Source organism: Nyctereutes procyonoides, unplaced genomic scaffold (assembly GCF_905146905.1).
Source record: "Nyctereutes procyonoides isolate TBG_1078 unplaced genomic scaffold, NYPRO_anot_genome, whole genome shotgun sequence".
In the NCBI taxonomy this organism is placed as follows: domain Eukaryota; kingdom Metazoa; phylum Chordata; class Mammalia; order Carnivora; family Canidae; genus Nyctereutes; species Nyctereutes procyonoides.
In genome coordinates this window covers 32,203,580-32,347,758 of record NW_026575122.1, presented here as the reverse complement: position 1 = coordinate 32,347,758, position 144,179 = coordinate 32,203,580, and the positions used below count along the sequence as shown (strand labels likewise).

The 144,179-nt window shown below is 36.5% G+C and overlaps 2 protein-coding genes across 3 annotated transcripts; both read right to left on the bottom strand.

The window, feature by feature from the left end:
• Positions 1-31,254: 31,254 nt before the first annotated feature.
• LUM (lumican) lies at positions 31,255-38,850 on the bottom strand. The gene is made up of 3 exons (XM_055336663.1): positions 38,659-38,850; positions 35,371-36,253; positions 31,255-32,084 (listed from the first exon to the last, which is right to left on the bottom strand). The coding sequence occupies exons 2-3, from the start codon at positions 36,230-36,232 to the stop codon at positions 31,930-31,932; spliced, it is 1,017 nt and encodes a 338-aa protein (XP_055192638.1). The 5' UTR covers positions 36,233-36,253; positions 38,659-38,850; the 3' UTR covers positions 31,255-31,929.
• Positions 38,851-72,435: 33,585 nt separating this feature from the next.
• Positions 72,436-115,292, bottom strand: DCN (decorin). 2 transcript variants are annotated; one of them, XM_055336346.1, is made up of 8 exons: positions 115,110-115,292; positions 110,583-110,829; positions 95,654-95,766; positions 88,204-88,417; positions 87,288-87,401; positions 82,149-82,242; positions 78,449-78,587; positions 72,436-72,818 (listed from the first exon to the last, which is right to left on the bottom strand). In XM_055336346.1, the coding sequence occupies exons 2-8, from the start codon at positions 110,794-110,796 to the stop codon at positions 72,624-72,626; spliced, it is 1,083 nt and encodes a 360-aa protein (XP_055192321.1). In that variant the 5' UTR covers positions 110,797-110,829; positions 115,110-115,292; the 3' UTR covers positions 72,436-72,623. The 2 variants fall into 2 exon arrangements, with proteins under 2 accessions (XP_055192321.1, XP_055192320.1); XM_055336345.1 differs by lacking the exon at positions 115,110-115,292 and adding an exon at positions 111,585-111,740.
• Positions 115,293-144,179: the final 28,887 nt, after the last annotated feature.

The following is a 144,179-nucleotide window of genomic DNA, read 5'->3' as shown; positions in this document are numbered from 1 at the left end:
AAAAAAAAAAAACATGTTGGAGAACCTTAGATATATGGTAAAAAAAGAAACAAAAATTGTGAGCTAGAATTTTGCTTTTGCAGCTTACTTGTTGTTTGAGCTTGTACAGCCTATTTGACCATTGTGAGCCTAAGTCCACCCCTAATGCACCAGCCCTGACTGTACTATGAAGGGTTGTTTGAAAGTCAAATGAAATAATGGAGGTGATAATGTCAAATAAGTGTAGGAAAATTTCATAGTGAAAAAAGTTAAAGCTCAAGGAGAACTTACAAATCATCTCTTCAAACTTTCTCCTTTTACATATGAGAAAAATGAGACCCAGAAATTTCTTTCAGCAATGTGATAAGGGCATCTTGATCTAGGCTACCTTAGGGAAGTCAGGTTGTTATTGCCTTTGTTCTTTTTAACCTCTTTTCTTCCTTTTAGCAGTTTTTGATATTTTCTATTTGCTTATCTGGCTTCTACCTCTTGCTGCTAAAAGGTGTGTATCGGGGGGAGGATGGGTATGCTAAATTATCTTAGACTGAGGGATTTATCTTGTCACATTCCCGAAGACCACTGACATTTTAAAAGAGAAGGCTATACCTGAGGGTATACAAGACCTAAAACTCTAGTAGGATTTCAGATTTGTCAGGATGTGTGTCTGACACACCTATTTTAGCCCTGATTGGGTAATCCCAGGAGCTAGGTTTATGTACAATTGACTGGACTTCTGCAAAGAGAAATAATTTTTCTCTGAATAGATCACTTTTAGCCTGGTTTGATTAAAATAACTTAAATAACTGTCAAGTAACTTAAAACTATGAAATGGTATCCACTAAAATCCACAGCTAACACACACACGTATACATCTATAATTTTAAATAGTTTTCAAAATAATATGTTTAAACTGCAGTAGTGACACTCTTAAATGGTAAAAGCCACTACAAAACTGATAAAACAGCAGCAGCCAGTCCATTCACTCCCCAAGTATAAGCCTCACTCCCCGGAGGCCAGACGTTCAACGCTATTATGGATTTCTTTTCATGCGAACCTTAATTTTCTTGCTTAGATTATTTTTGTTTGGCTTATCAATTTTAAACAGCAATTATTAGATAAAGATTGAACACATTTGCTTTGGCCCCCTCATTACCCCACGTGTAGCCTTGATTCTCTTCAATAACCCCTAATGTATGCCCTAACTTTGATTAAATATTTACTGCATACATTCTTGAGTGAATGAAATATTGTTTGCTGCTGAAACAATGCAAGATTATTTTAATTCCTTCATTGTACTGCATTTATTTGCCAGTTTATATATAAGCTATCTGTAGTATATCTACGTACATACACAACTATTTCACTAATATTTCCTAAAATCTCAAACAGAATTGTAAAACCATTCTGAAGAATTTTTTACACCCATCGAGTGGTGGCAACACAGTGTGCCAGTTAAATGCCAGACCCACTTGGGTTTAAATAAATCTCTACCATTTATGAGCTGAGACTTGGAACAATTATTTATCTTTGCTTTAGTCTCCTCATCTGTGAAGTAAGGATGATGATGATGATGATGATGACGACGACGATGTATAAGTAATATACAATGTATAAGTAATAATAGTGATAATACCCCTCAGAGGATTGTTGGGAAAAGTACTTGAAGTAAGCTCTTGAAAGCACTTAAGAGCATTCTAAAAATGTTAATAATAAAATCAGACCTATCAGGTTCACTTTCTCCTGGGAGATACTTCCCCTGGAATTCCATATGCTCTTGCTTCAATATCGTTTCTCATTGTTGCAAACCCACCCGAGCAAATTTGGCAGATGATAATTTTTAGGTTTCTTCATGGCACATTTCAGTTGTCGCATAGTTAACAGGACTCTCGTAATCCTCCTTCACAACCCACACAGAGGTGTTGTTTGATGAAAAGAAGTTCAGCTCGGTTGTGTCTTCTATTACAGGCATTTATTTGCCACAAGCATTAAGACATTGATGAAATGAGTCCTCATTATAAGGTTTCTTCAAAGGTTAACTAAGTTTACCTAAGGTGTGGCGTAAAACTAACACAAAAGTCACACTCTCTCTGTTCAGGTATGGTCTTTTAAAGTACATTTAGGAATAATACAATCCTTGCTTCATGGGCCTGTGGGATTGTTGTGGCTCTGGGCCTCCCTCCCCCACCTCCTGTGTTAGATCCCTGTTATTTCCTGGATCTTGTGTTCTGTTCTTTCTTGGTTTAATTCCACAGGTTTGGTGGAGAACAACAGCTTCGGATAACTTCCTGTGATATTGGTTTGTGGTTTTTTTTTTTAATTATTATTGTTTTCTGTGAATTTTTTGTTTTGTTTTGTTTTTAATAAACTCACATGTATAAGAATGTATTGATTCAGCCCACTTACTTAACTGGTATTTTGACCGAATAGAAGTTTACAATAACATTTCCTCTAAATTCTGAAGACATTCGAAAAGACAATTGACTTGCTGCTTCTGGGCTTGAAATTGGAAAAGTTGATAACATTGTAATTTTCAGGTTTTGGAATGTGACCTTTTCTTGCTCTCTGAAAACTTTTAAGACTTTCCTTTCATTTTCAGTCTGAACTTCTGCAACAATATACCTTGAGAGGATGTATTCAACCCTCACTGGATACTCACATAGTCCTTTTAATCTGAAAGTTCATATCCATATAGTCCACCCATTTCTTCTAATTTGGGGTGGTAAGTCTTAGATAGTGCACCTCCTGGTTAGATTGTCTAATTCTCTTATCTCCTCTACTTTCTTTTCAAAAGTTTTGTATGCTTTCTGACAAACTTCCTTTTATCTTATGATCTTTAAAATTTTTATATCATGTATCACATGTTTCCTTTGCAAACCTGTCCTTTGGTTGTTCCTTTCCTAAATCATTCTTTTGTTTTATGTAATTACTATCTTCTCTCAATTCATTCAAAACAAGATTAAAAATGATAAGTTTTCCATAGTATTGTGAGTTTCTTCTGCTCCATGCAATAATTTTATTTTCTTTGATTTCTTTTTTTTTTTCTTGATTTGGTTTGGCCTATAGAGAGAGATATTTCATATTGGATCCATTTCACATATCTATGGTGCTTTGCTGAACTCAATGCTCAACAGGAGAGCACTAGTAATCTTACTGGAAGATCAATGAGAATTGATGGCACTTGTTGTCTAATGACCATGAAGGTATTTTCCCCACTGCCCCTCCGTATATATATTTACTTCACACACCCAAGTGTGTGTGCACACCCACACACTGGATGTAAATTTAAAAAGTCAACACTTAGTCTTCTTTGTGTACTTTTTTATTAGTATAATTTTTATTAGTATTACTAACATGAATTTTTTTCTGTTGTCAATAAATAGTAAATAACCTTCTATATGTAGTTTATTTAGCCTTTGTATCTGAAGTATCCTGAGGCTCTGTTGTCCAAAATTCATCTGAAGCTAATAGTAAATCCTCCCATTTATCAGCTATTTATGTTTTGATTCAACTTTAATATTTATGATTTGCTAGGGTACTGGTTGCTCCAAGACTCTACAAGAAGACTTCCATTACCTAATCAAAAAATAAGCATAAAACTATGTCTGCCATTCTTGGATGAGCTGTTATCAACTACCCAGAAGCTCTCTTCTCTAGAGTTACTTTCTTCTAGCTTTTCAAACTTGCACCATTTATAGCACGTTAGCTTCCACATCATCAGCCTTTAGATGATACTAAGGTAACAGGAGAAAAGCAGCTTGAAATCCCATCAATTAAGGCTCATCTCTAAAGCATTTTAGAAAAGGTGTCTTACAAAACGTTTATCCTGAATGCTGAGAAAATACTACTAGACTCATAATGTTTCCAGCAATCCTGAGCAGATTCATGAACACATATGTATATTCTTATTATCCTTAACTTCTTACCAAACTACCTTCCAGGTCAGTCCAAATCAGAACTATATTGTTGCAGTATCCATTCTTAATGGATTCCTGCTGGTCATATAATGGAAATTACAGTTTAATTGTATTTATACTTTTCCCCATCAGTTGGTCATAGAGAAAGCCTTCGTGAGGTCATAGGTGTGACTGAAGGGAGGGATAGCAGTGTCACAGGACTACCACTTATTTGGTCCTGTTTCCATTTATATCACATACTTGCTGAATCAGCACTGGCCAATTCAGGTTATTCTAGGTAGATAGGTAATACTGAATTTATGGGTGGTTGATGTCAAATTGTTGTTCAGTCTCTGCTTGAGTCTAATTTCTCAAAAGAATAATAATTATTTATTAAATATAGCTTGCCCTTGTTTAGAAAGCTAGGAGTTGGAGCACCTGGGTGGCTCAGTGGCTGAGTGTCTGCCTTTGGCTCAGGTGGTGATCCCAGGGTCCTAGGATCAAGTCAGGCATCAGGCTCCCCACAGGGAGCCTGTTTCTTCCTCTGCCTATGTCTCTACCTCTCTCTGTGTGTGTCTCTCATGAATAAATAAATTAAAAAAAAAGAAAGCTAGGGGTTTCATTCTCTTATTAAGACTTACCACACACTACATATAGCAAACTAATCTGCCTTACATTCTTTAAACATCATTGAATCTGATGAGTGACAAGTAGCAGGATCACTGTGACCTCAGCTGTCTGGAGACCCTTCTCTTGACATGGGACAAACTCACATCTTACAACTTCTCAGCACTGGACTCATGTGTGGTAATATGTAGCTCTAAATTCAAAGAGACTATCCATGTTCCTAATGGCAACGGACCTGTGGTTCAGCAAATTATCTTCACTTCAGATAAATATCCCCAAACTATATCCCTCAATCTTTATGGTAAGTTAATGTCTTGCAGCTTTGAACAATGCAGAGGTCAGGGGTACTGACCCCCTGTGCAGTCAAAAATCTACATATAATGTCCGGCTCCCTGATAGCCTACTGTTAACTGGAAGCCTTACCTATTACATAAATAGTTGCTTAGCACATACTTTGTGTGTTACATGCAATATATACTGTATTCTTAGAATAAGCTATAGAAAATAAAACGTTAGCAAGAAACACATAAGGAAGAGAAAATACACTTACAGTATTGCACTGTTTTGGAAAAAATCCATATATATGTGGACCTGTGCAGTTCAAACTCACGCTGCTCAAAGGTTAACTACACTTGTCTCCAGTGTTCTGGCATTCAAGCATCCAACCAATGTATCCAGCTAATAAAGTTTACCCTTTAGATCGTATCCCATGATATTTTGTGAGATGGTATTTCTATTGCCAAATGTGGTATAATGCCAAGGAGTTAACACAATCCAGAAACAGTGCAGCAAAAATATATTGCTATTCCTGCCTGGTGAAAGGAAACAGACTGCTTCTAGTAATTTTGTTTATTTGAAATAGAGGAAAAAGGCATTATTCAGATCAGTTGCTTTATATAAGTACTAAGTGCTCTAATAGCTCGGACCACATATGGAACAACAACTGCAACAGGGGTCGCCCTCAAATTAAACTTTGGAAAATCCATTTTCATCCTCCAAAACTATCCTTCCACCACCACACACAAATGACAATCTGCCATCAGTCATTAACTCTGTACATTTAAATCTTTGAAGGTGGCACTAATATTTCTGAATCTTTTATTGAAGTGTCATTACTCTTAATTTAATATTTTTTATAGTGTTGGGAAGCTCTGTAATTTTCACCTTGGTCTTTCCAATCAGAATGGTCCATTTTTCACAGATTACAGATCCGGTATAAGAAATCAGTCACTTTCTGAGGTCATCTAATCCAACTGTTAGTAAAAGAATTTAGGAAACGAATACAGGGGTATGGGTTGAACAAAGGCAGTCTTCGCTTGTCTTAACGTTCCCAAACTCTGACTCATGGACTGCAGAAGTATACCCTATGTCCCCAGGAATTTGTTTTGCTTCAAGACCATAGTTCCCTGCCCACAACCCCTCCCCTCGAGGACACTGTTACTCTGGTAATGACCTCTGGGTCTTCTGGGGGAAGATTAGGTTAAATAAATAAATAAATAAATAGTCAATAAACAGATAAACAAACACACACTTGTGATATCTTTACAAAGTACTTATTTAAGACAAGATACCCCTTCTTTGCTTCCAAGATCTTTAGATCCATGATTTAACTGAGTTTTAAAAATTCAGTGAAAGGTTGAAGTTCTCCATCATATGACGTAATGTTCTATGACATCTTGGATGACATAATCCAAGGCCTTAATGAGCAGTTCTGGAGGGTTTTTTATTTTACAAATCAAATAGCTCTACAGAGATCTTCCACACCTCTTTCCTTCCCAGATCTCTGATTCTCAACTGGCCATTATTAAGGTTTTGTTTCTTTGTTTTTTGGTTTGTGTCTGGTTTTGAATCAGACCTTTATGACTTTGTATTGATCCTGATATCTATTAATGGAAATCTATGTTTTACTCATTGGTCATTAAATTACACTATTTGATCTTTTCAACTCTAGATCTTCTTTCCTCTTTGAAACCAGGGAATCAATTTTCAATTCTATGCCATCCATCAACAATCTGCAGACATCACTAAAGCTTTTTTAAAGATACTGGTACACTCATCCCCAATATATGTCTTAATTTTGGGGAAAGTAAATAGATGGAGTACATTCATGTGCCTAGATTCAGCCCAATGCAATGTCCTCATTCTTCCTTGGTTGAGTTACCTCGGAATCTGTCAATCTTTCCTAATATTTAGCCAATATAAGTAAGGAATTTCCTTAGTTCAGTAAGCAGTATTTTCATTCCTAGACTTCACTTTCTAATTGAGTACCCTGTTGCTACCTCTTATTAGAGGCTGGGATTCTTTGAAAATTAGGGGAATGAAAACAATGAATTCTCTTTTAAAGTTAATGCCCTCATTTGAGGGAGTAGCAACACTTTCAAATAGGCAGGAATTGCTTTACACAACAAGGAAAGTGGGGCTCTTTCAGCAAGCAAAAGAGGTTCAGTGAGATGGGGGATTGTAGGCACTCTTACTCTTCTGGATCTTATTGCATAATCCCTATTCCAATTCTCTGGGGGCCCTCTGTTTCCAGATCAATGCTCTGACTTTTTATAAAGAGATAGGATGAATAGTGCATGAATTCCAACTCAGAACATGTGTGTTTGTCTTTTTTTTTTTTTTTTTTTTAGCTCTCACCTTGCATGGAAAGAAATAAGACGTTTTAAAATTAATTTGATGAAGCCCCTGTACTTCAAGTCCTAAATCTGAGTTGAGAATTTTTGTAGTTAAGCCTACCATTCACTTTTTGCCAGCTGTTCCCTGGTCTTTTAGGAGCAGCTCCTCTGGCCATCAACACTATTTCATGACCTCCATACTTTCCTATGACAACAGTTATGTGGCTTTGCTCTCAGGATGATACTACAGGTGATATATCCCATTTCTGTGGGTCACTGTCTTCCAGACTCTCAACCTTGAATCATTTCAAAGTTTTGACTGCTATTTGCCTAAGTTATGCAGATATCCAACTCTGAGTTCCCCACATTTCCCAACAGTCTGATGTCCATCATGGATAGCTGGTATTGATATCAGATTCCTGGGCTATGAGCACCAGATAGCAATTCCAGGTGTTGTAACCAAACAAAACAAAACAAAAAGGGTTACTTTGAAGGTGATTAGTAGAATGATATAAATGAGAGGAGACTGATACCTGGAAAATAGGCAGAAGAGGGACACCTGGGTGGCTCAGTCAGTTAAGGGACTGACTACTGCTTAGGCTTAGGCTTAGGTCATGATCTCTGGGTCCTGGGATCTAACCCCGTGTAGAGCCCTGTATCAGCCATTACTGCTGATACACATCTTAACAAAATCAGAAAAATGGTGTTCTATTTGTTTATTTAGCCAGACTGCAAGTGTGGATGATTGTGTTATTTGTTTATAAAAGCATCAGTCATATTTTATTGATATTTTGCATTTTTCCATTCACCTTTCTTGTATCTCTCCTCGTAAACAATACCTTTAATGTAATTAATGTACACTGTTTTTGTTTGTATTGGTCTGTAAAAATGACAGATTTTTTTTTGTACAAATGCATTTTTAATTTATAGAAAAGTTACTGGTTATGTATCATTGTTCCTTTTTTTTTAACCAGCAATTATATTTATGATTCAACCTTAATGTGTCACTAATTCTAATTGACACCTGACTTTTTCCTTAGGAGATATTCTTCTTTTCATTTTCTCATTGGAACATTCACTCATGTTCCTGGCTAAAGACGATAACCATATTTTCCATATTCATAGTTTTGGATAAGATGCTATTTCTTTTTCGATGCCAGTCCTAACTGAAGCTTAAGAAAGAAGTTACCTAAAAAACAATTGAGGAAAAAATGTGTGGTGCTATTGTATGGCCACAATCACTAAAGTGGTGAAGTAGTGTCACACAAGCCTCCTTTTCTTGTTGTGTAATTCTTGAATAAAACAAACAAATGTGTTATTCTATGTTTGGTGCCATTGTAGTCATGGAGATTTCAGAAACAACCTTGAATTTCACTTATTGGATCTGAACAAATAAATGGCAAAGATTGTAATACAGCCAATCTTTCTCCATCCTATACTCACTAAATTGGGGAAGCAGAAATAAAGCTATTGTGTTGTGAAGGCATCAATCTGATGGCTATTGTTCTTCAGTCAATGTGTTTATTTTTTTAAGATTTTATTTATTTATTCATGAGAAACACGGAGAGAGAGACAGAAACACAAGCAGAGGGAGAAGCGTGTTCCTTGTGAAGAACCTGATGCAGGACTTGATCCCAGGACCCTGGGATTATGACTTGAGCCAAAGGCAGAAAGATGCTCAACTACTGAGCCACCAAGGTAAACCCAGCCAATATGTTTAAAAACACATTTGCTGGGAGTATGAAGGAAAACTTATCAACTTTTTTTTTTTTTTTTTTGCATGAAGGAAAATCTCATCACTAATTTTAACCTCTCAGGATCAACCTGGTTTTTACAATTTTGTAAATAGTGTAATTTGATTTTTCTTCCTGGTAAAAATACAAAGGAAGCAATATTTAAATGAACAAATGGAAAAAAATAGGAAAAAAAGAAACCAATTCAGAATTTAAAAAAGAAAACATTTTGATTTATTTATAGTTTAATTCCAGTTACCTATGCATTTCAGTGCTTCAGAAAGTTCAGGGAGGATAAGGATTTTGAAATGGTCATTATCTTTGATCACTTACTTTGCTTGTAGTTAATTTTAGAATTTGGCAGTAACTGATGCCCTCAATATAAGCTGTTATCTGTTGAAGAAAAACAATGTAAGAGGGTTGAATAATAGTAATACTGGGGAAAGACTTTGATTATGTGGCCACTGGAGAGCTTGACTGTAAGCAGAGAAATGTCACAATATTTCAATTCTAGACCAATATAAACTCAAGTTTCTAGTCATTTAGAAATAGCCATGATTTACCCTGATGAGTGCTGCAAAAGATACAAGTGGTACAGAAGAGATCCTGGGCTCACGGAGTTCATAAGAGCTCAGGTATCAAACTCTTGCCCCATCCATTTGCCAGTTATTCAGTCTGCCAGACCAACTCATTGTACTGAGCCCCCTCAAAGTCTCTGTGCCATCATTTGTTTCTAAGGCTATTATGAAATAATTATCAGCTAAACTCATAAGTGCAAAATATAGGCTACGGTATTGGAGGAGTTTGGAATCAATCCTCTGTGAGACAATTCTTACATATTGTGACTGAATGTCCCACAATCAAAACTTTCCTCCCAAATCCAATTTGGATGGCTGTGTTTTCTTACATTTGGCTTTTATAATAGAAAGATTCCATGGAATGATAGCTGCCAAATCATTTTCACTGTGTCTATTGATTCTGAAGATCTTACTGCTAGAAGTCTTAACATGTCAGTCTGTGTGTGTGTGTGTGTGTGTGTGTGTGTGTGTGTGTGTGATTGCTGTTACTAAGGATGGATTTACCTTACAGAACCAGAAGGGAAAGGCCAATATCAAATTAAAATTTTATGAAAGCTTACATTTTCCACTTCTGCCTGGGGAAACGTGATCAGCTGGGCCCCATGAGGTAACAGTATCAAATGCCAATATCTGAACCCCTTTGAAATAGTCTCTGCACATTAAAATCGAACTTAACACCTCAAAAGGGCCCATAGGCCTTACTTAGGTTTTCAAAATATCTTTTTCTTTGCCTCTCCAAACTACAAAATAGTTTCTTCCCAGTTAGCAAAAATTTTGCAGCAAGCTCAAGCATTTGATTTATACAGAGATTTATATCCAAAATGATGTGGTTGTTATTATAATCACCTTTTTCCCTTTATAGTCCAAGTTATTCTTACATTTGCTTGGAATTTGGCTAAAGAGAATTGTTAAAGAAAAAAAAAAAGAAAACTGAGGGGAAAACCAAACAAGCACAGACGCTTTATAGGATAAAAAATTTCTTGTAAAGTAAAGCTATTGGAATCTAAAGTGACTTGGCCAGGAGTACTTGCCACTAAGCATTTTTCCCCCCTCAGGTAGAGAATTGCAGATTTTATTTGAAATATTAGACATCTAAAAAGAACTGGCCACATTATCCACTATACATTTCACAAACCTATCTCAAGCCAAATAAATTAATTCCAAATAATCTTTTCATCCAAAGGACAATAAATATTTTCACTGTTAAATTCATTATCAACTGTTCAAAAAACTTTCAAACTGTTGGCTTCGTAAGTTGACAACTCACTCACTACACTCATTTCGAGGATTTTAGCTCAAATCCATAAACTTTATGAGAGAATATGTGAAGTTCTTGGCTTTTTAAGCTTTTTAGTGGTCAACTAATTACACAGCTTATAACATATCCATTCTATGAATATTAGGGAAAGTGTCCTGAAGTAATCTTAAATATGCATACCTCACCCTTCACTAAATTCTTAGGACAATGATCTACATTCAGACTTCAAAAAGAATATCGTCTATAAATTATCCAAAAAAATAAAAGAAAGCACATTTTTAAAGAGAAAATTTCTTCACAATCTTTCAATATCTTTTCAGTACCCTTACATAAGGGATTCTTAAAATTTAGAATCGTCCAGAAAGCTTGTCCAAATTTCATGTTCCTGAGCCTTAATTTCAGCGATCCTGACTTGGAAGGTTTGAAACAGGAGTTCAGGGATCTGCACTTTCATCAGGGCTCCAGGGTGATGCTCATTCAGTGTGTCCAACCACAACACTGAGCAGATTGACACTATACGTTTAATTAAATTGTGATTCCTGATCTCAACCATATTCTTTTCCCTTGTGCTTCCTGGGAGAGCAGGGCCTACAGCAGAGGTTCAAAACTGTTTTTTTTTTAAAGCTATTTTCTAATCTCTTGTTAAGGAGTTACTTAAGCTTGAAGTGGAGAGAACAGCGTAAAATTTCAGTCTGTCACCTCTGAAATATAGCCTTGTTGTCCTTTAAAATTTAGAACTTTCCATATCCTATGAGAAGAGAGAGAAAAATAGAGAAACCTTGAATTTACACTCTGCCAATTGGCTGTGATGCCAATGTGGGGACTGTAATGAAAAACCTGCATCGTTTTCTTTCCATTTTCACCAGATGGAATCTATCATAACAATCCATTTGAAAAGCCCCTCGAGCTGGGTGGAGTGTGCTGTGGAGAAGCTCCCCTCCTGGTGTTGACAGGTTTCCTATTTGTAGGTATTGCCTCTATCTCTTGGGGAAACTTAGAAACATCACTGCAAAAGGCATTCATTAGTCTTTACTGTTAATTCATTTTGCTCATTTCTTTGTTATCGTGAGCTTATTTCCTGGGCATAGAGAAAGGAAACTTTCCTCTTTTCCAATTGGTCTAGCACAGCAGATGCTTTGGCACACTTTGCAGACTTCAAATGCAGGTGGGAAGCTACTTTGGATCCCCCAACCTAGCACACTTCTTGGCAAAAGCGTTATCCTCAGTCATCATTTGAGTAAATGGAGATAAACACCTCTTCCAAAGAACTCATTCTAAACGGCTGAATAAGAGTTTGTATAAACCAGCTTAGCACAAGCTACATGAGGTATATGGCATGAGGCAGTGGTGAATGGCAAGGGACTCAGATGAAGGAAAGAAAGGAAAAAAGGAGAAATAGAGAAGAGAGGGAGGGAAGAAAGAAATGCAGAGAGAGTGTGGTTTGAGTTTATGATAGGAGGACAGTAATGATTTTATAGGAAAAGGGATTTAAAGCCTCCCCTAAAGACCTCTGACGTGGGGGTGTGAAAGCAGGATGTATCAAGGAGTGAGTGTTCAGACTAGGTCTTTGCTGTTAGAATTACTTTTGATGAGCACCTTACCAGATACTGTATTTGGTAAATCAGTGTTTTGCCAAGTAGAGGTTTTTTAGAACATGAAATATGGCTTGGAGGGAGCCAGAGAACATTCAACAAAACAACTTTCATTGAGCACCTTGGGTGTTTGTTGTAAAAGTCAAATTTTTCTTCTTTAACATTTTGGAGTAGATGTTGATAAAAAGTAAAATTTCATAGCTGTGGTCAGTTTTTTTTTTTTTTTTTTTTTTGGAAGATGATGCTCAAAGTTTGTCCTCATTGGTTATATCGATCTTGACTTAAAATATGCAATCTTTATAATGTGTGACAATTCAAACTGCATCACATTTTACCACTTAAGCAGATGAGCCCACATACTTTTCTAGCAATTTTTTTTTAAGTGATATTGTTTCCATTCTAGGAAGATCCTACAAGGTTGAATTCCATGGGGGAGACGGGGGAGGTCTGTGCTTGAGGAAGGAGAATGGTGCTAAGAAATCAGAGATTTCAGTCAGAAGGAGTAAACCAATAAGAAATGCCCCTCAGATCAGAGAGAGAAAACGTGTAAGAAACTATAGGCCCCTGGTAACATCTAAATGTATTTCTCATATTTTACTTACCTAATCATTTAAAACACTAAGTCACAAAGTTTTCTTTACTGGCTAGTCAAAAACATAAAAAGCAAACTAAGGCTAATCTCTGGAAGGGAAGGCTTTTAAGAGTGTTTGAAGAATTTACATTTCTCTCCTCTTCAGTTATTTAGCATTCAGAAAGGGAAACATCCTGGTAAAACTGACATACCTGTCAAAAATAACTGATCCTATTGTGGTTTCTGTAAAAAAGGAAAGAAGGGTTACAGAAGATCTCCCAAGACAAAACAAAAAAATTTGTGCCACCTTTTAGAATTTGTGCATATTTAATTTATACTAATAATGAACTCATTTTATTTCTCTGGATGGAAATGTCAGGGATTTTTTTTTTTTTTTATGACGGGAGAAAACCTGATGAGTTGCATGTGGAATAAGAAATCTGGCCTCCATCAAGTAATTTCTATTTATTGTAATTTTTGGACATCTGTTTTTTCTCTTAGTTTTTCAATTTCCCATACCCAAGGAGAAAAGGATCTTGAGTGATGGCCAAGAGCTCACCATGTCTCTATACTGTCCTGCATTCCACTCATTTTGTCTACTCCAAGCATCTGGAGAATAAATGTACAGAAGGCTATACAAACATGAATTTCTTTGAGACATATTTTTTCCTCCTGTAACAATGCGCATCCACATGGAAGACACCCTTCCACCTAGATCGAAGTCAGACATCAAAGGCAAAGAACACGGAGGGCAGCCTGAGCTTTGCTTAAGCCCACATCCACTCTTACTGTTTTCTCTATTCTATGTTATAAAAGGCATGTGTTTGGAAAATAGTATGCTGTGTCATCCTACAAATCTGTCAACTAGCAAAAAAAAAAAAAGGTAAACTAGCAAGTGAAAGTGGTCTTGTGGAAAAGAAAGAGAGAGAGGAAGAAAAAAAAAAGAGAGGTGAGTCTATTAGGAGACTGAAAGGAGACTCCAAGTCCTAAGTGACAGAGAGAAACCATCTCCAACAATTCAGTCCTGTAATTGTCTGCTCATCCAGAAAATATTTATTAAATATTTAATAAATGAGAGACTAAAATATCTGCCTCCATGGAACTTCTATCTATTAGGGATAAAACACAAAGAGAATGTAAATAAATAAAATGTCTATATTAGGTAGAGACAAATGGGGAGGGGAGTGGGAAAGGATGTGCGGTGACAAGGTTTCAAATATCTGTTAAAAACACACACACACACACAAATACCTGTTAAAGGAATCTGAGCAAGGTGACATTTCATAAGCATCTGAAGGAGGCAACCCCTCCCCCCAAAATCAATTTGCGAGTCTTTGAGTTACAATCAAAATTCACTCTGACTAATTTAAACATGAAAGGAGATTCATTAGAAAGATAGCAGGGTTATTTGCATAAGTAAGGAAGAGAAAACCAACAAGCAAGTATGGAACAACCCAAATCAAAACAAATAAGAAATAGTTTACAGCTTTGGAAGGAAACTGCTTAAGAGATACCCACATGCTTCCCCTCCATACCACCCCCCACCCCCCCACCCCCGCCCGCCAACCCCAGGAGTTGATGGACTCTGTCTTTAGTTCACCACCTGAAGATGACCACATTCATCTCTGTGTCTCTTTTGAAGTTTTCATATTCCTTGGGGAGAGAATATTACAGACTCATTCCAGGTCATAATAAAATCAGCCATGCCCAGATGAGGCAGAGGGAATATATTCTGGGGGTGAAAAGGTTCTATAGGGGTAAAATCATTGAAAATGGGTAAAGTGTTATGGACTAGGCCTTTGGATAAAGCAAAGAGAGGAGCCAATTTGTATCTACAAAATGTATAGCTTGCTTTTTCTTAAGAGTACAAGAATGGAGAAGAATTTAAAGGATTGGTTTCTGCCTGGGGTGTCCCTCTGAATGTCTCTGAGTAGACTTCAGGCGTGATAAAACTACTAGAGATTAAGTAGGCAATAGAAACCATGGACTAGGGAGAGATGATGAAGGGGCAACAAGGTCAGGATGAACCAAAGGTCAATTTTGCCTTCTTGGCAGGGTGGCTTGTATCTAACCACACTCCAGGCAATTGCAATTGCCTGGAGTACCCGTGTCTGTCTTCTGCTCATCAAGTGGGCCCAATAAGAAGACCACTGAGATAGACCATTAGCATACCTGGTCTAGCTCTCTGGCCTTGAATCAATTAAAAAACACAGAATCTCAGGACCCAAAAAACTGCGGATTTATTTAATCCAGTTCTTTTGACTCATATAAAGGGAGAGCAAAGAAGTAATGGGGCAGCCAGACACTGAATGGGCAGTGTCCAAGTGTGAATATAACTCAGACTTCTTTATTCCCCACTGTGTGCTCTTTCTGCACTGTGAAACCACCTGGTCAGAAAACCCTGCTTCATTTTTTTTCTTTCCAAAAAGGAGTATTAATGTCTACAGAATGCTTCAAAATTTTGTGGGGGTTTTGGGTTTTGTTTTTGTTTTATTTTTATTTTTTTTTGTTTTGTTTTTGGATAAGACAGATATGCATTTTAAGTCTCAACTGTAGAACTTACAATCTGTGTGCAATTTGTCTGGTTGACATAGATTTCCTGAACCTCAAATTCCTGGTTTGTAAAATAAAAATAGGATTTACTTCCCAGAATTCTTATGAATTCTTATGAGACAAAAATGAAGATTTTGAGCAAAACTGTTGACTTTTTTTTTTAATAGTCTATTTAGGTTGTTTGTAAAAATTCAATTACTTATCAACATTGTTTATGTCTGTTGCTGCAGGTTAGGTTATGTATTGTCCTTGGTGAGGAAGAAAGAGAAGAAAAAGGAGAAGTAAAATAAGGAGGAAGGGAAGAGGAGGAAGGGGAAGGAAGCCATCACCAAAGCTTACATTCCAGATGAACACTCAAACCTTCCAGCTTCATCCTCACTCTAAACTTGAGATGGAAAAGGTACAAGTGAGAGAGCATTCTTTCATCTTAAGGTAAACATTCTCATCCTCTTGGGGAGGGAGATCTTGGACTCATGCTATTGGAATTTGCGTATCGAATGCTTCAGCTCAGCAGGTGCTGGATGAGTTTACCTGAGAAACAAAGAAAGCATTTTACTTCTACTGTAAAAGAATTATTTGGAACCTGGCACACTGCTGCCAGATACTTCATCTCTGAAGAGAGAATTAGATACAGTTTAGAAAAAGTACAAAACTGAAAGCCTACTCTGGCACTAAGGGTAGAGACATCTATCACGGTTACAAATAGCACTGAAGTGTATCTCCACTTGCTTTTTCAAGGTCTAAGTGAAATCTAAGTCTACTTGTTTCTTATGCCTGGGGAAGGAAAAAGAAAGCCTAGAGATAAAGGCAAACTCATAATGGTTGTCCTGTTTGAAATTGAGAATATTTAAAAATATAGCCACTTTAAAAAGATAAGCTAAAATTGCTCTAGAATTACTTTCTGGCATTTCTAGGCTTACTTTTAGGTGTATTTTTTCACGCTATTACCTTTTTAACTTAATAACTCAAATAGTGGATTGAGACAAATAGGACACAGTAAAAAGGATTTTTGGGGAAAAGAAAATACAACCCTAAAAATAGCTGAGACAGCACTAGTAATGGTCAGGGAAACTCCAAGCTTAGCAAGAGCTGGAACAGAATGAAAATGGTCAGCCACTGGGAGGGACAAGTGGTTATATCAAGATTATAACCATCAAGCAACTCCCCCCACCCCGCCCCGAAGGCCATTTAAAGTCTATATCTGGAAAATAACAAGTCATTTCGGCTTCTGAAAGTGTGGTGATTTATTTGCATTGATGGCAGTCTTCCCTGCTAAGTAGATAGATGTCCACTTACTAGGGACTCTCTCTTGCTCAAATGATCTAAATTGTGATATCTAAGTCGTGACCAAAAAATTAAGCAAATGGCATTTGATTTCCTGTTCTTTTAGTTTAAAACAACAACAATAACAACAGCAACAGCACAAAACCCTGCTTAGCGCAAGTCTTGGTTCAGAATTTGAACAACTGCTTGACATTTTCAGGGCTGAAGCATTTGAACACCTCTTTATACCTCCTAATAGCTATGAAGTCATTATACTTGTAATTTCCATCTTAGAGAAATAAAGGTCATTGTTTTCTTAAACCAATAAAAGTTTAATAATAAACCTAGAATGAAGTGGCTTGTACTCAGGACTGAAGGCCGTTTAAAAAAATTAAAAAGTGAAATGAAACCTTTATTCCGGACATTTTTCTGTGAAAATGCCAAGGAATAGAAATGGGAAGCCAGACGGATTTTTTTTTTTTCCCCAGTGAGTTGACAAGTCTAAAAAGTGACTGCAGAATCTTGGAAACTTTAGTCTAGCTAGCCAAAGAGAAGAAAAGCCGTGTTCCTATCAACAAAACACTAGGTCTCATAGGAATGGCTCAGATTTTAAGTCCATATATTTGACTGGGGTATCAGACTACTTAAAAGAATCAACACTGGTCAAGTGTAATTAGCAGAACAATGATGTCTCCAATCCTCCCCTTCATCTTTTGCCAGCAATATTTAAAACTGAATTGATGTGGAGTGGGAATCCATATGACAATATTCAAAGGAAGAGGGAATACCAGACAATCTCTGATAGGTTATTTCCAGCCAAGAGTTCTATCAGTCTCTAGGGATTTTCAAATAAAAATCTATTGGGGTATCACCCAGCACAAATTTTTCAATGGTGTATTGGCCCACAAAGCGAAACAACTCACCCAGGAACTAACTCTGGGAAACCTGATAAGGACAGTGTTGCAAGTGGTTGAGAATGCAGGCTTTGGACCGTATCTTTAGAGAGACCCCCAGATAGAGTCATTCTGAGGTGCTGAGGGTTGGTCCTTCAACAGGGCAGCTTTCAGGAGGCACGATTCAAGCCATATCAGGGAGCAATTGGAACAAAAAAACTAGTTAGAAATGTTGGGGTTGTTCATATTAACTGAAGCTTGCCCTGGGCCTAGAGGTAGAGGTAGAGATGGAGAGAAACGGACACATTTGGGATACGTTTTGGTGCCATATTCATTAGAAATTGCTGAAGAACTGGATGTCAGGTATGAAAGTAAAAGAAGCAGCAAGGATGCTCTCTAGGTTTTTGTCTTGAGAATTTTCTTTCTTTTTTTTTTTAAAGATTTTGTTTATTTTTTCATGAGAGACACAGAGAGAGAGAAAGAGAGGGAGAGGCAGGGACACAGGCAGAGGGAGAAGCAGGCTCCTTGCAGGGAGCTGGATGTCGGACTCAATCATGGCCTGGGCCAATGGCAGGTGCTAAACCGCTGAGCCACCCAGGGATCCCCTCTTGAGAAATTTCTTGATGCTTTATTAGTCTACAAATCTGAGCAAGTTACTTTATCACTTTTTTTTTCCCTCAGTTTCTTCATTTGTAATATCATGATGTATCTAAAGGAAAGGGGAGTTGAGAGGACGAAATCTATTAAAATATGTATGTAGTACTAAATTATATGCTATTAGGTATTTATATATATGCATATATGTACACATATATAATATATAGTATTATATTTGGTATATATTGATTTTGACTAATTTTCAAAATTATTTTTTTTATAACATAATGATACCCAAGGGTATAATATCTCATCCAAGTAGTAGATTGTTTCAGGTAACTTCCATCCACCTATTTACTGGTCCGTATGCAACCCTCCTGCCAGCTACTCCCACCCACTATGAAAACCATTGTCCTGAATTTTGTATTGATCATATTTTGGTTTTATTTTCATAGTTTACATTTGTATGGCATATATTTATGCATAAATATTATATTTTCTTATTTTTCTTAATATTGAACTTTATAAAAATATATAACACTTGCTTTTTCATTCAATATTCTACTACCAAGATTCATTCATGTTATTGTGCTTAGCCATAGTTCACTCATTTTTTAAAAAGATTTTATTTATTTATTTGAAAGAGAGAGTGTGTGAGAGGGAGCATGAGCAGGGAGGAGAGGCAAATGGAGGCGGACACTCAGGCTCCCCACTGAGTGAAGCCCAATGCAGGGCTCAATCCCAAGACTTCGGGATCATGACCAGTGCCCAATGTAGACAACTGACCAACCCAGCTAGGTGCCCCCATAATTCACTCATTTTTTTATTACAGTATAATAATGTATTTGGGCATTATCTTTTATTAATTATTCTATGGATGCACATTTGGGTTATTGCCAATATTTTTCTATTTTTTAAAGGACTGTTCTGGATATTTCATACACATCTCTCCTTGCACATATGGAAGGTTTGTATTGGGTTTATCTTGGTACTTAAGTATGAGTTGACTGACAGCATGAGCATCACCTGGAAGCTTGCCAGAAACATAGAGTCTTGGCTCATGCCCGAAAATCTGCAATTTACTAAGGTCTCTGCTACATTTATATGCATATTAAGGCTCAAGAAATACTGTAGAAAGAAAATTGCTGGGTTATTGGATACATGAACATTCAACTTTGCAAGATATTACTAAATTGTTTCTCTAAGTAGTTGTACCAATTTGCATTCATGACATTAATAAGAATGGTTACATCTCCTCCAACAAAAATGACGACTTTTTATTATTTAATTTATGTTTCCTTAATTCCTAAGGAGTTGAACATCTCTGGTTTATTTATTTGTTTGTTTGTTTGATTGATTGATTTTTGTGGGGGAGCAGTGGGAGTCACAGTGGTTTCTGTCAAATCCTCTTCAGGATTTTGCCCATTTTAAAATTGGAACCCTGCCTTTTTATGACTGATGTGGTGAGGTGTTTTATTTTATTCTTGTTATTAAGCCTTTCTAGGTTATATATGCTGCAATTATGTTTTCTTAGTTCCTGTCAATTCATTCCTTTCCTTTTACAATAAGTTTCAATGAACAGAAGGTCTTGATATGATATAGTCAAGTTCATCAATCTCTTCATCAATCTCTTCCTTAATGACTTGCCTTGAGAAATTGATCCTGACTCCATATCAGAAATATATTCATCTATCGTCCTAAATGTTTAAGATTTTTGTGCTTGACATTAAGTTCTTAATCTGTTTGAAATTGATTTTTGCGTGTGAAGTAAAGAACCTAAGTTTATCTTATTTCCTTGTAGATTATAAAATTTTCCAGTTATTTTTATTGACTGGTTCCTACTGATATATAATGGTGTCTCTCACATACGAAATTTTAATATAAATGTGAATATGGTCATATGTTTTCTATCCTATCTTATTTGTTAGTTTTTCTATTTTTTTTCAGTGCTGCACTATCTTACTTGTTATAAATTTATGTTGTCTTTTAGTTGGGCAAGTCCCCCATCATTTTCTTTTCTTTTTTTTAATAAATTAATTTTTTATTGGTGTTCAATTTACCAACATACAGAATAACACCCAGTGCTCATCCTGTCAAGTGCCCCCCCCAGTGCCCGTCACCTATTCACCCCCACTCCACGCCCTCCTCCCCTTCCACCACCCCTAGCTCATTTCCCAGAGTTAGGCGTCTTTATGTTCTGTCTCCCTTTCTGATATTTCCCACACATTTTTTCTCCCTTCCCTTATATTCCCTTTCACTGTTATTTATATTCCCCAAATGAATGAGAACATTCGACAAACATTATATGTTCCCCCATCATTTTCATATCAGGTGTGCCTTGTTTATTCATGGTCTATTGTTTTCCCACATAAATCTTTTTTTTTTAATATTTATTTATTTATTTATTTATTTATTTATTTATTTATTTATGATAGCCACAGAGAGAGAGAGAGGCAGAGACACAGGCAGAGGGAGAAGCAGGCTCCGTGCACCAGGAGCCCGGCGTGGGATTCGATCCCGGGTCTCCAGGATCGCGCCCTGAGCAAAAGGCAGGCGCTAAACCACTACGCCACCCAGGGATCCCTTCCCACATAAATCTTAGAATCAGTTGTCAAGTTTAAAAAAAAAGAAAGAAAGAAAAAGAAAGAAAAACTATTTGGGAAGTTTCATTTCTTCTTTCACCTATCGATTTTCCCCTAGTGTCTCCCTTGTCCAACGTCAGGCAAGGGCATCTGGGAACTGTAGTTTGCTCAGTGCCAGGCCCGCATTACAGAATATAAAGAAAGATATGGTATTGGCTCTGAGATTCAATAAATAAATAAGCAACATTGTTTCTTGTTTCTAATAATGTATGTGTAGAATGTTTTATTTTTTCTATGCAATCATATGACCTACAAAAATTTAGTTTTTTCCTCCTTTAATTTTTAATACATTGCATTTATCTTTCTTTCTCTCTTGTGCTCCCAAGTTCTGTCATAAAACTATTGACTGGAAGTATTATCTTTTCTCTATTCCTATTTCTACACTTTAAAGGAAAGCATTTTTATTTAAATTGAACATCAATTTCTAATACAGTAACAGGATTGAAGCCTACAAATTATACTTGAGTTATTAATATCAGTCTCAAATTCACTTTGATATACGCTATTTTCACTATTATTTGTGTTATATTTTAAAGTCTCCATTCTGATTTCTTTTTTGATCCATAAATAGTTTTAGAATTGTTTTCTTAATTTCCAACTATATGTGGATTATCCTTTTTTTTTCAACTGATACATTTTGAGAATGAAGCCTGTATATTATCTATTCTTTGAAATTTGTTGAGACAAATTTGGTTTTGTGGCCAAACATGAAATTAATTTTTACAAATGCTCTCTTTGAACTTGAGAAGAATGTTAATTTTCTAATTTTTGGATGTAGAATATTATATCTGTCCATTAATCAAGGTTGGACATTTTGTAGTTCTAGTTAATATCTTTGCTGATTTTTTAAGCTGCTTGAATACTAAAAATTCAAGAGTGTTTTGAACTTTACCACAATGCTTTAGATGTTTTCAGTGTCTTCTTATATTACTTTTTATGGATATTTTGATATTATTTAACTAGTTGCAGATATATTTAAAACTATTATAATTTTCTGTTATATTAAACTTTAGCTTGTGACATAGTGAAGCTCTTCATTGCTAATGATGTATTTTATCTTTTTTCATCTTTTTACATTTTATTTTTTCCTGTTATTATGAAAAACTGTATTTTTTAACTGGTAAATTTGCTGCAATTGTGTTGCTATACTAACCCTCAATTCCACATTCTTACCTTTTGATTTCTGCCTGTCCCATTTAAAAAAAAAAAAGTTTCTTCTTTATCCTTTTTCGTCTTTAATTTTGATTTACTAAATATTTAGAGCTTTTTTCCTTAGTCGACTTTTAAAATCTGTACTGACTTTTAATTTAGACACTATGTTGATTTTCCTTACTACTACAATATTACCATACAGAATTACCTTATGCAAAATAAAATGAAATAATATATTGATCCCCCATGATAAAAGGATTTAAAACAGGTTCATTTTTTTTTACTTTTTCTAATTTATAAAGTATATGTATATGTAATATATATAAAATATAAATGTCAGATTTCTATTATCTTTTTTAAAATACACAAATTAGATATAGTAATTGTTACTTGATACTTATTTATCAAATATTTGTCATTTACTTTGTTTAATTTTCTTCAAGTATTTGTTTTATTTATCAAATATTAGTCATTTACTTTGTTTTATTTATCAAGTATTTGTCATTTACTTCGTTTAATTTTCTTCTTACTCTTTAAACAGTTCCTCTGAGATCATCTTCCTCCTTGAAGATCATTCTTTATAACTTCCTAGGTGGTAAACCATAATGTGCCTTTATTCTGAAATTTTTTGATAATAATGTTTGCAAATAGGGATGTGATCCTTGAACAATGCAGGGCTGGGGTGCCACCCCTCTACACAGAGGAAATGCCACATGTAATTTTGACTCCCCCCAAACTTAACAACTAATAGCTGAAGACTTACCAATAACGTAACAGTCAATTAGCACATATTTTGTAGGTTATATACTGTATTATTACAATAGAGGAAGCTAGAGAGAAAAATGTTATTAAGAAAATCATAAGGAAGAGAAAATATATTTACAGTACTGTAAATATCACAGTTTTATCAAAAAAATCTATGTATAAGTAGAACTATGCAGTTCAAACCCAAGTTGTTCAGAGTCAACTGTTTATTATCGGTTGTTTACTTGTAGTGTTTAACGATGTTACACCATTATCTCTTGTCTTCCTTGCGTGTTTATGTATGTGTAAATCTGTTATTCTAACTGATGTTGCTTTGTAAGTCATTTTTTCCTTCCTGGATTAACGAATTCAGATTTTTTATCAGCTCAGAAAACTTTCCAGCTACTACCTTTTTCAATATTTTCTCTGTAGTCTCAATTCTTTAATTGGTCTCCATTTAGTTCTATAATAAAAATACTTATTCTAGCTTCCTTAACTCTGAATCTCATTTTTTGTTTTCTATCTCCTTACCTTTTTTTTTTTGTGGCAGTCTCCAAAACTTTTCCCCTTATATATCTTATAGTCCAGTAACTCTAACTGTACTTAATCAGTTCTTTATTCATTAAGTTGTTTTTTTTTACTAGGATATTTTTTATTGCTGAAACAGCGTTTTTTATTTCAACAATTATATATTACATTTCTAAAATTATCATTTCTTTTTTCAAAATCTTTCCTGTTTATTCATATTTTACAACCACAGTTTTTCCTTTTACAACCACAAAAATTTCCCCTCAAGGTGTGTATTCAGTGGGGTTTTTAACTACACTCACAGAATTGTGCAGCAGTCTCAATATCTAACTTCAGATATTTTTTTATTATGGTAAAAACACATGACATTACATTTGCCATCTTGATCATTTTTTAATATACAATTCATCAGTGTTAAATATAATCCCATTGTTGTGCAACAGATCTCTAGAATATTTTTATTTTGCAATATTGAAACTCTATATCCATTATAAACTGATCACCCTTGACTTTTCCTCTTTGGACTTGCTAACCAGGTTTATGCTTTTTATTTGACTATTTTAGATATTTCTTATGAGTGGAATCATGCTTCACATGCCATTTGTGTCCACCTTATTTCACTTAGCATAATATCCTCTAGGTTCCTCCATGCTGTGATTTGCAACAGGATTTCCTTCCTTTTTTAGGTTGTGTAATATCCATTGTATGTATACATCATATTGTTTTTAACCATTCATCTGTTGATAAACATTTGGGTTGCTTCCTCTTCTTTGCTATTGTGAATAATGCTGCATTGAAGATAGGTGTACAAGTATCTCTTCAAAATCCTGCTTTGAGTTCTTCTGGTTGTATACTCAGAAGTAGGATTACTGGATATAGGGTAATTTTATTTTTACTTTTATGAGGAAACTCCATACTTTTTCAACAATGGCTACATCATTTTACCTTCCTACCAACAGTGCACAAGGGTTCCAATTTCTCTGCATCTTTGACAGCACGTATTTAATAGTGACCATTCTGAAGGAAGTGAGGTAGTATCTCATCGTGGCTTTGATTTTTATTTCCCTAATGATTAGTGATGTTGACCATTGTTTTGTGTGCTTATCGATTATTTGTATGTCTTTTTCTTTTATTCCCTTACCCATTTTTAATTGGGTTATTTGGGATCTTAATGTTTTCATTTTTGTTGAGTTGCAGAAATTCTTTATGTATGCAAGATATTAACCCTATATCAAATATATGACTTACAATTATTTTCTCCCAATCCATAGGTTGCCTTTTCACTTTATTGGTTGTTTCTTTTGACATACAAACCAAGTTTGATGTAGTCCCATTGGTCTATTCTTTATTTTGATGTCCACCTTTGTTGTCACATTTAAGAAATTAATGATTCTTAAAATATATGCACTTCTTGGGATATTGAGTTTTAAAACAAAAATTATTCATCTTCATATATTTAGGAGCAAAAAATAACCAAATAGAAATAAATTGTCAAGATCAAGAACATGGGTCTTTGGAATGCTTTAAGGGACTTTTTACAGTTTAATTCACTGTTCAACACTTTGTGTAAAGTCATCACAACAGCTGACTATATCATTTTTCAACTAATATTTTTTCATTTTATGTCACAAAGTACTATAAGAAAGAACAATAATCTCAGAAAAGACTTTAACAACAAGAACAACAACATTGTTATGAATTCTTATGAATGAGCCTCATATCTCATTTCATAGCAATGTAATATTAGCAGGTAGCTTTATTTCCTTAGTTTCATTTTTATAATTATGGTAATCCATGCTGGATTGTAAGAAAGGTTCAATGAATGAATGCATATGAGTGAGAGTGCCATGTAGGTAAGGAGGTGTCTTATTTTTCCAACAGAAATTAATTGAAATCTATATATAGACATTGTTCTGAACACCAGGGATAGAACTTGGGGAAAAGAGCAAGTTCTTTGTCTCTATGGTATTTACTTCTAATTGTGAGGAGATGAACACTTCCACACACATACTGTGCATAACACAATGTCAAGTTCTAATGAGTGTGAAAGAAAGAAAGAAAGAAGAAAGAAGAAAAGAAAGCAAGAAAAGAAAGCAAGAAAGCAAGAAAGGAAGAAAGAAAGAAAGAAAAGAAAGAAAGAAAGAAAGAAAGAAAGAAAGAAAGAAAGAAAGAAAGGTAAAGGACAGAGAGCAAGACTGTCCTTTTCTATATTAAGTGATTAGTGAAGGACAGTCTAAGTAGATGATTTTGAACAGAGATCAGAAAATAAATTGTATCTATGGTCAGGGCACAGTTGAAATAAACACAAGAAACCTGAACTAAGAATGGTGAGTTCAAGGAATAAGGAAACCTGTGTGGTTAGGAAAAAGTGGTTAAGAAGAATGATGAAGGAACATGACCTTGAAGGTTTTTTGTACAAGCTTCATACTTTCAGTGTTATGAGAAGATATTTCAGATGTTTAAATTGGGCGAAACTTACATATTTCTCAAGGCTCATCCTAGCTGTTGTTTGAGAATAAACTGTGTGATTCAGCTCTCGAATCCACTTTGAAATCTAGTGGGTACCTGTAGCATTATTCATAAGAGAGATGGTGGTGGATTGGAGTAGGAGTGGCAAACCTCAGATTTGTGATATATTTTGAAAATCTAGCCAGATATTCGTTGCCAGATTCAATATGAAAAAAAATAGATTGATATTTTTCTGTCTAATATCCAGACTTTAGAGTGAAGAATACTCTATTCAAAATGAATTTAATAGAGAGAAGTGGATGATTCCCATGAATTAAAGTAAACTGAAATATTTTATATAAAGTCAAAGAGACCAAAACAGAAGCAATTGTGCTGGAACTTTCCAGAAAAGGCCTGACTCAAGATTGACCTTCATGACTTGTTCCCTACCACAGACTGATTTCAGTAACTTTATTCAACAGCCATATCTTCAGAATTTAACATCAGGCCCTGCGTTTTGTCAGGGCTGGGAAGAGGGAATTTACAGACACACATATAAACACATCTAAACCCCTCTTAATACCATGGGAGTTTACTAAGTTAGAATATGCACTCTGACAGCAGAGATCTGGTCTCACATGAGGGATACAACACTTAAAATAAGTCTGAACTTACATTCTAGTTTTTCTTCTCTGTTAAAGAGATGTATTGTACAGATTTTTTTAGTTAAATATATAAAGAGTATTGCCCAAATTATCTAATACATTTTTAAAAATTAGGTAAATACTATTATTACAATTCAGTATTTTCCTTAGAAAATCTTTCCTTATCAACCAATAAAAAAATCACTTACTCCTCCACCCCGTTGTCCCTTCAGGTAGTTTATTTTTCTTCATAGCACTTATCACTACATGACATCAAGTCATAGAGTATATGTTATTCTCCTATTGTTTGAATTCCTTATGAATGTCAATATTGTTAGGGAAGGAACTTGTTGGTCTTATTTTATCAAATCTCTAATATCTAAGCCATTCCTGGAGTAGAGTAGAAGCTCAATAAATATTTGTGGCATGAATTAATGGAAAAGGTAGAGACATAGCAGGGAAAGTTGTTAATTATAGCTCAGAATTTTGATAAAGAATTTTTATTTGGGGACACCTGGGTGATTCAGTCAGTTGAGTGTCTGCCTTTGGCTCAGGTTGTGATCTCAGGGTCCTGGGATAGAGTCCCATATTAGGGTCCCTGCTCAGGGTTGGGGGAGGAGGTTTGCTTCTCCCTCTCCCGCTGGGCACCCCCCTGCATAGATAAATTTTATTTCTATGATAAAGGATTTTTGTGATAAAAGATATTAATTCTATCTAAGAAAATTCAGAAGGATTTATGGGAAAGGAACAGAGTAGCTTAAAGTGAGTCTTGAAAGATATGTAGATGTTTTCAAGTGGAAGGAGCATAAAGAGATTTTAGGAAGAAAGGATTGAGTGTTCATAGACACCAGAGCAAAACCAACTGCAAACTGGCAAGTATGGTGGCAATATCCAGTGATTTCATATGGTGCATGATGAAGCCTGACAAGGCCTGGTAAGAGATAAGGTTCTAGAGATAACCAAGGACCAGATTGTAAATGACTCTTGATATCCTGGGTACCTTGTATGCTGCACTGAGGATCCTGGATCACATCTTGAAAATGTTGATGCATCATTAAATAGTTTTAAGCAGATAAATAATAAAAGACCAAGTTTAGATGTTAGGAAATTCACTCTGGTCTCATAGTGGATCATGAAGTTAGGCAAAACATAAGAATCTTTAGAAATCTGGATGAAAATAAACCAAATCTTAACATAAAGTAGTGGCAGTGGAAATAGAAGGGTTTATTTAAGACACAATCTGTAGGTAAAGCAGCTAAGGCTCTTGAATATTTTTAAAACATGGAACATCTTCTCTTTTTTAGAACAGCAGTGACATTTGAAGGGGACAAGACACACATGTTGATGATACTCTTTAGCCAACCAAAATGTGAAGGAAGAAGTACTACACAACAGAAGTGGAATCTCAGGGCCATCAGAGTGAGTTGAAGATGCATGGGACCTCACTCACTTTATGTTGCCTAAATTTCTACTTTTCCCTGCATGTGGTTGTAGTTTGATTTCTTATACTTTATTAGGAAACAAAATCTACTGAATGCATGTAAGCAAATATAACTAGCTATATATTTTTAAAATGTATTTATATTTATTTCATATACATATGGCATGTCTTCTTTAACTTTTATAGCATTGTTATTTTCGCTCTGATTGCAAAGTTGCTTTAGAGTTCACTTTAAATCAAATGAGTATCTTCCTTTACTTGTGAGCAAAACGTTAAGCAAGAATTTATGATGGTTGCAAAATCCAACCAAAGAAAAATCTAAGGCCATCATTATGATAAAATTACAGCTATAGAAAAAACCGGAACCCAAAACATAAAAGATCACAAGGAAATAAATCCATAGTCCTCTGCAAAACCAACCTTTTAAACTCTCCAGTATTTCTGAAAACAGCTATTACCAGTTGGAGAACTTTTAACTAAGAAATCAACATTCCTCTGGCTCATTTAGTGGTCTATATCCAACTGTATTTTTTTGTACTTATTAGGGCATGATAATTCCTTACAAACCTCAAAGCCCAAGTACATCATCATTTTTCCTCCACCATAAAGGAGTGACCTAACCCTGATCTTCAAATGCAGTTGTTGAGAATAAAGAGGAGTATTTTGAAGAAACTAATAGTTAGAGAGGTTATGTAAATTAGAATATGGAAAAATAATATTTATTGTCACGTATGTATATTGCTAATAACAAGCTTCTTTTTATTCTACTTCCTTAGAAAAAGGACTCTTCTGAATTTTAATTGTTTGGGATTTCAATGGCTTCATCACACTTAGCCATTGTTTTTAAAGATCTGTGTAACTGACCACTAGTATAAGAATCATCATTACTTTCTTAAAAATGTGGAGGGGAGCCTGGGTGGTAGGGTCATGAGATGGAGCCCCAAGTCGGGCTCTGTGCTCAGTGTGTAGTCTACTTGTCCCTCTCCCTCTGTTCTATCATGCTCTCTTGTTCTCAGATAAATAAATAAATAAAATATATTTTTTAGAAAACGTGGATTCCTACATTGCTTAATTTACTGGGTCTGTATTTGAGACATTGTGTCTGGTAATCTGTATTTAGAAAAGCATTTCATCATGCTAATTATACACTTGAAATGTTGAAAAACACTACCCCTGCTGGGGTGGCAGTAAGGGGATGAGGAAAGAGCAGATAAAGAGAGCCTTCAATATCTTTTTTCCTCCGTAGGGCTGTCACAATTAGTGAAGAAGCAAGTAGGAAACTTCTTTTCTCTAACTATACCCAGAATTGATGGGGAGCTGTTTCAAAATAGTATCTCACTGGTGCCTTCCCCAAATACTTCTTTCTTTCTTTCTTTTTTTTTTTTAGATTTTATTTATTTATTCATGAGACACACACACACACACACAGAGAGAGAGAGAGAGAGAGAGAGAAAGAGAGAAAGAGAGGCAGAGACACAGGCAGAGGGAGAAGCAGGCTCCATACAGGGAGCCCGACGTGGGACTTGATCTCAGGTCTCCAGGATCACAGCCCGGGCTGCAGGCAGGCGCTAAACCACTGAGCCACCTGGGCTGCCCGATTTCCCCAAATACTTCCACATAAAGTGCCACTGTGCTTAATTTGGTCCTTGTCAATCAACCACAACTACAAAGGAAATTACTGTTTAAAAGTTATGGTTTTGGGAAGCCTGGGTGGCTCAGCAGTTGAGCGTCTGCCTTCAGCCCAGGGCCTCATCCTGGAGACCCGGGATGGAGTCCCATGTCAGGCTTCCTGCATGGAGCCTGCTTCTTCCTCTGCCTGTGTCTCTGCTTCTTTCTAAGTCCCTCATGAATAAATAAAAATTAAAAAATTAATTAATTAATTAATTAATTGATGTTACGATTTTGCTTGGGGGGGGGCTTAAGAATAACATATGACTTTGGATAGAGATAAATCAAAGACTTTTAAAAACTGCCAGCTGATAAGATGTTTTCCCTAAATGATATAAAGACAAAATCCACTTAGGTCTATAACATTTTTTCTAAAAGAGAATTTATGACACATTCTCTACCACCTACCTGAGAATAAGTTTCTAAAGACAATGGTGACTTTTTATAGATGGGGCCAGGAAAATTTATTTTTATTTCTTCTATATTGTAGTTTTATTAAGAAAAAAAAATAGATCTTAAGTTCATACCAAGATATGGCCTGAGAGTACAATCACAGGGTAAGGAACTTATCTTTATGTAGAAAAGACATGACGGTCAAAGATATGCAGTGTACTTTGTATCATATACACCTCATATACACCTCATACATCTGCTGGTCAACTCAGTCTTAATGGATAATGGTAATTTGATGATATGGGTTATTTTACCATAAGGTAGAGTTCACTAAAAATATTCCATTAAAACACACAATGCTTTAGATGTTTCCTTTGTTTTAGACGCAACTAAAGCTATATATGCATTCTGATGGGATAAGTATGTTTTTGATTACATAATATTTGGCTCTAGTTTACAATAAACTAGATAAAGGAGAAGTTATTTCTTATAAATTATTTGCCCTACTATTTCCCACTGCATATAAATCAGTAAACAGAAATGGAAAAACATCATTAGGAATGGAAATAATGTTAAATATCCAAGGAAGTTAAGAGACTCAAGATTTCTGATATTGTGATTTACACAAAATATACATTTGGTCATTCAGATGACCGTGATTCTTTGTCCGTGATTCTTGGTTCACAGTTCCTAAAATATTTGATATTTCCTTTGATAAGAACAATAAAGTTGTCTTGTGATGATAATCGGGTGACTTTTGTGTAACAAAGCCTTCAGAAAACCCCAAAATGATGGGGTTCAGAGAACTTTTGGATTGATGAATTTTTGGAGTTTTGGGGAGAGTGGTGTACCTGAAAAGAGCATGGAAGCTCTGTGCCCTTCCCACATACTCTGCCCGTGCACTTCTTCCATCTAGCTGTTCCTGTGTTATATCCTTGTATAATAAACTGATAATCTAGTGAGTAGACAGAGTTCCTGAGTTCTGTGAGCCTCTCTAGCAAATTAATTGTTGCCAAGGAGGGGGTCATAGGAACCTCTGGTTTATAGCCAGTTGGTCAGAAGTCCAGGCAACAAACCGGACTTTTCACTGGCATTGGAAGCCCAAGGGTGTGGAGAGTCTTGTAGATTGAACCCTTAACCTGTGAAATCTGACACTACTTCTAGGTAGATAGTGTTAGAATTGAGTTGAATCGTAGGACACCTACCTAGTTGGTGTCCAGAGGATTGCTTAGCGGCAATTTCAAAATTGGGATCTGCACACTTTTAAGTACGTATTCTAAGAGGTGTTTTAAAACTGTTTGCAAATGGATGCTAGATGCAGACAATTTATTTAGTGGAAATTCTATTTAACATAACTAAAATATTGCAGACAAGATATTTTTAAAATTCTAATCTAGTTTTCTATATATGAGAGAGATGAATTTCACAAAAAAACACAGTGATGCCATTTGCTATGTTTTATTTTGCTATGAGCTTGTTAAACATAACATGCAAATGATTAAAAAGGAACATACACATGACTTAGAGTGAAAAATAATTCTAGAAAAGAGAAGTTTCACTAGGTAACTATATAATTCTTAATACTAAAAATATTGCTTTAAGTGTATGTGGCTTCATGAATTTGGTCTAGTATTTTGCAAAATCATCAGTCTTAAAATTTACCACCTATTTTTCAGTTAAGCAAATCTGAACATTGAAATTTGAGATCATTTGGTTCAAGATATTAAATATTCATATGTGTGTATCCCATGCTGTTTGGCATATTAAGTTAAGATTCAGGAGTTATAATTCTTGGCTGACTTCCATTCAACCAAGAGAAGACTTTGCACATCATTTGACAGTAGAGATGGAGAAAACACTAAATTTACAAATAAAGCATAAGTTTGTTGTCTCTGTGTGTCTATGTCTGTGCTTGTGATGAAATAGGCCTGCCTTTCATCTTATCTTAAAAAAAAAGTAGTAAAATGTTTACAAAACATTTCCCTCAGAATCTGAAATTCATGAAACTAATAAAGTGACCCAAAAAATTGAATACTATGAAAACTGACACACACAAAAAAATAAACCATAAAATGTTGCTCCAGGGTACACCTCAATAGAATTGGAATTAGTAGATGTTAATTAACAGTGATTTCATTTGCTACACGTAGACATTCGTACATATCAGGTGGCAGACTGGTGTGGGTAAGACGGTTGCCATCCAGACGCAAATGTTTAATCTTGGAGTAGGATAATGGTCCAAGGATCTTACAGAAGCTCTTTACCTCAAACTCTGCAAATTAAAGAATAGAAATGTTAATTACTCTTTTGGTACATGGGCTTGAAACGATCACTTAAAAAATGCTCAAATCCATAATAATATATATTCGGACTCCTTCCCACTTTTTTGATGTATCTCTGAATTTGGAACGGCTAAGGGAGTATTCCAGGCTACCAGGCGACACAGCAATATTTAGCAAAGAATACTTATGATAGGTCAGGACGTTCGGTGGACTTTTTGAAAGAATAGAACTTACTAATTATAAGTTCTGCATTTAGAAATACTTGATTTTAGAAAGACATTCAATTAATGTGTCCTATTATCTAAGCACTCTTTTTGAAATCTTTTGTCTAGCTCAAAGAAACCTAAGATTGGTGCTGCTGTATGAGCAACCTCACCAATATAAGCATCTTGGGGTTCTGGATCTTAAAATAAGAGGGGTTAACTAGATGACCTCTGAAGAGTGTTCCAACAACCACACTTCATGACAATAATTCAGAACTCCAAAACAAACACCAAATCACAGAGTATCCATGATTGGTGCTCATGTCCTTTTCTTCCGTGGGGGGAAAAAAGCTGCTACAAATGACCAACCAATTTAGTTCTGAGTAGAAACGAAGGCTGTTCTTAGATTTTATGTTCTATGTGTGTACATAGAAACTGTCTATGTCTGATCACATCTAGTTCCGATTAATCTTATCTAGTCCCCTATAGCGTTATTTTCTTTCATTCCCAAATTCTAGTAAATGATGACTTCAGTGGAGCCTAACACACTGCTCTCTTGTCCTCTAAGATGTTGTCTTTAGGGACGCCTGGGTGACTTAGCAGTTGAGCACTTGCCTTTGGCTCAGGACGTGATCCCAGAGTCCCGGGATCGAGTCCCACTTCGGGTTTCCTGCATGGAGCCTGCTTCTCCCTCTGCCTATGTCTCTACCTCTCTCTGTGTCTGTCATGAATAAGTAAATAAAATCTTAAAAAAAAATAAGATGTTGTCTTTACATAACTCATCAGTCAAATTTCAGGGATCTTGTGGCACCTATCTGAAAAAACATGGTACAACAGAAAAAAACATGGACTGATATTAGTTTTCTATGTCTGCCCTTTATCATTAGAGTGACTTTGGAACATTTATCTGATCTTCTTATTAGATATAACATATCTATCAATTGTGTTACACGAAGATTGAAGTGATTAAGATATGTTAGGCACCTCACACACACTTAATATGTGCTGAATAATTATTGATGTCCTTTTAATTTTGCCCTTTTTTCCAAATTACATTAGGAAAACCCATGACTAGTCCAGTGCTTAAAGTTGCAAGTTTAAAATATGGTAAATACTATATTTATATAGTATTTATATATAAATATATATTGGCTATATAGTATTTATTTTATTTATATATATATATTTATAATATATATTTATTTATATATAAATATATATTGGTTATATAGTATTTGTATATAAATATATATTGGCTATATATTTTCTAATATTAGAGAAATATTAAGGGACTCTTTTTACCTTAAGAGAACGTGGATGATGATATACATAATTTTTATGTAGTGAAGTAAGGAGAATTGAAGACATACATGCAAAGTCAAACAACAAGAATATCTGAAGAGTATATATCTAAATGTCAAGGATAAAGAAGGAATAAAAGTAACTAACCAATCTTTTTCAAATGACCATGTGTGTCAGGCAGTGTGGTTTCAAGCTCAGCTTGGCACTGAGTGACTATTGGTGTTCCTTCCATAGACCACCTTGCCCATCTCCTTTATCTCCTCTTCCTTCTTGTATTCATACTGGTTTTTATACCTTCAAATGTCCCTGCATCTGTCTCTCTCCCCTTTCTCGTCTCAGAGTATGAGTTTGAACCACTCATGTGGCTAACCTCCACCAACCAAATCCAACAGGTTTTTTTCAGCCCTTCAACATCTTAAATCCCGTTAGCATTTTGGGTTGTCTGAGTTATCCTTCCTCCTAACCACAAATGTTTATAATGTGGGACCATATATTGCCACACAGTGAATTTTTCACTGAAAATGGGTGTAAGGGTTCAGCTGTGATAGCTTTACTCTGTATTGTATGACAAGCAAGCTTTCCAGACACGAGAAAGGATATATGGGAGTTCAGAGCTGGCAATCATGGTCTCCTTCTTGAGAACACCACTACCCTACCAGGAACTACACAAAATTGTCTCAGAATTACAAAGCATCATACTAATAAGTCGTTTTAGTTTTTTTGGATAGAAATGTCAATATCCTTATCCAAAATGACAAAAGAGCCAACTTTCATGGTATAAAGATGTTCAATTTCAATAGATTACTTTGCAGACATGGTTTTATGACTAAATCAATGTTTCCCACCTGACTTTTCATTTAGACAACTTTGTCCACGAACCATAGGTTTTCTCTTCTGCCACCCTTTGTTAAAACTAAGGTGGAGGATGGTGAATTATAGTTTTCCACCTGAATATGTATGGCTTATATTGAAAAATGTCCCAGAAGATGAGAAGAATACATAAACAGACCACGTGGATCGGGTCTAACTCGCACCGAGAAGGTAAATACAAAATAAACCATGGCAACAAGCTAAAGGAGAAACTATGGAAAAGTCAAGTGTTTTATATACAACACTTATAAAAGGGGAACTTTAATACTATTAAAATAAATTCCAAATCATCATCCTATTCTTTTCCTCCTGATTCTTCCTGGCCATCTTCATAAAAATACTGTGAAGACCACACACACACCATAACACAGATGACAGGGGTAGGTGATGGTCAGTGATAGCAGAGCAATATGTTGAGTCACAAGTAACTATGTCAGAGGAGATCATGAGTACATGGGAGCTGCTCTGGAGGTAAGCAGGAGGGATATGTGGAAGCCTCTGCTAACTGTGCCTCCTCTACACTTGTTTGTTCCTCCCTCAGCTAGACCTTGCCAAGAAATAAATGTAGGGCGTAAATCTAAATCCTGACAGAGGCAAATAATAACAAATAAGTACTGAGAGAGAACACAGCAGGATTCATTAGCCTAAAATATTGAATTTGAAGAAATACGTGTTTACACTCTGAGATCAATGGTGGCTTATCTGGGCATTCCAAAGAAAGGCTAGACATTGGAAAAATAACTGAGCTAGAATTCTTCTATATTTGAATTACAGAGATATTTTGTTGGCATTTTCATTCATATTCTTTAATGGAGCCAGAGACAATATTTACGTTGCACAGCTTACGCATTTAAAAGCTTGAGGAAGCGCCCGTCAAGCACAGGCACAGCCTTCTACTTACTTTCGAGTTCATTGACTTCCAGGTAATAGTTTTCAAGGTTCTCATTGACAGTCGGTATGTTTTTAAGCTTATTGTAGGAGAGATCCAGCTCCAGCAGGGACGATACATTAAAAGAATTTCCAGGTATTCCACTATCCGCCAGTTCATTATGAGATAAACGCAGATACTGCAGTCCATTAAAACGCTTGAAATACTCATCAGGGATGTTGCTGATCTTATTATTGTCCAAGTAGAGAGTCAGAAGAGATGCTGGGAGACCAGAAGGCAGTTTGGCCATCTGATTGTAGCTCAAGTCAAGGTACTCGAGGGACTTAAGACCTTTAAAAGCAGCTGACACAGTATCCTCTTTCAGCTGATTGTGTTGAAGGTGGACAAAGGTCAGGTTTACCAGTCCATCGAAGGAGCCCAGCTTCTGGATCTTGTTGTGTGTAAGCTGCAGGTCCACCAGAGATTTGGGAAGTGGGCCCACAGACTCCGTCAGGTTGTTGTGATTTATATGCAGCTTCTTCAGTTGTTTCAGTTTAGAGAAAATTCTTCCTTTAATCTTGGAATTTTCTAGAAGGTTATGATCCAGAATGAGCCACTGCAGATCAGTTACGTTTTCAAAGGCCTTTTCATCAATATGGTCGATCTGGTTATTCCTAAGGTAGAGATACTTGATTCCAGGAGGCACCATTGGTACGTTTTTCAATTTCAGCTCATCGCAGTACATGGCCGATGGGTAGCTTTCGGGGCAGTTACATTCTGGTGCACAGTTTGGTGATGACAGCCCATAAATCGGTAGGGAGAAATCATAATCATAGTACTGGCCGCTGGCACCACCAATTAATGCCAAGAGTAGAGTAAACACACCTAGATTCATTTTTGGCAAATGCTTTGAATCCTAAATAAAGTGGAAACATATTACACAATAGCATATTTTCAGGAAAAGGATATTGGCTTTGCAATGTTAAATGCATTAGCAAATGTGTACTTTATGTTTTTCTAGTGTTTTTTTTAGGGCCTCTAATGAAGTTCTTCTAACTTTAATAAGTATCACAAGAAGGATGTGTGGGTACAACTTCTGGTGTGGTGAACAGGGTTCAGGTCAGACTGCATACACATGCGCCCCCTTCTGGGCAAGCCAGGCCCAATTGTCCAGTCAATCTCTCTAGGTCTTTCGGTAATTAAATGCCTTCCTACAACAGGTTTCTGGGTGGTGCCCACTGACCACCATGTTAGTACACTGCTTCGGAGCATCCTTCAAAACTGGACGAATGAAAATGAAAAGACAACTGTAAACTGCACCCTGTACCCTACCATTCACCATCATTAAAATGTCTCTTTAAGAAGACCCTTATGGGAAACATGGGCAATCCATGGTTTTGCCTGGAGGAAAGCTGTTCTTATGCATGTGTGTGTGAGAGGGGGCACATTCCTTTAAAAATGTCTGGGTATTGTTGGTTGTTGGTTCTGAGGTGGAGGAACGGAATTCTTGGTGGGGTGGGTGTGTGCCTATTATTTTGACTTTCTTTAGCATCCAGATGTTTAGGCACACTACACAACTGTGTTCCAAAATTAATATTTAGTACATTAGTTTTAGAAAGTACTTTTTACTAATCAGGGCAATGTCACAGATTCCGAAAAAAAAAAATCTTAAACCTATAATGAGATCCAGCTGGTAAAGAAATATATTATTTTCAAGTTTTGAATTAAGGTTTTCCTTTCTCAATAACTCACAAGTTCTCTGCCTTCTTCATGCCACAATTTAAGAAGGCATGGCTCACTTAGCTGGATTTTAGTGCCCTCGCAGCATGGAAGAGGGAAAGAGGTGGAATTAAGGACAGTCTGCATTTAACAGTGGCATTAGAAACCATGTAGGAAAGGACAAAATTGAGAGTATAATTAAAAATGGGTTGTAACAGTGATCTTCATATGAACATGTTTCTTAGGTAAGGCTCAATAAAATACGTTTCAATTGCTTGGGGGAAGTACAGGGTTAGCAATTTAGGTAGAAATTTGGACTTTTGTAGAGTGGAGAGTTATGGCTGGGGGGGCATAGGGGGTAACTCTGGGAGGGAAATCACAATGTGAGGCAGGATCCACATTCCACTAGCTACCATAAAATAATATATCTTCTTTTGAGAAATAGGGTATAAGCCTTGGTGTCTAGGAGATTTGGGATAAATAGGATTTTTTTGCCATTAGAAATGGAGATTTCTTTGCTTCTATTTGAAATTATAAGCACTTTATTTTAGCAGATGAAACCCTCAAAAAATTGTTAGAATCACTCTGATAACTGACATAATGTAACATGCAGCCGGATCCTTGGCAAATTATTCCCTAAGACAAGGATGGTGTCATTTAATTTAGTTGATAGGACTTGGCCATGAGAACAATTACATAGTGTTAATGTAATTATAGGTTATAATTTATAAGTTATATTATGTTAATGTTGTAAAGATTTGTCTTGCTTCATTAAAATCTTCCACCTTATTTTAAATTGAGTATACACTAATCTAGTCATGGTCACTATAATATGAGTATTGAATTATGATGAAAAAAATGCTTCCATACTTTCTGGCAAAGGAAAAACAAGGGCTCTAAATTCAAAGAGAGTTTGTGACCATATAATGACTCCACTATGAAGCAAAAGAGCACTTTGCTTTCTCCCAGTTTTTTCCAAATACCTGTGGCTATGGAGGAAATGCTTTTCTCAAAAAGTAAATCGTCTTTCCCAGAATTTCTTTAAAACATGCTTTTTTTTCCCCTCAAGACATACATCCAGAAAATAAATTGATAAAATTAACAAAACAGAAATAAGTAATTCCTAAGTGTCTGAGTTCTTTAGCTCACATTTTATAATAACATGTTTTCTGTAAATTGTAACAAGTTATAACACATTTATCGCAGAATATTTTTGAATACTACTGGAAATGGCCCTCCTTGGCTCCAAAATTAGGTTCTAACAATACTAACATATATACCTAATTAGCATAAAATAATAAACCTTTTAATTGCCAAACTTCTTTACTATGTCTCGTTTAAATACTTTCTCATTGCATTTCTGAAGCTTTGTATATAGCTTCCTTTGCCAAGCAATGCAGTGTATACCTTATAAAATTTATCTCACATCCATAAATCATGGAAAGCAGGTTAAGCAAAATGTGAAAGTAAAGTCTCAAAACTGTGGATTTGCTGTTGAATAGCAACTGGCAAAGTTGCTCTGGATTTTTTTCTGTTCCTATTACAATAAACACTGTCCCAAACATTCAGCATCCCCAGTGCTATAGTTAAAACAGCACTTACCTTCTGTCTTGACACTGCTTTCGTTAATTCTTAAAGCAGATGCACTATGGACAAGAATCCACCAATATATGCTGTGAACTCTGTCAGGACGGAACTGGCTGCCAGATTCTTAGTGATACAAGAGCTGAAGGGGGGGAAACCCAGCCCAGTCACGCCAGTCTCTGCATGGAGTTATGTCACTGTGGGGATCTTGTGGGGTGGCATGTGAGCATTCTGCTCTCTAACGAAGTGCAGGTGGACGTGGGGAGAAAGGACTGCCCAGCTCATTCCCTATGGAATGGGAGAGAGATTCATGCTTAACTAGTCCAAATACCCTAGCTTTTAACCAAGAATGGAGTGTTGCTGCAAAGGAAGACCTCCACTGTGGGAGCATTTCTCTGGCAAAGAAAGCTCTTTCCCTCTGTAGCTGGGGCAACATGAGGTGCTATTCTCTCATTCAACTCTCAGGTTTATTTAAATGTCTCCTGAATCATACACAGAACAAAGAATTTCAGGAAAATGCAAATGGGTCCTCAGAGCAATTGAATCTTTTCTGGCTCATTCCTCTTGAAGTTTATACTGATTTACTGGGACTACCTTAATTCAGGGCCAGGGAGGTGACTTAATGTCAATTGCCAAAATATGAAAAAAATGCTTCGTTCACATTCTGACATAAAAGGTAAATATCAACATTTCCAGTCTATTTCTCATGTTAAGGGGATTCATTTTATGGGATTCAGATCTGGAATCAATCAGCAATGTCCTGCCTGTTTCTTATTTTGTGGATTTAATTTAGGAATTCATCCAAAACCTTACTTGGGGATGGTATTCTATAGCTTAATGCCAAAAAACATAAAAGAACATGAAAAAAAATGTACACTAAAAATATCACAAGGCAGTAATCTTTCACTCTCTCGTTGCATGCTAGCAATATTTTGTTCTTCCAAAACTAGAAGTTATGCAAAGTTGTAATCTCCCAAAGGCCTGGTTTGATATGTCTTTAATTGTTAGTTCCTGATGCATGCTTTTTGCAAATGAGGGATATACTCAATTCTTGTCTGTCTCATGTTGTGATTGTATCAGCTGTATTTATAGGATTTACTTTTCCTCCAAAATTTTCCTTGTGTTTACAGGAACTCTTAGAATCAGATATTTTAGCATAAATTGCCACAATGTAAGATTTTTCCATTCTAAAATAACTTAAATATGTCATTTTTAGTTATGAGACCTGTGGAAAGTTAATTTTCCTGACCACTAATGCATTTGCCTGAAAAATTAATATTAGAATAAGTGTCTTTTTTTTTGGTCATGGAGCTGTTAAGAAAACAAAAGATAATCTTGAAAATAACTCATAGAATTGTAAAGTGAGTCATAGCATAATATTTCATTACTATTATTTTAAGAACATTATAGAAAGGCCTCAGTTTTATAACAGACTAAGTGAATGAACTTAGAAGAAATCAGAAAAAGAAGACAAATAGACCAATTTCAAATAATTAAGTGGTTCATTGTAAGAAGATATTCAAACAATTCTGAGCATTAACTTTGAGTCATTCAAATTCTATAATCTGAGATTTTCTTTGAAAAATTCTAGCTATCTATTCCTAGGACTTTTCTTTATGAAACAATAAATGTGTTGCAGCATCTGCAGTAGAGTTTCAATGCATTAAATTATATTTACCTCATTGTGAAGTTGATACTATCAACATATACTTTTTTAATAAAACCAGTTCCTTGAGAACAATATTGGATGTTGCAAATTTTAAAGCATATTTCTTGAGTCCATTAGAAAGAAAGAAATCAGTGTTTATAGTGTATTTTATCCCATTTTTTATTCTCTGAATTTTCACATATTTTTTACTTTAAGTTTTATGCTTTAAAATTGACCTAAGTATTATTATCACATTTTCAGAGGCATTAATGGAGACTCAGAAGGTCTAAATAATTTACTAAAAGGCACCTAATGAGTACATGGAGGAACAAAATCTTGAAATATTTATCCATTGAGAATTGGTGGACAGGATAGAGCTAAGACAAGTTGGTTAATTGAATCAGTTTAAAATATTTCACAGGCAGTACTATCATCAACTGAGAGCTAAAATATCAACCAGGCAACGGTCTCTAAAAGGCAAAAAAAAAAAAAAAAAAAAAAAAAACCTAATCAGTAATTTCTGTCCTTGCACATGACACACATGCAGACACACACCGACATTCACACTTCAGATCTGGGTGAGACACAAGCTCTCTACCCCAGCAAATGAGTCAGTTCATCTGTGACAATAGATTTTGGAGGTTTCATCAATATCCATCCATGTTCAAAGGATTGAGTTGCTGCTTCAGCCAGCCCACTGCACTCCTCTATGACCTGAGACCACTAAGGATGATGGGGAACATTATGACCCTTTCAACTACTTCATTCTGAATCCAGCCCTGCATTTCTCACAGCCCCCCGGGCTCACCTCAACTTGCCTGTTCCCTTTGTCAAAACCGTTCCAATGGCAGATTCTGTTTGTCCCAAGCAAACAGACTGGACTGTTTACTCCAGTCCTGGAGTAAAAGAGTGAAGAACTCAGACTTTGTGGAATGATATACATTTAGAAAGCTAAGCAAATTATTAGCAGTAAAAAAATTTTTTTTTAAAAAGTGATCCTGGTAGCTTCAGCATTTTCATCTTTAAAATGGGTATGATAATGTCGGTAGGAAAACTTATGAGCATCAGACACCACTTGTATGATGCTATTGGTATAGGGGTTGGCATGCTACAACGTGGGAGGATACGTTCTAAGCCCCCCACTGGGTGCCTGAAACCTCAGATAGTACCAAGTCCTATATATATAATGCTATGTTTTCTTAGACACACATCCTTATGATAAAGTTTAATTTATAAATTATGCACCGTAAGATAATAACAATAACTAATGATAATATAGAATAATTTTAAACCCTATAATATACTGCAAGTTAGTGAATGCACTCTCTCTCTCTCTTTCTGAAGATATCTTCTTGTACTCTACCTACCTGCCTCCCTGCGATGATATGAAATGGTGCAATGCCTTCGTGATGAAATCAAGCAGAGTGAATGAAGTGGGCAGTTGACTATGAGTAACTGAAACCATGGAAAGCAAAGCAAAACCACAACTGAGGTGGGGGGGGGCTACTGTGTTAAGTGATTGATGCATTGAAATGCTTCATATCATATAGCTATTATTAGTTATTTTTAACAGAGTCTAGAGAACCACAGATTTGGAACAAGTCTCAGAAATCATCAAATTGATGGATATTGTTAAACAAATTTCCCAAGTTCTAAGCAGGTCTTTTTTTCCCCATTTTCTCTCGATGTGAATGGAAAAGGAAGTACCTTACCCAAACTGTGTGACAGTGCTTTCCCTTGGGATTGGATGGATGGTATTGCCCATTGCCCCACACTCTCTATATAGTGATATATGACTGTGCATCATACACAAGTGAAATCTTCCAAAAACGTAGAATATGATGAAATATAATGATGATTCCCTGTTAGTAGAGGAGGAGGAGGTGCTATTTCCATTATTTTATACACTGGGGTTTAAAACATCATTTTTTTTTCTTATTGCAAATTTAATAAAAGTAGTTTGTTTTAGCACATTCGGAGAATACTTACATGGAAAAGGATGAAAATAAATATCCTAACCCAGAGAAGATCATCTTTTAATGATTTTTTTTTCTTATGGTGTTAGTATATACAGACAAAGACTCAGACACTTTGGTTTTCACAGAAGTGTTATACCATTGTTCTTGTAGTTCTGTATCCCTTTCCACGAAGCCGTAGGTTATGGTTACCTTTCTATATCAATAAATATTATTGTCTAATGCCATTAACTATGTGAAATCCCATCATACAGATGCACCATAATGTAGTTACTTTTTAATAATACAACAACCACTTGCTTTCTCCTATTATTTGCATACAATCACATACAATGGAGTTCTATTCTTCACATTGGCCGTACCTATTCTGTCTACTTCACTTATCTCAATAGGTACATCTTATTTTATTTTATTTTATTTTATTTTATTTTTATTTTATAGATTTTATTTATCTATTCATGAGAGACACACACACAGAGAGGCAGAGACACAGGCAGAGGGAGAAACAGTTCCCATACAGAGAGCCCAATGTGGGACTCAAGGCCGGAATCCTGGGATCACGCCCTGAGCCGAAGGCAGATGCTCAACCGCTGAGCCACCCAGGGGTCCCCAATAGGTACATTTTAAATGAAAATTCCTTTTATGGTAAGTGGCTTTTTTAAAAATCAGAACCATAAATGAATGGACTTGCATTTTTTTCTCCTTTCATATCAATCCTACTATCTTTATCAATTTTAGCATTTCTTACAAGCCACGGAACTATATCCTTCATCTTCACAATCTTTACACTCATAGGGATGTATATTTTTAAACTAATTCTATAATTCTTCCATTTGTCTTGGCATCTTACATGGACATATTTTTAAATAATCAGTAATAAGGTTTATTATACTTTTGCATTAATTCACTTGCATTATAAAATTGATATACATGAATGGTATAGCATGCTGAAACATTTCACAGCATATTGGGATATGAGTTTAAATGCAAAATAGTCCCTCACTCAACCAACTCTCCAACCTCACTCTTTTGTTATTTAGACTTTATCATTTCAAATATTTCAAATGTGTCCTATATACATGGCTGAATTTCATTTCCCTTCCTCTCTATGTCTCTCTTATCCTGTATGTTCTGCATTTTTCACCTAAAATACTTATTTTTTCTTATTAATGTTTCCTATAGTTACAGAGCATGGCATTGTAGGGGTATATCAAAACTTATGTTTTTCCCAATAGTGAGTGATTCAGTGCTTTCAGTTTTTTTTTTTTTGTTTGTTGTTTTGATTATTTCATTACTATGGCACACAATAGTATATTTAGCAAATTTTGTGCACTCATATGATAGTGCACAAGATATTTTTGCAAAACAAGACCACAAAGTATAATTACTTCTTTTTCTTGATTTGTGTAGACACCAGGGAAATGTAAGGATTATAAAATAATGATTTGTTGGACAATAAGTTACAGCTTATTGTTATAGCAGGTATAATAAAAAAATAGCAGGAACATAGTATTGTTTTTGAGAACAAGTGGAATTAATTTCCAAAAATGTATTTATAGTCAAAACCTACTACCATAGAAAATTCTAGAAAGTACAAAAATACACAAACAGAAGGTCTATTAGCCATCAGAATGACATCATCACATGTCATGTAGCTCTGGAAAAACTCTGCTTTTCACTTCAGAGAGAATCAAAGTGAAAATGTAAATCACATCTTAATATTATAAGAATATTTTTTAAAAAGAATAATTTTTACATTATAGACTCTGAAAGAGCAGCACTTTGAACACTGGTGCCCTAGACCTGTTAATTGCTGGCTTGTAGTCATTTAGGTCTCAGCCTCCTCAGAAAGGTTTTGAATCACCAAAATGGAAGCAGTCTCTGAGCCTCATCCACTTATTCTCTATCACTTTAGAATAATATAGTTTCTTGTCATTTATCAATTTCTGGGATTATTTTTAGATTTTTAATTTATTTTTTAGCAGCGTATAATTTTGATCTTCCAGACTGTCACTTCCAGAAGAGCAAGACTTTATCTGTCCCTTAGACACAAGTCTTCCAAATATATTTACTGAATGAATGAAATATTTTCCCAGAATATTTCTTGTTGTTCTCAACCTATTTTTTGGATGGATTTTCATACATAGTTTTTGTTATATTAAAGCCAATACTATTGGATTTGAATGAGATCAGGTGAGGTGAGATTGACAGCTTTTAAAGTACTGTGTTTTGACACGGAAGGATAGATTTTTAACATTCATCTAAGTGGTTTATTTTATGAGCAAATATCTAACTTTTAACTGAATCTGTATTGTATTAACTTTTGGAAACCCTATGCCTTGAAAAAAATCATGGTAGAAAATTTAGAATAGTTTCTTTTAAGTCTTTTCTCCAGGTACAGTTTTCTCTAGATTACCTTGTTCCATCAATGCAATCAGGCCTAGAAGTTAAGATTTTATGTTGAACAGTGCTGATGTGGATTCCAATTTTGCTGTATAGGATAATGAAGAAAGAATTAAACTTCTCTGTATTTTGCATGAAAGCAGGTAAAGCACAATAAATATGCCCATGATGTCATAGGTCCTTTTCAAAGTTCAAAATCCAAGTCTAGAATTGTCTATGACAGACGCAAGCCACTGTGTGTGTGAAGCACGTCTGACAGATGTTATGATTTTATGTATGTCTAGTATTACATGTATCATGATTACACATATTTAACTGGATTTCAGTGGAGTGATATAGGAAGTATAAGGATCATTTCAAATATGAAACCAAAAAGGATATCAACCTTGTATTATAACAAAAATGAAAAAATGATGACATTACGCGTCCTGCCTTCTTCTACTCCCAGGAAGCTGTGTGAGTATATTTGTTTTTGTGGAGTATATTCTACTTATGAAGAATGCTATACAGGTATTTGTTGTGATCTTGGGCAATCCCCTTAGCCTCATCTTTAAAATAAGAGTGGTCACGGTACCTCTCTCAGAAAGCTTGTTCATGAGCTTACATGAGTTATTATATGTAGGGAACTGTTCTGAGAGTTTTCCATACCCTAAGCACTCAATAAATGTTAGTTATTATTACTGTTACAGGGATCCACTGCTTTCAGGATGCATGAAAATAAGTGACATGGAAAGTGGTACATTGAATGAGAGCGGTCAATTCTCTGAATTTCCCAGAAATCTTTATTTCTATCTCTTCTGTTGTCCGCTCTGGAACTAACTCTGTGTACATCAACTCTTCAAACCTCATTTTGCTACATTTGTAAAACAGGATTAATTCTCTTCATCATTGGGATGTTAAGAAGATCAAAGGAGTCAATACTTTCAAGTACTTAGAACCTTGTAAGCAATGAGGCAATTTATCTTTGTAAACTAAATATGAAACCAGGCTTAATATTCACAAATGCTTAATATTCATACTAATATTTATTTAAACAACACATAAAAATAAATAATAACTACAAGTTCTCATAAGTGTTATAAAATAAAATAATAGGATGCAGTGAAAGAGAATGCAGCATGGGAAAGCAGAGAAAGCATCCTCATGAATGAAATCATATTTAAACTGGGTAGGAAAAGGTAAAGAAGTAGAAGAAAGAGTGTACAGAGGTTTTAGAATATTTAAATGAGGGCTGACAGTTAAAGCTTGGTGGTTAAGTGGCATGCAGATCAGGATGGGACATGCAATGATGGCCAGTTCACGGAGGTCATCATAGTCCCTACCAGGCACTATAGATTTTCATTCACGTGGTTTGGGATGCTAGCAATTGTTTGTAACGAATAGAATCATTAGAAGAAACAGCGAGGCCAGATGGGACACAGCAGCTTTGGTCTAGGAAGGAAGCAAAGATGGTGGCTTGAACTAGAGAGGCTGCAATGGAAAGGCCTAGAATTTGGTATATACCATGGCAATGCAATCAGGGAATGAGTTAACTGCATAAAAATATTCCCTTCTAATTTCTATAGCTGTACCTAATTAAGAACTTTAAGGATTGCAAGCACTGAAAAAGAATCTTATGGAGCTACTTCCCAACATGTGATTCAAATTAAAATCAAATCTATAAAGAATCTCTAAGACAGTTTTAAAAATTCTGATTTGGTCCTTGAAGGGAAACCAAATCATTCATTCATCAGTCCACACATAAAAGTTCATTAAGACTTAGGTACATTATGACACTAGAGACCCACTTGTCTTTAAGAAGCGCAAAGTTTAGGTGGAAGAGATGCAAATAAACATGCAATTGTGATACCATGTGGCAATTCTATAGGAGGAAAACAAGAACTACCATTTTATAGAGCATCAGCACCAGCTATGATTTATTGAAGAAGTTTTTACATCACAAAACGAAAATCAAGACAAGGCTTCATAGTGAAGGATGAGCTGGGTTTAGCCAAGGGAGGAACACAAGTCCAGGCACAGGGAAAGATTTTATTTTTTATTTATTTATTTATTTTTTCAGGGAAAGCTTTTAAATGGTGCAAAGGAATAGAAGAAATTATACTTTTGGAAATCAACTGGCTCTCAATGGCTGAATTCATGAATAGAATATCTGTAAATACATATAAAATAAAAAATAAATCCCTTTTTTCTTCTAATTAACTTTATAATGGTTCAGAACACATCATTTTCCAAAGAGCTAAATTAAGTGAAGATTTAACTATGTGTAAATAACATATAAGATTAAAAATATTTTGAGCTTAACCTATTTGTAAATAAATATCTACTAGGAGTCCAGTAGGCATATCCTCATAAAACTACAAAGCTTTGAAGACTCAACTAATCCTAAAGTATATTTTTTTAGTACCAACGTCATGTGGCATGTTTTGAAAATGACAAAATGTTGACTCATTATAAACTAGGTTCCACTAAAAACAAATAGACTTTTAACAGCAAATGGAATGAGTACTCATTATTTTCATATTGAAAGCCTTAGTCCCCAAATTTAACATGTACCTTTCATTACAAATATCCTTCTCCATTGTATTTGCAAGGAAATGATTGACCTAAAAGATTAAGTAGTCTAAGTTTAAGTTTAATATACTTTTGATGATACACATTTTCCAGGGTTATATGGTTTACCCTAAGCTTCAGAAGGAAATTTCAGAAAATAGTTCTGAGGTTTTAAAATACAAGTTGAAGTTGACTTATTCATAAACCACAACAATTTTTTATGATAATTATTTCAATATTGAAAATTCCAGTGTGCTTCTAAGCTTTCCCTGTGTAGAATATATATATATATATATATATATATATATATATATATTTTTTTTTTTTTTTTTTTGGATAGTCACTCAAAGCTATTATACTCCAATCCATACCCAGTTTCTTCCTTTGCACAACAATGAAATTACCATGATGTCAATAAAAGTCTTTCTAAAGTTTCCAAAAAAGAAAATATGTCAAGGTACATTATGGTAATCTTGGCAGTGATTAGTTGGTTTAAATATTTTTTTAAAGACGTGTTTTTGGTTCCTTTAGTTAGTCGGCCATAACTCAAATTTTGAAATAAAGCAATGATAATTAAAGTTGGTTGTTGTTTGAAGCCATTAGAGGAACTTTAAAAAATATAAATTCCTAAGAAATTTCCCTTGGAGATTCTGAATAAGTGTGTGTAACTGAGAAATCTACATTTTTTAACAGGCACCAAAAATGATTTGCAGAATCAGATGGAAGTGAGTAAATTCTGTTCTATTCTTTCTTCTGTTTTTGTTTCTCCATGTAGTAGAAGATTCCATTACCTAAGTTTTTATTTATTCATTCCTCTATTTTTAATTCTTTGGAGAGTAGCAGATCTCATCATTCTAAGTTTGGAGGCCTTAGGCTAATGTCACACAAGAAGAAACCCTACTTTGTACTATTAAAATTGTCTTCTCCCAAGGATTTCAGATCCGAATGCCTTATCTCTTTATTATTATTATTAATTATTGCAGAATAGTTGACATACAATTGTCAACTGTACTGTGAAACTGTACACTAGTTTCAAGTGTACAACACAGTGATTTGACAATTCTATACATTACTCAGTGCTCAATACGAAAAGGGTAATCACAATGTGTCCCCATACAATGTTTTGCAATATTATCAGTTATGTTATGTTCCCTATGCTGTTACTTTTCAGCTCCATGGCTTATTTAGTTTATAACTGGAAGATTGTACCTCTTATCCTCTTAATCTACTTCAGCCACCTCCTACCAACCTCACTCTGGCAACCACCAGTTTGTTCTTTGCATTTAAGAGTCTGTGGGTTGTTTTGTTGTTGTTGTTGTTTATTCATTTGTTTTATTTTTTATATTTCACATATAAGTGAGATTAGATGGTATTTGTCTTTCTCTTGGCATAATATCCTGTAGGTCCATCTGTGTTGTTGCAAATGGTAAGATCTCATTCTTTCTTATGGCTGAGTAATATTCCATTGTGTGCATACCACGTTTTTATCCACTCTTCTATTGATGAACACTTGCATTGTCAAATGCGTGATTTCTTATGATCTTAATCACTAAAGAGTCCCTTTATAACTTATGTACTTTTGCAATTATATGGAGATGATGTCTCTGCTTTTTTTAAACAGAAATATGTATGACTCCAATGGAAAAAAATCAGGGCTAAACAGAACAACCCCACAGGGGAAGCAGAGATGAGTTCAGTGTAAGCTGCTCCCTCATGCCTTTTATTCTGTCCACAAATAATGCAAATTGGAGGAAATGATATTTCAAACTCAGTGTCTTCAGGAATATTCTTGTTGGTCTGGCATGGACTCAGGGAAATATGGAAGCTACCTTGAAGTCTACCTCTGAAGTCTCAGAGCATCCATTCATCTTATGCTTGCTGAAAATTAATGCACTTTATTTAGTTGTACAAAGAAAATTGGGATATTTTTTCCATTTTTTGTTTAACCTTCCTTAACTAACACTGAGTGGCAGGAAGTTTGAATTGACAAACTGACATTTTATTAATTTCTATTTATTTAAATAATCTCTTTCACTTCAGTTTGTCCCTTTGGCCTGCCAGAGTTTAACTCCCTCATTATTATATTCCACAGGATGGAATCTGGGTGTGAGGGAGGTTTAATACATCTCCCAGGGGTCAGGGGACTGAGGTAACAAAGGAGTGGCTGCTGGGACCTATATGATGGACTTTTTGCTCTTCTTAGCACCTTCATTGTTTGACTTTTGCACCCGGACATCATGGCTCCTGAGTCTGTGGCCTCTTATCTCTGAGGTCAGTCAAGTACTCATCAATCCTCCATGAAGATTCATCTCACACCACCTCCGACTGACTTTAAGAAACTCCCTGGGGTTTGGCTGTGACTCTCATAAAAAATCCCTGCTTGGATGGTTGACTCTGCAGTAACAGAACCAAGGTCAGAATGACTGGAATATAGTGAGGGGGAGGGGGGAGAAAGGAGAGAGATGAAATCCATTAGTTTCCCCATGCTGATATAAAAAATTGGCACAAATTTAGTGGCTTAAAATAGCACAAGCTTATTACCTTTCTGTTCTGGAGTTCAGAAATCCAACATGAGTTTCACTGGGTTAAAGTCAGGGTGTTTGCAAAGCTGCATCCCTTTAGGAGACTCCCAGGGACAATTCATTTCCTGGCCTTTTCCATCTTCTAGAGACACCCACATCCTTTGTCTCTTAAAACCACCATCTTCAAAGCCATCGATGGCCATCTGGGTCTTTTTCAACACATCACTCTGACACTGACTCTTCTGCTTGCTTCTTCTACTCTTAGGACCCTGTAATTACATTAGGTTCATCAAAATAATCCAGGAAAACCTCCCTGCTTTAAGTCAGCTGAGTAATGTCCTTAATTCCATCAACTACTTCAACTCCTCATTGCTACGTAATGGAACATATTCACAACTTCTGGGAATTAGAATGCAGATGTCTTTGAGAAGCCTCTAGTCTGCCTATAACAGTTTTCCCAAGCATTATGTGGAACTACAGATTCACTTAAATAAAATCCTCAAAGATATTTAATTGGAAGAAACTCTCCTCGTTAGATCTATGACTTCTAAAATGTTTGAGAATCTTTCAAAAATCAATTAGAGCCGTGTCACATAGTATCTCCTAATTTATACTCTAACATTAAAGAAGCAGACTTCTTTATTTTTAAGCTTTTATTATCCAGTCAGGAAGGTGAGTTGGGATGTGATCTTTAGTAGAGTAATTCAGCTGTGATGTTGCCAAACTGTGAATTTAATTTTCCTTTGGAAGCCAGGGAAAATAAAATTATAATGAATTTATTCTGGGTCTGGTTAATGTCCTTTCTGGGAATAGACTTTGGAGTAAGTTAAAAAGTACACTGAGAAATTTGCTTGTGGGTATGCGGGTTGTCTTCCCAGAAGTGATGCTGTACACTAGACTGGGCAACCAGAAGAGGGAGGGAGAGAGGGAATGCTTGCAAGTCTGCATTTGTTTCTGTGATCGTCATGATCATGACTCAGAGTGGAATCCCTAAATAAATCATCTCATTTGCCACTTTGGAGAAAAAGAAGTTGAGTATCTAAATAGAAAAACAGTTGTGCAGTTGTACTTGATCATGGATCCCAACCATTGAACACTTCTCCAAATTTCTCCCCCCCCATTACTAATAACATTTTGTCCATGAGCTTTATCAGGATTTTTATTAATGCTGTCTTTCCTCTTCACCCCTTTTGCTGCCTAACTTCCCAATTATGTTTTCTTTTACAGCTTCTCCAATCACTTTGTGATAAATGCAGGCAATTGTCATCATTCTATGAATTATATATACTGCATATATCTATGCATTTGGTATATATGCTGTCCACACAGATGGAGACTAAAAAGAAAAGGAAATACACAAAGAATTGGGGTGTACCATTACTTTTAGATTCATGACTTTGATTTTATTAACTTTTATATATGATTCATGCTTAAATCCATTATGATCTATAGAATATTTTATAGTATATATTTGGGTGACATTAAAAAACAAAAAAAAGAGGTAAAGTAAGCATTCCTTGAATATAGTTAACATGTGGTTTAATTTGATCCCTATGCCTCCCTTCCTCAATTTCAAAGATTACTTTCTTCATAAAAATATCTCAAAAGTAAGGTAGTCGTGGCCAAGTGGTTAAGGTGATGGACTTGAAAAATATCTCAAAAATGGAAAGGCAAAAGTAATATTGGGAAATGAGTAGGAATTTGAACACAAATGAGATTCTATAGTCTCCCCTCCACCAATACACAAATCGTCCCAGTTGAAGTGGTAAAAGAAATAATCATATCATGCAGATTGGTCTAAACCACCAGATCTAATGGGGTCTCTCTACACATGCTGTACACTGTATCCCATGTCTTATTTATTTTATAACTGCAAGTTTGTGCCTCTTAATCCTTTTCCCCTATTTTATCCATTCCCCCTACAATCCCCACTCTGACAACCACCAGATTGTTTTCTATATCTGAGTCAGTTTCATGTTTTGTTTTGTTTGTTCATTTGTTTTGTGTTTTAGATTCCACGTATAATGAAATCATATGGTATTTGTCTTTGGCTTGGTTCACTTAGCATCATACCTACAAGTGTCATTCCTGTTGTCCCAAATGGCAAAGTTTCATTCTCCTTTTATGGCTCAGTAATATTGCATTGCATTTCTATGCCACCTGTTCCATGAATGGATAACCATTCATCTATTGATGGATCCTTGGGCTGCGTCCATATCTTAACCATTGTAAATAACCATTGCCAAAAATATAGGGTGCATTTATCTTTTCAAACTAGTGTGTCTGTTTTAAGATAAATATGCAGAAGTGAAATTGCTGGATGTATGTTGTAGGGCTATTTTTAATCGTTTGAGGAATCTTCGTACTGTTTTCCATAGTGGCTACACCATATCGTGTTCCCACCATCAGGGCACAAGTGTTCCCTTTTCTCCATATCTTCACCAGCACTAGCAATTTCTTGTTTTTGTTTTGTTTGTTTGTTTGTTTTTGGTACTAGCCATTCTGACAGGTAAGAAGTGATATCTCACTGTGGTTTTAATTTGTATTTCTCTGATGCCGAGTGATGTTGAACATTTTTTCATGAGTCTCTTGGACATTTCTATGCCTTTTTTGGAGAAATGTCTATTGACGTCTCCTGCCCATTTTTTAATTGGATTGTGTGGGGTTTGTTTTTTTAATATTAAGTTGAGGTTTTCTTTATGGTAATGATAGCCAGAAAAAAAAAGTCTACCATTCTTGACAAATATAAGGATGCTCATCAATTATCATGTTAGTGATTTACAATATAGAAAGTCCTTTTGTGTGTATTATTTGAACGGATCCTTATTAAAACCCAGTAAAATACAATTTAATAAACCCATAATAAAGATTTAAAAAGCAGGCCTCAAAAACAAGATGCCTGCCTCCAAATTTCATGACTTCTCCCCTCTACCATCCCTGAAATAGGTAATATTGACTCTCATATTTTCTCTATTCCCTTGGGTACAATTCTCTCACCAACCCCCTCCGCCACACCCAATTCAACTCAATCTTTCCCACACCTGGCACATATGAGCCTTGGGCCTCATTCTTAGCATGCTGGCTGCCAGGCTCCTGTTGCTCTTTCATTCCATCAGAACACCTACCACAGGCTGCCTTTTGTTTATTTTTCTACTTATTCTGTGTGTGTGTGTGCACAAGTCTCTCCCCAGAATGAGATCATATTTGTTTTTTACATGGTCGTTTTCAGTCTAGTGTCTCCAGCATCTACAGCAATGTTCTGCTCAGTCAGAGTGCAAATAATGGTTGAATGAATGAACAATATGTGAAAATCATGGTTTAATCTATTTGTAGTAAAAATATTATTCTATATCCCAAAGGATTCTGAACTCTATTAGGAATCTGTTGAATATCTTTGAAGAATTAAACCATAGTTTAGACAGGCTAAGGATTTTGTGAGGTCTCCCAAATGGCTGGGAGATAGCAGAACTTGCCCTCACTTCCCAGGTCCTGTCATGAAAGTGTTTAGGTCTGGCTCTTTTGCATTCCAGCAGTCCCTCAAAACTTCTACTTTTCAAATATTATGTATTTTTAAAATATTAATCCTCTGAATGCCACAGATTTAAGTCTCTCATTGCCAATTGAACACATACTGTCAACACTAATGCTGCATGTAAATCATAGAATATAGGACTTGAGAACAGGAGATGGTGTTGGTTCTTTCACTAAAACTGGGGTTTTTTGGTAAGTTGTACATGTGTGAATGTATTTTCCCCAGGAGTCATTTAACTGCTTTGGGCTTTATAATATTTATTATTCTAATGAAGTTAGTAAAGTATAACTAGGTAGGAAACAAGAACAGCAAAAACAAGAGTAAACAGAGAAAATTGGTTATCACTTTGAATCTATGAAATGATACTAATTTGAAAAACATTTGTTCATCGGCAAAATGTACTGAAATGTTTATAACTATTGATCTAGTAATCCCTGTCTCTGGATATCAAAACATTAAGTGGTTTATAATTAGGACAATGTTTTTCAACACTATATAATGGTAAAAGTTGGAAGAAATTACAGGTGAGAGGAGTACAAGCATGGATAAATGACCAAAGGGTAAAATCACATAATGAAATATTATGGAACATTATTGAAATACTCTCATTCTATGTAAAGAAGTAGAAATATTTCTATTTAAGTAAATCAGTAACAGAGCACCACAGAAGTTCATCATTTTTATTTACAATGATGGAACGGTTTGCACTTTCATCAGCATGCATACTAACAATAAAGCAAATCAAATTGAAATCATCGAAACAATCATCTCCTGGACCTAAGATTCCTTTTAGCTTTAGTATCACAGTGTTGCACAACTTAATATCAAATAATTGTTTTACCAAGAGGCAATGTAAAATTCCTAATGATGAGTAAAAACTCCTAAATGCAGACACGGGAGTCATTATTTTGTAGTTTCTTTTTGTAATTACAATCTAATTCTCCATTTTATGTTTTTATTCTTTCCCCAGCAATAAATAAAGCAGACAATTTGCCTTTTAAGCTTATGTGAACATTTTGGATAAAGTCTTGAAAACTTTTAATTTAATTTTTACATTTTGACAATCATGGTAATTTTATAAAATGAACTTGTACTTTCGGATTTACATTTGAGAAAAGATAAACTAAAAAAATTAGAGTTGCATATTCTACAAATTTCATCATGTTTTCAAACAATGTGACAAGTACTGCGATATATTTCATCAAGCATATCTCTCCTCATTTTATGCTTATATTTATTTTGAAAAAAAATACTCTGCGTATTCAGAAATTATGACCTCACCTCAAAAATAATTGTTGATTTTAAATAGATGTATATTCTGAGACCAAAGAAGGCTTTTCAGACATTATGCCAAATGTAAACAGAGGCAAACCTTAAATAAATTCTGGCTCGGTTTGCAAAAAGGTGGCTGTTTTAAACTCCATTAACTCTGATTTTCCATTTCACCAGTAACAACACTTTACAGGTCCTGATGGCTGTCCCCTAAATTATCTAATCCACCAACATTGACAGAACCCAGTACTACAGATGTGATTTTCTTACATTTTGCTTGCCGAAAATAACGTGGTGCTTCCACAACTGCAGTTTTCTGGGCTCAGAACCCAACCCAGAGAATTTCCTTTGGTTTTGTTAATTTGGTCCAGCTGTTGAAATAAAATTGGTTTGCCTGCCTGTCTTCCTTCCTTCCTTCCTTCCTTCCTTCCTTCCTTCCTTCCTTCCTTCCTTCTTCTTTTCTTCCTTGCTTCCTCTCTTCCTTCCTCCTCTCTCTCTCTCTTTCTCCAATCATTCTTTGGACACTTAGGCAAAATAGAAGTAACCTTGTTGAAAGGAGTGGATTTTTCAGGATCAGAAATGCTCCTAGCACACACCAATTTCATAATGGATAGATCTGCGGGTATTGTGTCATCTTGAATTTATTTTTTCCCTTCTAGTATCCAGGTTACTCCCTCAGATTCCTTTGGCAGAAGCCCTCTTACAACACATCTCTATTCACTGGACTTTCCTCTGGAACGCTCCAAATTAAGGAAAAGGAGATAAAGAAAAGTAGCTAGTTTGCCCAGTTTTGAGCAGTAATTTCAAAACTTCTGAGCAGTAAGTTGCAGGGTAAGTAGAGAGACTAGCTAAATAGCCTCCTTTGTTCAGGAGCGCATGCATTTATTTAGCATTCATTCATTATTCTATGTTCTTGGCATATAGAAGCGAATAAGACAGACAAGGTCCCTGCTCTCAAGGAGTTTATCTATTGGGGGATAAAAAGACAGTACTGTAAACAAGATAATCTTTATTTTTATTTTTTTTTATTTTTATTTTATGATAGTCACAGAGAGAGAGAGAGAGAGAGAGAGAGGCAGAGACACAGGCAGAGGGAGAAGCAGGCTCCATGCACCGGGAGCCCGATATGGGATTCGATCCCGGGTCTCCAGGATCGCGCCCTGGGCCAAAGGCAGGCGCCAAACCGCTGCGCCACCCAGGGATCCCCTAAACAAGATAATCTGAGAAAATAGTTTGAGTACTATGAAAAGTAAAACATGCTAAAAGGATAGAAAATGATGAGAATATACGTTGTTTTATTAAAGATGGTCATGGAAATGGTGTTTGCGTAGAGATCAAAGTATCACAAACAGAGGGATGAGCAAGTATAAATGGCCTGAGGTAGGACAAGCTTGGCATGTTGGCGGTGAGAGTTCAACACAGAGGACGGGACAGGGAAAAGTTCATCCGCAGCCACCTAGGTTGCGTTGCTATAGAAGTGGAGCTGTATAGAGGTCGGGGAGAGGATAGGGAGTGGAAACAGGAAAATCATGGTATGTCACATCCTACGCCAGACATGATGGTGTTGAATTGGCTGGTAGCAACGGAGTTGATGAAAACAGGACGGACTGGGGAAAGGCTTGCGATGTTATCCTTGCAGTACTTACGGACAGATTAGGCAAAAAGCTTCCCAGATTTTGGATGAGCAAGTCTATCGACAAGAAACAATCTTTGTTCATTTCAATAAGATGCAGGCATTGGAAGTTGTATTATGTTCTCTGGGATAACAAGAATATTGATATTGGATGAACAGAATATTGATAAGGATGAACAGCAGAGTTGACAAACCGGTACACTAACTACCATTTAATGGGTAGAACTCATATTCTTTGTTTAAAATTCAGTGGGCTTATTACTAGTACATTATTTGGTTCCCTAGTGATTTTTAAAGGCTTGCTCTACTCACATTTGCATCTATAGCTTCTTGATTCAATTAACAAATATTTATTGACTGCCTACTATAACTGAGGTCTTGGGAAATAGATAAACGAGTACAGAGACACACAGTCACAAAACTTTCTATCAAAATTCTGACAATTTTCATCTCAAATTTAGTGCTGTAGAGAAATCAAGGCAGTTTCAGTTATTTTCTCTCCACAGATAGACTTTTTGTTTGCGGTGGCTTGTCTTGTCTTATGCCTGTGTGACCTTTTTTTGTGGTTGGTACAGTGCTTTTTTTTTTTTTTTTTTAAGAATTTATTTATTTATTTATTTATTTGCAGTTCTATCTGCCATCATATAGTATAACAGCCAGTATGCATCCCATCAAGTGCCCTCCTCAGTGCTTTTGAAATCCAAATACTTTGCCCGGTTTCATTATGATTGGTTTCTTTTCATTAACTTTTTGATTTTTCATGGGCCCCCTTTTAAGGTACAGATCCAAATCTTCGACTCAGAGCATGTTTCTCCTATTTTTTGCCTTTGACGCTTCTGCGTTTTTTGAATTAGTTTCTCTTTAATTAGGGATCCCTGGGTGGCACAGCGGTTTAGCGCCTGCCTTTGGCCCAGGGCGCGATCCTGGAGACCCGGGATTGAATCTCATGTCGGGCTCCCGGTGCATGGAGCCTGCTTCTCCCTCTGCCTGTCTCTCTCTCTCTCTCTCTCTCTCTCTCTCTCTCTCTCTCTCTCTCATAAATAAAAAAAATAAAGACCAACAATTACCCATGGGATAATTTTTCCTCTTTGCTTTTATTTGCCATCACATTGGATCATTCATCCCTTTGTCTTTTTCTTTTGCCTTCTTCTTATAGTATTAATTTACCTCTTATTTCTGAAACTGTTATTTTTCTCATAATTTATTTTCATTTCTTCAAACTCAGCCTACCACCCAGATTTCTATTTCCCTCTGTCTCAGCCTCTTGGTTCAACCCTACTACTTTTTCAATATTTATTTGGACTAGAAGGTAGAGGTTTTCAAAATGTCAGTTTTCTATATGGAATGGTTTTCAAAGCAGGGCTTTGCTCCCACCCCCCAATTTCAGTCCTTCTTTTTATTTTATATGATAGGATCTTTTCATAATGCTCTAGCTATTTTTACAATGTTTTCTCATCCTTGAACGATTTCTATCCAGGCTGGCATTTTGCCAATTGACAAACTTTTCAGATTTTTTTTGTCATGTTTTTATTTTTCTTTCCTTTTGGCTTTTAAAGAACAATCCTTTCATATACGAAGCAGGAAAAGTAAGTGATGCATACCATCCTGTCTTTTGACTGTTTTGTTGAATGTGAATTTGCTGAGCTAAAGAGGAAATTCCTGGTTCCATCTCCTGGTCATCTTTCTTTTTAGATACAATGAAAATAGGAAAATTTTAAAAAATAACTTAGAAACTCAAGAGTGCACTGTTTCTGTGGCTCTGCCAGGAAGCCTAAAAACAAAATGCCTATATAAGATGTCACAAAAATGAATTGCCTCTCCATTGGCAAATTTACTGTGTTGGACACGAAATACTATTTTCTACCCAATTTTTACGTGTAACTCCTTTGAACTTCAATCCAAAGAGTAGTGCCAAAAATATGTAGTAGTTGGGGCATAAGTTTAGAAATTTAAAATCTTTTGCTCTCCCAGAAATTGAATCTAGATAAATAGTGCTGGCTTCCTCACTCTGGCCAACAAAGAACCTGTATTTTTGTGGTAAGACAATTACACCTCGTCACCAACAATATATGAGAGTTCCAGTTGTTCTACAATCGTTGTCATGGGTGTATTAGGAGTCTTTTTAATTTTAGCCATTGCTATAGGTACATAGTAGTATCTTGAGTTTTGTTTATTTAGTTTTCTGTTTTTAAAATAAAATTGTATATAGTGTGATGATTTAATATACAAGTACAGAGTGAAATGATTACTATAGTCAAGTTAATTAGTATATCTTCCCACACAGGTACCATTTTCTTTTCTTTGTGATAAAGACACCTGAAATCAACTCTTTATAAGTTTCCAGGATTCAATACAATACTATTAACTATAGTCATCAGGTGGTTTCCATTAGCATCTCCTGGATGGCTGTAGGTATTGATCTTATCATGCATTTTTGTTATTTATATATTTTCTCTTGTGAAGTACCTGCTAATTTTTTTTTCAGTTCTTTAAGATTGTTTGGTCTTTTTGTGTTTCTAAAGTTTATCTCTTGCTAGCTAGCGCCTGTCTATCGTGCAAATGCACTTTGTTAAATATATATTGTAAACATTTTCTCTCAGTCCGCTTTTTTCTTTGTTTTAATATAAATTCAATTAGCCAACATATACCACATACTTAGTGTAGCTTCTTTTTTTCCTTAAAATGTCTTCTGAAGGGTAAATATTTTAATTCTGATGAAACCCAATTTATCAACTTTTTCTATTATGGTTCACATATTTGTATCTAAGAAATCTTTGCTTACCTCAAGTTCATGAAGAATTTCTCCTGTTTTCTTCTAGAAATTTTATAGTTTTGGCTTTTATGTTATATATACGATTGTTTTTGAGTTAATTTTTATGTAAAGCATAAGGCAATGTCCAGTGTGCTTTGTTTACCATACCAATACCCAGTCGTTTCAGCACCATTTGTTAAAGTGAATTTTCTTTCCCACTTGAATTGCTTTTATACCATTGCTGAAAATCATTTGACTGTATGTGCGCAGGCTCATTTCTGAACTCTGTCTTCCGTTCAGCTGATTTTTACTTCTGTCTTTCTGACTTTTTACCGTACTGAAGCTTTGTGGAAAATTTCAAAAGTGGAAGTCCTCATTTTTTTTTCTTAAAAAAAAAAAAGTGTTTTATTTATTAGGTTGTTTCCATTTCCATGTAAGCTTTAGAATCAGTTTATTGATATCTAGATACAGCCTTTTGAAAATTACAATTGAAATTGTGATGAATCTATAGGTCAATTATCTTAACAATATTGAATCTTCAGGTGATGAATGTAGTATGCATCTCCATTGACAAGGTCTTTAATTTCTATTAGGAATATTTTATATATTTTTATGCATGTGCTAAAATGTAGGTAATATGCTATATGTCTCCTCTTAAGTTTATTCACAAGTTTTCAAAATATATTGTATGATTCTTAGGTAAACAATTTTTTTAATTATTCATATTATTTGAAAAAAAGTATTACTTTTAAAAAAAATAATTATTTTGAATTATGGGGGTTTTTGCTGCTAGTAAAAAAAACAAACCTAATTCCTGTATACTAACCTTCTGTTCTGTGATGTTGCTAAATTCACCTAGTAATTCTAATTAGTACCTTTTTATTGGTGTCTTAGGATTTTCTAGGGACACAATCATGCCTTGAAATGAAGATAGTTTTACATCTTTCTAAACGTCATGCTTTTCACTTATTTTTATTATCTACTGCACCAACTAGGATTTTCTGTATGATGTTTCAGAGAAGTGGAAAGATTAGTCATTCTTGCTTTTTCTTGATTTTTTTTTGGGGGGGGGGAGTATCTTTCGTTGTTTACATACAGAATCTCAGTTAATTGACCTAAGTAACTTATGTGGTAGGCACCTTTTTTATCATTCCCCTTTTAAGCTTAAAGGGATAAACTGACATGCTTAATGTTACACTGCTCATAAACACACACACACACAAAAAGACCATCTCAGTCAATTTCACAACAGAATTTCACTCTTTTTTTTTTTTAAGATTTTGTTAATTTATTTGAAACAGAGAGCACAAGCAGGGGTAGCAGCAGAGGGAGAGGGAGAAGCAGACCCCCCTTCCCCCAGCTGAGCAGGGAGCCCAATGTGGAGCTAGATCCCAGGACTCTGGGATCATGACCTGAGCCAAAGGCAAAAGCTTAACCAATTGAGCCACCCAAGCTCCCTTTTTATAAAGTTTTTATTTAAATTCCAGTTAATTAACATACAGTGTAACATTAGTTTCAGCCATACAACATAGGGATTCAACACTTCCATACAACACCTGGTGCCCATCAGAGCAAGTGCACTCCTCAATCCCCATCACCTGTTTCACTCACCGCCTGTCCCCGCCCCCTTCCTTCCCTCTGGTAACCATCAGTTTGTTCTCTATAATTAAGAGTCTGTTTTTGGTTTGCCTCCCTCTCTTTTTTTCCCTTCTCTTGTTTGTTTTCTTTCTTAAATTCTGTATGTGAGTAAAATAATATGGTTTTTGTCCTTCTCTGTCTTATTTCACTTAGCATAATTGCTTGCTAGCTCCACCCACACCATTCCAAATAGCAAGATTTCATTTTTTTGTCATGGCTTGGTAATATTTCATTATATATATATGAAATATATTTGAAATACAGCTCTTCTGTATCCATTCATTAGTGGATGAACAGTTAGGCTGTTTGAGGCTATTGCTCTTTATGGTTGCTTTTGGTGCCTCAGAAGTGGAATCAGATTCTGAAGCTGCAGTTCAGGCTTCCACATAGGCTTCTTGTACCTCCAGCCACATCTTCCCTCAACTGTGAAACCTGAATCTCACTAGCCTCACAGCCCCTCGGGCATCTCCACCTCTGAAGTGCCTAGTTCTGACCCATTGGTGTAACAAGGATGTGAACCTCCATGTCTAGCGGGAATAATCTCAGTCAGCTTACACTGCTATGACAAGAGCATAGACTGGGTGGCATATAAAGAACAGAAACTTATTTCTCAGAGTTCTGGAGGCAGAAAGTACAAGATCAGGGTACCAGTACAGTCAGGTTCTACTGAGCGCCCTCCTCTGGATAGCTGATGGCTGACTTCCTGTTGCATCTTCACCTGGCAAAGAGCAGAATGAAACAAAATCTTCTGAGACTCTTATCAGGGCACTAATCCCATTCACAAGGGCTCCACCCTCATGAACTCCCCTAATGCTAAGTACCTTCCAAGAAGCCCCACCTCCTAAAACCATCACACACAGGAATTTTGGGTTGTCACAAACATTCAGTCCATGACAAACAGGGATGGAATGGATAAATGGGGGAATGAGGAAGTAAGGAAGTAAAGAAGTAGAGGTAATACCAGTGGGGAAAGTGGCCTTTTACTTCTCCAACTCTGTTAGCGCTTCAGCTCTTGGTCCCCTAGCTCATAGATCAGGTCTTTGTTTATTTCATCTGCCTATTAAAGCCCTTTTACATTACTTATTCCTTGTCTCTTTTCCCCCCCTCCTTGTCTCTTTTTCTTAGCAGAATATAAACAAATTGAGCTGTTGGTTGTGAAACAATGATTTATACCAGTGAATACACTTGTCAGCCAAAAGCTGCTGGATCAATACAAAGTAGCACTGCTATTCTTCTTATTATTGCCACAAAGGAAAACCCAGACAATTGCTCTCAACTGTTGGAGGTTAACCAAACTCATTGAGGTAATCGGTTTGCTACACAGATAAATGTTGTGACCAGGGAATCATTATGTTGTACACCTTCAATGTATAGAAGGTTAAATGCTGCCAATTAGATCTGATTAGAACTAGAAAAAAATGAACATTTTCTCCCGTGGAAACAAAACCCAAGCTCCAAAAGCCAAAAAGGCATCGAATCAGTGTGCTTTTTGCAAGAGTCAGAAAAAACCAAGGTCCAGAAGTTGTAGCAACCCAAGAAACGACCTTTCCCATTACTACCTGATGTCCAACTTTTGCCAACTAGGGCTGGAGGCATCCTGCCTGGGAAAGAAGTTCCAAAGTGGACACTGGTTATCTGGAGAAAATGTAAGCTTTGCATGGTGACAGCAACTTTTAGACCTGGGCTAAACCGTACCACCTGTTCACAAGTCATTGGAGTTCTCTGCCTGGCATTGCCTTTCAGAAATCTTCTGGCTCTACTGTCACTCATTTTAGGTAAAAAAGATCTCAAATATATCTATCAATGAGAGTTGCCAAAGTTAGGAAGAAATACCGTAGGGGGAAAAATCCGTCTATCAATCCAGGTGGTATAAGAAGGATCTTAGTCAAAATACAGCACCAGCACCCAGAAACATCTGGTCTCATAGGCTTTGTTTATCACTGCCTAGACCTCAGTGACAGCTTTGTGATTTGTAGGTGGCTTTAAATGTCTTACAGTGTTCCAGATGTTTTTTTTTTCTTTTTTAAAATCAACAACAGCCACAGGAAATTTGTTTAACATTATACTTTTTAATCATAAAGGAGTGCACAACACTTGGCTTTCATTTCCGCCCAGAATCTTCTCAGATCTTATCTCTGTATTCATTTTTAAGGTTTGTTGAAAGCATTTCTCACTTTCACATCCCACGGTTATTTATTACAGGGGGAAAAAAAAAGAGGTGTCCGATTTTTGTTTTTATTTTCTCCAGATTGGTCATAGTTCCTGTCATATCGTAAGTCCCCAATAAATGTGTGAATTAAAGGAATAAAGGAATGAATGATTGAATTAATTTAAATGTTTCTTTTTCTCTTATGGGCATGACAACATTGCAAGAGGTTACACCCATCCACCCCCCACCCACCCCCACACACACATACAGATCACTGGGTTTGTGAAAAGAGGGAATGAGATAAATGAGTTCAAGAGAAATATTTTGTATTTAACCACAAATCAATTCCAGATCAGATGACAGTGTGGATTCCCGATCAACCAGCGATCAGTAGAAGTTATTACAAGGTTGTCTATGCTAGCATGCTATAAAATAATCACCTTAGCTGGTGGAATTTATACATGTTTCCATGGTTTTCTAGTAGAATGTGCCTGAGGCCCACTGAGACCTTCTGTAGATTCAGGAATATGCTTGCTTTATGGTACAGCACTGTTTATTCATAACTGTCAAACCACCAGCAAGTTATCAGCCCACATTCAAGACAGGCACCAAGCTACACTTTTGCTAATACGAGCCCTTGAGGGAAACAGAAACGAAACTGTTTTTACACAATTTTCAACTCGTAAGAGAAAATACAGGAATCTTTTCAAAAACAATAAAATCCTTTCTCCTCAAGAGGTTTTTCTTTCTTGGTGTTGTTTAAGCAAGGACTGTTTTGGAAATGCTGACATGATCTTAGCAAAGGCATCCAGAGGGAAACATATAATATGTTTATTTATCTTAGAAACCACGGGAACATTGCAAAAAGGCCAGAACTGGCCCTGTAAAATGTGTTGCTAACATGTACAGTGTGATTGCTTAGTTTGGATGAAGTCAAGTCGTTTCTGCCCTGATAGAGAAGGACAGTCTATAGAATCTGGCATCCGCCAAATTTAGGTCTACAGCCCAACCCTCTCCCCTGAGCTCCCTGACTCCTAAATCCCAGGGCTCCTTGATACTTCCACGTGGAGGCTGAACAAGAATCTCAAAATGAACAGATCCAAGAACAACTTTTGACTCCCACCCCCTGCACCCCCCCCCCCCCCCCCCCCCCCCCGCCTACAGTCTTTCCCCACTTAGGCAATGGTGACTTCATCCTCCCAGGAGCTCAGGCCAAAATGCTTGGAGTCATTTCTGTCTCCATCCCTCTCCCCATTTGGTTTCTCGGCCCTCCTTGTCCTCTGTATCTGTGAGACGCTCCCACCATGGGGCCCGTCTCAGCAACCTCTCTGCTACTTTCCAGGTCACATGCTGCCACTAACCAGCATCACATAGAGTGTGATTATGGTGCCAGCGTCCTAAATATCCTCCTTGCGTCCCTCCGTGTCCTTCGACGGCTCATGCAGTCGGAGAAACTGCATCAAGCCAGCTTTCCCTGAGAACCCTTCAATAGCTTCCTGTCTTGCTCAGAGAAGACATTGTCTTTGCCATCACCTTAAAGGCCTATAGGGTGTGTGTTTCTGGGCCCTGACTTTGCTTCTCCTGCTCCCTCTACTCTGTTCACGTTTGACCTCTCTGCTGACACTAGAACCTGACGTGTATTCTTCTAACTTAAGGTTCTCTCTCTCTCTCTTTTTTTTTTTTTTTTGGCTTGCTTCCTTCTTTCATATCCATGCTCACAAGTCATAGTATCTGAAGGCCTTTCTCTAACCATCTTATATAAAAGAGTGAGTCCCGGCCCCCCACATTCCTTCTTCCCTGTTTCATTGGTCACACCCCGGGGGTGTCTCCTCCCACTGTGATGTCTGCTGCATGCTGGTGAGACATCCTTCCTCCCTCCACCTCAGCCAGTAGGACAGTGTCAGGCAACCAGAGGGGCTTTAATAAACATGTGTGGAATAAACAGAGTATCTCTGTGCCAGATGACATATCAGGCCTGGGCAGAAGGGTAGGATTATTTTGACATTTTACGGATACTTTCAAGTTGATTTAGGTTCCTATGCTTCTTGGATGACCTGCAAAGAAGTCACTCAGCCTTCACAGTCCATATTGAAACAATGGCCTGGGGAGAAAGTGTCCAGAGCACCAGTGGCTAACACATGGCTGTGAGTCCCAGAGTCAGGAGGAGTCCCACCCAGTCCCCCAGTTATCTTACACTGAAGGGAGCATACGGGCTGTCTCTGACTTCAAAATTATTTAAATTCATGTGAAGGGTGTTTGACACTCCAGGATGGTCATGTGTGTATTTGAATTTAATAAGTTCAGTGTTTTCCCTCTCCTGGTTTTTCTTTGTTTTCCACTGTTCTGCTCTGTAGTGTGAAATTGGCAGTCTGTCACAGACCCAGGCCTCCAAGTAACTGTGACAGATGGTGCCCTGGAAAATATATAAGCAGATCCACTGAAAAAAAATCTGTTAGCAGTAAATGTGGGAATTAAAAAATGAGCAAGAGCAACAAAATGAAGAATAAATGGCTGTGATATCAACTCAGCCACCTGTAATACCTCTGCTGCAGGAGACCAGAGTCTGAATGGCCATGGAGTCTGGTCAAGAGCTGTGTCTGTGTCAGGGGCAGTCTTCCAGAAGGCCTCTCTGGAACTCTGGATGAATGGGAAACTGTTGTATATAATGTTTCTAGTTTACTTGAGGGATTAAGCATTTCTGTGTTTGTATGGACAATAAAGCAGTGAGATCCTGCATCTGTAGCTGTGATAAACTACAGAATGAAAGAGTTTTCCAGGGAATAGAATTACAGAGTAAGAGGAAGGGAAAAAAGAAAAGAGAGATAATGACAAGGATTCAGTAAAATGAGTGAACCAGAAGGCAAGCAGAGATCCGGTTTACACCTGATTTATGTGATGAGAACGACATGGTAGTTTCCATTGCCAGATCAAGGTCATCGAAGAAGAATGCATTAGAAAGAACATACATACCAAGTTCTGGAAACTTGGGTCATTTGAATATGGTAAGATGACTTAAAACTAACACGAAAGCATGAAGGCTTCTTATCCAACCACACAGGGTCAGAAACAAATTTCCACTTTCCAACCTCTTGTGTAATCCACATCACAAACACAATTGATAACAAAAACGAGAACAAAAAATAAGTATTTTTATAAAGATAAAAAGAAAAAAAAAGATAAAAAGAGAATGAGTGTTCATGGTTCAATCATGTCCCTTTCTCCTCCTCCCAGATATATTCAAAGTCTAATCCCTAGGACCTGGGAGTGCGAGTGACCTTATTTGCAAATAGGGTCTTTGAAGATGTAACCAAGTTATGATGAGGTCGTACTGAATTGGGGTGGCACCTAATCCAATATAACGGGTGTCCTTATAGGAAGAGAAGAGACACAGATACACAGAAGGCCTTGTGGAGATGGTGGCAGAGATTTGAGTTTTGCTGCCACAAACTAAGGGATATCTGCAGCCACACCGAAACTGGGAAAAGCAAGGAAGGGCTCTCCCCTAGAGGCTTTGGAGGGAGTATGGCCAACATCTTGAATTCAAACTTCCAGACTCCAGAACTATGAAAGCATAAATTTGTGTCATTTCAAGCCACTCAGTTTAAGGTAGTTCATTACAGCAGCTCTAGGAAGCCAACAAGCAGGGTTTCTTACAAGAGCCAGTTGGTGGGAGGCAAGTCAGACATGGTCTGATATGAGGTGCAAGCTCTCTTTTGTTCCTCAACATATGGACTAGGAAGCAACAGCCTTCCTGGGAGTTTGTTTGAAATGCACAACTTCAGACCCCATCCTAGACCTGAGAACTAAGTGCTCTTGAGATGATTACAGCCCAAACTATGTGACCTAGCAGCCAACATATGCAAACCTTTTCATGTGCTGGGCTCTGGTCTAATAGTTACACACTAAATGAACCAACTTTGTTCACACACCAACTGTAAGGTAGGGACTAATATTATCCCCATTTTGCAGATAAGGAGATGAGTCACAGGCTAAGCAAGTTTGCTAAGTTATGCCCATAGCAACTGTTGAAGTCAAGAAAATGAGCCATATTTATCTTTCAAAGGAAAAATATATAAGAAAGAAGTTACATTTCTATATGAGTGAGGGGTGCTGACAGGTCAGGCCTCTCTCCCCTGTGAGTCTTGACAATATTAGAAGCAGCCATACTGCTGGCCAAGATGTGTTGAAAGATCTGCTCTGTGGATCAAAGTCCAAAGAGTCTTCTCTGTTCCTCTATCTTGACCCATCCCTCACCAGTAAGTGAAGCAGCGGAGTAGCTGCCAGCTTCTCTCCTCTGCCAGGAAGGCTACCACATGCAGGAGGGAGGACCAGAGAAAGGAGTGCTAATGCAAGGTCCAGGTCAGAGGAAAATAATCTCATGGAGTCCTGGACTTTGAACACCTGAATGCCTTCCAAGAAAAACCACCTTTCCACTGTAGTAATGGGAGTGGGATCTCTTGGGAGGTGTAAGAGAGGAATAAAATGAAGCCATTTCCACCTTCCATTCTGGAAGGTTGATGTTTTGTGGGTCAGTAAGACTGTGGAAAAAGGGTAAAGAGTTGCTTCCTCTGATATCATGTCAAGCCCTATGTATATCAAAGGTAAGTGTAAACCAGTGCTTCTGTTTCAGAAGAAGGTAGAGAAGTTGAGTAAGCCCTCAGACCCTCCTTTTATGCCAGGCTATCAGAAATGTGCCGAGGCACAGCCGGGTGTCCTTGAACTTACTGTCTTGCCTTAACCCCATTCTTCCAAACGTCCCTGTTGAACTCTTACACATTCATCAAAACCTACCTCAAAAATGACTTCCTCAGTGGAGTCTTACATGTTCCTCTGTGCTCGTTCTACTACCCTTGGCGAGTTGATCACCCCTCCTATGAGCCACTCCTGTAACTTGCCTATGGGAGCATACTTGGAAGATACTGTGGGCAGAGTACCAGATTACCACAGTTAGCAAATATCCCGATAAAGTGTGTCAAATGAATTTTTTAGTGCCCTAGTGCATATAAAAGTTATATGTACGCTATACTGTAGTCTATTAAGTGTGCAATAGCATTGTGTCTAAAAAATGTACATACCTTAACTAAAAATACTTCATTGCTAAAAAATGATAACCATCATGAGCTTCCAGTGAGTTGTGATCACTGATAACAGATCATGTAACAAATATAATAATAATGAAAAAAGCTTGAAATATTGCAAGAATTACCAAAATGTGACAGAAACACAAAATGAACAAATGATGTTGGAAAAGTGGTGTCTATATACTCTGGCCCAATGCTATGCTGGGTTGCTACAAACCTTCCATTTTCAAAAAAACACAACATCTGCTAAGTGCAAGAAAGCAAAGCACGGTAAAATGAGGTTGTGCCTGTATTTCTAACGATAAAATTTATTCCTCTGTATTTCTATTATTGGTTACATGATTGTGTCTTTGTTAAACTGTGATCACCTTAAAGTTAAGGATGGCATTTTATTCCTTCTTATATTTCTATTTAGACACAAGCCTAGTAAATATTTTTGCATCAATAAATAGAAATACACTCATATTTAAACTCATTGGGAGTATTTAGAACATCACATCCAATAAGACTTCACTTGGCAACTTATGGCTATTACATTTAAACCCATTAAAATTAAATAAAATTTAAAAATTAGTTCTTCAGTTCCATCACATTTCTAATGATCATACCTGTGTATGCAAATATGAACCATATTGGACAGAGCTCATACAGGACATGTGTAGAGTTGAACAGTGTGGTAGTCTCATTTTTTTTTTTACAAACAAATGTATTCTTTTTGAAATGTAACAAACAACAATGGTGGGAAGACCCATTATTTTATAGCCCTCCCCAATGTGGCAAAGAAGATGAAAGATGCTATGGATGTTCAGTGATTATTCTTCACTATTGGACATAAACACATTCTTTTCTGAAGTCACAGAAGGCAACAAACTGAAGGAACATAAACTTTGCCTTTCTTATTTACAAGTTGTGTATCCATGGGAAAGCAATGGACTTCTCTGGGGCTTCATTTGCCCATCTGTAAAGAAGATATTAAGGAACCATACTGTACCATAACCAGGTAACAGGGCTGTTGTAAGAATTCAATGAGACACTGTATATACAGTTAAGACACAGTATTGAGTAAATGATAGTTACTATGTTGTGGCACACTGACCTATTACCACAATACAGAGGAAATTCTAAGGGCCATAAATAGATTCCCTTCTCAGTATTTAAGACCACCACCTTGGGGCAGCCCCGGGTGGCTCAGCGGTTTAGCCCGCCTTCAGCCCAGGGCCCGATCCTGGAGACCTGGGATCGAGTCCCACATTGGGCTCCCGGTGCATGGAGCCTGCTTCTCCCTCTGCCTGTGTCTCTGCCTCTCTCTCTCTCTCATGAATAAATAAATAAAATATTTAAAAAAATAAATGAAGACCACCACCTTTAGCTTTGATGTGCTTGGAGTTGTATGGTTGTAAACTATGGCAAAAGCAAAGGCTGAACCTAACTCGATCAGCACACATCAGGGTTATAATTTTGACTATTTTGTCATCTGTGAAAAGGAAAAGTACATCCTCAGGCATTTTTGTGATAAGCAGATGTGGACCAAAAAGAGCCTGGCACAGAAACTTTGTACGCGCTGAGTAAGATCCAGGAATAGATATCTGTTGCTGTTGTTATCTTTCTACCAGGACTTGTCTCATATTTACAATATATTCAGTGCTAGTTTATTGAATGAATGAATGAATGAATGAATGGAGTATGCTAAATAAAAAAATAGACTCTCCTACTTATTTATTGCCGGATACCAGACTGTGAATAAATATTACTAATATGATCACTTCATGGAAGTCCAGCATGTGATTAAGTAGCTCACAGCACTGTGTATTTCAGGCAGTAACTGTTATAAAGGAGAATATGACTTTGACTACAAGAGCTTAGAGCTCTATGCTCTGAGTCTTATGATTATCCAAATATTATTTTTATTTTCTGCCAAATTTACGTAAAATATGTAACTGACTGTTCATTAATATTGACAGTGTAAGTTTTATGTTTACACTTTGATTTTTAATACTAGTCATTTCTTTAAATAAGTAAACTCTGCTTCAGTGAAAGCCATTATAAAACTAGCCCCATGTTTCCTAATGGAAAATCAGATTCAGTTAATCATTTTTTTAATTTATTTGAATTCAATTTGCCAACATATAGTATAACAGCCAGTGCTCATCCCCTCAAGTGCCCTCCTCAGTGCCCGTCACCCAGTCACCCCATCCCCCCTCCCACCTCCCCTTCCACAACTCTTTCTCTGTTTCCCAGAGTTCGGAGTCTCTCATGGTTTGTCTCCCTCTCTAATTTTTCCCACTCAGTTCCCCTCCTTTCCTTATAATCCCTTTCACTATTTGTTATATTCCCTGTATGAGTGAAACCATATGATGATTGCCCTTCTCCGGATGACTTATTTTCACTCAGCATAATACCCTCCAGCTCCATCCACGTCGTCATTTGATGAAGTTTCATCAAACATTGTTTCCTTTGTTAGCACCTCTGATCAATGCAGAAAAGTCTAAAATTATTGGGTTTCAGAAAAGGTGCCTAGGATGGCATGGGATGTGAATGTAATGTTTATCTGTGGCTGGTGAAATTTGTTTGATGATCCTACAAATATAATGATAGTGCCTGGGCTTATTAGTTATTCTCCACATGCCCTGACTGGATCCGTCTTTCTCCCTTCTGTGTCCTGCGCCAACACGACCCTTCCTCTGTCTAGCTTTCTTGATGATTGTCTTCCCTTTAGGCTTCATTGGTGGGAGGATCTGATGTAAAAGGAGAGAAGGGGACATAGCTTGGTTCAGTACCTAACCTCTGTCAGATGTGGCATCCTTCCAGGAACATAGTTCCCCAGGCACAGAAAACCCTCCAAAGTTGTCCTCTCACTTGACTCCAGAAACTCAATTCTTCCCCTGCCCATGAAACCATTTGGGTGACCCTGGTTTGCCATCATTGCTTTCTTTTAGTGTCCAGTCATCCTTTTTTGGTGCAGTAGACTCTGCACACACTCTATCATAGTCCCTTCATTAAATTATCTTCACTTGAACTCTCAGAGGTAAATTCTGTTTTCTGCCAGACCCTGACTTATGCAAAAATTGAAAGGGAAAGTTCTGTTGCCATGTATTTACCAGGTATTTATTTGACTCTAGAAAAGTTTCTCAATTTCTCCTAACTTCAGTCTACTTTTCTACCAAAAAATGGGAATGTCTATAGTATTTACTATATAGGGCTATGAAGTTGCTATGTAATAGATAAATTTTCATGACTTCTAGAAATTTTGTGTTGATATGCTTTTGTGTTCTGAGTGGTCAATAAGAGGGAGAGTCATATGTCACCTATAAGGGAGACCAGCCTGAAAAAGTAATGAAGGAAGGCAAAGTTGAAAGAACTGCAGAGAAACTTGGCTGGAACTCTGATACCTAAAGGCTCATCTAACAGCAGGACTCTTTGGGTTTTCCTTTATAGTTTAAGCCAGTTTGGAATTCGCAGTCCCTGGGTGGCTCAGTCTGATGAGACTCCAACTCTTGATTTTTGGCTCAGGTCATGACCTCAGGGTCCTCAGACTGAGCTTCACGTCAGGCTCCACATTCAGAAAGGAGTCTGCTTGTCCCTGTCCCTCCTTCACTAATCCTCCCCACCCCCATCCACCCACTTATGTGCATGTGTGTGCTCTCTGTCAAATAAATAAATAATTTTTTTTAAGTTTGGATTTGGTTATCAGTACTTGCATCATAAAACATCCACCATTGTAGAAAAAAAAACTATCCTCACATGTTTGCTTATTAGATGTCGATAACATAAACATATTTTTTAATAAATCTCTACTTTTTGTAAATCAGCCCATTCCCTAGGCCCGTTGAATTGTATGCTTTGACAGGTCTTTATAAATCATGCAGAAAAAAATTCTAAACTTGAAGATTTAAATAAATGCAACAAATATTTCTAATACATCTAGTAATTATAGAAATGTTCAGGTGAGCAGCCTGATTATACACATGATGTTTTAAAACCAATTTAGTATCTTAGCAACTGAAAATACCATCTTTCTAGACCAATCAGAGAAAATTAGGCTTTATCAACTTAGCACTGATTATAGATACTGTAAGTTATAATACACAAGTGTCAAAAAACAGGAGTAAAAGAAATATCTGAGAACTTGAAAAGATGTGCTATTTTTGTCAAGAACACAGTGTCTGCTTTCATCAGAAAATAGAGTTTAGGGAAGATTTACAATTACGCTTTTTTACAATGGTAATTTTGAATGTATTTGTAAATTTATTTTTTTCAGAATGATGACATTAGCAAAAATTTTACATAGCCTAAACTGAATTTACATATTCAAATGAGGATTTACCAGTAATAACAGGGATTAATACAGAGCTAGATGGAATTTGAAGTTTCGCTTTACGTTAAAGGACCTAACACCCTCTGAACTACAGAAGATGGATACTTGTTTTATTTGATTCCTTCTGAAAATTAAACAAAAGCTTTACTGAATTGTTGACATATATATATGGATATATATATATATATACACGCACACACACATATATGTCAAGAATATATATATATATATATATTTACTCCAAATTTTATGTTTAAGGAAATTAAAATATCTGTAATAGCTCAGTTAACATCAACAGAAACCTTCAAAAAAGAATTCTGAAAATGGCAGGCAAAATATTTTTTTATTGTAGGCAATTATTTAAACTGCATATTTGGCTTTATGCATTATAAATCATGTGGGAAAAAGATCCACATTGCAGTTAAGTTTCCAGTATCTAGCTTTCATTTTTTGTTGAGCAATGATATTAATGGGATTTTGCCAGGTTATAAAAACGAGGGCTTTCTTGGGAATTATTTATAATTTCCAAGCTGGATGGCAGAGCGCACGTAGACACACCGGAAGGTGGATGGCTGGATCTCCCAGTACTGCACTGGGTTGCTGAAAAGGCTCACACCTGAATAAGAAGCCTTTTTGGTGTTGTATCCAGGAGGGCAGAAGTCATTAGATCCGACTGCGGAGATATTGTTGTTATGAAGGTAGACAACCTGCAAAATGAAATAATGGAGAATGATTATTTTCCTCTAAATATACTGAATACTATTTTCTCTTTAGTCTTTATCCTTGACCCTTCCTTTCTCTTACGCACTCTACCCAACCATCAACAAATGCTGCTAGCTCAATCTTCAAAATGTACACATAACCTAGTCCTTCTCCTCATGTCGACTCCTACGACATTATCTCCTTCTGGATGATTGAAATCATCCTTCCTGCTTCCTCTTTTGCCCTAAAATCAATCTTCCTTCCTGCTGTCTGCCTCTCTTCCTCCCTCCCTCCCTCCTCCCTCCCTTCCTTCCTTCCTCCCTCCCTTCCTTCTTTTTTTCCTTCCTCCCCTCCTCCCTCTCTTCCTCCCTCCCTCCCTCCCTCCCTCTCTCTCTTTCTTTCTCTTTCTTCTTTTCTTAGCTCATAGAGCAATTATTTTAAAAAGTAAGCCAAATTATATATTCTTTGCCTCAACACTCCAGTGGCTTCCTACCTCATGCAGGATAAATCCCAAAGTTCTCACATTGGCCCACAAATCCAACATGATCTGACATCCTTCTGCTCTGACCTCATCTCCCCTCACTATTCAATCTAACCACTCTGGCCTACTTTCCTCTATTACAAAAATCACAGTCCTTCCTTAGGTTGGCACACATCGTTTCTCCCACGTGGACCTTATCTTCTCCAAGATGTCTGCAAGGCTTACTCCCTCATGTAATTCATGAAACCTCTTCTTACCAGAGAAATCTTCCCTGACTATCCAGGGGAAGTCCCTGACTATTCAATTATACTTCTTAAAATCTTCATAGTAATTATCACTATATCGTATATTATATACTTGTCTGTTTTCCTCTAGAATAAAAGCTCCATGAGGAAAGAAATATGTTGTTTTAGTTATGATGTATCTTCAGTGTCTACTAGAACAGAGTAGGTGTTCAATAAATATATGCTGAATGAATACATGAATAAATTCATATTATTTCATAAATCATGTCTACATGAAATATTATGTTTTCAGGGAAAGGATAAAGTGATGTACCTTTTAAAGAATTATACAAAATGGGGAAGATATATATATATATATAGTATATATATATACTATATATATATTTAATAATTTATATATATAGTAAATATATATACTATAAAATATATATAGTAATATATAGTGAAGAAAAAGAGTACAGGCAGTATTAGAATCAAAATAATCACAAACCCTAAGGAACACTGAGTACCTCAGCATTTGGAATGAATAAAAGAAAAGTTTCAATGCAAACTAACTGTTACAAATTCTACCTTATGAGTATAATTCTATTGTTTATTAGAGTTTTTCTGAATTGAATTTTATGATTATATTTAAGATAATGGTAACTTGTTTATAGATTTTTTTTCTCAAGGAAGTTAAAAATCAGTCTTATGAAAAGGACTTTAGAAATGGGTTTTTACATCCATTATGTACATGTGAATTCTGAAGAGCAAGAAGTGACTTATCATACAACCAAAGCTGAAATATAATAAAAAGGCAACAATTTCTCAAGTACGTTATAAAACCTATGAGGCACTCTCTTATCATAATGCACTTAAAATATTGTTCCACCTACCAGAATAGTCACTTACATGCAAATGAAAAGGGCCTTGTTTATGAAAGGGTTTAGAAGGAGAACAATAGAATATAAAAACAGAAACAAGGGATATTAAAGCCAAACAATACCCCTGAGTAATTTTTTTATGATTCTCAAACTGAAAATTTCTTTTCATTTGCCATTTTCTATTTCCTAGCAGTGATTAGCAAGAAAAGGAAGACATGTTTGGTTAGAGTTGATGGCTAATACTGAAGAGAAAAAAATATCAAGACATAAAGTATTAGTCTGTGTAAAAAAGAATGCTAGATTCCCAATTCATTTTATGAGGTCAGTATTTTCTAATATTAAAGCCAGACAAAAATCATCACACATACACACACAATTTGCAATCAAATATTTCATACAAATATAGACAAAGAACTTTAACAAAATATTAGGAAACTGTATCTCATAACAAATGAAAAGATTATATACCATGACCAAGACCAAGCATGATTTATCTCAAAAATGTAAAACTGCTTTAACTGAAAATTAATTCATTTAATATACTATATTAAAAGAATAAAAGGCAAAACCACATGATAATCTCAACAGATACACAAAGAAAGCATTTGAATACACATTCGTGATAAAAATTTTCAATAAACTTAAGAACAGAACTTTCTCAACTTGATAAAGAGCATCTACAAAAAACTTTTAGTTAATGTCATGCTTAATGTTAAAAGATTGAATGTCCACCTCTGACTTAAAATAGCAAACAAGGCAAAGATATCTGATTTCATCAATTCTATTCAATACTGCACTGGAGATTCTAGCCAGTGCAATGAAGCAAGAATAAATGGAAAATAATTCCGATAAGAATAATTAAAACTGTCTTTATTTGCAAATGGCATGATACCAAATATGGAATATCCAAAGAAGTGCACAAAAATTTCCGCCACTAAAAACAATTTTAGCATAGTACTGGAACAGAAGATTGATGTACAAAATCAATTATATTTTCATAAAAAACAATTCAAAAATGAAATTAAGGTTAACATTGACAGCAACACCAAAAATAATAAAGAAAATAAGGATACACTTAATAAAAGAATGTAAGATGTGTATACTAAAAATGAAAAAAAAACATTGCCATGAAAAATTAAATAATATGAAATGGAGAGATATTCCATGCTTATGAATTGGAACATTCAATATTATTAAGATGACAGTTCTCTCCTAATTGATCTATGGATTCACCACAGTCCTTCTTAGAGTCTAGCAGGCTATTTTTGCAAAAACAAACAAGCTGATTCTAAAATTTATATAAAAATATGAAGGAACAAGAATAGCGAAGAAACAAGAATAGCCAAGACGATTTTAAAAAATAAGAACAAAGTTGGGGCTCGGTTGGTTGAGCGTCTCCCTTCGGCTCAGGTCATGATCTCAGGGTCCTGGGATCAAGCCTTGAATCGGGCTCTCTGCTCAGCAAGGGGTCTGTTTCTCCCTCTCCTTCTGCCTTTCCATTCATGCCCCCATTCATGCCCATTCACTCGCTCTATCTCAAATAAATAAATAAATAAATCTTCAAAAATGGTTTAAAAAATAAGAACCAAGTTAAAAGACCTTCACTCCCAATTTCAAAACACAATCCAAAGCTAAACAGTAATCAAAAGCAAACAGCAAACAAATGTAGTATACCCATACGATGGAAAGCTATTCACCAATAAAAATTATGAACTACTCATGCATGCTATGACTCCTGCTATGATACCTAAAATCATTACAATAACTGATTCTATTTATATGAAATTTCAAGCAAAAGCAAATCCATGGAAGTGGAAAGAAGATGAATGATTTCCTGTGGCAGAAGATGAGGTTGAAAATTGACTAGAAATAAGATAAGAGGAATATTTGGGGGGTAATAGAAACGTTAGAACTGGATTGTGATTAAGACCACCTGGGTGACTCAGTTTTTTAAGTATCTGCCTTCGGCTCAGGTCATGATCTCAGGATCTATGGCAGGCTCCCAGCTCAGCAGAGAGTCTGCTTCTCCCTCTCCCTTTGCCTCTCCCCCTGCTCATGCTCGCTCTGAAATGAATAAATAAAATCTCCAAAAACAAAAAAAATAAAGAATTGGATTGTGGTGATGGCAGAAGAACTATATAGTTTTGATAAAAATAACTGAGTTATATACTTGCACAAAAGACAGTAAAGTAGGTGAAATCCCTAAGAAGGGAGGTGAAATGGGTGCATGGACAGCCAACTAAGATGAAAAATGTAGAGTGAGGCCTTGTGTGAATGCCCAGGAGATTTGCTGATATTCAGCAAAGATTACAAAATAGCATGCTTTATAATTTTTTCTCTGTGACCCACACCAGAAACACAATACATATGTTTAGTATATGTAAACATGTGCATTTAAACAAAATTTTTTATGGAAATACTTACCATTACAGTAATATTTTATTTTCCATTTAGCCTAGCCTATCTAGCGCATCCCATAAATGTTCTTAATTAACTCATTAAACTTATTTTATGAACTGAATAATATATCCAGACTGACATTCAAAAAACAACAATCAAGAAGGTAAAACACATTACTCTGGGATATAAAAATGAAGACAAAACAACCCCCCCTCCAAAAAAAATGCCCACTACAAACAGAGACCTTATGTAAATCATGATATATTAATTTCATTTGGAGTTTTTGTCACAACTTAGTAAAAATTTAGAGATCAGTAACATATTGACATAATTGACAGCAGATTAAGGGATAAGTTTATTTTGAACCCCAAGCAAAAAAGCTGAAATACTACATTAGCAAAAATGACAACTTTATAAAAAGGATTTACCTATGATAGAGCATCAATATCAAGGTATAATCTCTCTCTCCTTTTTTTTTTTAAAAGATCTATTTATTTGACAGAGAGAACACGAACATGGCAGGAGGGGCATAGGGAGAGGAAGGGAGAATCTCAAGCAAACTCTGTGCTGAGCACACAGCCCAGTGCAGGGCTGAGTCTCACGACCCTGACATCATAACCTTGGCCCCTTGAGTCTGATGCTCAACTGACTGAGCCACCCAGGGACCCCAAGGTATAACTTCTGAATCATCATGATTAAACTAAGCACCTATATGAATTTCTGAAAGAAACAATTTAAATACGACCTTTAATGAAACTGAAAATTTAGGTAAAAAAGGCAAATACATAAAATCTATGAATAACCACATTATTAATTTTTGGATATAAAATTTGAATAACACATTTGTTCTATTTCCTCAAAGTAACAATGGAAGTGTTATGTTGATACCTATGAAAATATTATTACTATTTAAACTAACAAGCATGCTTTACATTTATGGATTTACAGACTAGAAAGCTTTGTTACCACATAGACCAATGGGTCGTACCTTCTTATGCTTAAGAATGTGCTATAACTCGATAATTTATATAAAGTCAACTCAGTCACACTGTTAGCTAAACATTCCCTTTTGAACTATGTGACACCTGTTGAAGCTAAAAGTTAAAACTGCTATTTTATTTCTTGTCTATGCTTCACGGATTACATCATCTTTTTCAACCCTTATTATGTTTCTGTTCCACTGATCTATGTCTTGAAAATACTTTACCTGCTTCATTAAAAATATGAGATTCTGGGATGCCTGGGTGGCTCAGGGGTTTAGCCCCTGCCTTCGGCCCAGGTCGTGACCCTGGAGTCCGGGGATGGAGTCCCACATCGGACTCCCTGCAGGGAGCCTGCTTCTCCCTCTGCCTTTGTCTCTACCTCTCTCTCTCTGTGTCTCTCATGAATAAATAAATAAAATCTTTAAAAAGAAATGAGATTCTGGAAGACAGCACTACACTGTTTATGGTAAAAGTCCTATTTTAGAAAAATAATAATTTAAACCTGTATTTTTCATGAAACATATGAATGAATACTTGCATGGAAGCATTAAAAATACCTTTCTGCCAAAAGATTTCTAAGCAGAGCTTCCTGCCTCCTGACATCCCGGTAGGCAGGGCCAGCTCCCTAGATACTCCTTGCACTATTTAGTGCTATTGTGTTACCTGGATGTACTTATGCTCCGCCAGCCCACCGGGTACTCTGATGAGCTTATTGTTGTCCAAGTGAAGCTCCCTCAGATGAGGAGTGTTGGCTAGAGTGCCATTGTCAACTGCGGAGATGCTGTTAAAACTCAGTCCCAACCTGTAAAAGAAAGCAGATATGAATGCATGCACTGCACACGGACGCCTTTCTTACGGGCATTGTGTGATTTCTCAAGTCAAAGAAAAAGGACTTTGTTTTTGCACTTACTGTTCCCTTTGCCTAGAATGCTTTTTCCAACCTATTTTGAGCTGGGATAAAGCCCATTTGTTCTTGAATTCCCAGCTTAGAGCCACTGTCTTTGAAACCCCTCTGACAGTACCAGACTGGACAGGCATCTCCTAGCAAATTTTCCTGTTGTCACCCTCTTAAAAAACTCAAGGGGTGTACTTATGTATCTCTCCTAGAGAAAAATGACAGTTTGGGGCATATCCAGTACTAGCACAGAGCTGGTTATGATCAATGAATAGCTGTTGAGTTGATTTCTATATGTAATGAATATAACCAATTCACTCCAGAGAAAACGATAAGGAATACCATCGTCATTTTGGTCACTTCGGAAACCAAACAACTGTATATTTACTATGTGAATTTATTCATTGGAAATAAAAAGTAGAAGGTTCTAATGAATCAATAAACCTACCTGCCAGGAAGGTTAACAGAATTGGTATTTTGCTTTTGTTTATCAGTGACCATTTGTTACTATCAGAATTTGCCTGTGGCCGACTTTCCTGGCTTCTGGCCCTGATCTCTGACCTAGGTGTCTCTTTCTTGGCCCCTTTGACCTTTCGTATACAATGCCACTCAAAGTTTTGGGTTGCATTTTTAAAATTAAATCCATACAAGGTGAAAGTTCTGCAGCTGTGAGGTCCCTTATTAGTAAATGGGATTCAAAAGGCAGAAGTCAACTTGGACACAAGGTTGATTTATTTGACATTCTGGGGATGAATGACTCTCCATCAAAACCAGGGTGCTGCCAATCCAAAAGGATGGAAAGGGGATACCAGGGATGAAGCCACAAGGTAAGGAAAGCCAGAAAGTTCCAAGGGAGAGAAAGAGGAAGAGTCTACTGGGCTCTTTGAAATGTAATAGAATAGGCTAGGGAAATTTTCCTAGGAAAGTTTTGCTTGCCTTCAGCTAGTTCTGATCTCTGAACCCTTTTGGGATTTAGATTCTGGTTTACGTAACCAAATTCCTTCAATTTTAGTCATGATTTGGTATTTGAAATAATTGAAATCATGGTATATTGATTTTAGGCTATTAATAAAATGGTTAGTTTATCTTAGCTATGGATTATTAACCTGGCATCTTGACTGAGAAACTTTTGTTTTTCCCCTAGTCTTAGACATTTACCTCAGACACAGAATTATATCTCCTATTCCTTATAACACTTCAAGTCCCATATCCAATTTTGGGCTAATACAGTTTTAGGATATGACATTCCTAATAATGGATTCAAAGAAACTTTGCTTTTCTGATGATTTATTTATATATGCAATGATTTATTTATATATGCAATCAACAAATGTTTTTGAGGACCTACTATGTTCAAGATATTATTAAGACAGAGCTTATGAAGGCTTATGAAGGCTTATGAAGACAGGGCACACATGGCTCAAAAACCATGATTCTTCCCGTCAAAGACTAAAATCCACCTAGTAAGAGAGATGATCATATAGGTATACGAGTATAACAGACAACAAGTTTGCCTGAAAACCATCCTATATTTTTGGAGAGAGGCATATACTATTTTCTTCCCACTTGTTCCTCTTAACTAATTGGAATATTTGCCATACACCAATGTTCTGAAAACAGTGGCTGCTTTTCCCTTCTTTTCACAGTTTTGATTTTCAACACCAAAATACCTCTCATGTTCCAACATCAGTGAAGAATAAACAACATGATGATGTGATGGTTTCGTAGACAGATTTCTGTGGACTTGATTCCAAAAGGAAATTTGTTTGATAAATTAAAGAGTTGGAAAAGTTTGCTTGGTCAATGAGCCAATCTGCTCCAATTTTTAATTAAGGGAATTTTCTAAAAATCTCCATTTCAGTACAAAATAACTTTTTTTCTAAAAAGGTACAAATATTATTAAGGATTTACCGTATCTGAAATTAGATCATTTTTCATCACTACTACTACTACTACTACTACTACTACTACTACTAGCTATCCTACACAATAGGCAATGGAACTTATTTTCCTACATTTTTCTGCAACTAGAAGGACAAGATTACAAAGGTCGGTGATGCATAATACTATTCTGAAATATATTTGCTATATTAGAGACTGTAATTAAAATGTCTTTAGATTGGGGCGCCTGGGTGGCTTAGTCAGTTAAGTGTCTGCCTTTGGCTCAGGCCATGATCCCAGGGTCGTGGGATGGAGCCCTGTATCATGTTCCTTGTCCAGTGGGGAGCCTGCTTCTCCCTTCCTCTCTTCCTCTGCCTCTTGGCCCTGCTCATGCTTGGCCTCTCCCTCAAATAAATAAAATGTTTAGAAAAAAAAATTTAATTAAAAAAATATAGCTTTAGATAAATGATTTCTTATCTCTTGAGACACCAGGGTAAGATACTACGGCTAGAGTCCCATGCACATGCTCGTCTTCAGCCTTCACCATCCACCAGCATACTGGGAAATCGCCACAGAAATGGGAAAGGCCATATTATACATCATCTGGTCTTAACTAATTCTCAAGGATATACTTTATATTTGTTTGGCTACCATAAAATTTATAAAGACAAAGGAGGAGTAAGTCAGTTTGGCATAACACTGTGCTCCTTTATAAGAGTATTCAGTAATACAGTTCAAGAGCAGAGTATTCCTTGAAGATAAACAAATAGTTTGCAAGCATTACCCTCTTTTTATTACTTAACCAGATTGTTAACGTAGAAAGATTAAAGTTAGGCTAGAAAGCAGCAGAGGAATAAATGATTATCTATCAGGAAAAAAGAAAAAGGTAAGAACGGCTAGGAAAAAAAAAAAAAACAACTTCTTTTGTTAGAATACACTAAATGTCCAGAAACATTTTAAAAGTCTTCAAAAAATGGAGGTGAGAGAATTGCATTGTAATTATTCCAGTACTGTAGTGTGGGATGACCAATATTTCCATGTCCTGGTAGCTTTCATTTTAAGGCATTTTCAAATTCGGAATATTCTGTTGTAATTTACTTAACCTTCTGTTTATTTTTATTTTTTATTTTTTTTAAGATTTTATTTATCTATTCATGAGAGACAGAGAGAGGCAGACACAGGCAGAGGGAGAAGCAGGCTCCATGCAGGGAGCCCGACATGGAACTCGATCCTAAGACTCCAGGATCACGTCCTGGGCCAAAGGTGGTGCTAAACTGCTGAGCCACCCAACCTTCTGTTTAATGCAACCAAGTTAGAACATATTGACTGAACATACTGACTCAGATACCTTGTGCATAAAATAGGTCTTAATCTCAAAACAATATAGTAGATAATCTTCATGGTTAAGTATGCTAGTTCATTGTTTTTTAAAGAAATAATTGGGCATGCTGAGGTTTGAGGTTGTTAGGAGCAACAACAAAAATGTGGTAGGGTCAAAAACCACCCATTGTATGTCTAATCCTGAGCATGTAGGCACTGATATATCTGGCCATTTTATGGTATAAGATCATGAGAGAATATTATTACTTAGCCAAATTATTCAGTCCTTTCAGGCTAGATGCATCAACCTTGGTGATTTTGTTGCCTTCAAGATGTAATTCAGTAAGGGAAGGAGGAAGACCTGGAAATACAGAAATACGGAATGTTAGACTAGCAGAGAAACGTAATTACAGGATGTAGAAAGACAACCAGTGCAAAGGCCACCAATCAATTTGCGAAAAGACATGAAGTTTTAAAGGATTTGTTTTTCATCTTTTTCATCGCTTTTGCTTTTTATCTTTTCCTTCATCCCTTTCGTAATAATATATGCTTTTGGAAGTAGTACAGCACTTTTTGCTTTTCTTGCAGATCAATTTTAACGAGAACATGGAGCGCGTTGATCACTTCCTAGATTTTTGTCCCAGTGATTGTTTGGATACAATCGGAGAACTGAAGTCAAGCCCTGAATCTCATTAGTTTCTTACACACCTCTGTTACTAAGCTAACACTGTCACTGATGAAAGACGCCAACTCTAAAGTGAGATAAGCATTTGAACTCTAAGAAAGAGATTAGGACATGACGAGATGAGCACTGGATGTTATACTATTTGTTGGCAAATTGAATGTAAATAAATATTTTAAAAGAAAGAGATTAGGTATAAGTGAAACCTATATATGAATTTAACTAGGTATTTCAGCAATGAGTATCATAAATCATGAACACCAATAGACCGTTCTGGCCTTAGTCTTCATTGGCTTTTCCACATTAAAAAACAAACAAACAGGCAAACCAAAAAATCAAATGCCTCTGCAACATGGATGTGTAGAAAGAGTGAAAGCTTACTTGGATCTTTTCAATCAGGCTTTTTCTTTACACAAGAGGAATGCTGAAGCCTATATAATCGAGGCATCTGCCATATGTAGAACACCTGGGGAAATAAATTTAGATCCAAAGTATCCATGCAACCCCTGCATGGTACTCCTTGAAAGGCTATGGTTTCTAGAAATTTAGTAATATTAATAAAAACGTTGAAGTATTTTATTTTCATTTCCTCCTGCCATCTGAGCATATATTACGCTATTATACAGCTTTTTAAAGAGCATATTGTTCCACTTACAAGAATAGCAAAACTACAAAGAAAAGAGCAAATTGGTTACACATAGAACCAACATCTGCTTAGCAGAATGTGCTGGTTATTTGTCCATGAGGAACAAAACTGAAAAACTGCAGGTTATGTTTGGTATGAGAATTTTCACTGAACACCGCTGAATACTGTCTATTGGATGTAGAAGTTTCATCCTTGTTTGACTTGAGCTTCTCATGAGTTTCTCTGTGGCACTATGTTCTGTGTAGGAGATGCTAAGGAAGGGAACCTCTTCTACTCACCAGGTAGTCTGTATTGTGGCAAACACTGATACTGGCACTTTTTTTAACCTGGCTCCTTTAATTTTTTCAGTTTACAAATTATTTTTTTGTTAACCTCCTTTCATAGACGAAGAAACAGAGACTCAAAATTACAAATTTTAGAGGTCATCTAGCTGCTAGGTAGAGAATATGATATGCTTCCTCTGAGATGGTCAGAGGGAGTTAAAACAGCATGCTCTTCACTAAGGAAAAGAAATGGAGACAGTATAGGAGCAGCAAGAGGGATTCAATCCCTATAAACCACTGGTCTGAGGCAAAGGTTAAAAGTTTCCATCCACTCAGAGACAAATACCTCCTTCTGAGAGAGCGAATAAATGAGATAATCGTTAGGAGTAATGGTTGTCTGACAAAATTGGAAGTAACAATTGAAAGCCTGCTTGCACAAGTATTTCTATTTTCCAGGAGCCCTGAAAGAATGTCAACCATGGAGAAAGGCATCCTGTGATTGTCTTGTGTCCACTGAAAAGTAATGACCACAAGATAATGACCGTGGGATTAAAGAATGCTTCCCCACTACCTGTCCCTTGCCCCCTGGAAAAGTGCCTTTCCGTTCCTTGCACAATATCCCTTCAGACAGCAACATTCCTCTTTCCTGTCGGCTCCCCTGTATGCAAGCTCTCTCTAATAAACTGTCTCTTGAGTTCAGTGTTCATTTGCATGACCTGGAGACTCTGGGCTTGGGGGTCTGGCAACAAAATCACAACTGTGTCATTTCTTATGACTCAATATCAGGAAACCACAGTCACTCTTGGAATAAGGGATTTCAACCACTCGAGTCTCCTTAGAATAAACCAATGTAGATTTTTAAAATGCTCCTGTAAGTAATTAGCCAGTGAACATATAACAAAGCAAACTGAACACACATCTTTTCACTCCTATCAACATGAAAAGATGTTTTTAAAAGGCAGTGTCTCTAGAATGACAATTACTGTCACATCCACAACGCTTACGTGTCTCCCCCATTGCAGTATCAGTTTCCCAAAAGGAAAGTTATAACCAGGAGAAAGTTTGACTGTGGAAGAAAACTTCACAATAGGATAGAGACAGGTGCATTTATCAAGAGATACCACTAACCTTTGTTGCTGTAACTTTTAGCTAAGATCTTATACTCTAGTTAATTTTTTTTAATTTTGTATTTCCCTTTTTAAGGTAAATATATTGAGACCTTATTTTATCCCAGATACTATGCTGGCACATTATAAGTCTTACCTGTGCCTTTTAATCCACACAGATACCCTAGAAGATAGATGTCACCAAACCTGCATTTTACAGACTGTGAAACTGAGGGATTAGAGACCTGGGGTCATCAGCCTGAAGCCCCAGGACAACTAAGTGGCCGAGTCAGACCTGTCATAACTCCACTTGGCTGCACTGCCTTGTGTTTCCCTCCCTGATGGTAGATAGTGTGTGGACATTCAGACTCCCAGAGGCTGGCAATGTTCAGGCATAAGGGTCGGGTCGAGGAAAGGCAGGCCCATATATGTGATTAGCATAAATGAGGACTTAGGTTGGCAGCTGGTGACAATGCTCATGCTCATGAGCTCTGCATCAGCACTTGCAGCTCCAGCTTGGCCATCTCCTAGCTCCAGGACCTTGGGCACCATTCACTTCCTGTCTTTAAGCTTCATTTTCCTCATGTATTAAACAGCTATGATAAAATTACTATAGAGGAATGGTTCAAGACTCATAGAGAAGAATCCTTAAAAAATACTTGGCACAATACCTGGTATTCAATACATGCTTAACGAAATTTAGTTACTATAATTTTTATAGTTAGTGTTTAATACATAAAAGTAAGCTAGAGATAGTGAGGAAAGGGCACCTAGGATAGGGGGAAGACATAAGGAATACAGATCACTAGGTGATGAAATGTGTTCCCGAGGCCTATTTTGGAGGATGCATTAAGAAGGAGCAAAGTCAAAAATGGTGTTTAATGCAGGTCATCTGACAGCATGAAGTAGTGGAAAGGACCTGAACTTTAAATTCCAGCTTCTTTACTTCACCTCTTATAACCCTATAGGTTTGGGCAATATATATGTAAAATATAATTAAAATTTTAAAATAGTAGTAAAATATAAAATATATTAAAAATATAAAGATATATACATCTGCATTGGGGAAAATATAAATATTATATATAACATATATATCATGTATATGTAGATATATACACATCTGCACTAAGGATTAAAAAATACACTTATTACAGTGCAACAAGTTGGAGGCCCAATAGGAAGGTGCTTGATAAACTGTAGATCAATATCTATCGATAGATCGATCGATTGATTCATCTTATCTATACCAGTAGTTGCTATTATGGGCATAAAAATATCTTCTGTAGCAAAAAGACTGTGGAGAGGGCAAGGGGTGTTAAGAAACCATTCGGTGGAGTATGTACTCCTAGGAGCTGAAGTGTCTCTGGAAGCTCAGTGAAGGGTGATAGTTTTCTGTGGGCAAGAACCTACATTTGTACCTAGTCCAAGAACAAGATATCTAAGCTGAAGAAGGGCCAGATGGAGGGGAAAATTTGAGAATATAGAGGGGCTTTTATGAGACTAAAACCCTGGAGCAAGGAAAATGTGAAAATTAGAGGAATTGCTTTTTGGTGATTTGATTTCTTTTCCGATTCACAAAGACTGGCTTAGGTGCCTCTCCCAGGTAGTACTTAGCACAGGGCTGTGTGATAACTGCTGTGCACCTGTTTGGCCTTGCTCTAGGCAATAAGCTCCTTGAAGGCAGGTAGTAAGTATACCCACTTCACTGTCCTTTCCCGGGTGTTTGGTACTCTGCCTTAGCAAAATGAGTGTCAAAATATTTTTAAGAAATAATAAAAGGTAATATTAATCCACTACTTATCTGCATGCCAGTCATTTCTCTAGTTCGTTTTTAAATTTTAAGACAAACTAATGAGTTGTATCTTATCCCTTCACAGATAAAGAAATTGAGGCATAATTATTGAATAACTTGCCCAAGACCTTAGAGCCAATTAGGGACAAACTAAACTCAAGCATACAAACCAAAATCCACCCTACCACATACAACTGCCACTATTATATAAGAGCATGGCCCTGTGGATGCTGTTATTCAGATAGTAATGCCTGAAATGTCCTAAGATGGAAAGGAGTTCGCTAAAAGTTTGGAGACTCAAAGTAAAACCTCGCTCAGTTTCAGAGGTTTCTTTTTTTTTTCTTTTTTCTTTTTTTAAATGTCATTAAGGTATTCTGGGTTGTTTTGTTTTGTTTTTGTTTTTGTTTTTTTTCTTAATTACTGTACTTTTTCCTTTGGGCTATCACAATTTTTTAATTACAATTATTTAATATGAAATCATTGTGTGCTAAGTTATATCTTAGAAGAGACTTTATAGGTAAAAGGGTCTAGCTAGGACAGCCTGGGTGGCTCAGCGGTCTGGTGCCGCCTTCGGCCCAGGGCATGATCCTGGAGACCCGGGTCCCACGTGGGGCAACCTGCATGGAGCAGCCTGCTTCTCCCTCTGCCTGTGTCTCTGTCTCTCATGAATAAATAACTAAATCTTTAAGAAACACACAAAAACTTTCATTTAAAAAAAAGTGTCTAGCTACCTCTACAGTAGGCCTTGATGGCCCAGGGGTCATCCAGGAGCAACAGAAATACTTCCGGGTAGAGAATTTACCAGAAATAACACTGGCTACTTCAGTCACCATTTAAATTTCCAAAACAATTTTTTTAAATGTTAAAGGTTTTAGATTTAGGTGGTCAAACTGCCTTGGGGAATTTTCTATCACCTTGAGGGATGGTAGTTATATTGGTGTCAGCAATGCGGATATAGGAGAGCTTCTTCATTCCCTGGAAGGCTCCATTTTCAATCCCTGAACTCTTCAGGGGGTTGGTGCCCAGCTCTACAAAATAAGAAGTGCAAAGTTTTAGTGGACAATACGAGGGTATTGCACGCCAGAGTACTGTCTGTTTTAACAAGGATTTTAAGAAATGTTTCTTGTCTGAGAAGCAAAAGAGAAATTAAAAGACACACTCTTCAGAGGGATAGCAAACTGAGGTAAAATTTTCTCTTTTTAAAACAAACAACAAACAAACACAACAACAAAACACAAAGATTTACAAAAAAAGCAATAGTGGCAAGAACAGTGACCAAAATTATTTCAAGTGCATACACAGGTTTGCACAGAAATCAACAAAAACCAAGTGTTAATAAGTCACACTTATTATGGGGCTATTACTTTCTTCAGATGAATTAAAACATTAAATAATTTGAAATTAGCATCTTGTACAACAATTATAAAATCACCATTTTTTTTTTACCACGCATAGAGCTAAACAGTAGAACGTGCTCTTTAAAGCAAATGATTTATAGATGTTCACAATAGAAACAATTCCCATGATGGAAAGGTATCACCACATATCTCTAATTAATCACTACTTAATTCCATCCCACATCTTGGGCATGCAGTAGGGTGACTTTGGCCCTAGAGTTTTCTCCACATTCTCAGATCCTCAAGGACGAAGAATAAAAACATTATAAGGCACAGATTCAAAATCTCAATTCTGCTGCTCTTGCTACTGTTACTCCTATAGGCTAAAGACATCTAAGTTCTAGCTAATTTCCTTTCCTGCAGCTATGGCTTACTTGGAATCTTTTAAGGTGGACCTTCCATCCTGGCCTTAGAGTTATAAGAATATCTGTACCTACGACGATCATCTGGTTCAGTCCATTGAACACAGCTTTTCGAACTTTGGTGATCTCATTCTCATGGGCACGCAGCTCCTGAAGAGTTTTGGGCATTTTTTCTGGCAATTCCTTCAGATGATTCTTGGACAGATAAAGTCGTTCCAATTTCAATAAAGGTGTAAATGCTCCAGGGCTGATTTTGCTAATTTTGTTGTTTACAAGAATCAAGGTCTGTGGATAGTGAACAAAAACAACATCTTAATTCCAAAACACTCTGTGTGTGTATGTGTGTGTGTGTAGTTTATTCATTCCATTCATGAGATTAACAGAGAAATCTACAAAATAGCAACAAATCAAAAAAATTAAGCAAATATGATTCTTTCACTTAAGACATGTATGAGGATCTGAACATCAGGAATAAAGGTGATGAAATACAGATTATAATATAGATAAGTACATAGACACTTCATTTTGAAACAGTAAGATTCCTAAAGATAGAAATTCTGAAAATGACCTAAGTTACCTGAAAAGAATTCAGTGCCACAGGCATCCATCCCTCAGCCTAAAATCCATTTTCATTGACTGCTGTCATGGATTCCATTACAAAACGGTGGCACCAAGTTACACTATCATCAGCAATGCAAGAGAGTAAAGATTCTCTTGCTTTCTTGCAGTCTTATAAGTTTAGATGTAGTTTTTCAAAAAGTTTGTCAAATTAGCACATCATGTTGTAGTTCATTGTAATTTCTTTGCATATCTTTGTCACTTGAAAGGTTAAATTAATCTCCTTTTGTTCTGCTACTATTTACTATGTTTTGAGGGAAGAAAGACCTGATCACCATACTTCTCGTTATTAAATTTTAATATATTTTAATAATTGGTTCACAGAACATAAAGGTGTAGTTAATATGAAATGCAGAACTTTAACATATTTTTCTTCTGCTTTTGTCCTTTTTACATATAAAGATTTTATGTAGCTAAATATGTTGATATTTTGGGGAATTCTTAAATTTTTGTTTCTGCATTCTCCTAATATGGAATATTACTCCTCATTCATTATTGGTATATGTATAGCTATTGCTAAACTTATTTTTGGACAAAAAATAAAACAGTGAGAACTTCCAGTATGAGAAGTGCAGGAATACTTTCTGAAGGTAACAGCTAGGTTAGTTAACCCATGTACATCCCCATGTAGTTCACATTTGACTAATTAAAACTTAATATAAGTAACAATCTTTTTGCTAATCCTAAAAGATGATGGATTGATTAAAACAAAAATCTGGGACACCTGGGTGGCTCAGTGGTTGAGCATCTGCCTTTGGCCCAGGGCATGATCTCGGGGTCCCGGGATCGAGTCCCACACTGGGCTCCCTGAATGGAGCCTGCTTCTCCCTCTGCCTGTGTCTCTTCATCTCTCTCTGTGTCTCTCATGAATAAATAAATAAAATCTTAAAAAAAAAATCCTGGGACATTCCAATGAATATTACAAAAATTTCAAAAACTCATGAGGGTGAAAGTCATAGGAAATTAATATTAACAAGCAAAGTGTACAGGAAATTAGTAAAAGCTAGAGCTAGAAGAAAAGTTTGAGAGGATTTGCATCATTGAAAGATACCCAAAATGGCAGATGTTTAATTGTGAAGAAAGCGAAGATCCTCTATTGCCATCTATGGAAGAAAATTCTGAAAGCTTGATATCATTGAATGCATTATAGATGGTCTGAAAATCTGCTGATTTTATGTTAAATATTGAAACCTATTATGAAGAATCAGCCTGGTAATGTATTATCTGCCACTTCAGCTAATAAAATATTGCTTTTTTAAAATTAGATAATAACTAGACGATGCCTCTACCTGTGAGTGTGCCATAGTAGTATCTGCTGTTAAGTTCCTGGGGTAGTGTGACATTGCCCCAGTTATTTCTTCAGTACAGTGGGAATAATAATAATAGCATTTACAGGGGGATACATGATAACGTATATAGACTTCTTTGCAAAGTGCCTTTCAAATGGCATTGTTGGTTGAAAGTTTTAGTCCAGTGGAAAACATTCCTGCTTTCAAATTAAAATACACTTGAAAAAGAAATAAATCATTTGGTCATAATGAAGTAAAATCTTAAAAGCCATATGAGTTAGAACTTCACATAAAGTAGATCCATAGGTGAGGCAGATCTTTCTACCCATAGGTCCTGTCCTCGTGCTTTAATAAAACCAACTTTAGAAAAAAAGAGAGATCCACAGGTGAGAAAAACTTATTTTTGAAACTACAGTATTGCTTAAAGATGGTTGATGTTAGCTCCATACACAGTGATATATATTTTAAAAAGCACATTTACAAATAACAGGCAATGACAATATGTTGAGATGGGAAAAAAAAAAAAACAAAACAAAACCTAATTCCCTTGGCTAATGCCAAAGGCCAGCTAAATCAGAGAAAGAGTCAAGGGTGAACCCCAGGTATTCTTCAGGGGTTCACCTGATGAAACAGGGAAAGCTCTTCCTGTGAGCAACCCAAGTGGATCTCTGAAAATGGTTCACTATTTACTTGACCCAAAAAATCCAACAAAACCATGCAAACCAAGATGTTCAAATCTTTGTGTTCACTTTAAGAACACGTATGAAAATACCCATTTTCTGCATCAAGGGTATGCATATGGGAAAAAGCCACTAAGTATCTGAAGGATGCCACTTTGCAGAAGCCATGTGTGCCATTCCATCGCTACAATGTTAGAGCTGGCAAGTGTGTCCAGGCTAAACAGCGGGGCTGGACACAGATGCTCCAAAAAGAGCGCTGAATTTTTACTGCACATGCTTAAAAATGCAGAGAATAATGCTGAACTCAAGGGTTTAGATGTAGATTCTCTGATCATGGAGCACATCCAGGTGAGCAAAGCCCCTAAGATGTGGTGTTGAATGTACAGGGCTCATGGCTGATGAACCCCTACTGTGTTCTCCCTGCCACATTGACGTGGTCTGTACTGAAAAAGCAGATTGCTCTTAAAACAGAAGAAGAGGTTGCACAGAAGCAAAAAGATATCCCTGAAGAAATTAATATTTATGGCCTGGGAGTAAATTCTCCATAAAATAAATGCAAATAAAAGTAAAAACAGGAAAAAGAAATAAAAGGAGAAAGACAAGCAGAATCGGCTTATCATGACTTTGCCAAGAGGTGAGAGAGAAGTCAGAGGAGGAGAGAACTTGTTGCTTGTGGGCAGGAAATACCTTGAGCACCACTTAAACTAAAATTGAAGCACAGCCTTAAAAATCAGAGCAAGCTTCTTTGTTAGTAACTAAAGAAAAAGGGATCTAGCCTGGGAGGTAGGGAGGTGACAAAAAAGGCAACTGGCATAAAAAAGGAGTAGAGGTAGGAATAAAAGGCTTCTCATCACCTTCGCCTAAGAAGACGATGGAAAGGAACAAACTTCCAGTTATAAGACAAATAAGGACTGGGGAGGTGAGGTACAACTTGCTGGCTGTAGCCCACATCGCGACATGCTGTATTTCAAAGTTGTTAACAGAGTAAGCCCTAAAAGTTCTCCTCATAAGGAAAAATATATATTTATATGATATGTGCATATATATGTATGTATGATGGATGTTAACTACACTTATCGTGATGATCATTTTGCAATATATGAAATCATTATATTATATGTCTTAACCTTACACACAGCTGTATGGCAATTATATTTCAGTAAAATTGGAAGAAAAAAATGGGAAACCTGACTTAATATCATAAGGTTTTCTCCAAAGCCACTTATGTAGGCTTTACACTGCACCAGGTATTGTTCTAAGGGATTGTATAGTTACCACTGCATTTATAGGCAATTAATGAATAGACTCAATTCACAATTCTCCTGAGTTTAGATCTCAAGATTTGGCTCTTATTTGCTTCATGACTTTGAACAAGTAACTCTGAACACATAACCTCTCTCTTCCTGAGTGTCCTTTTCTATATAAAGGGCTTATCAAGACTGCCTACCTCAAAAGAATGGTTATAAGAATTAAATAAGTGAGTATATATAGGTATTAATCCTAGTGTATAGTAATTGTTAAACAAATATTTGCTATTATACTTAAACCTTTGTAATACTTAATTTTTAATTAAAAAAATCCCTTACTCAATTTTTTAATTCAAAGGAAATACATTGAATGTTGCCATTATACTACTTAATTTTCCATTATTTCACAGAATAACTATGCTTTTCTCTACATACAAGTATAAAACTACTCTTGCACAGCATATACTACTCATTATGAGACAGAGTCTAAATTGATAAAATTATTGAGAAAAGAGGAAACTTTCTGTTAAATCCTTTCTATTTTAACCTTTGCTAAAGTTTCATTTCTCTTCCTCCTTTTCATTCAAATGTGGCTTTCCTGGCTGAAATTATAATGTTTATTTGCATAATAACAAGGACAGAAACAATCATGAATGAAAGAGTAAGAGAAATATAGTTGTTTGACATCCTCTGAACAGTTGGAAGCTCTAATAAACTCTTCCTCTCTTCAGTGTATACTTTGAAGTAGAAAGAAAGATATTGCCAAGATGGTAGTTGCCTAAAACATGCTGAGAAGGAAACATGGAAAAGAAAGAACATATTATTACAAATACCAGATTTAATAACCATGTCACAGAAACCAGATATCTCTTATTTCAGGCTCTGAGGAGTTTAAAGAAATTATCCTGATTATACTTGAACATACAGAAAATTAGGATTAGAAAAAGAATTTTCCTTCCTTAAAAAAGTAGCTTTAGGGTAAACATAGAAAAATAAAAAGAAGTTGTAAATTTTAGTTCATTGAAAATAGTATTAATTTTTTTCTTAAGCAGTCTTTTAACATATATGGTGATGGTTTAAATGGTATCACCAGCAGCTCACTCCCAGTGAAAACATGCCATGAAGGCAGAGAAAAGGTGTTTTGGGGGTCAGGCTGGGTATCCTATCAGTGGAGATGGATACCATTGGTTCAAGATTTGAGATCTCTAGCTCAGGCCTTATCCTCACTCTTTCTAGCTCATATCTTTCACTCTAGCCAACTCTTATATTTGCTTATTTTCTTATGCTTTTCCCTTCATTTTGTATAGAAGAACTTCTTTTCTTCTCTTTCTTTCAAAATTCTGCTAATCCTCTAAGACACTTTGTCCCATATTCTCTCAAATACTAACTGGTAACCTGATGTGGGATACGTCTGATTTGTCTCTTCTTGATGCATGTAGCATTCACTACTAACAAACACAGGGCTTCTATTGTTGTATTTCAATAAATTGACTATGCCATATTATTTGCTGTTTTTATTTCTATTAACTGCTCCATAGAGATCTTAAAATCTTAAGGAAAAAAAATCTTTGCATCCTTATAAAAATATAGTATGTTTTCTCCTAATGGGTGTTTAATGCTTTTCTCATCCTAGCTGTCTGAAAGTTGATAACTAAGTCTTGTCCTGATTATATATGACTCTATAGCATATGATGATCAGTTTGTTTTACTTTACATTATTTCCCTTGAATCTATATTTCTTATTCTAATACATAGCAGTCAGAGGATTTATTTTTATGTTTGTATTTTACTATGTATTTACTATTTTTAGTAAAATATATATATCCCTCCAATTTTTTTCTATAATGGCTACAAACACTAAATGGATGTGAAATTAGTTTTCTGCTTATGCTCCCAACCTTAAAAATGTATTTCTATGATATTCATCATAAGAAGCTGTAAACTTATCTCTACATATAGGTCACTCATAACTAAGCAATTCTCTCCATTGTTTTCTGAAAATTCTAATGCTTTACATAGTATTTTTAATGTTGAGCAAAACTCTGCTTCCCTGAAATTTCCACTTGATTGTCAACAAGACAGTTCTGTCATCTTGTATTTGAGGTAAGTAAATCCAATTTCTCTTCTCCAACATGGCCCTTCAAAAATGTCACTCATGACCTTTTTCACTCAATTTGGGCATCCACATCTCTCTAAACCGTGTCTATAAGACATGATTTCCAAATTCTTTATCCCCATGATGATCATTCTGAGGAAACTCGGTGGTTAATGCTCTTCTTTAAATGTCTTGCCCAAGACCAGACGTAATACTTCAAGAGTGGTCTACCAGAGTGGAAAACAGAGACTATGAGACTTGCAGTATTTATTCTGGACATTGAAGTCTGGTCTATTTATACTAATTGTGCAATGGTATTCTGAGGGGAAACTACATTTTACTTATCCCACAGGTAGAGAGCTGGACTAGGGAATATATAGGGATTCTGATGCCCTATCTGAAAAGACAATGCATTTACTTTTATAGAAGGCTGCCTTAGGAATGCTAAACCCTATTTGATTGTGTTGGTCATCCTCCATTTATAACACACCTCTCCCAACTACACTTATACTCATTCTTTGTTCTTTGTAACCTTCCTCTATGTCCTGGGAAGCTGAACTCTGGGGACTGCTTTACCCAGATGACCTTTACCCCTGGCCTCCAGTTAAGCTCATCCATACGAGACGGTGACAGGAAATAAGGAGGTAGGACTACAGCTCTCCACTATTCTGTGGTGGGTTTGGGTGTTTCACAATGCTTTGTTGGTTCCTATATCCCTTTGTAAATCATCCCTTCAGGAAAGTCTTCTCTATGAACACTTTTGACAGTGCCATCAATTTTCTACTGGAATCTTGTCTGGTAGACTAAATGTGTGAACACTATAATAGAGTATAGGTGAGTAAAAATCACCATAAAAGCACAGATACAGATAAGAATGCAGCATGCAGGGCTCCTGGGTGGCTCAATGGTTGAGCTCTCTGCCTTTGGCTCAGGGCCTGATCCTGGGATCCTCGGATCAAGTCTCGCATTGGGGTCCCCACGGGGAGCCTGCTTCTCCCTCTGCCTATGTCTCTGCTTCTCTCTGTGTGTCTTTCATGAATAAATAAATAAAATATTTTTAGAAAAGAATGCAGCATGTATAGTCCTAAATACAAAGAAAGATACAGATATAAAGATATTTGAAGACAGAATTACATTTACTAAATAAAATATGGATGGTTATCCTTTTTTTTTCTTGGTGCCAATCTTTGAGCCTTTACAACATTGATACCTCTTAGAAAATTAATGAAAGCAGACAAAAGAAAGAAAATAATACTAAGATCAGTAATGCATTCTGTATATTTTTCCAATATTGAAGTAAAATCTAGGCAGATAAAGACTTCTATTCATGAAACATTAGAGAAGATTAAGATAGAAAGCATTTTTTAGGAGGCAAATACTAAAGATATATGGGGTATATGTAAGAAAGATGGCAGATTTTTAGGGGTTAATGAATATGATGCTTTGCTTCCTATCACCCCCTAAATAGAGGATTTAATAAATGCTTCTGTGCTTATATATTCCCATAAAGTACTACTGGCATTACCTAACTTTTGTTTTGAAAAATCCTGAGAGTTCCATCTTGTTACAACTTAAAAACAAAGAATTCTTACATGAAGGTTCTTGAGGTTCTTGAAGTCTCCATCTTTGATTTCGGTGATTTTGTTGTTTTGCAAGTCGAGCAGCGTAGTGTCAGGGGGAAGATCTTTTGGTACTTTGTCCAGACCTTGCACAACAGTAAAAGCAATGTGTAGTCAGTGAAAGGGGCATGTGACTACAGAATCACAAAGGACGTGTTTGCAAAGAAATTGATATTGCAATGAAAGTTTTACCAGTGTCCTATTTTTCTTCTTCTAGGAATTATATCAATTATAGTTTAAAATATCTCCTTTGTTCTTTCCAAAGAAGTCAAATGCTACATATATATAAATATAAATATATATATTTAAACATATATGTATATTTAAATTATACACAGACCACATTATTTTCCCCCACATAATTACCTCTCTGTGTAAAAATAAAATTTATACTTTGTAATGGAGTGACTCAAATTTCTCAGGGCACTTCAAGGTTTTACTTCATTGTTCTCATTTTAGAAAATAATTCTTTTCATAAGTGTTAAGTGCAAGTGATTTCTAAATCTCTACCTTTCTACATAAATATACCATTTAGCAGAGAAAAACTTTAGCCAAATCATCAAAGATCCTTTGACCTAATCTAACATTGCCACAGATCTATATTTAAAACGCTTCTCTCTCTTCCATTGGTTTTGTTTCATATTGATGTAGGATGTTCCGCAAAAATCTGATATTCTATTGACTCAAATTCATGTGATCTTTTCTATATTTGAGATTGCGTAACATAAATCAGAAAAGTTTTTCATCCGCCCCATCATATCTGAAACTTGAATTCTTTCATTCATTCCTCCAACAAAGCCTTATGAAATAACCTCCTAGACACCATCAATTTCTTAGGCCCTGGGAATAGAGGAGGACCAAGACAGAAATTGCCCATATCCCCATAGAAAATATAATTCAATCTACAGTTTTCAATTAGAAAGAAAATTGCAGCAGGGAATATAATTACTATGTTGAGAAGATGTCTCTCCAATTTTGAATCTTATGTAAGTGTATACCGTTAAATTGCCATGGTAGTCACAGTGCTATCTTCACGCCTTCCATGGAAATTACAGAAAATGTATCTGAAATCACCTACCTTCTAATTTCTCTGCAAATACATTTTTACTCACATTATCATGGCTCTGTTGATAGTGGAAAAAATATCGAGTACCCAATTCAGAGATCAACTATTATTATAAATTTAAATATCAAAATGCACGTGATTCTCAACATGCATAAATAAGTTCCAAGAATTTACTACAGAAACAGTTCACAGAGAAATAACAAGAGTGAAGTGTTTTCAGTGATAAACAGCTATCTTGTAGGAGGATATTTAACTGCACTATGTAGTCATCATCACTGCCATTTTCAGAAATGTCAGTTTGATAATTTCATGCAATTAGGAGTGGTAGACTTCTGCCAAATGTTTGATAATTAGTGTTCTTTAACCAAGAAAAAAAGACACATTTCCTTTCATTTGGAAAAAAGTTAACAGCCTACATTTCATTATTACTCTGTGGGCTTCTTTTTCAAAGTTTTAATTTTCACTTATGCTTACTTTTATACATTATTTTTTTCTTCTACACATTATTGAATTCAAATCTAGTGACTCTCTTAACATTTGTTCAAAGCCAAAGTGCAGATAAATTTCAGATGTGGAGAGGAAAAAAATGATATATCTACTTGGCTAGCAATTTTGATTATGTTGTCCTCCTAGAATTTTAGCAACTTCTTAGAGTGAATTATATATATTATTTTTCTGAAGATTTGGGCTAAAAAATCCTTTGGCTTGTGATCTTTGCTTTGTGATTTTAGTACTTAGACAATCATTTTAATGATTAAAATCACAACCCTAGCATCTTCTCTGAATTACTAGTAAATTTATATCCATTTCAGGGATTTTACATATTAGTATTTTTACTAGAACTTTATTCTGACATGAGATGCAATATCACACTGTACTTTTAAGGTCTAGACAGGGCGTTGGGGGCATCAACTAGCTTGCTATTGGCAGAGTATAACAGGGACATTATCCCAGTTACGAGTTCTTAGAATGTCACAAAGACACAGAACATTAAGTAGCAGCTAGTCCTTGATTCCCAAAAGCCATCAGATAGACTCTATGATGAGGTTCTTACCAGTCTCTATCAAAATTAGAAAAACATGAGTTCAGTGGAGTTAGTTTTAATATAAATCACACACATGAATACTCACATACCTGAACACACATTTCTGAAACTAGTTTCTGCCTCCATCTTAAATTACTGTCTTAAAAAATAATAATTAAAATAGCAGATGGCAAGCTGTTGTTACTTTGTTGACTTTGTTTTTGAACTTATATCAAATTAACTTGTGCAATATTCCAAAAACATCCCAGAAATTAGGGAACTTCTAAGCAAGTTCCAATACTCTTTTATAGGTAAAGAAACAGAAATCAAATGAAATTATATGGCTTATCTAAAGTGTCTTATGTTTAAACCAAATCAAGAAAGATCCAACGTGCTATATATATATATATATATATATATATATATATATGGCATATGCATATATATATTTATGGCATATATGTAAATATATATATATATATACACTGTATTTTTTAAAGATGTTGATCTACACTGTTCCTTGAACATACTGTGCTTACTCTTAACTATTTGTTTTTGTTCTTACGGTTTATGTTGCATGGAATATTCCATCCACTCATGTCCTTCTAGCTTCGTTCTAACCACCCGTTTACCCCCCTCCTCTATAATATTCATCTGAACTACACCAGGTAACAGTGACCTCCTCCCCCACAAATTCCTGTTTGTATATAAGCTCATGAGGTGTTGTCCTGCACTGAGTTTCCTTTCTTTTCTGTAAGTTCTGGAAAAGCAGGGACAAATGACTATATTTCGTGAGAGCTGTGATCTTACTGCGGACACATAAAGGTAGTTTTGTTATTGATTTGTTTTAAAATCATAGTCTGTCCTGATGTCCCATGGTGAAAAGTTCATGGTCATGGCTGTGAGATCTTTTCTGCTATGTTTTGTTACAATCATCTCTTCACATCCTGCTTTCATAACAGTTCTTACTTTTCCTCAGAAGTACTAGAATACAACTGGCTAAAATAATCATAGTTTTCTCTCTGATTCTTGGTTGGCCAGAAGTATTTTAGGGATGAACACTACCATCAAATATGTCATTCCCAGTATCTGCATCTGAAAATTGCTCTCATTTTCTTCTGTGCCTTTGACATATTTGTGAAGAACTTTGGCTACATGCGTCTGAAGGCTACATTGGCTGAAGGCGAACTTTGGCTACAATGCGTCTACCCTTTCTGTCTCACATGGTAACTGATCCAATGGTACAGTTTCCTTGTATGACATATATTTTTTATGGGAAGAGATCAATTCTAAACCCTTGGATTGAGAAACAGATGCTCATTTATGGATTAGTATTGTCAAAAATAATCAATCAAATAATGAATACTGAATCTGATTAAGCCTGTAGATGTAACTCCCAATTTATAAGAAATGTAGAAGTCAAAGGTACATGCTTAAGTCTGCTAAAGAAATGGATTCAACAACACTACTTAAAAAATGGGCAGCATTAAAAAAAATGGGCAGCATAGATAAACAGATATTTCTCCAAAGAAGAAATCCAGATGGCCAACAGACATATGAAAAGATTCTCGACATCACTCATCATTAGGGAAATGCAAATCAAAACCATGAGATATTACCTCACACCTGTCAGAATGGCTCAAATCAACAACACAAGAAACAACAGGCGCTGGTGAGAATGTGGAGAAAAAGGAACCTTTCTGCTCTGTTGGTGGGAATGCAAACTGGTGCAGCCAGTGTGGAAAACAGTATGGAGGTTCCTCAAAGTTAAAAATAGAACTATCTTATGATACGAAAATCATACTACTAGGAATTTACCCAAAGAATAGAAGGACACTGGGGCACCTGGGTGGCTCAGTGGATTAAGCATCTGCCTTTGGCTCAGGTTATGATCTCAGAATCCTAGGTTTAAGTCCCACAGGCACAGGCTCGCTGCTCAGTGGGAAGTCTGCTTCTCCCACTTCCTCTGTTCTCCCTGCTTGTGCTCTCTCTCTCTTTCTCTCTTTCTCCCTCTCTCTGTCAAATAATAAATAAAATACTAAAAAAAAAGAATACAAGAACACTAATGCAAAGGGATACATTCACCCCCATGTTTATAGCAGCATTATTTACAATATCCAAGATATGGAAGCAACCCAAGTGTCCAATGATTAATGAATGGATAAAGATGGGATATCTATATCTATATACTTATAGATATAATGGAATATTATTCAGCCATAAAAAGGGATGAAATTTTATTATTTGCTGGAATGGATGGAAATAGAGAGTATAATGCTAAGTGAAAAGTCAGTCAGAGAAAGACAAATATATAATTTCACTCATATGTGGAATTTAAAAAACAAGTAAAGAGGAAAAAATAAGAGAGAGACAAATAAACAAACTCTTAATTATAGACAACAAACTGATGGTTACTAAAGGGGGAGAGGATGGGGGAATGGGTGAAACAGGAAATATGAAACAGGAGATGGGGATGAAGGAATGCACTTGTGGTGAGCACAGAGTGATATATGAAAGCGTTGAATCACTATGTTGTACGTTATATTGAAACCAATGTAACATCGTATGTTAACTGACTAAAATTAAAGTAAAAACTTAAAAAGAAGAAATAGATTCAACAAAATCCCCATTTCTTCAATAGATAAACCACAAAGAAAAGTAATGTTACTTTTCCAAATGTATAGTTTAAAAGAGACTTAAAAGCTATTTAAATGATTGCAATATATGTACTTCCTTTGGATCTTAATTCACACAAACTGCAAAATAAAAAGTCTCTTAATATTTATGAGATGACTGAAAATGTATACATTGAAAGAGTATTTGACAAAAGAAATGATTTTAAATTATCTGGTTGTCATGATTGTATGAATTGAGAGCTTTAATCTTTGAGTGAAACACACTGATGTATTGTTGGATAAAATGATATGATATCTGGAATTTGCTTTATAATAATAGGGAAGGGAGGAAGTGGGTGGGGATATATAGAAAAATATTAGCATATTTCAACACTTGTTGAAGCCCAGTGGTGGGTGCACCAGAGTCTCTTATTTTGCAGATTTTGTGTATATTAGAAATGTTCATATGACTTTTTATTTTTTATTTTATTTATTTTATTTTTTATCATATGACTTTTTAAATAAAAAGATCGGTGTTTAAATTTTTATCCTGGTTCCTCTTCTTGATCCTTAACATCCCTGGGCAAGTTGCTGAAGCTGTCTAGGCCTTGATTGTTTTTTTTTTTTTTTTTTTTCGGTTTTTTTTTTTTTTCATCTTTTGCAGACTTTTTGTGAGAATTCAGTAAGATGTTTTACAGAATAATCTCCTGCCATCATGCAAAGCAAGTCCTCAGTTATCAAGACCTGTAAGTGTCACCAATAAGGAAGTGGAAAGGGCGCAGCTCCAATTAGCCTGCTGATGATTAGTCTTGTAAATCTGTGACAAAGTGATGGTTTTTCAGGGTTATGCTTTTCCTGTATAACACAATTATAACCCATACTATCCCAAAAGCTAAAGTCAGCTCTCCCCATCTATCACACACAAACTTTTCTCTGAAAGCTCTTATTCCCGGGGTGGCTCTTCTTACCAGACCCCTTGTGGTCATGTTGCATTCCTCATTGCTCATGGGGGCAACATGTTCAGAGTCTCTACAGAGCTTGTCTACCAAGCTCAGCTTTTGGCTGGTAACCCCTCGGTTTAGCAAGTACAGGTTCCCCCAACAAATACCTAAGCCTCCCAAAAGCTGTCCTGGTCCATCTAACTCTATTTTAATAGTGGCAAATGCTAGGCTTTTTTGGCAAATTTGTAAACTATCAGTCTTTGTTTATATTGGGCCATTTGTTTTGGTTAGCATTATCATCCAGAGAGTGAGTGGCTTTGAGTTAGGATCAACTCAGCTACAGCTCAGCTACACGAACTACAAATAACTAGGACTTTTACCTTAGCATTCCCCCCGCTTCTCTCTCTTTATCTGAGAATGCTGAGCATGACGTAGACAGGGGTAGAATACTAGAGCTAAAGAGTCTTTCTAGGTGATTAGAAACTTTATTTCAGTTGAAAATTGTTTGAACTGAAAGTAATCCTCAGAGACTATAAAAGTAATTATTCATCCTTAAGTATATTTTTTTACCTTAAGCTTTTAAATAAAAACCCCTGAAGTTGTCTTTATATATGATCTTATTAACCATATATGATTTTAGCTAAATTATTCTTATTGAAACTGATGAATTTTATAGTCATTCTCAAACTATATGGAAAGCAAAGTGTTAAGCATTTTGGTTTTTTTAAAGATTTTATGTGTTTATTCATGAGAGACACACAAAGAGAGGCAGAGGGAGAAGCAGGCTCTCTGCGGGGGCCCCATGAGGGACTCAGTCCCAGGACCCCGGGATCACGCCCTGAGCCAAAGGCAGACACTCAACCACTGAGCCATCCAGGCGTCTTGATATTAAGCATTTTAAATGAAATTTCAATTAGCCAGGTAAAACTGGCTTCAAATAAGATATTCTACAATAGAAAAGAAAGCCATGAAGATATGATTCAATGCCTTTCTTACAATCTTAAGTAGAAAGTTGAAGTAACTATGAAATAGACTTGTAAACTAATTTGAATATAATTGATGTGGCCTCTTAAGTAGTCTGCAACTGTTAAATAATGACCTTCACAGGGACGTGTAGTATCTGTGGACCTTCTGTGTATAATGCATAATGTATACCTGTATTTCTCATTAGAACTGTATAGAAGTCTAAGTGAGCATGGAGGTGATTAGCTTTTCCAAAGATGGCATTTATCATATCTCCCATCTTATATGTTCTTATTCAATACAAACTTGTCCCAACCTCATCAAAAGATGAATTCAAATTCCCCTCCTGTCGATTCTGGGATGGACTTATAATGCCTCTATGGCTCAATGGAATGGGCCAGAAGAGAAACACAGCATGACTTTTGAGCTAGGTCAGGAAAGGTTGGACAGCTGCTACCCAGTTCTTCTGGGACACTTGCTCTGGGGCAGCCAGGGGCTATGGGCTACGTAAAAGGCCTGTCTAAGCTGAGACCACCCTGTTGCAGAGGCCACATGAAGCGCTCCAGATGACAGAACAGCTGAGCCCACAGGCAACAACAGCACCAACTCCAGTTATGAGTGGGCTGTCTTGGGTGTGGAGTCGAGGCCAGACTCCCCACGGCCATGGCCCCAGCCAACACCTGCCTGAAATGCATGAGAGACACCGAGCGAGAACAGTCTGAGATCTGCTCAAATTTCCTGTACTTGAATAATGAGCAAAATAAAATTATCTTTTTAAGTCACCAAGTTTTGAGATAATATTTATTCAGATGCAGTAACAGGAACAGAGTAGCTTTTCTAAATTTAATTATTTTTTAATGAGCCTCCTTTAATATAATTTTAAACTTTCCATGAAAATGCAATTATTTCCAAGGCTATTCTGAATTATTTATTTGTTCCCCCAAATTCTGTAAAAGGAATTTTTCTTCTTTAAAATATGATTATTTATTAAAGTAAATAAGATTCTACTTAAGATGTTACCAGAAAATCATCTCTGGAATAAAGGCTAATGAAAACTGCACCTTTTTTTTCCCTAGTTGTCCCAGTGATAAATAACATGGTTCTGCTAGCAAATGCCAGCAATCTGGTAAACATCATGTTGGACAAAGGCCAGGTTGTCCTAAGACATCATGCTTTCTCCCCCCTCCCTGCTGCTCTGTGGCAGGGGTCCAAACTCAAAGATTTATTCTTGTTGATTTCCAACAAATTTTTTTAGAATTTCGTCTTCATTTTAATAATTAGGACAATGGCGATACACTTCATTTCTGGCACATGGCACTACATATTGGAATCCCAGCTCTATCAAAAACCTTTCTGTTCAAGGCGTGCATGGGACCCTATTTCCCTTTCAAAAATGGCAATTTGATTGTGGTGGGAGTTGAATCAGCTTTCAGAAATAGTAGATTCCCCCCTTAATTTGATTCCCTTTTCAAATAAACTCAAGGGGGACACCTGGGAGGCTCAGTGGTTGAGCATCTGCCTTCAGCTTAGATCCTGGGATCAAGTCCCACATCAGGCTCCCCACAGGGAGCCTGCTTCTCCCTCTGCCTGTGTCTCTGCCTCTCTCTCTCTCTCTCTCAATCTCTCTGTGTGTCTCTCATGAATAAATAAATAAAACCTTTTAAAAAACAACAGCAAATAAACTCAAGGAAGGTTTAGCCTTCCTGGTTCTATGGTCATTCTCAAAGCAAAATGAAAACAAACAAAAAAACAAAAGCAAATAAAGCTGCGTACCACAGCTCCATGGCCCCTCATCCCCAGTTAGCCATGTTCCCTCCATTCTCCAGCTTGATAGAATCAAGAATATTGTAGAATTATGCACTCACCCAAGCACTAGGTCATACCTATGTCCACTTTTTATTCATCAGGCATTTATTGATGTTGGAGTAGGCACCCGGTATAAGGCATGTTATTGAGTAGAGGGCAAAGATAAGTTATCACTATGCTTCCTTTCTGGTAGGAGAAGTAAATGTTTAAGTAAGTAGATGAAATGTACTAAATGACTATTATATATATACCATATATATAATGACTATTCTATATAATGACTATTATATATACATTTGATTATTATAGAATAATTAAGGCCAATACAGATTACAGTGAAAGCACAGTAGACAAGCTGCAGAAATTGCCTCGGAGCCCTCTGCAGATGAACTCAAGGGTCAATTGAATCCTGAGTGCTGTAGTGTAGTTGCTACAGGGGTTTTTCCTTTTATTAAGACTGGATTGAAAACCAGGTTAATTCTTCATCCTTATTTTCAAGGGAATGGATAATCTTCGCGCTCTTCTTTGAAGGAGAAAAGCTCAGTTTAGAGGGTCTCCTGCATTTCTTTTGCCCAGGGAAGTGATATTCTGGTAACCTATTCCCATCCTATCGTCTGGAGCCAGGATGATATTGCAGAGGAGAATGCCTCACAGCTGCCGTCAGATCAAATGCCTTGATCCCACACAGCTGCCTTTCTCTCCCCCTCCTGGGACTGAGAAGGAAACCAGGGATATGTCAGTTCTCAGTCAGGTCAAGAAGACAGATGCTTCCTTTGGCTTTGTCTGAATCCTCTCTTCCTCCTCCCCGTCTTTAACCCCTGGTGTCAGGAACATTCACCATCTGAGTCACATGAGAATTCCTCTTGCTTCATCTAAAGATTTGCCGTACTCCACCCTACCCAATACTAATTTAGGCAACCCACTGGGCATGCTCAGTGCACAACCTCCTTCCTGCACTCTGTCTTAGGCACATCCTTTTGATGCATCTGAAGCTCCTCATGAGGTTCACCCCACATTCCTGCTGCTGCAGTGCCAGACATGAACTGTAAAAGCAACTGAGCTTCCAGCATTCTCTCTGCCCCTCTACAAAATAGCCCAAATTTATTCTTCTGACTTGATTTCTTCAGAGGAAGTCTAATGTTTCCTTTACCTTGTGTATAAAAATTGCTTGTGGGGGTGTCTGGTTGGCTCAGTGGTTGAGCGTCTGCCTTTGGCTCAGGTCGTGATCCCCGGGTCCTGGGATCGAGTCCCTGCATGGAGCCTGATTCTCCCTCTGCCTATGTCTCTGCCTCTGCGTGTGTGTGTATGTGCCTCTTACAAATAAATAAATAAAATCTTTTTAAAAAAATTTAAATAAAAAATAATAATAAAATCTGCTTCTGGAAAACCAGTTTCCCCCAGATAAGAAATAACCTATGGCATGCATATCCCAAGTGGTGGCTACTGACAAAATTTTCACCAGTTGAAGCAAAATGATTAAAAAGAAGAAAATGAACTCTATGCAGTGTAAAGGGTTGTGATTTTTTTTTTGTTTTGTTTTGTTTTATTTTTTGCTAAGACATTTTTAAAACTAAAATATCCTTTTGCCATATGAGGTACATATTAGGAACCAGTAGTTATTTGTACTGTTTTTACATGGCAAAATAAAATGTTACATCTTCCAACATCATCTCTGGAGAGCCAAATATGAGGGCTATGAATCATTTATGATTATTAAATAGCCAAATGTTTCACTGTTCTCCACTTAATCAAACCCACTTTGTTCAAAGGAATGGTACTGGGAGAAGACTGAATTCCTTGATAATTGGGCATTTTCTAATTCCTGTCTATTTATAGCTGGAGGTGATGTGGTCCTCTTTAGGAGGGAGGGGAGTGAAGATGCTATTTTGTATCCAGCTTGACAGGCCATGTACTTCTCAGAAATTCTTAATTTCAAAGAAAAATAAAAGAACATTATGAGGAATAGCCTCACGTTACCAACCAACTTTGTGTGAAACAGCATACTAAATAGAACAGTATGGTAGACACTTTTACCAGTATTTTCTGTTCTTACCTAATGAAATGTGATGTATTCCCATTGATCCAATGAAAGTTTCAAAGTTTCAGTGTTTATAGGTAGTAAACGGTAAAGCAGGGACTTGAGTTCAGAAGCCTTGAACTTTAAAGCCCAAGTTCTTTCAACTATTAGATCCTTTTAAAAGCTATTTAAATTCCTTTTAAATTTGCTTATAAGAAATGAATCAAGGGGCTCAGTGGGCTACGTGTCTGAGTCTTGATATTGGGTCAGGTCATAATCTCAGGGTTGTGAGATCAAGCCCCGTGTCAGGCTCCACATGCAACCTGGAGTCTGCTTGAGGATTCTCTCTTTCTCTCTCTCTCAAATAAATTAATTTTTTAAAGAAATGGATCAGTAACTGTTACTTTAATTTGGAAGAATAGTCAAAGAACTACTTATGCTTATTTCACCTGCCAGGATTGATCTGCCTTTTAGCAACAATAAGGGAGTCACTCTTAAATAATGCTACTTGGTAGCACTTGAGCCAAAGATGAATGGTTATCTGGTAACACTTGGGCCAAATATACATATAAGTAAGGCAACTGTCTTCCTTCAAGATACTAAGTACATTGAACTACAGTCACTCACAGGATCAATATTAGGACATTTCAAAAATATTTGACAAGAATGAGTTACAAGGTTACAAGATAGGCTTATTATTTTAAGGTAACTCATAGATATCTGAATTTGCTCATCTTACATTTATGTGTTTATTTTTTATAAATGCTACATTTAAGAGTAAATCGCCTTATGATTTAAGACTACAGATTTCAAAAAAAGAAGAAGAAGAAAAAGTAGGGGGTCTCTTTAAGTTCTGGTCCAAATTGCAAACTAAATTACAACAAGTTCAGCCAAATGACTTGGCCAAAACCTATGGAGTACTCATTACTTTCTTGGACAGGTGAAAATATGCTTACTTTCTCAATTCCCCATGCTACAGAAACACATACATAATACTATTCTGATAAATTAGAACGAGGAACTAAAACAATTTATCTTCTTGAACATCTCAAATTTTCCTATGGACTAATTATTCAATTCCAATTTCTGTTTTTACATCTTAGATATGCAAGACTATTTAAAAAATTCAGGGTTGGGGACGCCTGGGTGGCTCAGTGGTTGAGCATCTGCCTTCAGCTCAAGGCGTGATCCTGGAGACCCAGGATCAAGTCCCACATCAGGCTCCCTGCATGGAATCTGCTTCTCCCTATGTCTGTGTCTCTGCCTCTCTCTCTGTGTCATAAATAAATAAATAAATAAATAAATAAATAAATAAATAAATTCCTTAAAAAATAATTAAAAAAATGAAATATCGATGTTGTTTAACTTTGTCAAAAATACTTCTTAGCAGCAAAAATAGTCAAACATTTTAGTAAGAAATGTCTACTTCTATTAAATACTGTTTAGATATAAGATGACAAAGGGGGCAGCCCGGGTGGCTCAGCGGTTTAGTGCCGCCTTCAGCCCAGGTCGTGATCCTGGAGTCCTGGGATCGAGTCCCACGTCAGGCTCCTTGCATGGAGCCTGCTTCTCCCTCTTTCTGTGTCTCTGCCTCTCTCTCTCTCTATCTCTGTGTCTCTCGTGAATAAATAAATAAAAACTTAAAAAAAAAAAAGGTGACAAAGGACTACTGTGCTTCCACACTGTAGCTGCTCTCTACTCATTAAAAGCTCCCGCAAGGATAATCCTTAAAAAAATATGAGCCTTTGATCCAGAGAAGCCTTCACATATCTCCTCCCAAAGTGCATTACATTTTCTCATAATAATTCAAGCCTCATGATCACATCACTAGATAACTTAAAACAAAAATTAAACTGCATTGCCATCCCTATGAATAAGGTTGCCCATTTCTCCTTCCTTGTTGTTTTTGACATACCTTTACCTTCTACTGCAGATAATCAACACATAGAAAATATATATTGAGAGTCCCCTATGAGCCAGGCCCCTCACACAGGTAATAGAATTTCTAAGGCTGGCTGTGATTTTTCTGCAGATGAAGATGGCATGGTCTGAAGAGTTCCAAGAGTATAAGAAGAGAAGCTAGATTGTAGTTGCAAAGTGTGAATAGTGTTCTCTTTAAAGCCAAGCAGATTGCTCTTCCTTTTCAGAAATGTATTTTCTGTTTTAAAAATATCAGACCAAAATGTTTTGCAATATAAAATATGAATTTAGTAAAAAGGAAAAGTAACTTAGATGAGACTATTGCTCATGGGAACTCAGTTCTCTTCATTCTATAGGGTTCCCCAAAGCAAGCCATTACTACAATCTTAGCGACTTCCTATGTGTATAAGGTCAGGCAGCTGTTTAAAGGAATGGTGTGCACTCTGGGCTCTTAGACAGAAGGTAACCTGAAGGAAACTTCCTCATCCTCAACACAAAATAAATGAAACAAAATAATAACAAGGACATCAACAAAACCATATCATGAGACACCCAAGTCAATGAACTAGATGTTTCCAGAGACTGGATTTTTCTGTTTAGTTTTGAGCAATAGGCTTAGGCCTTTTTTATGAAAGACAACTAGAAAACTGTCTGAAAAGTTTTCATCGGAGTCAGGTCTTATACATTATTTATCATGGGAGCAAAGTAAAACTGCATCTATGGAGAATAAAACCATAGAAGCAAATGGGCAAACCTTTCCTCCTTAAAAATACCAAGTTCGTTGTTGGTGATCTATGTAGTGAGGATAGTCACGAATCCTATTAACCTTGTTTCTAGAGGCAAAGTGAGATTTAACTGGCTTCACATTTCTTAAGAACTCAGCCATTTTAATAATTTTTTAAAAATGTTTAACACTAGGCAGCCCATCATGCGGTGATTTCTTGGTAGATATTTTCAATTCCATGATCTTCCTGCCTATAATACTAACTCAGATAATCTCTAGATATTATAACAGTTTCTGCAGAATTTGAGAGCAATCTAATCCCTGTTGTAGTGAATATACCATTAAAACAGAAATAATCCCCACCAATATAATATCAGACCCACAAGAACAAGGACCGTATCTGTCTTCCTTGTTCCTGTCTTGCCAGGGCCTACAACACATCCGACCCACTGTGGAATATCAACATATTTGCTGAATGAATGAATGAAGCCAGGGGAATTATCCTGTAGCCTTTTAAAGCCTCTCTTACACACTTTTTTCCCCTGGGTTTTAAATGGCTATGCAATATGTCAGCATTTTAAAAGCAATCTTGAAGTGTTTCATTTTCAGTTGTTCCTATTTAACATGTTTTATGTTTTCCTGAGTTCCAGCATGTAGTGTATCCCAACTGTAGAGGTCAGTGGCAAATTTTCCTGCAAAATACTGCTAAATAGCATGATCCGAATAGATACAGAGTTCCTAAAAGAAGTACTCTATCACACTGTGGAGTTTTTTCCATAAGGAAATACACCATAGCAGAATCATTCTGTGAGGATTTTTTTTCTTTTTCCTTCCTTATAAGAAAGTAAGCCAAAAGGAGAGGGAGAGGGAGGGGGGCAGACAGAGAGAGAGAGATGCAAATCAACTGTCATGTCAACTACATTCATTCCCCTTTGGCCCATCTGCTGGGGCCTCAAACTTTCTGGAGATTTATCTTTTGAGCACATTGCTCTTGGAATTCCCAGGCCAAATTCTTCTTGAAACATGATAAATCAAACTGTATACAGTGTTACACTAAGGATATATGTCCTGTGATTATATTGAATATTTACACCATATCTTAGTTGTAAAGGTTGCTTTTGAAACTTTCTAGATAATATAAACAGCCAGCTTACAAAATGCCAAAGGCAAAGGCAAAACTAAGACCCAGAGATTAAGGGAGTATTTTGGTACTTGAAAGATAAATTTTTATTTATTTATTTTTGTTCTAGAAATTTACTCGTTTTGCCTCTGATAGCTCTGCATACTTTACAATTCAGTAACGCTCAAAACTCTTGTTATCTGGGCTAAGCCAAGAGGAGAGAGAGAGACATCACCTGGGTTTTAATATCTAAGTAACATCTCCTGGATGCAAATCACTGAATTAAAAGAAGCCATCACTTTGGAATCACTGAACAGAAGACACTGTTTTGTTCAAGATTTTATTTTACAGAAGAGAGCCCATGATGTTCGGAAAGATTTTTCAAAAAGTGTACTGGCCCGAGATTGCAAAGTGATGGGAGGCCCACTGAGAAAGAAAAAGAAGAAGAAAGAAAGAAAAAGAAGAAAGAAAGAAGAAAGAAAGAAAGAAAGAAAGAAAGAAAGAAAGAAAGAAAGAAAGAAAGGAAAAAAGAAAAAAAAGTTCCAACTTCAAAGCTGCTTATTCCTACGCCCTTCCTTTCCCGCCCCATAGGTGGCGCTGTCTCTCACATTTGGAAACTGCAGAGACTGCAAGTTAAATGCTGAAGGTGGAGGAAGCCCTCCTGTGAAGCAAGCAGGGGAGGTGGAGAGAGCCTGCGCCTACTCACCCAGGTCGGAACACTGGACCACTCGGAGATGGCACTGACAGCGGAAGGGACACACAGGTCCCAGAAGCTCGAGGTCAGGCATTTCAGGTGCACGGTCCTCCGGGCCTATCCCGGAAGCCTCATCTTCTAGCATAAAGTCAAATAAGCCTCTCTGTTGGAACGGCCCAGCCCAGGAAACTTGTGCAAGCAGGAGGAAGATGATAGTTGCCTTCATGGTTTAGCTCATGTATTTTCACAGCCAAGGAACCTTGGGAAACAAGCGAAAGGTTTAGAAGAGCAGCATGGCCTGCTTACTGGGTTAGGTCTTATATGGAACACCCTTCAGGAGGGTGCAGGTCAAGTATAAAATAACCATCATTTTCCCTTATTTGTTAGGAAGCGCAACACTGCAATGTATCTGAATGGTGCTGACAGACGACCTGGCAAGGGGATTCCCTTACGAAAAGAAATTTGAATGTAATTTAAATCCGATTCCTTGAATTTGGGGTGGGATTTGAGACGGTGTGGGACATAGTCAGGTCATTGGCAAAATCGTTATGATGCTAGACCGTGGTTGGAATTTCCAGGGCTCATTCAACACAAGCCATGGCACAGTCGAATGAAATTTTGTCTATACACATGAGAGAGTTTCAAATCCTGTGTCAGAAATCACCCTGGAAGCCACTGTGTTTATCTTGGTCCGGACTTTTCTCATCACTCCCTGAACAAGAGCCTCCAAGTGGTCTCCGCCTTGAATATTTCCTCTACTCCAGGTCATCTTCCACTCTGCTGCTCAAGTCATGTTCTGAAAATTAGATTTCACTGTATTCCTATCCTACGGAAAACTCCCTGTTGACTTCTCAAGGCTTGCCAATAAGGTCCACATCCCCTTTGTTGCGTATGAGACCATTCATAATTTGGTACCAAGTGATGTTTCATGCCCTCTTTCTTTCCATTTCCTCTCTTCTCCAGTCCCCACCTCAACCCTGACACTCAAAGCTAAGTGCCATTTAAAATACCTACCTTGTAAGATGACTGTAAAGACTGAGTGAGATAATGGACTTCCCTTGTGGATTCCCTGGCTCATCCAGGCAGGATGCTGCTTCCTCCCTCTTCTGTGTCCCAAAGCACGTTGCTCTTACCTCTTTTAAAGAACTTATCACATTATACTGTAATTTGTTTTGCATGCTTGGTCTGTCCCCCCAACTAGAAGATGTACTCCTTCAGGGCGTGTCTTATTATTCTTTGTTCTGTACCCAGGCCTTGCACAACATTTTGCACATAAATGACTCAATTGACCATCAATTTATTAACAATACCAGTTATTCGGTCTGTTCCAAGCAACCAGTCAGCCTGATTTTTTTTAAACTCAAACTTATCTTTTTTCAACATCAAATTTCCTGCCTAAGAAAGGTAACAAATAGAAAACCCCAATTTGGTATAAGCACGATTTATTTTTTAAAATAAATCTATTGGCCAGTTTCTCAAACTGATCATTTTCTAATAAACACATATGGAAAAACCCTACTGATTTGATAGGACTTACACATTATCTGGTTTTATCAAGAGGGCAATTTTGTAAACAAACAGAAGTATAGTTTTGACAAATCCTTACAATATCTGTCCATCCATTCAATAAGCACATTAGATACATACATCGGTTGTTGAGCTGGTGTTCGTTTGGCTGAAGGGAACTAAATAGATCAGAATAACAAAAAGGAGTTGATCATGTAGAGAACAAGCAGTCTGTTTTTGACTTGATATGTTTTAAAACCCTCCTGAAACTGCTCTCAAGATTCCCAAAACACAGAGCAGATCCTATCTTTTGTTTCCCCACATCTACTTTGAATCCTACACTGACAAGAATCATATTAAAGCTGCACATTTAAAGACTATACTTTCAGGGATCATTTCTATAGTCAATCGAAGGACAAACATTATACGGTCTCATTCATTTGGGGAATATAAAAAATAGTGAAAGGGAATAAAGGGGAAAGGAGAAAAAAATGAGTGGGAAATACCAGAAAGGGAGACAGAACATGAAAGACTCCTAACTCTGGGAAACGAACTAGGGGTGGTGGAAGGGGAGGAGGGCAGGGGGTGGGGGTGAATGGGTGACAGGCACTGAGGGGGGCACTTGACGGGATGAGCACTGGGTATTATTCTATATGTTGGCAAATTGAACACCAATAAAAAATAAATTTATTAAAAAAAAGTTGCACATTTATAACTAGACATCAAGAATGATTTTTAGTCAACTGCCAATTGTAACACATGCAACGATACAACAAAACCAAAAAGCAAACAAAGACACACAAAAAAACAAACAACTTTGCCCTAACCTTAATGCATCTATCTATGTATCTTCTGGGAATTCTTGGCTAGATGCGCTCGAGAGGGAAAAAAAAGTTTTTGGATTTTGTACCCTTTTGTTCTTAGTTTATATTTATTGCTGAGTTGTGTGTAAGGCAGCGTATATACAGCATGTGGCTTCTCATTTAAAAAACCCTGCAAAGATTATTATTCACACTGCCCCTTTAAATTCAGTATCAGGTTTTCCCTGGGAGTGTGTTCCCACTCAGTTACTGCATAGCCTTTTAACGGAGACCCTATTGTTTTGGCCCTGTTCCCTTGGACTGGATCTAAAGGAGTGGTTTTCTGTCTGTTTCACATTAAAATGCAATGTTTACGGTTTACCACAGTTTGCTAGCCTTGCATATTTAATATCTTACAATTTTAGACGAAAAATGAAGCAAAGTAATTGCAGATTTAATAAATAGCAATGAGAATTAATGCAGATGTTGCTTTGTGAACTTTTCTCCAGGACAGAAAATGTCTGCTTGTTTCACTAACCCAAAAAAAGGAAATTTTTTTCCTAGCTCAGAGGAATATTATCATTTGTATGTGTTTACTCTTGTTAAAATGGTGCAAATTCTCTGCACAATTTTTTCTTGGTTTAAGCTGAACACAAGCAAGAAGTTTCGAGCTTCCATTACTTATTTTATATCACTTTGATTTGTGTGTGTGTGTGTGTGTGTGTGTGTGTGTGTGTCTTTTAACCCTGAATGTCCTGGAGAATAACATGTCCAGAAACTTCATACAAATTCAGCCATGAGATGATTTCTTTTAAATTAGTGTCATCATACTTGTAGACCCAGCATCTTAAAACAATTAATGGGGGCTATTGATATTAAAAATTTCTTAATCATTTCCTTTCTTCCTTAGTATATAAGAAAAATAAACAAATAAGTAGCAGTTGCCCTTGCAGAAACCAAGGGGATTATTACTGAGGTAATATACTTTCTGAATTTCATTGAAATTATTTTAAGCCTTCTTAAAAAAAAAATAGTATGACTCTTTCCTAGATGCTAATTGCTAAGTATAATGTCACTACTCCACTAAAGTTAGTTGCCACCGTTTATAAGAGTTTCATAAAAAATAGTAATTTCTGGCTCCCTAAACTACTTCAGCCCATTAAATTAACTCTATCATTCAGATCATTTGTAGGATGTCATTTATGCCTTTGGTATGATTTTCAATATCAAAATTTAACCCTCAGGAGATAAATGAAACTGTAACTGCAGAGCAAAATAAAAATCCCCCAGCACTAGGTGAATGAAAAACTTCAATAATAATTGAGGTTTTAAGATAATTAATTTAAAATAGACATTGTAGATGACATTTATCCATATATAAGGACTGCTATAAGACATTTGGTTCTTTTTTCCAGTCAAAATAGCAATAGGAAAAGAAAAACCCACAGGAATTTATGTCACTGGGAGCCCACTTAACCAGTGGTCATTGTGTTACCTTGTTTTAAAATTAGCAAGAAAAATAACCTACACCCTCCTTTCCTAGTGATGTACCTTACAATAAAATTTCATTTGCATTGAAAATACTGTCTGGGTTTTTTCCTTCTCTGTCAGGAATGATGTAGCTAACTGTGAGATTATCTTTAATAAGTAGCGTAAGTATTTTCAATGTTTATTTTCACGTCTCGTGATAATTTCTATTCTTTTCTAGGTTGTAGAAATATACATTTATTTGACTTCTGCAGCTAATCACCAGAGTTCACATCTCTGAGGTTTTAAAAGTTCTGAAAATATGCAAGAATCCAAGAGGGAACTAAATCCTTAAATATATATATATTATATATATATATATAACCCAACTACAAATACTCTGCTGATCCAGAAAACTTCTCTACAAATACTTTCTAAAGAGGTAAAACATTTCATTAGTACAAATACAAAATATATCAATATAGATAGTCATGGTGTTAGGTTAGAGTATTTTTTTAATAAACATCTTTGCAAGAACAGAAAGAACTAAAACAATGCATTCAACCATTTTACCAAAAATTTAACTTCTGTCTTCAAGCAATACTTGTTTAAAATGCTGCATAAAGATTATCAAAAGTTTAGCACGATTTTCTTTTTCTTTTTTTTTTTCTTTTCTGCTTCTCACCAAATAATTCCTTTTGCTCTCAACTTGATCGAAGTTTTATTAGTCTGTAGCAGAGTTCAGGACAATTATTGAAAACCATACCTTTTAATCCGGGGATTTGCCACAGGAGCCCTCAAAGCTGAGATGTAATTACACTAAATATTCAGCCCAAGCAAAAGAGTTTGCAGGTGTGGAAAGGAGGAGGGGGTAGGTGCTGCTCTGTGACTGTCACTAGGTTGAGAACCTCCTGCTTCTACTCCATAGCACAGTTAAAAAATAAGGTTTCCCTCAATGAACACAATCCGGCTGACACCCACATTAGATCATATGGTAATGATATGTCTCTTGTATGGCAGCCAGAAAGTTTATCGGCCTTTTTTTCTCCCCATTTGCTTTATTCCTTTTGCATCTGCTTAAGACTCTAAACTGCTTATGTGGTATAGAGGGGCAACTTGATCTGAAATTTGTTTTATTGTGTTGATTCATTTCCCTAAAACACAGTAACTAAAGGGTTTGCTTCCCCACCCCCAGCCTGACTGCACTATCCACCCTTTCGAGTCTTGTTTATAAGGAACATTTATACTTCCGAAATGACCGTTTTTCTTGCTTTCATGATGTGTATGTAAATCTGGCAAATGGAACGAAATTAATTTTGTAGTTATTTTAAATGTGGTCTGCAGGAAAACACATGGGTAGATTTCTGTGAAAATACTCTTTCAGATGCTTACTTGCCTTGGGCTGTTTGTGCAAATCCAAGGACTCTGCTGTGGAGTTTTTCTATGTATTTTGAACAGATTTCTAAAGTGTCCTGGAAGAAAGTGATGGATTTATATGAAAAGAAAGTCACTTATTCCTATTATTATCATTTCATATTATTCATCATCTTTCTTGTTTACCAACCACTGGGTTTCTCTTTATTTTTCTAAATCAAACACACAGATACTAGAAATTGGTCACATTTTCATTTAGCCTGTATGTGAAAATTTTGATTTTTCCCGGACGACACTTGTATGTAGCCCAGAACTTTGAAAAGGCAACAGAGTATGTGGCTCTTTTCAAATTTCAGTAAATATAAAAAAGAAAGTGTAAATACAAGAAAAGGTATTTATTTAGCCACTGGAAGGTTTTTTTTGAGATTTTGTAATTCCCTTGCTGGATGCTGTTTAATTCTCTCCCTGTGTGTCTCTATGTTTTGACTTGTATCTTTATGCCCCGGCCCCCAGGCTGTTACCAGGTGGAAACTTGAAATCAACATCTGTGAAACATGAGAGCTAGTCCTCCCACCCTCCACCTTCCATCTCCTTCCTCCCCCCTCCAAGTGCACAATTCTACAGTAAATACTTTTGCCTTGATGAAACCTGAAGGAATTAAATTCTTGAGTGGGTATCTAAAGGAGGGGAGGGGTGCTGTCACATGACATTTTGCCTTATTTCCCAAGACCTGCCTCCCTAATTTTATCACACCCTACCCCCACGCCTCCTCTCTTTGACGTTGAATAACCACATGCCCACTTTTTCGGGTGGTTTAGAAAAAAGCCAGGTATTATTTTCCCTGGACGTTGGTGCAAGATCCATGATCCCTTTATGTGGAATTAATTACTTTTCCCCGTTGAACTCCTCTTGCATCCATTTCTTTCCTATGACATACGATCGCTCCTCCTTCATGGTATAGATGTCTATGTACGTGTCTCACCCCAAGGGACGAAGCACACCATTTTCATTTGTAGAGTCCCTGCTCCCAGCAGTCATGGTATTTAGTAAATTCTCAAGGATACAGTTAATGAATGACCGCATAAAGGCAATCAGGTCATTGGCTATGGATTCCACCACAATTACCATCTTGGCCAGCCCTGATTTGCTCCTTATCAAAGTCCAACCCTACCATAGAGTATATGATGAATAATACCAGTAATTATTACCAAAGAGAGAGAAAGGGATGGGGGCGATAGAGGTATTAAGGAGAAAATGGAAGAAGTAGGAAAGGAAGAGGAAAAGAAGACACGTTATCTAGGTCATCTTACTTTTATAAAGCAGAGCCATTTTGGTTGCCATTCACGTGTGGGTCTTTTCCTCTGATAGTAAGTGTGTGAACTCAGACAACATATTTAACCTCTCTGAGTCTCAGTTCCCATATCGGTATGATAGGTAAAAATTATTGCCTGCCTCAAAATATTGGAGAGAAGATGAAATGATGCAGTATATATAAAGCACATGACTCAGAGCATGGCCCAATAAATTAAGCTCTCCATAAATTGTTTTCTAGTGTTTGTCACAGCAATCCTTTGAGATGAGCAAGGGAAATCATTTTTACTATTTCCATTTTACAGATGAGGAAACAGAGTCCAGTGATCTGCCCAAGTCCACAGAGCTGGTAAGGAGCACAACAGAAACTAATACTCAGAACCTCTTGTGCCTAATGCAGTCTTCCGCTATTGTAGTAGATTTTAAGAGATATCAAACTCTTAAGATAAAGAAAATTAATTAGGAAAATTCTTGGGTAACATGTCTTTGCAGATTAGTTTAAAACCCGTGATCAAGTTATAATTCCTTTTACATGTCACATTTGTGCAAGAACAGATATTTCCTTTTTTTTTTTTTAATTTTAGTGAGAACTTCACTTCCAAAGCCCCAAGGATTTTACCAAACCGAATCTTATTTAAAATCTATCCCTTTAATCAGATGTTGAGTTGCTTACATTGTCCCACTCACTTTTAGGAAGAAGACACTAAGACACAACCGAAGTTATACGCAGATAAATCACAAAGATGCCATGGGGTTATCATTACAATCCTGGTCTCTTGCAATCTATGGGGAGATGGAACACTTTTGAAGCTAGAAGCAATTCTTGTACAGAAACTGCTGAAATTTATCCTGCCTTGGAATGTTTGGGGGTAGGTTTCGCTGAAACCTTGGCTGCCTTATAGATATTTGAAATATTCAGATTCAGAGCACATACCACATCTGCTGTTAAAACCACTTAAACCATGATTTCTACTGACAACCCACCAGTTAACAGGGTAACTATATTCTACATGTTGTCAAAGTTCATTTCAAGGCTAGTCACTCTTTCTCCCCAACATCAAATACAAGTGATCTAAATTGTACCTGTATATTAAAGATGTGAAGAATGCCAGAGTTTGAAAGGTCTCCTTTGGACAGCCTTTTATTTTCTAAGAGGTCTAGAAGCAAGTGATTATCTTCACAAACCTGATGTGACTGGTTTATTCTTAGTCTGACTCTTCCAAGTCAGGTCAGGGGCTGGAGTGGGTTGTCTGGCTCTTTATTTTGCCACCCTGGACAGATTTTTCTCTTTCAGACAAGAATGAAGGTTCAGGTGGAATTCAGAGTAGCCTGGAATGCAGGGTGGCTTGAAACACACCCCGGTAGTAGGAAACTATTACCTCGCCCATGGTTCTTTCCCACAAGCCTCCACTCCCCTGACCCATCACCACTGAGCATTGTGTAAATGACCTAACCTCTCTGTCTCTTGGGTTTTTAATCTATAAAATGTGGATAAGCCCAGCACTACCTACTTTATAGATTTGTGGAGAGGTTTAAAATAGGTTAACATAGACAGCACTTAAATTGTGCCCGACAAACCTCAATAATGCATAAATGTTGATTTTTGCTTCTGCTGCTATACTCCTGTGGTGGTGGTGTTCCAAGACTTTCCTTGGATGCTCCAGTCCGATAACTGGACTGTATCCTTGTCCTAGCCCAAGATGCAAGAAATTACCTAAGCCGTGATATATTTGGAAAAACCACGACTTTGCAGTTAGATAAGTTTGAGTTTAAATCTTTACTTTGTACTCACTAAATAAATGCCTGCCTTTCCTCAAGCATAACATGTTACTGGGTTCCAAGACCTGCTCAAATGCATTCGTTGACTTTATCTAGAGATTCCAGGTGAAGAATCTCCACTCTGAGAATCAGGACCAGGGCAAGGTAAGTTATGAGTGAAGATGGGGAAAAGGTACCTCTGTTTCACCACAGGGAGGTATTCAATTCTTTAATTCTCTGCCTCTTTTCCTGAATGCTCAGGAGCATCTCTTTTATCAATGGCAGTCAAGGGATTTTTTATTCTTTTCATAAATTGATCAGTTTGTACTGGGACAAGGCAACATTTATGAAATATCTAGTAGTGTGAACAAAGAACATACCTCTCTGTTAAAGACAAGGAAATTTCCAGTAACTTATCAGTCAGTCAACCAGCAAATACTGATCAAGGAGCCACTATGTGAGAAAATATTAATACCAGGCACTATGGAAGATACCAAGGAATACAAAGTACAGTGTGACAGGCATGACCATGACCTTAAAGAACTCACACCAGTAAGGAGATAGGGCATAAACTATATATATATATATAAATTATATCAAATACATATGTGTGTGTATATATATATAATAACATTCTAGAGTTTTCATTCCAGGAAACTTATACTGCATTATATAATTACAATTTCTAGCCAAAGTAAAGTATGATATAATTAAAAATAATTGTCTTAGAAAGGCAGAGGAGGGATGAAAGAGAGATCATTTTACACATGGATAGTTAGGTAAGTGTTTATGGAGAACAAGGTACAATTTGAGCTGCTAAATCCTGAGGGATAAAAAGAATGTGAAAGAAGAGAGGCAGCTTTTTAGTCCGGCGGAACAGAGCTATCAAAATCTTGGCAATGGGAAGGCATAAGACAATAAATAAATCAATGTGGCTTAGGTGGATGTTTTCTTTCAAAAAACCATGAGCCCTTTCCTTAGTCTTGAATATCCAACTACTGCCATGGTGTCTGACATATTGAAGTCACACAGTAAATGAATGTTCCCTGTTAATGGTGAAAACTAGCAGGAGAAAAGGTAAGAAATTAGGGTAGGACTTGACTGAAAAGTCTCCCATAGGGCACTCGTGAATGTATTTATTTGTTCACCAAACACAGTTGGTGATTAATATCTGCCAATTAATGTGCTGGTAGTTGGATGTTATCAAAGGTATTTGAATGAGGTAATAGCATGATAAAAGTTTTATTTTGGCAAATAAAATCTAGCAAGTTTATGCAGGGTGGTGAAACTAGAATCAAGGACACTAATAAAGAAGATAATATTGCTTTAGTCTTGATGTATTAATATTTTAGTAACAAGAATGTGAACATGGTAAAAATAGGCCCACCACTCAGGAAGGGGATGTTCTATATTAAAGATAAATGTTTAGAGCACCCATTCTGTGCCACGCACTCTGCTGTGTTCCTTAAATGCATTATCTCCATTAAGACTCATGATAACCCTGTCATTTATTTAGGCACTATCATAATCAATTCGTATAACCAATTCTTTTTTAAAATTTTATTTCCAAGTGATCTGTTCACCTGAGATGGAGCTGGTACTCACAACCGGATCAAGAATCACGTTCTGAGAGCCAGTCAGGTGCCCCCCTCATAATCAGTTTTAAAAGCAGAGAGCTGAGGCTTGAAGGAGCCAGGCACTTCGCTTGTTGTTCCTGCAACCCTGACCAGCTCCTTTGTTATGGAAGCAAAGGCAGGGAGAGTCCACTTCTTTGCTTGCATCTCTGTCTCAAGGGAGAACATATTTTTAAACGGAAAAGAGCAGCAAACAAAAAGGAGTAAGCTAGCAAATGCTCTTGATGTATGCAAAAATCATAAGAAATTAACCATTTTATGTAAATTCAGCTTTTAGGGTGCTACAATGATTTGTAGCCTCGATGGTGACTCTAGTGCAAGTAACTAGGGAGAAATCATGCCATCTGAATTATGAGATTTAAAAAAAGAAAGAAAGAAGGATTCATGTAGAATCTTTCCTTCTGAATTTTCACATGCGGCAAAACCTTATGTTGAACGACGTCTTCTCACACTGAGTGATAGCAGAATTGTTGTCATCTTACGGATGAGACCAGCTCAGGACACGTGCATATTGGAAGTAAGTGGAAACTCCAAAAGAGAGAGAGTCAGACATTTCCTGGAAGACCACCTCCTGGCCCTGCACCTGCCTCTTTACTGACTAGCTGCCTAGTGCTGCGGGAAGCATGTCCTGCTACCATAAACCGTTGAAGTCAACTCCTTTGGCAATGCTGCACCTCCTTTTCAAACAAAGGAGAACATCCAATGTGAAGACGAAGGTTAAGCTCAAGCACAAGAGGAGATAGAATAGAATCATGTGATCATGTGCGATGCTTAACTTAGAAGAAGCAGAGGAGACCCCGTATTCATGGTCTCAAAGATCATTCCTTCAGGGATCCCTGGGTGGCGCAGCGGTTTGGCGCCTGCCTTTGGCCCGGGGCGCGATCCTGGAGACCCAGGATCGAATCCCACGTCGGGCTCCCGGTGCATGGAGCCTGCTTCTCCCTCTGCCTATGTCTCTGCGCCTCTCTCTCTCTCTCTCTCTCTCTCTCTGTGACTATCATAAATAAATAAAAATTAAAAAAAAAAAAAAAAAAAAAAAGATCATTCCTTCAACAAAGATCATTTCATTAGTTTTTCAGGGAGGTAGCATAGTATAATTTTTGAGCACACAGACCCTGGGGCCATAATGCTCAGGTTGGACTCTTGACTCTGCCACTGGTTATCTGTGTGACCTTAGGCAGTTTCCCTGTTGACCATGGCACAGGAGGAAACAATGAGTCTGTAGGGGTGTAGGATAGAGCCATAGAAGATAAGCTACATAAGTTTATGTCAAGGAATGAAAATGTCAGAATGGCCTGAGGATTTTAAGAGATTGTTTTCTTCCTCATGTTGTTTTTTCCTTCATACTCTAGCCCAAAAGTTATGTTTAGTTTGGAGCACTCAAATGCAGGTTGTGTCTGGGCAGTGTGTACTTACTGCATGGCACCTATTTGGTCTGTAAATATTCTCCTTTTCATTTACCCTGTATCCTAGGAAAAATGAATGTCCCACCACAGAATACAGGCCTCTTGAATTTCAGCAGGCAAACGAAGGAAAAGTTTTGTTCTAATGTCTGCACTGTAGAAGGCTGACTTGGTTTAGGAACTTTTTCTGAGATAGTTATAGCCCTTTGACAACTACTTGATCTGATCCAAGTTGTCTCTTCAATAGCAATATTTTGTTCCTTGTGATTTGCCTTGTTGAGGTAAATTCTTTAATAATTCATGAGATGAATTTTTTGATGTAGATATATTTTAACATGACGACGAGTGAAACATGCTTTCTCATTTGAATCATGTGAGAGTTTTTATATTTGGAAATAGTCCTTTATTTTGAATAAATCCACTTCAAATACTTGAGGAAATACTACTGTGCAGAAATAATTTAAGTGCCCATTTTTATAGAATGATGTCTAAGCATATCATTTATAAAAGCATTAAATCACCACTATGGGGATCCCTAGGTGGCGCAGCGGCTTGGCGCCTGCCTTTGGTCCAGGGAGCGATCCTGGAGACCCGGGATCGAATCCCACGTCGGGCTCCCGGTGCATGGAGCCTGCTTCTCCCTCTGCCTGTGTCTCTGCCTCTCTCTCTCTGTGTGTGACTAGTATAAAAAAAATAAAAATAAAAATAAATAACCACTATGTGAGCCTGCTTTATAATTATGAATCTATGGGGATAAAAAAGAAAATTGAGGCAGGATCACATTTGGTCTTTCAGGTTTAAATCTCTTTGGAGCTTTCTTCATCAAAAGGTTGGCTTCTCATGAAACATCTTCATTCCTGGAGGCCAGTTTCAGTAACTTCCATAGCATTACTCATGGTCTGAAACAATACAAAATCCAACTAGAAACAGAGTATTTAATTCTTCCCATAGGCCAAGAGCCATAGAAGTGTGTGCTATCAAAGCAGCTTTTTAAATAGGTGATTTGTTAACCTTCTGAATGATAAGAACGTTATGTGCCTGAGGAGAGTAATACCACATAGCAAAAGCTGCTGAGAGATTTCAGGAAATATTGAGACCTTTTTTTTTTTTTTTTCTTTCGTGTAGTTGCAAATCTTGATGGTTGCCAGCTGGTAATTAAAACATGGTGACACCAATGTTATATTAAGAAATATATAATGATGCCATTGCAAATTTGGTGGTTTCAAAGGCCGTGTGTGTGTGTGTGTGTGTGTGTGTGTACTTGTGTGTGTGGTAAAAGTGTACATAATGTAAATGTTATCACTTTTTATTTTTATTTTTTTTAATTTTTTTAAAGATTTTATTTATTCATGAGAGACACACAGAGAGAAAGAGAAAGAGGGGCAGAGACACAGGCAGAGGGAGAAGCAGGCTCCATGCAGAGAGCCCGATGTGGGACTCCATCCTGGGTCTCCAGGATCACACCCCAGGGCAGGCGCTAAACCGCTGCGCCACCAGGGCTGCCCTACTTTTTATTTTTAAATGTTCAATTTAGGACTATTAGGTTATAATGTCCATTTCCAGAACATTTTCATCATCTCAAACAGAAACTCTGTACCTGCTAAACAATAACGCCCCATTTCTTTCTCCCCTTTGTCCTCAGTAAACCCTATTCTATCATCTCCATAAATTTGTCTATTCTAGATACATCATATAAGTAGAATCATACAACAAATTTTTGATTTAGAAAAAAGATTTTGGGTTTTTTTTGGTTGTTGTTAGTTAAAAACACATATATTTAAATGGAAGATAATGAAATAGGAGGGAAATATCACAGGCAGTGAAGAAGCCAGAACCACATTGCATTGAGGGAAGTGTTTCTTCTTGGAGAACAACCCTGGCCTCCATCAATACATCCTGGTCAATGGGCCTGGGAGTTTGGTATGTTTACATCACATATGAAATTTAAAGACACCTAACATTTGTAATTAAAATCATTACCAAACAAAACATAACAGTTAAAACATACAGAATATTTTTGTAGAAAGTCATTCACGAAGGAAGCTTTAATATCACCAAATATTTGTTTACAAACATTGAAAATATAATCTGAAAACCAGCTAATGCATTTGGAATGATGGCACTGACTTCTTATCAGTAGGCATTTATTTTCAGTTCTCTGCTCAGTACTGATAACTGAGCTTCAGTCAAGTATCTGTGTTTTGTCACAGCAGTTCTGTGAAACGAGAACATAAGGCTATGTTTTATGATTATAAAATACAGTGAAAATAACTTGGCATAGTCAAATAAACTTTGGTCTTACTAGAAATATTTTCTACACTAACTAGTTATTTTTCTGAAAGTACTAAAAACAGTATCTTCCTGAAAGAGTAGCCTCTATTTCTGTAAAGTGCTTTTAAAATTTCTTTAAAAATATGGAGTATGCTGAAATTAAAAACAAACCACTTAAATGTTTAATTCCAAACAATAGAAATAATTCAAGCCTTGAGTGTAGAGATTTGGGGGGAGAAAAAATTCAGTACTGGACAAAAGCTATCTTGGGAGAAGTGAAGTTTCTTTCATTCATAATTTAAGAGTCATAATTCAGTTCACTCCAAACTGAATTTATGTTAAGACATCCTGGATTGTGGATACTGTAATGAAAGCGCTCCATCAGAGCAGGGCTATGTGTCCCTTTTGTTCACTGCTCCATCTCTTATGCATAAAACAGGCAGAATATGTGGTGGGACAAGGTAAATGGTAATTAAATATTGGCCTTTAGGATCTAAGGTTCCACAAACCCTAAGGCATACACATTCATTCTTCCACATTACCTGCCATTAAACAGCCAGAAGAACTAGTCTTCCCCGACAAAGTCCCCTTAGGTTGGCAGAGGATCAAGTCAATGTTCCACCTAAGCTGGGTATTTTGAAGATCTCAGCCCTGCCCGCTTCCCTGCCATACTGCAGGGTTGAGACATCACCATCCCTATTTGTTCACCAAGATCACAAATGACCCCTGGGCCCCCACACATAGAACTGCAAAAACTCATCTGTCTCAATGTTTTTATGTCCCTCTCCACATCCATTTCCATATTCCGAGGCTTTTTCACACCACATCTTTCCATCACAACTGTCATTTTCCCTATATGTCAGTGACCCTCAAAATTCAGTCAGATTACCCACATCATAATCTTTTATCATCTCTGTTTTACTCAATGATTATGTATTTTATTAGTGATAATTCATTATTTACTTGTTATTGTTCTATAATAAGAAAGTCAGCAAAACCACATCATCCTGTCGTAGTTAAATTTTCTGTTGCATGCTCAAATAACTACATAGTTATTCTAATAAGATGATTCATCAATGTATCACCTAAATTCGCATCACCTATTATCAAAGGTAGAGGTTTTACTTCTTGGAAAATATTCAATTATCCCTAATCCGATACTTTAAAACCAAATTCCAATACTTTACATTTAATTTAATGCTAGCAATGATTAATCCATGATAGATGTCACTCATATACATATTTGGGGGCTTCCCACCTAAGGCCAGGTTACTTTGTTGGGATCAGGTTAGAAACGTATCCCTAGTTCTTCCCATTTGGGAGATCATTCAGATGTCTTTTGAAATATCATACAGACCCTCAATAACAACAGTGTGAAGGCTACACTAATTTTATTTCCTGTGTGTTAAAACTACTCTAACAGGTCCCAGGTAGATCAAGCTGCTCTGCTCTTACTGGAGAAAGTTACCTGAAGCAAGTGTCTAGTCCAAGTCTCATGAGTCTTCTAATGTCCTATAAACCCCACATTAGATCTTTCCTAACAGACGCCCTTATTTAATGCCTTCTCCTATTTCCAGTCTGGCCTCTCAGGCTTTTCCTTGACACTTGGAACTCTTACGTGGGCATATAGTCAGAGATGTCTCGGGTCAGCTTTACCAGAAAGCAGATCTTGAGACAAAACTTCCTCGCAGGAGGTTGATTGGAGAAAACTCTCAAAAACCACCCTTGTGAGGAAGAGAGAGAAGCAGGATGAGAAAGGAGAAGCAGAGCTGTGCTGCAGTCATAGCCACAGCCTCAGCTGAGCAGGTGGGAGCTTCTGGAGCTCAGAAGATTTGAGACTTGAATTCAGCAAGGCAGCCAAACTTCCCATACCCCAACATCAGCCAGATATAGTGCATGAGTGGCCCTCAGGAAGAGGCTTAGCCTCATGCAAGGGGAACTTCCTGCACCAATGAGACCATGCTGTGAACTGTCAGTTCTCAAAATTTCTGGCAGCTGGAGGAATGAATGCCTCAATGCTGAAGAGATCTGGGCAACGGTCCACAGCAGCCACCACAAGGGCTTCCAGTCTTATCATGTAGGGAAAAACAAGCTACGTTTTCATATAAATATAGTTCACAGAATTTTCCATTATTTTGAAAAGATCTTTGTAATTGTTTATCTCACTAAACTATGGGTTGGTTGAATGAAGAGGCCACGTCTCTTCAACTTCATCATTCCAGACATCTAGCATAATGGCTATCCAGTTGCTCAATAATTGCTTGTTAAGTCATTGAAACTAAAACATTGGACATTTGACACAAGTACATAAACAAATTACATATATATACATATAAAGGTCATTAAATTGGCTAACAGACTCATATATGACTGTTTATATATCACTGAGAGGATAGAAATGCCAGGTGGACTATATTAATGGGATTTTGTTATAAAGCGTGATGAATTGCAACCTAGGCCAGGGGTTTTCAGACATGCTAGCGCTTGAGGGTTTAGGAAAGATGTGGCTGTTCCTTCCCCCAACCCTCCTCTGCAACCAGAGAAAACTGATATTTTCTGTTCACATCATCCCATCCCTAAGAAAAAGGTCCATAGAAATCCAACAGTTTCAACATCTATTCAGGCTGCTACCACACAACATCACAGACTGGGTGGCTTATAAACAACAGACATTTCTTTTTCACAATTCTGGAGGCTGGGAAGTCCAAGATCAAGGCATTGGCAGATTCAGTGTTTGGTGAGAACTCACTTCCTGGTTCACAGACCATTGTCTTTTTTCCTATAAACCTCACAGGGCCTTCGCTTGCTCCTCTTATATGAGAGCATGAATCCCAACCATCAATGCTCGACTCTCATGACCTAATTACTTCTCAAAGTCCCTACTTCCAAATGCCCTCATTGAGGATTAGATCTCAATATACAGATTTTTGGGGGTGGGGTGGAGAGTATAAACATTGAGTTTATAACACACTGTACTCTAATTTCTCAATTTACAAATTGCTTTAAAGTAGGATAATCACAAGAATATAAAAATTAGATGTATCATGTCGTTTTTCAAAATTTTGACTATTTATAAGATTAAAAAAATTTTTTCTAGCTTTCTAAGACAAAGTTGGCTTTAGATCTTTCTTCTTTTGTGATATGTGCACTTATTGCTATAAATTCCTCCTTCCCATTGCTGTGTATGGTATTCCGCAAATTTTGGTAATTTGTTTTCTTGTTTCCACTTACTTTCAAATGAAAATTTCTCATCTTTGACTGAAACATTTGTCTTCTTTAACCTAAATTTATTTAAGAGTATGTTGTCTAATTTCAAATATGTGGGGATTTCCTAGCTATCTCTGATGTGTATCTTAATTCCACTGACTTTAAGAACATACTTTGTATATTTTCTTATCTATTAAATTTACTAAGGTGTATTTTATGTCCCAGAATGTGATCAGTTCTGGTGAATGTTCTGTGTAATGGATATGTCCTCTGTTATCATTGGTTGGAGTATTCCATAAATATCAGTTAGATCAAGTTGATTGATAATGACATCTCCGTTAAATATATTTCAATTTTCTGCTTGATCTATTAGATAGTGAAAAAGTTAGGCATCAACTAAAATAGTGAATTTGTTCATATCTTCCTCCAGTCTTATCAGTTTTTGCCTAATATTTTTTGACACACTGCTGTTAGGTGCATATGCATTTAAGAGAGATTAAAATTGATTCCTTTATGTTTATGTAATGCCTGTGTATCCATGATGAATTATCCTCATTCTGAAGTATGTTTTGTTTGAAATTAATACAAAGTCTTTAGTTTTATTTTGATTATTGTTAGTATAATGTATATCACTCTATCTCTTTTAACCAATCCGAGATTTTGTTTTTAAAGTTAGTTTCTTTTTTTTTTTAAGATTTTTTGTTTATTTATTCATGAAAATACACAGAGAGGAGAGAGAGACGCAGAGACACAGGCAGAGGGAGAAGCAGGCTCCATGCAGGGAGTCTGACGTGGGACTGGATCCCAGGTCTCCAGGATCACGCCCTGGGCTGAAGGCGGTGCTAAACCGCTGACCCACCCTGGCTGCCCTAAAGTTGGTTTCTATGAGGCGGTAAAAAGTTGGGCCTTGCTTTTTTATCCATCCGATGATCTCTGAATTTTAACTGGCGTTTTGATCTTGAAAACCATTCTTCATAGAGTTGGGTTAATATCTAACATTTTTGTGACTTTATTTGTGGAACTTTTTTCTTTTTTCCCCTTTCTGCTTTATCTGGCTTTTAAGTGAGCATCTTACATGATTCCCTTTTATCTCCTGCCTGTCTTAGCATGTGAATTAGTTTGTAAAAGTTTAATGGTTGCCTTAGATTTTCCAATATACATTTCTAAATAATCTAATTTACATTCAAGCAATACCTTACTGGTTCGCTTGTAGTGCAATATACCATATAACCATTCTCAGCCCCTCCTTCCTCTCCTTGTGACATTGCTGCCATTCATTTCACTTACCAATATGTAATAATCACACAGAACATTGTTGCTATTATGACTCTGTACAAAGTTATCTATAAAAAGTTATCTTCATACAAAGAATGAGAAAAGTAAAATATTTTTATTTTATCTTTATCTTTTTTCTCCTAGCACTCTCCCTTTCTTTGGGTAGATGGAAGCTTTGAAGTTTGTGGCCTGTATCACTTACCTTCTGCTTAAAGAAATCCTTTAACCTTTTTTTTTTCTTTTTTTTCATACAGGTATCTTGGTGATGAAAGTTTCTAGTTTTTGTGTAAGGGAGTTTTTATTTCTTTTTCACTTTGAAGGATAATTTTTCTGAAAATGGAATTCCTTAGCTGGTCCTTTTCTCTCTCTCTCTCTCTCTCTCTCTCTCTCTCAATACTTTAAATTCATCCCACCTTGTTCTTCCTTACATGATTTCTTACAGAAAAAAGTCCACTGTATCCTTGCTCCTCTATAGGTAAGGTATACTTATTTGTTCCTCTCTGGATTCTTTCAAGATTTTTTTTGTGCCTTTTTTTTTTTTTTTTTTGAGGGAGAGGGGTTCTAAATATAATATGCCTAGATGGGGCAGCCGGGGTGGCTCAGCGGTTTAGCGCCGCCTTCAGCCTGGAACCTAATCCTGGAGACCCGGGATCTGCATGGGGCCTGTTTCTCCCTTTGCCTGTGTCTCTGCCTCTCTCTCTCTTTCTCTATGTCTCTTATGAATAAATAAATAAAATATTTTTAAAAAATAAAAATAAAAATAAATAATATGTCTCTTGTTGTGTTCTGGTATGTATTCCACTTACTGTTCTCTGACCTTCCTGGATCTGTGGTCGGTGTCTTTCTTAAATTTTGGAAGACTTCCAACCATTATTATTGCAAATATTTCTTTCTTTTTCTGGTACTACAATTATGTGTATGTTACATATAATATTTTGACATTATTCTACAGTTTGGGGATGTTCTGGGTTTTTCGTTTTGGGTTTTTTTTTTTTTTTCTAGTTTGTTTGCTTTTCTTTTTTCATTCTCTCTTCCTCTTTGAATTCCAATTTGTGAGGTTACTACTGATCTCTCTTCAAGCTCACTGATTCTTTCCTTAAGCATATCTAGTATCTGGTTCACTGATGAGTTCTCACAGGCATTCTTTGTGTCTGTTATGAATTTGAGATTTCCAGCATTTCTTTCGTATTCTTCCTCTGGGTTTCCATCTCTGTGCTATGTTACCCAAGTGTTCTTGCTTGTTGTCTATTTCTTCCATTAGAGCTGGTAACATATTATCAAAGATTTTAAAAATCTCCTTTGGTTATGCCGGTATCTATGTTATAACTGAGTATGGTTCGAAGGCTTACTCTGTTTCTCTAGACTATTTTTCCTTGCCTTTTGATGTTCCTTGCAATTTTTTGGTGAAAGCTAAGCTTGTTTTATCAGGTGAGGGGAACTCAGGTAGTAAATGGGCCTGTGGCATGAGGATTTACATTAATGTGTTTAGGAATTGAACTGTATTTATATTATTGAGGCTTTAGGTGACTAAAGCTCCAAATTTTTCTACTTGGTTTGTACTTGGTTTGTCTCCCCAGTTGACTTTAGATTTTCCTAAGTACCCTTCCTCAGACAGAGTGTGTGCCACAAAGCTCTTTTCCCTATAATCTACTGTTATTATAATGGGGCTTATTGTGATGAAAAGGAATGGGAGAGGATGAGCATTCTATAATCTTACAATTAAATCTTAGTCTTTTAGTGTGCCTGTGTATCTGGGCTGTGACCTTCACAACCATCTGTCTCCTGGTATAGCCTTCACCTCCAACCTCTAGCTTGCTTTGGTAAAACAGGAAGGTTGGAGGATCTGGAGTGGTAGGAACCCCCTCTCCCCCATCTGGGATAAGGTTCTGGTGAAGCCTTTTCTCTGGAATAGTAGATCTTTGTTATAGGGAACATTCTGGATATATTATATAATGATTACTCATCTTTTTCCCATTCTAGAGCCATGAGAAGTTCTTCCTCAGATCTTCAGCTTCAGAATCTGGTGGAGTTCCTAGAGGTAAAAACCCCTGAAAGTATAAGGTTGCAACTAAGACTGAAGACCAAGCAGTTTCTCATTTTCATAGTAGTCCACATGCAGCCTTCAGTGATTGCTCAAAAGTACCAGCTAAATGTTCTTACTGGTTCATGGCCAAAGTGGCTTCTGCCCCACTTAAGCAAATTCTAGCTGTGACTCTGAATTCACCTGTTTACCTAGACTTCAGTAGACTGTTTTGCCCTGAAACTTCCATTTTCTAATGGGTTCAGGAAAAGTCACTGATGCTGAGTTTGTCCAGATTTTTCTTATTGTAATGGGAGTTACTTCCAAGCTTTTTACACCTTGTTGCTGAATCCAGAAATATCTCATTTCTTTTAAGTCAGTGAGCTCTGTCCTTCTCTCTAGCTTCCAAAATTCTATTGCCATCGTCTTGTTTTCTGTTCTTTTTAATATGTTTTTAAGACTTTTTAAGTTCTTTTTAATATGTTTTTAAGACTTTTTATCACATCTTACTGGGATTTGGTGAAGAAATAGAAGTTAATGAAATTATTCAATTTCCCACCAGCTATTTAAGCTTTCCCATTATATTCCCTTAGAATTTCATGAGACATAATTTCCTCAACTAGGTCAATATCTATATTAGTTTCTAGAATCATTTTTTGTTCATTTTTCTTTTTATTGACAAGGCCAAAACAGTACTTGTAAATAATAGATACTTCAAAAACATTTTCTCAATAAACGGATAAGTGAATGAATGATAGAATAAGTGAATGGTCACCTATATTATTGGAGTTGTAGGTATGCCAAAAAGAGTCCTCTCTTCAAACCACATCACCAGTGGCCTACTTGGGCTTGATGTTCTTTTGGTTTTCAGATATAAGTCTGGAAGTCTTTCACATTTCTGGATTGTGTATTTATGTTGAATTACTCTGGGAGAAATGACAGAGAAGCCACTATCAGCTAACATACTAGTAAAATTTTACATGAACCTAACCAAAATTGGTTGAAGACTGTTAAAACTGGCAGGACTCACATATTTGCCTTGGTAAGATTTTCTTCCTTGTGATGTCTTGAGGAAAAAAAGAATCTTTAATATTTAAGTTCTTACCTTTATCACATACTTTTAAAAAATAGTTACTTTTACTTAAGAATTTCCATATATCATTCATTAGTCTAATCCTGGCACATAGATATAACTTTCTATTCCTCTTTCTACTGAACATTCCCTCTGGGATGTCCCACAGGCATTTTACATGCCATATATATATATATATATATATATATATATATATATATATATAATGTAAATTATATATTATATAATGTAAATATATATTTATGGCCAGATTTTCACTTACTTTTTATTATATGTCTGGCCTTTGTAGGCATTAAAATTTGGGATTCTTCATCTAAATAATCTTGTGCTGTCCAAGAGAACTTTCTGCAGTGATAGAAATGATTGATATCTGTACAGTCCCAAATAATAGCCTCTAGATATAGTAGCTGTTGAGCATTTGAAATGTGGCTAAGATGATGATAGAATGTAATTTTTAATTATATTTAATTTTAATTAATTGAAATAAAATTTAAAAAGCCACATGGGACTAGTGGCTATCTTACTGGACAATGGAGAAACAAATCTCACTACCTGAAATATAAGATTAAAGGCAGGTTCTTGCAGTAGGTCTCCAGTCTCAGCTTTTAATGTGTCCTCTATCTGAACTCCAGCCACATTGAACAACCTGTAGGGCCCCAAATGCATCATATTGTTTCATACTCCCTGGTTCATTGCTTATGTTTTGAATTAGTAAGATTTTCTTAAGTTTCAATATTCATTTTAGCCATAACTTTTCTTTCAAGTCTAACTTGATCCTTGCCATTGTTCTGATTCTTAGAAGTAGTTATTAATTCATTTTTGCCATTCAAAATGTACTTAGGACAGACTTTTCTCAAATCAACTATAACATTCAATTGTGCTTGTGTACTTATATGTCTTTCTCCTCTTATAACACAGGGCATTTAGTATATATTCTGAGGATAAAAATAGTGCACTATAACCTTTCGTGCCTAGTACAGTGAGTACTCTATAGATGCTAAATAAAGTCTTGTTGAATGAATGAATAAATGGATAGAAATTTGGAACTATGATACTAATCAATTTAAAGGCTGGGTAAGTGATCTTATAAATGTGTATTCTGAAAAAGTAATCCTCCACCAAAGAAGAGCCATATTATCAAACTCTAAAAGTTGTATAGAGATCAGTTTCTCTTTTATTTTATAGGCCACCATTTTTAATATTAAGATATATAGAAATAGAATTTAAAATCAGTTGTGTCTTTAAAGAAATGTGATCACAGTTTCATTTAAATTCCATCAATGTATCTCTGAAATTGTATGTATAAGATTATTTGGAGATATAGCAAAAGTCAAAATCTGAAAAAAAAATTTCATATGTGAAAACATATGTAAAATATATATATATATATATATTCATTCATGTGCACATACAATTCTTATTTTGAAACTTTACAAGCTTTCAATGAGAAAATGGAAGAATTAATGGGTTAAGATTTTTATAATGCTGTTTTGAACACAACACAGATGTTCTTGAAACTGTTAACATTTCCAAATTTCTTATTTCTTGATTGTCTTTTTATCACTGCTTTATTTAATAAGTAATTATTGACCAAATCTAGTTGTTCCCTAAAAGAAATTCATTTCTCCATAATGTTTGTATGGAGTATGGGGCAATGAATCACAGAGACACGTAATTTATGTATTTGGATGGATGCATTACTGCATGTTTTCACTTGAAATTAAATTATACCCTGAAGATAACAGTAAATATTACTCAAGCATTTTTTAACATATAAACGCAAATATCCTTGATCTATACTGTGGTTGAAGATGATTAGAATTCAAAAGTTATTTTTATTCTTAAGAAAAAGACCATTAGCTTGCAGAAAGTATTTCATTTGTTTTATGATAATTTGTCTATGAACGAAAGAAATCACAGTAGCCATAAAACAGCTCTGCCAGCCACTTAATTAACTTTACTGTTTTGGAAATTAATTTCTTTAAGGCCTCATTATTCTCACATTCAAGCAAATAAAGCAGAATCTGTTGACATCTACATATTCAATGTGATATGGTTAATATTATCAATGAGTGTAATGGTCCTTACCCACTCAGATTATTTCATCTGATCTCATATCTGTTTCCCTCCTCTCTTCTCATTACCACAAATATAGGTCCATTGGTTTTACATGATTAAAAGGAGAAAGTTTCTATGTTCAAGCATAAATTGTTTAGGTAAACTCTTCACCAGGAGAGGCAGTTCCTAGAATTGTGTTGCTGACGTAAAAAACAGAAAACCCTAAAATATTGGCCATAGAATCTGGGACTTGGATGGGGAAATGCAAACAAACAGGATTTGAAAAAGATTCAAAAATGGAAAGGAAAAGAGGAGATTGGCAAAATGGCAGTCCGTGTTACCCACTCTTCGCAAAAATGTACTGCTACAACTAAAAAGATAGTAAATGAACCCAATTGTCAATTTATGCAAGTAGTTTCTTGGCAAAATGTTGAAACTTGAGCTAATTGCTTTTAGCAGCATATAAGTTACTACAAGTAAAATGGTCTTTTGTGTTAGACTTGTATATGAATCATGGCTTCACTGCCTTATGGCTTATAAACTATGAGCAAGATTCCTTTTCTAAGATTTGGTTTGTAAAATCATGTTTAAGATAAGGATCATGTCACCTCTACCTCAGAGAGTTACTGTGGGCTTTCACTTGTCATGAAGATATGCAACGTGCTGCCACAGCACCCAGTGCACCTAATTCATCAATACAGCCCCAAACACCATACCATATTCAATGAATGACTATCTTTCAAAACAGTTGCATATGATCTTTACAAAGAAATGTAAAAGATGAACTCACTAAACACCATCACAATCTCTCTCTAGTAGGACGAGACCTTAAAGAGGGCAGGAACTTAGTCTGTCTTGTGCATTCCTCTATCCCAGTCTCAAAACAATGCACATAGTAGACAGTCAATAAATATCTGGACATTAGGTAAATGATCAAGGAAAATCCTAGCTTCTAGATGGGAGAGACTTGAAGGCCTGGCTAGACCCTCGTTTTGTTTGAAATGTGCTGGTAGTAAATGCACACTTAGCTATGCCTCCAATTAGTGGCAAAGACTGTATCTATCTGAAAGAGCACATAACTTTTCTACAAGGGTTGCTACTACTCACCTCTAATAGTCTGGTGCCATTTTAGAACACTACAGATGGAAAAATCTGAAATTATCTATGAAATTTACCAGGCTTAAGTGTTTGCCTGCATTTTTTTGGGAATACTCTCAAGACTGAGTGAAACTCCATGATAGGAACCTACACTCCACAATCTACCCATTTTCAGTATTTGAACTTTCCTTTGATTATGCCGTATATTACAATCATTATTATATGTTCTTATCTTCAACATTGTTGGTATACTACAAATGATGTTGGGTCTGAATCTGGAAAAATGAGGAAAGAAGTCCTTCTCACTATTGTTTTGATCACTTGGTGAAGTAAGGACTCCCCAGAGGGAAAGGATGTTTGTAAATCATAAAGGGCTCCACAGGAGTAACTAATTATTTGTGTTAGTCCACAACTCTTATGGTACATCAAGTTTAATCAAGGATCCTAACACTTATTTCTAGTAATTACTGTGCTGATTTTATTGTTTCTCATTTGCACAATCACCTGACATTTATCCATCCTTTCAATGGGCGATAGTGGCTGACTAGCCTATAACAATTGTTCTTTGAAGAACAGGTAATTCTTTTTTTTTTTTTAAGATTTTATTTATTTATTCATGAGAGACACACACAGAGAGAGGCAGGGACATAGGCAGAAGGAGAGGAAGGCTCTTCACGGGAAGCCTGATGTGGGACTCGATCCCAGTTCCCCAGATCATGATCTGAGCCAAAGGCAGATGCTCAACCACTGAGCCACCCAGGTGTCCCAGAGGAGAGTAATTCTAAGAAGATCTTTTAGAAGTCAAAGCAACGAGATTAGTTACTGAGGGCCTCCTTTGTACAAGGCTCCTGGATGCCTCTGGGCAGTGTAGGTACTGTTTCAGAGGACATACCCATGGGTATGAGTGAAGGCTTAAATCCACTTTCATCTATATTATTTGTCTAAAGGTGGTCTTTCTTCTAATGCATCTGCCTAAAATGAACACCTTCTGATTGCCCATCAACTTGTCCTTCACAAAGCCTTGTGCCAGGACTAAAAGCTATATTTTTCTAATGTCTATAAAGGCAACTTACTGGGCAGCCGAGATGGCTCCGCGGTTTAGCGCCGCTTTCAGCCCTAGGACGTGATCTTGAAGACCCAGGATCAAGTCCCACGTTCGTTCGGGCTCCCTGCATGTAGCCCGCTTCTCTCTCTGCCTGTGTCTCTGCCTCTCTCTTTCTCTCTGTGTCTCTCATGAATAAATAAATAAAATCTTTTTTTAAAATCTTAAAAAAAAAGCAACTTACTGCCCCATGGGCGGGGGTGGGGGGGAGACTGTGGTTTCCAGATATGTCTAGATAAAATTGAGGATACAGCCTCATTATTAAAATGAAAGAATATTTTATTCTGGGATAAGTAATCCTTGGCAGTCTTCATTTATTTGAATTAGTTAATCTGTAAAAGCATTCAGAATGATGTGGGGGAGAATGATGTTCTCTGATATTGGGCAATAAAAAGTATAGAGGCTTTGTTGGCAGTAGACTTATTGATTAGTTTATGATAAAACAAACCTTACCTAAATGAACAAATTTCATTTACGTAAAGGAAAATCTGTAAATTGAGGATGTTAAAACATGAAATACATGTTAAAAGACCTAAAAAAAAATACCCTGGTCTGGAGTTAGGTTTTCCTAGAGTCAAGAGAAAATGTATATTCAAATTGCAGTTCTTCAGAAATAACTGTGAATTTGTGAAAACAACATCTATTTATTAATACCACCTTTATTGACACTGTATGTGTTTTTCCTGGATGATTACTCAAAAATTTTGCACCCCAGTCTGTGACTGAATACATAAGAAAATATTTATCACTAATCACATGCACTCACTTCAGGGAATTTCCATTTCATAGAAGTTGTTCCAGATGTGTTTCTCCGAGAAACATTGGTAGAGGAAGAAAACTCCCGTCCTTAAGTCATTGTTCCAAACTCCATGTGTGTCTGAGAGAAGAGGTAGCAAGTGGTGGTAGGGAGCAGAAGCCCTTTGCAATCCTTTCTAAATTTTAGCCTCCAGACACCAAGGAGAGGCAAAGGTGGTGAGAGATGGGTGAGTGAGCAAATAAAATATGTCCTGAGGATCCAGAATTTCGGGTCAAAGCACAGCCAGATGTATTCCACAAACTGGTTCTTAAGAAGCAATGAAAAAATATAGCACAGATGAACTTCTTAGACTACAGTACTGTGAATTGCTCCAAAGAGACCAAGAAGTGAAGAATATTATGTACAATTTCCTAATGCTATCCCACCTGAAGGCCATGGCACTTCATGTCTCTTGCTTGGCATTGATCCCTTTCCAGGTGGAACCCAAAGAAAAGGTCTAATTTCTACTCAATGGAACCAATGGAAGGCAGCTCTGTTTCAGGAGGGTAACATGTTCTAAAGGCCATAACTAACCTAAACTATTAATATCCATTTTTACTAGTTTCTAAAATAGAACAAGTTAGTCTTACTGTTGAATTTTTTCACCAAATGTTTTGGTTTAGGGCTAGATTAAAAGGTAGCGTTAAATGGACATGATACATTGTTTTGGAGTGTATTTTTTTTTTTTTTTTTTTTTTTTGCTTTGGAGTAATCTGTATTTTTGTAACCAGTTTTTACTGACTGAGCCACAGAATGACAGTGTGGCTTAAAACTGCCTATGAAGCACAATGTCCTCATGAAAAAATGTTATAGAAAAGCTCTTTCTTTGCCATTTTATTCCATTTCTGCAGACATGGCACTGAGGTAAGAGGGTTCATGCTTGCGTACTCCTTTCATCAAATCCTCCTCTGTTGTGTGTCTCAAAGTATATTAGTGACAAATAACCCATCTACATCAAAAGATGTTTCTTGCCACTCCTGCACAATATCTGGAATCCATGCCAGCTCACCTTCCAACCCAACCCTTTGAACTCAGCCTTCGACTGAGTAGTGGTGCGTTTGAGAACAGGAAGACAGTGTGGTATGGGGTTGACATGCTTGCCCTTGCAGTTTGTGTTTGTTTCCTATTGCTGCTGTAACAAATTGCCGCAAATTGAGTGGTTTGGGACAACACAGATTTATTATGTCACCATTTTGGAGGCCAGAAATCTAAAAGAGTCCCACATGGTAAAATCAAGATGTTGGCAGGGCTATATTCTTTTCTGGATATGCTAGAGTGGAATTTGTTTCTCTTGCCTTTTCAGTTTTTATAGGCTACCTGTATATGTTGGTAGGTAGCCTACACCTCCCTACCAGGCTGATAGCCTTGGCTGATAGCCCCTTTCCATCCTCAAAGCTGTTAATAGGTGATACTCTTTATCATAAGTATGTCACTCTGACTCTTTTGCCTCTCTCTTCCATATTCAAGATCATTGGATCTTTGGATCACCTGGGCAATTCAGGATACTCTCCCTATTTTAAGGTCAAACAATGGGCAAGCTTTTTTTTTTTTTTTAACAATGGGCAAGCTTAATTCCATCTGCTATCTTAATTTTCCTTTGTCATATAACATGACGTATTCACAGGCTCCAAGCATAAGGGCATGGACACCTTTGGGTCAGGGGGCATTCTTCTATCTACTACAGAGTCTGACTCAGATCTGAATCCTTGCTTCTCTGACACCTGTACATGTCACATTATTTGTTGAAGACTTGGTTTCTTGAATAGAAAAATTAGAATGTTTGTGCCTTATAGGAGAGATAACTATTATTTATTAAAGATTATGTGTCTGACACTGTGCTCAATGAGATGGAACTAAATGATTTGAAGTTAATAAAGAACTCTGAGTGCTTCTCTATTCATTCTATTTTTAACCCAGAAATGTGTGTCGCAGTAATCATTGGTAAGTGGGTTTGCCCTCAGCAGACCTCAAATTTTCCTTGAATGTGCTATTCTAATGTCTAAAGTGGGGGTGGGAGTGGATGTAAAGAAAAGAGAGCTTTTCAAACCCATTTGACCATTGACCTAAGCCATAACTTCTAGTACAGGTTTTATTGGCAACAAAGTTATCATATTTATCCTATCACTTTATCTCCTATATACAAGACGAGTTTTATTTGTGACGTCCTAAAAATTCGATATCTCTTCTGTAGGGATTCTAGATTCTAGATTCACTCATACAACCAGCTGGGACTCAAACACAGATCTGACAGCAAAGGCCTTTTTCTTAACTATTAATCATCTTTGCCTACATCCTACAATTATTTTAAGATTTAAATATTTCACTGGGGGGTACACTTGACGGGATGAGCACTGGGTGTTATTCTGTATGTTGGTAAATTGAACACCAATAAAAATTAATTTATAAAAAAAAAAAAAAAAAAAAAAAAAGATTTAAATATTTCTATGGCCAATATCTCACACATTATATATATCCAGTAATTGTGAAATCCCTCTCACTGCCCAATGAGTAGAAGGGGAATCAAGTAAACTAGAAATTTTAAAATATTGTATAATGACAAATAATTTTTTTATTTGACAGTTGTTTTGTGTACTCACTTATAGGTACTTCATTTTACGTGCAATTAGTTTTTACGTCTCAGAGAAAATATAAGGTAAATGAGCATGACCAAAGTTGGCTTTGTTCATGGCATTCATGTTGGTAAATGAACAGTATAGAACAATGGAATCCAGCTGTGTCCCTGTAAGTCTCAGAGCTAACATCTCTTTTTTTTTCCCAAAATAGAATAACATAATCAAAGAAGATGAACTGCCATAATTTTTACTTTTGTCACTCCAGCATGAATTTATCCTTATATTTTCTGATAGTAACACACTCAGGCATAACTCTAAAGGACAGTGTCTGAATATTAGATATAATATTAATATTACCCTTATAATGATAAGTAAGCAAAGCTAAGATAAAATTTTACTTCATTAAAAAAAAATCATGGACAAGATACTATCCAGTATTATCAGGTTTTCCTAAAAAAGCTAACTGCTAACCCTTACTGACCAGCTAATGACAGGTTTTCTCTGTTACAGTTAGTGATAAGTTTTAAAAATCAGTAGATGTTTGTCAGGACATCAAATACAGGATGAGACCAACCTGCTCCTGTGGGATTAGTCTGCACAGCTATTAGTGTTTTTGAGGAAAAACAGTGACAGATGTTGTAACACTCACTTTTGTTGTTGGGCAGATTTATATAGGCATGCACTACCACGTAGCTAATGTTAAAACCAGAATTTCCACATGTAAAAATATACACTGTTGGTTTAAAAAGTTCGAATACCTGCTGTAACATCTTATGCTGTAATAGTCCAGTAGAATGTGGAAATTTTACCCTTTTGGAAAAATAATTTGGAAAGCCAGTGCTGGTTGGATTTTCTCAACTACAAATTTTTCTAAGCCTTTTTATGTGTAGACTTTTTTTTTTTTTGAAATTTGCTTTGGGTTGTGATGTGATTTGCAATGTAGGATCACATAATAATTAAGAGACTAAATAAACTATGGAGTCAGAAAATCAGAGTGTGAATCATTCACCCATTCGAAATGCATGACCTTGGGGAAGTCATTCAACTTCTCTAGTATTTATCTGTAAATATTTGTCTGTAAGTAACACATATCAGCCTCAGACAGTTATTTTGAGCTCTTATAGGTCATTTTCACTTTTTGACATAATATTTAGCATAGAGTAATACTAGCTATTATTATGACTTTTTGTTAGGGTTGGAGCAGAAACAGCACATTGAAAGTAGTAAATTGAAAAGGCTTAGGAATGCTGAGTGGCTCAGTGGTTGAGCGTCTGCCTTCGGCTCAGCGGGTGATGCCGGGGTCCTGGGACTGAGTCCCTCATCCAGCTCCCTGCAGAGAGCCTGCTTCTCCCTCTGCCTGTGTCTCCACCTCTCTCTTTCTCTCTCATGAATAAATAAATAAATAAAATATATTTTTTTTAAAGACTTAAACTAAAGTACTATACAAAGGTGTGGTCAGGCTATAAGGAAATGAGACAGAACAGTTGATTATCCAGGAACCATCAATAGTTGTAAACAAAGGTCATCCATCGAGAGAAAGGGAAGGGCCTGGTATTATCAGATGTAAGGAAATCTGTAGCCTGGAGGGCAGGTGTCACTGAATAAATGCTATAAGAAAGCAGAGGAACACAGCCACGGACACAATCACAAGTGGTGGGGAGGGAGGTGAGGACAATCAATTCTCCCCCTGCCCTGCAAATGACTTTCATTTGTCAACTCAGTGGAAGCCAGAGACCAAGGAAGCACCGCAGGGAAGTCCATAGAGGTCAGTCCTCTGGGACAAGGGTCAGGATAGAGACAGCAAATGGAGTATAACCAGCGTGGCATGCCAGGTCACAATTTCCGCCGGAGGTCCTGTGTCTGCTCCTGCATACATTTTGACAGTCTGGGCCTGCTTGCCAGGTGCCTGCTCCAGCCTTCCCAGGATACAGCTGTGGCATCCCTCCAGCCCAGGGCTCTGGACACCAGTCACTCTCTTTCAGCCACGTGGCATTCTTTCAAATCAATGGTACCGAGGTTGCAAGTCCACAAAACTTCTCTATGTTGGAAGACTTCTTAGCCAGGCCTGGTGATGGAAAACCAAGGCCAGAGTGCTTTGATGTGAAGACACGAAGTAGGCCTAGGCGCACCTGGGTGGGTCGGTCAGTTGGGCATCTGCCCTTGGCTCAGGTCATGGTCCCGGGGTCCTGGGATCCAGTCCCCACAGAGCTCATCGAGCCCTCAGGTTGGGCTCCCTGCTGGATGGGGAGCCTGCTCCTCCCTCTTCTTCTGTAGCTCCCCCTGACTCCGCTCTCTCTGTGTCAAATAAATAAATGAAATCTTAAAAAAAAAAAAGAAGAAAGAAAGAAAGAGAAAGAAAGAAAGAAAGAAAGAAAGAAAGAAAGAAAGAAAGAAAGAAAGAAAGAAAGAAAGTCCTAACTGTGTGATTTTAGAGTTATTTCCAGTACCAGCAACTCTGAGTGGAGGATCCAGACCTACCACATTTTCTTCTCTCAAAGACAAGTATTTTGGACACGTGTAATATTTAATGTTTTTCTGGGTTCTCAGCAAAACTTTGCATAGAAGAGGGTGACTTTATTAAATATGAGTTTAATTCAGGACCTCCCTCTTTGTGAGATGGTTGGTATTTTTAAAAGATTTTGCCCACAAAAGTATGTCAGGGGAGATAAGATACTGGCATGGTGTGTGATTAAACAGAAAACACGGTTTCATAATGTCTGTTCTCTTTGCTTTAGAAATGGCTAAATAGAACTTAGAGCAGAAAATGAAGGTCAATTCCTAACTCTGCTGTTCATTAGCTCAGAGAGATCACTTAATCTCCCTGGGTTGCTGTGCCTTTCATCAGTGACATTAGGATACAAAAATGTGGCCTGCTCTGGACATGAAATCACATGACAGATAGGAGAATCTTTATGTAAATTATACTTTATTTGGGAAACTCCTATTCATTCTTTTTTTCTTTCTTTTTTTCTCACACTCTGTCCTCCACTCCCCCTCTCTTTTTTTCTTTCTCTGGCAACATGAACTCTGCTGTCCTTTAACTCAGGGAAGCCCAAGAGTTCTGGTCATGACTTGTGTATTAACCAGCTTTGAGGTTTTGCAGAAGTCACACAACACTAATCAGATAATACACACTTTTAAAGATGCATTCTTTCAAAGGCACGCTGAATAAAATATAACAATTTTATCTTTCTTCAATCTTACTTTTACTGTCGGTTATTTAACTATGAACATACTTGCACACTAATTCTTTTTTTATTGAGATCTAGTTGGTTTTATAGTTCCTTGCTAACTTAGTAAAGAATAATATTGTTTCAAATAATTTGACCGATACAGTTAATTCAGTTATGCTGCTAGTATAACTAAAAAAAAAAAAAAAACAAACTGTTCACTCTCATCATAGAAGAAGAATGATATAATATGCCAGATGGAAATCCACTTACTCCTTAGGGGTCAGGAATGCAAATAAAATAGCTATGTAATAATATGGTCCAGCTGCACTTTGGGGTTTAGCAGAGGCCCCAGTTGTGATGTGACATCTGAGAGATTTTTCACAACATATTTTTCCAGCTGAAATTTGTCATGTCCAGATACAGAGTCTGCCAAATTACAAAAATTTAGACAGATGCTAGATTAAAACAAAACAAAACAAAACACAACAAAGGCATTTATACAAGTTAGGAACTGTTCAATAACTACTGCTTCCCCTCCAAAATGGAATCTAACAACTCAAAGAAATATTGTTCATTGAGTCTATAAAATAAGTAGAGCTACCCTGCTCTAGAGTTTGTCTTTATTTCTTTATCTGAAACATATCAAATGCTCCTGTCAGAGGGTATTTGCATACGTGAGTGTACTTGTATGTGCGTGTGCATACCCATTCATGCTGTGTGTGTGTGTGTGTGTGTGTGTGCCTCTTCAAAATATGGACCTTTATTGGGAAAGCCAAGAGCATTTAAGAAATATACATTCACATTTTTACCACTGTTCAAAAGGCCTCAGGCTTAGTGGCCTGTGTCATTGACTCCCTCACACTACTGAGTCAATCAGTTGATCTAGTGAAGATCGTAATAAATTTAAGAGTGACATGAACTGAGTTTGAGTTCAGATTCCCCCATTTGCATGCTTGGTGGCCATGGTGACAGCCAAACTCTCCAGACTGGGGGGGTTCTCGAATGAACAAAGATAGGCTTAGACTAAAGAATCTCTGAGAGCCTCTAAAATCTGAATTGTATTGGATCTTATTATTTTAATTTTAGAATTCAATTATTTGTAGCTTATGTTGCCAAAAAATAGCTTCTAAGTAAATATTTTTAAAATATGTTAGTAAAATTTCCTTTTCAGAGCAGTTTTAGGTTTATAAAAAATTTTTTATGGGGAAATACAGGGGCTCCCTTCTCAGTTCCCCTGTTATTGACATCTTGCATGAGGGTGGTACATTTGTTTCAACTGCTGAACCAATATGGATACATTAACTAAAGTTGATTACTTGCATTAGGGTGTGCCCTTTATGTTGCAGTTTTGACAAATGTGTTATGTCATGCATCTACCATTTCAGTATCAGAATAGTTTCAACAGCCCTCAAAGTGCCCTGTGCTTCATCTATTCATCCCTATTTCCCTCCTCCTGAACCTTTGGGAAACCACTGATTTTTTTTTTTTATCTCTATAGTTTTGCCTTTCCCAGAATATCATAGAGAATATAGCCTTTTCAGATTGGCTATTTTCTTTTAGCAACATATGTTTAAGATTCTTTTGTGTCTTCTTGTGGCTTGATAGCTTATTTATTTTATCATTGTATAATATTCCATTGTATAAATATACTACTGTTTGTTTATCCGTTATCCTATGGAAAGACATTTGG

What these genes read in the sequence shown, in the direction of transcription:
- LUM (XM_055336663.1), bottom strand. Translation starts at nt 36,232, where the DNA reads ATGAATCTAGGTGTGTTTACTCTACTCTTGGCATTAATTGGTGGTGCC. An exon ending in GGAAGTCAATGAACTCGAAA is followed by an intron (nt 32,085 to 35,370) that starts GTAAGTAGAAGG and finishes TTTAATTTGCAG; the next exon opens with AGTTTGAGGTAAAGAGCTTC.
- DCN (XM_055336346.1), bottom strand. Translation starts at nt 110,796, where the DNA reads ATGAAGGCAACTATCATCTTCCTCCTGCTTGCACAAGTTTCCTGGGCT. An exon ending in GAACCAGATGATCGTCGTAG is followed by an intron (nt 87,402 to 88,203) that starts GTACAGATATTC and finishes CTTATTTTGTAG; the next exon opens with AGCTGGGCACCAACCCCCTG. An exon ending in TATAACTACCATCCCTCAAG is followed by an intron (nt 82,243 to 87,287) that starts GTGATAGAAAAT and finishes CTGTATTTCCAG; the next exon opens with GTCTTCCTCCTTCCCTTACT.